The sequence below is a fragment of the Bos taurus genome, chromosome 1 (genome assembly GCF_002263795.3).
Source record: "Bos taurus isolate L1 Dominette 01449 registration number 42190680 breed Hereford chromosome 1, ARS-UCD2.0, whole genome shotgun sequence".
Lineage (NCBI taxonomy): Eukaryota > Metazoa > Chordata > Mammalia > Artiodactyla > Bovidae > Bos > Bos taurus.
Genome location: NC_037328.1, coordinates 35023831 through 35168009, shown reverse-complemented (window position 1 = coordinate 35168009; position 144179 = coordinate 35023831). Strand labels below are relative to the sequence as shown.

The following is a 144179-nucleotide window of genomic DNA, read 5'->3' as shown; positions in this document are numbered from 1 at the left end:
AGGGATTCCTGCCTGCAGTAATAGATATAATGGTCATCTGAGTTAAATTCACCCATTCCAGTCCATTTCAGTTAGCTGATTCCTAGAATGTCGACATTCACTCTTGCCATCTCTTGTTTGACCACTTCCAATTTGCTTTGATTCATGGACCTGACATTCCAGGTTCCTATGCAATATTGCTCTTTACAGCATCGGACCTTGCTTCTATCACCAGTCACATCCACAGCTGGGTATTGTTTTTGCTTTGGCTCCATCCCTTCATTCTTTCTGGAGTTATTTCTCCACTGATCTCCAGTAGCATATTGGGCACCTACTGACCTGGGGAGTTCCTCTTTCAGTATCCTATCATTTTGCCTTTTCATACTGTTCATGGGGTTCTCAAGGCAAGAATACTGAAGTGGTTTGCCATTCCCTTCTCCAGTGGACCACATTCTGTCAGACTTCTCCACCATGACCCTCCCATCTTGGGGTGCCCCACGGACATGGTTAGTTTCATTGAGTTAGACAAGGTAACCTCATCCAAGGTAAGGAGTAATGGCTGCGCTTTGCTGGAGCACCCTTGAAGAGATACCCCACACCCAAGGTAAGAGAAACCCAAGTAAAATGGTTACCTCGTCCAAGGTAAGGAGCAATAGCTGTGCTTTGCTGGAGCACCCTTGAAGAGATACCGCACGCTCAAGGTAAGAGAAACCCAAGTAAGATGGTAGGTGTTGCAAGAGGGCATCAGAGGGCAAACACACTGAAACCATATTCACAGAAAACTAGTCAATCTAATCACACTAGGACCACAGCCTTGTCTAACTCAATGTCTAACTCTAACTCAATAGAATGAATAGCTTTTAATAAATGCTGTATAATGCTTTTCTTTCTATTAGTCCAGGATCTTGGGCTATAGCAGTTTGATTTATCACAATTAGGAAATTTGATCAAAACATTTTTTAAAAGAATCAAATTACAAAATATTAGGTGAGTTTAAAGGTAAAAATAGAGTATCATGAAATAAAAATGATAGAAATATTGATAGTTATTGTTAATTAACTGAAGTTTCAGTTTTCAGTTTAATATTGATAATTATAATTTATATGACAATATATTATATAAAGTTCTTTACCCAATCTTTGGCCCATTTTATTTATTAAATTTTTATCCAATCATTGGCTCAATAAACATTAAACAAGTCCTTTCGGTGTAAATCAGGGTGGGCACTGGAACTGCAGAAAGAACAAAACAGCAAAATGCCTTTATGGAACTTGTAGTTCTAGAATTAAATGTCACATCCATTTTTTCTCTCACGGTGAATGTATGAGAAGATAACTGTCAGTGCCCACATTTGTCAACATGGAACTGGAAATCTCAAAAGATACATAATTCTCTGAGGATACCCAGCTGTTAAGCTGACTACCGGGAGTTTGAACTGTTTGTTGAATGACAACACCATTCTTAGGATCTCAGGACTCCTTAAGTAGTCTGTGAAAAACCAGTGTGACTCAGATTTAAGATGAAAATAAGATTGCTTTATCACTAGTTAGCATGAACAAAAGTGGAAATATGAAGTGTTTTGAAGTATTGACAATCAAGAAATAATAGTAATTTCATTTTCTGACTATAAAGAGTCTAGTCACAAAAAGCAAAAGTTTTACGATAAATGATAAGAGAAGACATGACTAACACATAAAATACTAAAGAATTTTCCTCTTGAAGAAAAAAGATGCATTTTCAAATAAAATTTAAACTGCAAGTAAATTTGATGTCGTCATAAATTTCATGCATAAAATTGAAAGATATCAGCCATCTTTTGATTGTCAGTCTATTCAATGACTGGTCTCTAAAATTAGAAACATATGGATGCCTGAATTTTTTAAATATTTATTTGGATTATTTTGACATTGGTCTAAATTTCTGGTGAAAGCTTTAAAGTTGGAAAAACATATTTGAAAAATTTCTCTAATATTAAAAAAACATTACCATATAACTTATGAAATTGTGAGAATGTATCATAGCAGAAATGGGGGAAAAATGGCCATTTTCATGGAAAGAGGAATGACTTGGAAAATAATATATACAAACACTGCATTTTTAGTAAAATTAAGTCCATGTGCAATGCTGTTTTCCAAAATATGGAAACTAAACCATCTTTTCGGAATATAAATTAAATGCAGAAGAGGAAAATAGTTCCCATTCTATCCCACTTCTCTTTATGGTTTGTATAAAACCAATTTTGAAGTCTTTTTATTTTATTGTAATTGCTTACTGACATTAAATAGAAGCACATTTTAATGCTTCAAGTGTTGTTGATAGTTTTAAAATAACCTTTATACAGTACATATTAACATAATAGAATTTTTGAAACCAGAACTTTTATGGCCTGACATTAGACTTGTAATCGAAGTTTGTATATTTTCTTAAATGAGCTAGAATCGTGAAATATAAGGGTTGAACTCAGTCAGGAAGGGGTATTCTATACTGTGGTTGTTGTTTTTGCTAACAGCTCCCCAATCTGAGAAACAGCAACAGTTTTTCACTCATGCTATCTGTCCAACACAGGCCATCATGGTGCATGGTTCCATTTCAACCTCCAGTCATTACAAGTGAAGAAGGGAGAAGTACAAATCATGCATTGCAGTATCTTAAATGGGCAAGGAGCATATGTCTTTTCCTGAAGAAGGGAAAGGCAACCCACTCCAATATTCTTGCCTGGAGAATCCCATGGACAGAGGAGCCTGGCAGGCTACAATCCATGGGGTTGCAAAAAGAGGGACACTACTGAGAGACTAACACATACGTACATACATATGTCTTTTCCACTAAAGTCAGTTGATATGCCACACTTCAGCCTAAAATGGGCCGGCTAGGCAGGAGAGGAGAATAGTTATAAACAGACCTAATGACTGTAATGAAAGATCTATAGAGGGAATCTTTGAGATCATCTAGGTTTTACCCATTTTACAGATACAGAAAGTTATTTCTAGCAAAAGAAAGAAGATAACTCAAAACCATAAACTAATTAATTCAGATACTGGTTATAAGCAAGGGCTTGTTTTATTTTTCTAAAGATATATTTAAAGATACATTTTGTAAAGATATATTTCATGCAAAAATTGGGCACAATAAAGGACAGAAACAGCAAGGACCTAACAGAAGCTGAAGAGATTAAGAGCTGGCAAGAATACACAGAACTATACAAAAAAGGTCTTAACGACTTGGATAACCATGATGGTCACTCAGGGAGAGCCAGATATCCTGGAGTGAGAAGTCAAGTGGGCCTTAAGAAGCATTACTGCAAACAAAGCTAGTGGAAGTGATGGAATTCCAGTTGAGCTATTTCAGAACGTAAAAGATGATGCTGTTAAAGTGCTGCATTCAGTATGCCAGCAAATTTGGAAAAATCAGCAGTGGCCACAGAACTGGAAAAGGTCAGTCTAGAGTCCAATCCTAAAGAAGGGCAATGCCAAAGAATGTTCAAACTACCATACAATTATGCCCATTTCACATGCTGGCAAGTTAATGCTCAAAATCCTTCAAGCTAGGCTTCAACAGTACATGAATTGAGAACTTACAGATGTACAAGCTGTATTTAGAAAAGGCAGAGAAACTAGCAATCAAATTGCCAACATCCGCTGGATCATAGAAAAAGCAAGAGAATTCCAGTAAAACATCTATTTCTGTTTCACTTACTACACTAAAGTCTTTGACTTTGTGAATTACAGCAAACTGTAGAAAATTCTTAAAAGAGATAAAAATATCATCACTTTAAGAATTACCTATCTCCTGAGAAACTATGCAGGTCCAGAAGCAACAATTAGAATTGGACATGGAACAACAGACTGGTTCAAAATTGGGAAAGGAGTATGTCGAGGCTGTATATTGTCACTCTGCTTATACTTCTATGCAGAGTATATCATGCGAAATTCTGGGCTTCATGAAGCTCAAGCTGGAATCAAGATTGCCAGGGGAAATATCAGCAACCTCAGATACGCAGATGATACCACTCCAATGGCAAAAAGTGAAGAGGAACTAAAGAGCCTTTTGATGTGGGTGAAAGAGAAGAGTGAAAAAGCTAGCTTAAAACTCAGTTTTCAGAAAACTAAGGTCATGGCATCTGACTCCATCACTTCATGGCAAACAGATGGGCAAAAAGTAGAAACAGTGACAGATTTTATTTTCTTGCACTCTGAAATCACTGCAGAAGGTGACTGCAGCCATGGAATTAAAAGACACTTGCTACTTGGAAGGAAAGCTATGACAAACTTAAACAGCATATTAAAAAACACAGACACTCTGCTGACAATGGTCCACATAGTCAAAGCTCTGTTTTTTCCTGTAGTCATGTGTGGATGTGAGAGTTGGACCATAAATAAAGCTGAGCACTGAGGAGTAGATGCTTTGAAATTATGGTCCTGGAGAAGACTTTTGAGAGCCCCTTGGACAGTAAGGAAGTCAAACCAGTCAATCCTAGAGGAAATCAACCCTGAATATTCATTGGAAGGAATGATGCTGAAGCTGAAGCTCCAATACTTTGGCCACCTGATGTGAAGAACTGACTCATTGGAAAAGACCCTGATGCTGGGAAAGACTGAGGACAGGAGGAGAAGGGGATGACAGAGCATGAGATTGTTGTATGGCATCACTGATTCAATGGACATGAGTTTGAGCAAACCCTTGGAGGTTGTGAAGGACAGGGAAGCCTGGCGTACTGCAGATCATGGGTCACAAAGAGTCAGACATGACTTAACAACTGGACAACAACAGCAACAAAGATATGTATGTATTGAACAGCTTCTTTGTGCCAGTTTTGAGTTAGGTAGGATCTTGAAATTAAAAGAAATAAGGATAAGTTATTGAAATAATTTTCACAAGAGAGGGACTTCAGAGTAACATCTTAGATTAAAAGTAAAGATTCATAAAAACAAGAGAGAAAAAAACCTTTAGGTGGACAGAAGAGAATCAGAAGAGAGGCATGAAATATTAATATGATAGCACTGTGTTTTCATTGAGCCACAAATAAGTTAGTTTGACTAGGTAATAAGGTACAAATGAGGGTGTGGTCAACCACAAATTCAAAAGAGACCTGATATGAGGGCAGTAGAAAGGAAGGAGTTTGAATGTTTTCTGTTATCTACTATAAGGGAGGGGATCTTCTGACTTCCAAGCCAACATTATTTCAAAACTGTTTTACTACAAAATATAGCGTATGAATTCATTACTCAGTTCTTTCCAAGGGAGAGGAGATTTCAGGGGCTGTATTCAGGGGTCATTTGCATGTGTTTGAGACAAGTGTGGCTGAATCCCCATCTTTTACGACTAGATTTTCTGATGTTTCACAGCCTGGGAGAACTAATAAGTGATTCAGAAAGTCAACAAGGATAGGTTCCAGATTCCCAGTCTCCAGACAGGATTCAGCAGAGTGAGAGTGGATACCCCCGAGATTATTCTACTGCCTTTGCAGGCTCTGCTGTATCCCAGAGCCAGAGGGACCAGGACCAGGCATGCACTTTTACGTGCTTAGAGGCTTCTCTCTCCCAACAACAGTCAGTGGTTGATGACAAAGGGGGAGTTGGGCCTTCATTTTCCTCAGCAGAGTCTGAGCTCTGCTGGGTTAAAGACTCTCCTCATTCCACCTTGTATTCCACCCAACCCCATGCCTGGGAAGATATCGTTGATTTTCTTGACAAGTGTGGGAAATAACCACACAGAAAAATGTTAAAATTCAGAGAAACCAGAAACTTGTTTCAAAGCCAGTGAATCTGACTCTCTACACAGATCAATATTCAAAAAAGTATGGCTCTTTTCTTTTTTTAGACTTGTAACTTTCCTTATGGTAGGCAATTCTATGTATTTGATGAAAAACCATGAATAAGCACGATTGAAAATGTAAAACAAAACAAATAGACAAACAAAAAACAAGTCCAAAATGAAACACTTCTTCAGCAACCAAAATGCCTAGACTACAACAAACTTTAACTCTGACCACATGCAAAGCACGTTGCTTAGAAACCCAGAGCAGTGGGTTTGCCCAGCAACTTCAGATCCCACCAGTTACTCCTGGGAAGAAGCTGACACGGTGACAACAGCATTAAAGAAATACAGAAATGCAAGTCATCTGTAAAGGATAAGGAAAGGAACATAAGTGGATCTAAACATTTTAGTTGTTATATGATGTTTAAGAAACTGTATAAAAATGAAGCCCTGACTCTCATTGTTTTGGTCTAAGATTCATACTGTTCATGAGGGTTATACCCCGTGTGTTATGGCTTCCACCCTTTCTGGGCAAAATCTGTTCAAACATGATGTTAGCTTTTAGTAATCAAATGGTATTAGGCTTGCTACTGGTGCTAAGTCACTTCAGTCATGTCCGACTCTGTGTGACCCCATAGACGGCAGCCCACCAGGCTCCCCCGTCCCTGGGATTCTCCAGGCAAGAACACTGGAGTGGGTTGCCATTTCCTTTTCCAATGCATGAAAGTGAAAATCGAAAGTGAAGTCGCTCAGTCGTGTCCGACCCTCAGCGACCCCATGGACTGCAGCCCACCAGGCTCCTCCGTCCATGGGATTTTCCAGGCAGGAGTACTGGAGTGGGGTGCCATTGCCTTCTCCAGGTATTAGACTTAAATATGTTCTATTGGCCTATATGTTTTATTGATCTCACAACCCTATATGTATTAAACTCCCCTTTGATTTCTCATTAGGAATAACTAGACAGATATAATAATTCCAGATTATAGAATGGATAGAGTGAGATCACCTCTTAGCTGGATTATTGCTATGTTGTACATCTGTTTCAGTGTGGGCTGGCCAGTCCTCAGATCATAGTTTACACTAATAGAAAAAAAAAAATTTATAAAAAGTAGATCTGGTCTTGTCACTCTGCTGCTTAAATGTTACTGATGGTTCATCCCTAAAATCATATTAAAATCTAAATTAGTATATTATTGCTTTCTGGTAATTTGTTATATTTCCTCAGTATTCTGAACATGCAAAGCCATTTTAAACCTCCACGAGTTTGTCCCAGCTCTTGCATAGCCCTGGAATAATCATTCATCTCCTCTCAATCTGATAAGCATCCATGCTGTGCTGTGCTGTGCTTAGTTGCTCAGTTGTGTCCAACTCTTTGCAACACCATGGACTACAGACCACCAGACTTCTCTGTCCATGGGGATTCTCCAGGCAAGAATACTGGAGTGGGTTGCCATGTACTCCTTCATGGGATCTTCCCCACCCAGTGATCCAACCCAGGTCTCCTGCATTGCAGGCAGATTCTTTACCAGCTGAGCTACCAGGAAGCCTGATAAGCATCTACTCACACTTAAAAATCCAGCAATAATATTTGAGGAAAGCCCTCCTGATTTCTTCCAAACTAAAGTAACTATCAGGAGGGCTTTCTTCAAATATTATTGCTGGATTTTTAAGTGTGAGTAGATGCTTAACAGACTTCCTGGTAGCTCAGCGGTTATAGTAACTATTCGGAGAAAGCAATGGCGCCCCACTCCGGTCCTCTTGCCTGGAAACTCCCATGGGCGGAGGAGCCTGGTAGGCTACAGTCCATGGGGTCGCTAAGAGTCGGACAGGACTGAGCGACTTCACTTTCACTTTTCACTTTCAGGCATTGGAGAAGGAAATGGCAACCCACTCCAGTGTTCTTGCCTGGAGAATCCCAGGGACGGGGGAGCCTGGTAGGTTGCCGTCTATGCGGTCCAACAGAGTCCGACACGACTGAAGCGACTTAGCAGCAGCAGCAGCAAAGTAACTATTACAAATCCAATGTTCTAGATCTGGCCAAAGGAGGAGTTTAATAAATTTTGTTAACTTATGAATTAGAGTCCTTTTCCAGGACATACTTGAATCTCTGATATAAGTAATCTTCTGGTTATAATTTTAACTTCATTACATGTGAGTTACAGTCCTAAAGTAGGGGTAGTCAAAGAAATTTGCCATTTTATCATTATATAAAATCATATCTATTTGTCAACTTACATTTAAGTTTTGGAACCATCTTCCTCTTAAAAAATTTATATCCTATCCCCAAACTGTTTCATGAAAACAGATTTCAGAATACAAATTTTTCCTTTAATGAGCATTCTGGTTTAATCCAGGTATAATAGAGAAAACTCAATTTTTCATAATTACATTAATATATGGGATAGGTTAATTTAATAAACAACATATGAGGAATCCATTTTAGTTAAAAAGAATAACAGACCATGTGATTATCTGGCAATTTTTATATTATTTGTATTCTAGGTCTTCATATTTCTCTGATTCACTCCCATTCCCCATCCAGTCTAATAGACACTGTTATTGAATCAACTAAGACTTCTTCCTTGAATTGTACAAATGAAAATTAGTTATGAACTTGTGTGTCTTCTTTAGAATGCAGACTACATGAAAGTAGGGACCTGGATATGGCAACTTGCTTAAAACTCTATCGTAGTGCTTTCCTCAATGTTGGAAATGTAGTAGTCTCTTTAACAAATATTCATTAAAGAAACAAATGCAAATATTGAATGCGCAATAAACATATTGGGCTTCCCTGGGGTCTCAGCAGTAAAGAATCTGCCTGCAAGGCAGGAGACAGAGGAGACACAGGTTCAATAACTTGGTGGGGAAGATCCCCTGGAGGAAGGCATGGCATCCCACTCCGGTATTCTTGCCAGCAAAATCCCATGGACAGAAGAGCCTGGCAGGCTATAGTCCATGAAGTCGCAAAGAGTCAGATACAACTGACGGGACTGAGCAGGCACACAATATACATATTAATTTTTCCATTTTTAAAAATAGTCAACACAAAATTTTTCCATAACGGGTTTGTGGAGACTTAATTTAATAAAAACACATAAAAATAACCAGTGCTAACCTCTCAAACATTCTTTTAAATTTTCCTACAGAAGGATGTATTGAGTACTTATTATTTGTTAAGAACAATGTTTATAGTAAAGACTGGACCAACTGGAGGTATTTCTGCAACCAACATAAGCAGATACTTGTGGATCTATAATCAGTTTTGCAGAACATGAAGATTTCCAAAGTTTATTTTGTTGCAAAATATCTGCTACTCCAAGTACTGACACAGTTTTAAAATGCAGACACACGAAACTCTACCTAATGAGTATGCAAATGTGGGTGCTTTCAAATCTCCTTTGTGTGAGGACACATGGATATCTGGCATAAAATAAGATAAAACATTTATACCCACAACATTGCCAGGAAGGGAAGATTAGGTTCTTGTGTGCTAAGAGAAGGGTTTGTTTTTTTTTTTTTTTATATAGACAATGAGGTCTGAAGACAGAGAGAGAGCAAGAAAAGAGAGAAAGAAGGAGAGAGACAGAGAGAAACTGTTTTGATCTCAGTAATTATCTCCTAGATCAATGTAATTTCTATTGACATATTGATGAATAGGTAATATTCCCATCAGGTTAAAAAAAAAAGATGGTAGGATGGTGAAGTGACATTCAACATGAAGAAAGAGCATTGTATTTCTCATTGAAGAACACTGAGGTTCTACTCACTTTTTAAAACCCAGTGATAATGCTTTTTAACAAAATAAGAAATACCTGCTTCAATTCTGTCATCTAAATCAGGGAAGAATTTTATTTTGATGTCTGCAAATGAATTTTTTTTTTTTTTCTTTTTGGAGGCTGTGTTCAAGTGCAAATCTAGTCTGCTGCTGTTGCTGCTGCTAAGTCGCTTCAGTCATGTCCGACTCTGTGCGACCCCATAGACGGCAGCCCACCAGGCCCTGCCGTCCCTGGGATTCTCCAGGCAAGAACACTGGAGTGGGTTGCCATTTCCTCCTCCAATGCATGAAAGTGAAAAGTGAAAGTGAAGTCCTCAGTTGTGTCCGACTCTTAGCGACCCCATGGACTGCAAGCCTACCAGGCTCCTCCATCCATGGGATTTTCCAGGCAAGAGTACTGGAGTGGGGTGCCATTGCCTTCTCCGGCAAATCTAGTCTAGTGATTGATAAACAAGTAGTGATGTGGGGAATGAGTTTTTTTCTTTTTTTTTTTTAAGTCACTAAGACAAGTTTGACTATTTGTGACCCATGCACTGTAGCCCATCCAGGGAATGGGTAAGAACAAGAAAAAACAGCAATATATGTTGCTCTGTTGTTTTTCACTGATATTATCAAACTTAATAGCTTTTCTCTGGTGCATTTTGAAATCTAAAAAAGTACCTATATTAGAGGCAGCTTATTAATAGGAAATCGAGTGGGGAGGTTAGAGTGTAGTTCAACAGGAGAGTGAAAATGGGGACTATTTTTTCCTTGTTTACAAAGGCATGCTGTTCACATTTTTCTGATATGAAATAATAATGATGACAGTTGGTTAACATTTTGACTGCTTACTCTCTATGTATGATCCTTTTGCATTATCTCTTTAATATTCATAGTAACCCTAAGAAGTTGGTTATATTATACTTGTGATTTTTTGAGTGAAAACATTGAGGGACAGAATGGTTAAATACTCAGTCTCTGGTCACACAGCTAAAAAACAGTCCTCAGATTTGGACTCTAGGCTGACTGACTGAAGAGCCTCTGTTGTTGGCTTTGTTATTGCCACCACATCAGAGAAGGAGGGTAGCTAATCCCTGGGTGTGCTGAGTGACAAGATCTCAGGGAAGTGGTGTGAAGAGGGTGAGAAAGAGTTGAGGGACCTAAGTGAAGTGACCCAGGGAGAGAATGTGTATGGGCTCAGTGTGAGATCTAAAACCTATTATTTGATGAAAGTATTCTAATGATGAAGAAGCAGAGTTTACTTACATGAAATCCAGAGTCCCATTTTCCTAAAAAGAAGGTTATAAAGGGATAATTGAATGCACCATACATGAAGGCCCAGCCTACTTGACATGTGATACACCTTAACATTTCTTCCTTAACATCTTTGAAGCTGATATTTAAACTCTGCACTAAAATCACTTAATCCATCACTGCATCCTATCCATGCTACATTTTGGATGGAACTGAGAAATTATTTTAAGTTACTTAACAATTCAATTTAAAGAGAGAGAAATTAAAATTAGTACTTACAAAGGAGATTCAAAAGTAATAACATCAGTTCAATTCAGTTCAGTTCAGTCGCTCAGTCGTGTCCGACTCTTTGCGACCCCATGAATCGCAGCACACCAGGCCTCCCTGTCCATCACCAACTCCCAGAGTTCACTGAGACTCACGTGCATCGAGTCAGTGATTCCATCCAGCCATCTCATCCTCTGTCGTCCCCTTCTCCTCCTGCCCCCAATCCCTCCCAGCATCAGAGTCTTTTCCAATGAGTCAACTCTTCGCATGAGGTGGCCAAAGTACTGGAGTTTCAGCTTTAGCATCATTCCTTCCAAAGAAATCCCAGGGCTGATCTCCTTCAGAATGGACTGGTTGGATCTCCTTGCAGTCCAAGGGACTCTCAAGAGTCTTCTCCAACACCACAGGTTAAAAGCATCAATTCTTCAGCGCTCAGCTTTCTTCACAGTACAACTCTCACATCCATACATGACCACTGAAAAAACCATAGCCTTGACTAGACGTACCTTTGTTGGCAAAATAATGTCTCTGCTTTTCAATATGCTATCTAGGTTGGTCATAACTTTCCTTCCAAGGAGTAAGCGTCTTTTAATTTCATGGCTGCAGTCACCATCTGCAGTGATTTTGGAGCCCCAAAAAATAAAGTCTGACACTGTTTCCACTGTTTCCCCATCTATTTCCCATGAAGTGATGGGACCAGATGCCATACCCCTCTCCAAATGGACCTATTTACATTGTATTCACACAAATATAGTGGAAAGTCCTGGGTAGTTTCTTAATATTTAAAGTGACCACTGAAATTAAAGCATAAATTTAGTGCAAGTCTTTATAAATTTTTAAAGAAAATTTGGTCTTGGAGGAATTTTTGTTACCAGAGAAGGTATCCATTACATTGATCTAAGGACATGAAAACTATATCTGATCTTTTCTCTATGTCATGAAAAGTTATTAGTTAACTCATGGGAATTCTCTGGCAGTCCAGTGGTTAGGACTCTGTGCTTTCACTACTGAGGACTTGGGTTCCATCACTGGTTGGAGAACTAAGTTTCCACACGCCACAGTGTGATCAAAATAATAATAATAGTAATAACAAAATAGTTAACTCATGTGTAATAGAAGTAGACCCAAGGTTATAACTTAAGCACATGGTGATACTGTAGCACATTTATGCAAATTCAGAATCCATGAAATTCCTTAGGAGTTATCAGAAATTCATTTGCTGTTTCACAGATCCGATGCATTGGGATTTCAGATTTACCACGTGTTGTCTCTATAGTTGTCTGGTATATGTTCAATAGCTTGAAAGTGAAAGTGAAGTCGCTCAGTCGTGTCCGACTCTTTGCGACCCCATAGACTGTAGCCCGCCAGGCTCTTCTGTCCATGGAATTCTCCAGGATATTCTCCAAGAATACTGGAGTGGGTTGCCATTTCCTTCTTCAGGGGATCTTCCCCACCCAGGGATCGAACCCAGGTCTCCCGCATTGCGGGCAGATGCTTTAACCTCTGAGCCACCAGGGAAGCCCTGGTTCAATAGCTTAGATAGTGTTAGATGAGGTGGTATATTATGGTGGCTGAAAGTGAAAACTCTGAGTTCTTACATACCTTGAAACACACTTGACTTACTTCTTGTTAGTTATGTGACTCTGAGCAAGTTCTTTATTCTGTACCTTAGTTCCTCCATATGTTCAAAGTGAATAGTTATGGGACCCGATTATTTGGTTATAAGGATAAAGTAAAATAATCAGCAGCCACACTTGATGCTGAATGTAACTAACTGCACTGAACTTGAGCAATAATCATCATTCAAGGAGTATCATGGCTAGCATTGCCAGAATAAGCAAATAAAAATAAAGGATCCCCAGTTAAGTTTGAATTTCAAATAAAAAATACACAGATAAATTTAGTGTAATTCTGCCCTTTGTGATATTGGAAACATAACACTAAAATATTATTTATGGTTGATACTTTATCTAGCAATCCTAATCATAATGCTGATGATGGCATTCAATGATTTAATGTAAACAGCTTTGTTTGAATATATAAATAAAATTATTGACTGGAAATTTTAAAGTGCCTAATATTCATGCATTTAAATATGTTAATTTTGCTACATAGGCTAACCTTCAATCTACGTTTGAGTGTGCTAAGTTGCTTCAGTTGTGTCTGACTCTTTGAGACCCTATAGACTGTAGCCCGCCAGGCTCCTCTCTCCATAGGGATTCTTCAGACAAGCATATTGGAATGGGTTGTCATGCCTTCCTCCGGGGGATCTTCCTGACACAGGGATCAAACCTGCATCTCTTATGTATCCTACACTGGCAAGAGGATTCTTTACCACTATCACCACCTGGGAAGCCCAACCTTCAGTTTAAGTGTATTCTTATTCAACAATAGCTAGAGATCATTTATTCAACAGCTAGTATAGACGCTACTAGGTTACTTCCATTCGTTGGTAAATGAGACATCAAACAAGAAGAAATGACTGCACAGAGTGATAGTGACCCAAATTCAAATCAGTAAAGGCTTTTACTCAGTATGGTACAGATACAGAGAGACCATGGGCTAGAGGTCTTCGAGAAATATCCTGCAAATAATGTACCATATATTATTGCTCCATGGGTAGGATAAGTCCACAATGCTGAAGACCAGACAGGAAGATGATGTGATAATAACACAGATAAATATAAAATTACAACTGTGGTAAGTACGCTAAAGGAGGTATCAATATGTGGCGCTGTAAAAGAACAGATGAATTTTGGATGTGGTCAGAAAAGTCAGGGAAGGCTTCTCTGGGGAGCAATAATAGGATTGAGATCTAAAGGATAAGAAGGAGTTAAGTAGGAAACAGAGATACAAGAATACCATTTCAGGTAGAGAGAATAGCAAGCACAAAGATCCCAAAGGGGGAGGGAGCATGATGTTCAAAGAAGCAAAAAGAGGACCACTGCAGTCAGAATGCTAGAGAGGAATGGGAAGAGTCTGAAAGGTAAATACGGCCAACCCATTGGATGGCATCACAGACTCAATGGACATGAGTTTGAGTAAACTCTGAGAGTTGGTGATGGACAGGGAGGCCTGGCATGCTGGTTTCCATGGGGCTGCAGAGTCCTATACAAATGAGCAACTGAACTGAAATTTGGGCTTCAAGTTGTTAGTATTTATCCTAAGTGCCACTGAAATAATTTGAGTAGAGTGAAGGGATGATGAATATGTGTTTTTAAAGTATGTTCAGGCCGCTTTATGGAGAGTGGCTTGGAGGAGCCAGTGGGAACTCTGAATGGAATCAGTAGAAAGTTTTTACTAAAAAATATAATTTAAGATAAGTCTTGGAGGATTTAAAATGAAGATGAAAAATAAGATGCAAAGGAAAAAGAAATATCTGCTTCAAATTCTGGATCCAAGAGTACACTTGTATGATTGGAAGAGGGTCCATTCAGTGATGGAAGAGAGTGTCCATTTAATGGAACATGGAAAATGTTTGTATTGATGGAGGTGGAGTAGGAGGAAATTCAAAAGCCAGTAGAAGTACCTTGTGAATAAAGGTTAATGGTTTATAGTAACCCTGTAAGTAGTGAGTAGTTACTGAAACTTTTTAGTAGAAACATAATTATGAGGAGTGCATTTATTTTTTTTTTTAAAGTTCATACAGTATCAGGAATACATAATTTAGGCTAGGAAAGATAAATTGGAAACTGTGGGACTAGTTGGGGTTCCCTGGTGACTCAGATGGTAAAGAATCTGCCTGCAGTGCGGGAGACCTGGGTTCAATCCCTGGGTTGGGAAGATACCCTGGAGAAGGGCATGGCAACCCACTCCAGTATTCTTGCCTGGAGAAACCCCAAGGGTAGAGGACCCTGGTGGGCTACAGTCCATGGGGTCTCCAAGAGTCGGACATGACTGAGCGACTAAGCTCTTAGTTACACATCAGCTGCTGCTGCTGTTTTCTCGCTAAGTTGGGTCGACTCTTTGTGACCCCATGGACTGTAGCCCACCAGCCTCTACTGTCCATGAGATTTCCCAGGCAAGAGTACTGGAGTGGATTGCCATTTCTTTCTCCAGGGGATCTTCCTGACCCAGGGACTGAACTCATGTCTCCTGCATTGGCAGGTGGATTCTCTACCACTGAGCCACCTGGGAAGCCCCTACTGTAGTACGGTTACTGTAGTACGATTACGGTGAAGAGGAAAAAGTGTGATTTATAGACTTGATTTGGAGAGAATGGAAGCAGAAAGATAAAAATAATGATGAAGGAGCAAAGAAGAGGTTGGAAATTAAATTCAGTCATATATCAAGCCCAAGGGAGTAAAGAAAGAAATTCAAGGAAGTGAATTTAAGTAGTTTCCAAGGTTTATCAATCAGTTTTGCTATTATCATTTATGCTGAGGTCACAAACTCAAAGCCTTCATTTTATACAACAGCACATGTTCATTTCTTAGGCTATAAGCAGACTGTGGAGTGACTGTGGCTGTGTGCCAGGCATCTTCTTCCCTAGATTCGGGCAGAAGGAGCAGCCCTATTAAGGACATCTGGTTCTCCTGGTAGAGGAGAAAGTGTGAGGAAGAGTCATGAATTGTTCCTTAGAGCATCTACTCAGAAGCTGCACAGGTGCTTTTATTGACTAAAGAAGTCATACAGAGAATACTGATATCAAAGGGCAAAGAGTATAATCTACTTATAGGGAGGGGCCATAAAAAATGTTTAAATGAAATTAAACAATCATCAGCATTCTGACTCAGCAATCCACTTCTAGTTCCTTACCCAAGGGAAATGCAGACATAAAGCCACACAAATCTGTATGCTAATGTTTGTAGAGGCTTTATTCCTGATCATGAAGAATAGAAACAATCCTAATAGTTATCAACTAGTAAACGGAGAAATATGTGGTACATCCATACAACAGAGTAATATTCAGCAATAAAAAATCAGCAAACTACTAATGATACATGTAACATCATGGATGAATGTCAAAGACATTATGCTAAGTGAAAGAAGCCAGATTTAAATGGTTACATACCATATCACTTCATGTATATGACACTCTGAAAAGGATAAAACTGTGGGAAAAGAAAACAGACCAGTGGTTGGAAGAGACTGGTGGAGGGGGAGGCCACTGACTACAAGAGGAAACAAGGAAATTTTTGGAAGGATGATGGGAGTATTCTATATTTTAACTGTGATGGCAGTTAGACAACTGTATGTTCATCAGAACTCATAAAACTATACTCCTAAAGGGAGAAATTTTATTGTATGCAAATTATGCCTCTATACTGAGTAACCTGTATTTGTTAGTTAGTAAGAAATCACTTTTACTTCCATGAGTTACTTCATACATAATTAAAAAATGAATGGATGCCTAAAAAGAAGTAATTGATTAACAGAGACAAAGCAAACGAATGAATATGCAAATGTTCATTTATCTTCAGATTTTTTAGAGGGGGACAGTAATTCACGAATTTTGATATAGTTTCCTAAATTGCAACTTAATTACTAAATTTTACAATTAAGAAATTTAGCTCTTTATTTCCCTTTTAAGGAAATACCCTCAGCATGTAATGTATATCATAGAGTTTATGGACTGTGAGTTTTACAAGAGAAGTGGGCCTCAGTAAATAATTATAAATTGCTTTTTAGTCATTTCAATTCCCAAAGAAATACTGCATAATCTAAATAAGAAATGCTGCATTTTAATGGACATAATATTTTAATTTGGTAGTTACACAAAACTGTGTTCTGGCAGTTTATAAATTGTATGAACATGTGCAAATTCAACTGACATGCATTATTCAAGAATGAATAATTGTCCAGAAAGATGAGCAGAGAGAGAAGAATGAAATATAATTTATTTGCCTCTCTCTCACTCTCACTCTCTTTCTCATTTCAAGATAACACAGCAAATAAAGAAAAAGAGGGAAGGATTACTTGGTTGCTTTTACTGGTGAGCCAGTAGACAGTAAAAAATAAACTATAATAGTATTGGAGAAAAATAGTTCACATCATTGTTTCTGTCCAAAATAGTCTTATATAATTTAAGTAATTCAGTCAACTAACTGGTGAACTAAGATAAATATCAGATTAATTTTTTAACTTAGTGCTTTGAAACAAAACAAAATTAAATCACACTGATTGCTTATGGGTATTTTCAGGGAGGGAAGAGGGAGGCTAAATTTATCGGTACTGATGTATTAGACACTTGTACTACAATGTACTGAACACTTCCGTGTGCTCTGATCATGAAAGATCATTTTGCAGAAAGAGATTATTGCTGATCACAATTCATGAACTCTTTTTGTGAACCCCAAGATAGCAAAGTAATGTTACAGTTCAGCATCTTTTGATTGATATGGACCAGAGACAATCAGAGGGTATGCTTTCATTTCTATCTTGATTCTAGAATCCTGTGTAGAATTTTGGTGGGAAGAGTCTTTTTCTGTTTGAAATTAGAATCTAAATTAGTTCCCTATTGGGGCAGCATTATGACCCATCCTGTCTAACCATTCAACATTCCCTAGGCATCTTTAATAAGGCGCAGTACCAACTATTTCATGCCTAATGGTGTATGTATTACAGAGGCACTGTGGCTTTTTGTCCCCCTCACTGTCACTTCTTTAATCACAAACCCTTTGAGAACCAAAGTGGTTGATTAGAAAGAGATTTAGAGTGATCAAAAATCTACTTTTATCCAAGTACTTAGCTATCCTCTCAGAAAATTTGATAACAAAACACAAGATCAATTGTTTATATTCTTTTTCATATTCTTTCCCATTATAGCCTGTTATAAGATTGGTGGCTCAGATGGTAAAGCATCTGACTGCAATGTGGGAGACCCAGGTTCAATCTCTGGGTCGGGAAGATCCCCTAGAGAAGAAAATGGCAACCCACTCCAGCACTCTTGCCTGGAAAAGCTGAATGGACAGAGGAGCCTAGTGGGCTACAGTCCATGGGGTCGCAAATAATTGGACACAGCTGAAAGACTTCACTTTCACTTTTTCAAAAGATATTGAGTATAGTTCTCTGTGCTATGCAGTTGCTTATCTGTTTTATATATGGTAGTTTATTTATGTTAATCCCAAACTGCTAATTTATCCCCCTCTCCCTCTGCTATTTATTTTGGTAACTATAAGTTTGCTTTCTATATTTCTGAGTCTTTCTATTTTGTAAATAAGAAGTTCATTTGTATCATTTTAAAATTTTGCATATAAGTGATATCATATGGTATTTATCTTTCTCTGATTTACTTCACTTAGTATGATAATTTCTAGGTCCATCCATATTCTGCAAATGGAGTTACTTCATTCATTTTTATGGCTGAGTAATATTCCACTATACAGATGTATTATATACCACATCTTCATTTTCTATTTGTCTGTTCATGGACACTTAGTTGTGTGCATGTGTGCTAAGTCGTTTCAGTCATGTCCAACTCTTTGTCACCCTATGGACAGCAGCCCAGCAGGCTCCTCTGTCCTGGCAAGGATTCTCCTGGCAAGAATACTGGAGTGGGTTGCCATGCTTTCCTCCACGGATTTTCCTGACCCGGGGATTGAACCCACATCTCGTATGTCTGCTTCATTGGCAGGTGGGTTCTTCACAGCTAATGCCACCTGGGAAGGCCTTGGTTGCTTCTATGTCTTGGCTATTCTACATAATGCTGCTGTGAACACTGCAGTGCATTTAAGAAAGATCACATCTAACAAAAAGTGGGCAATGTTATATATTTACATATCTCCACCCCTGTTTAGTATATTTTGTATATATATATGTTTCATCCTGCTCCCAATGATAGTCACAGTTCTTCCCAACAATAAGTGATATGTAATCCATCAGTAGGCAAATATTCTGGGTGTTGTGGGCAATCAACATCATGGAGCAACCAGATAATGTTCCCTGGGAAGACTAGAATGATGTGTGCAGGTCATTACTCTCAATCACCCCAAAGTCAGCAGCAGACAAGGAAGAGATTTCCGTTATGTAGAGACTAGGCAATTGGCTGAAATTGAGTTTCTTGCCCAGCACAGCTCCTGGGCATTAGAATTGTGCTTCTCATAAGATCTTTGTTCCCACATCCTTGCCCTAAGAGTTTCTAAAAGCAGATCCACAGTAAGACCATGTTTAGAGACATTTGGCTTTTGGCTTCTTCAGGGCTCTAACTTTTCCCAACTTCCCCAAGAATTTTCACCCACACCCTTTCATTCTCTCATAAATAAATACACAAATTTTTTTTTTTTTTTTTTTGCCTTCTCTTCCCTTATAATAAGACTATCAGACTCTTGGAGAGGAGCACAGTCATCTGTTAGAACAGACCCTTAAATCCATTAGCAATTTAAAAAATTATTTAGCCTTCCTTAAGGATAAAAAGAACTTTGTTTTAAGAAACATAGTGTTCTTGCCTGGCTCAAATTACAACAGGGTAAAGAAGAGGCTTCATTTTGTCCTGGGAAGGAGGACCCCTAAGGAAGAAATTGAATGGCTTCTTCTAGTGTAATGCAAAGGAAACTTGGATTTTCATATCAAAACCACAAGTTGAATGTATATATATTTTTTAAAATAGAAGAAAATCTTAATTCACTCAATTTCCTTTAAAATTGTTGTTTACTTCTCCTATTTTCTTTTTTCCCCCTTCTTTTCCCTCTCCTGTTCCACATTTATATAAAGTATGCTTCATAAAGCAGTTCAGAAAAATTATTAGGATCCTAGGTCAAAGAGAAAAAAATGAAATTAAAGAAAAGCATCTATTGATTTCCTCTTTCCTCCAAAAAGATGAAAGACTTTTAATTTTTCAAAGGCTGCTATAAAATATCCAAATACTCACTAAGGCGCGAGGCAGTAAACCATAGCTGAAAGAATATCTGAATGGAAGTACACTATTTGAATGACTTGGTCAAGTTTTTCAACTTTTTTTTTTTAATTTCTCAGCTTCTTTATCTGAAAATGAACAAACTCTGCTAGATCCTATAATTATAGAAGTCTATGAATCTTCCCCATCCGCAGCTTTTTATTACCCTTAAGCATTAAAACAGTTTGATAATGTGATATATAAAACCACTCCTATTTATTGATTTCAGGCAACTAAAATGTTGTACTAATGAGATTCAAATCTGCCCCCTTTACCCAGCTATCTACGTACATGCTTGCACTTGGACAGAATTCTTTAATGTCAGATAATCTCATACCAGGTATTTCACAATAATAATAAAACAAGGAATAATACACACACACACAAACACACACACACACACATGGTACAGTGGTCACCACTGGCCTCCTTTCTTCTCTTTCCCCTATCAAATCTGCTCTTTGCTTAGTTGTTCCTATCAAGATGTATATGATTATAGATCAAGATGTAAGATGTTAGTATTGCACTGGTATGTACATTTTAAAAGAGAACAAAGATGGAACTTTAACCTGGATATTTCAGTTATGGATGAAGGAGAGGGCAGGAGCATCGCTCTTTGGCACCCCTGAAATCATTCAGTGATGATTTTGCTGGCAGAAAATTCAATGTGTGAAATGAGAATTTTGGACACAACAAGAAGAAAATGTGTCCAAAAGTGGCACAAGACCTAGAGAAATATAAGCTGAAAGAAGATTTATATGAATTATAGAGGAAAAACCGATCTGTCAAGGTGTTCATTATGGGGTTATTTGCCAAATAACCAAGTCATGAAAACAACAATATAACAACCATAGAAAGTAATTTAAATCAAAGGCTATTCAGGTAAGAGAATTCATAGTTCTTAAAAAAGATGGTTTATAAAAACCAGAGAGCAACATGAGAAATGTTTACATATTTAAAAAGTAGTTTTAAAATTTTGATATATACCACCTAAAAAGCTACAGCAGGAATATTTATCTGCTTCATTTTGTGTACCCCTATATCCCAGGCTCTATGAATCACTCCATGAAGACCTACAAGACCTTCTAGAACCAACATCAGAAAAACATGTTCTTTTCCTCATAGGGGAAGACTGGAATGCAAAAGTAGGAAGTCAAGAAAAACCTGGGGTAACAGACAAGTTTGGCCTTGGAGTACAAAATGAAGCAGGGCAAAGGCTAATAGAGTTTTGCCGAGAACTGACTGGTCATAGCAAACAACAACAGAAGAGACAACTTTAACAATACAAGAGACAACTCTACATGTGGACATCATTAGATGGTCAGCACTGAAATCATTGATTATATTTTTTGCAGCCAAAGATGGAGCAGCTCTATACAGTCAGCAAAAACAAGACCATGAGCTGGCAGTGGCTCAGATCATGAACTTCATACTACAAAATTCGGACTTAAGTTGAAGAAAGTAGGGAATATGACCTAAATCCAATTCCTTATGATTATACAGTGGAAGTGACAAACAGATTCAAGGAATTAGATCTGATAGACAGAGTGCCTGAAGAACTATGGACGGAGATTTGTAACACTGTACTGCTGCTGCTGCTAAGTCATCTCAGTCGTGTCCGACTCTGTGCAACCCCATAGATGGCAGCCCACCAGGCTCCCCCATACCTGGGATTCTCCAGGCAAGAACACTGGAGTGGGTTGCCATTTCCCTCCCCAATGCATGAAAGTGAAAAGTGAAAGTGAAGTCGCTCAGTCTTGTCCGACCCTCAGCAACCCCATGGACTGCAGACTTCCAGGCTCCTCCATCCATGGGATTTTCCAGACAAGAGTACTGGAGTGGGGTGCCATTGCCTTCTCCGTAACACTGTACAGTAGGCAGTAATCAAAACCATCCCCAAGAAAAAGAAATGCAAAAAGGCAAAATGGTTGTATGAGGAGGCCTTACAAATAGCTGAAAAGAAGAGATCGGATCAGATTAGTCACTCAGTCGTGTCCGACTCTTTGCGACCCCATGAATCGCAGCACACCAGGCCTCCCTGTCCATCACCAACTCCCAGAGTTCATTGAGACTCATGTCCATCGAGTCAGTGATGCCATCCAGCCATCTCATCCTCTGTTGTCCCCTTCTCCTCTTGCCCCCAATCCCTCCCAGCATCAGAGTCTTTTCCAATGAGTCAACTCTTCGCATGAGGTGGCCAAAGTACTGGAGTTTCAGCTTTAGCATCATTCCTTCCAAAGAAATCCCAGGGCTGATCTCCTTCAGAATGGACTGGGTGGATCTCTTTGCAGTCCAAGGGACTCTCAAGAGTCTTCTCCAACACCACAGTTCAAAAGCATCAATTCTTCAGTGCTCAGCCTTCTTCACAGTCCAACTCTCACATCCATACATGACCACAGGAAAAACCATAGCCTTGACTAGACGGATCTTTGTTGGTAATGTCTCTGCTTTTGAATATGCTACCTAGGTTGGTCATAACTTTCCTTCCAAGGAATAAGCATCTTTTAATTTCATGGCTGCAGTCACCATCTGCAGTGATTTTGGAGCCCCAAAAAATAAAGTCTGACACTGTTTCCACTGTTTCCCCATCTATTTCCCATGAAGTGGTGGGACCGGATGCCATGATCTTCGTTTTCTGAATGTTGAGCTTTAAGCCAACTTTTTCACTCTCCACTTTCACTTTCATCAAGAGGCTTTTTAGTTCCTCTTCACTTTCTGCCATAAGGGTGATGTCATCTGCATATCTGAGGTTATTGATATTTCTCCCGGCAATCTTGATTCCAGCTTGTGTTTCTTCCAGTCCAACGTTTCTCATGATGTACTCTGCATATAAGTTAAATAAACAGGGTGACAATATACGGACTTGACGTACTCCTTTTCCTATTTGGAACCAGTCTGTTGTTCCATGTCCAGTTCTAACTGTTGCTTCCTGGCCTGCATACAAATTTCTCAAGAGGCAGATCAGGTGGTCTGGTATTCCCATCTCTTTCAGAATTTTCCACAGTTTATTGTGATCCACACAGTCAAAGGCTTTGGCATAGTCAAGAAAGCAGAAGTAGATGCTTTTCTGGAACTCTCTTGCTTTTTCCATGATCCAGTGGATGTTGGCAATTTGATCTCTGGTTCCTCTGCCTTTTCTAAAACCAGCTTGAACATCAGGAAGTTCATGGTTCACATATTGCTGAAGCCTGGCTTGGAGAATTTTCAGCATTACTTTACTAGAGAAGCGAAAGGCAAAGGAGAAAAGGAAAGATATACCCATTTGAATGCAGAGTTCCAAAAAATAGCAAGGAGGGATAAGAAAGCCCTCCTCAGTGATCAAAGAAATAGAGGAAAACAATAGAATGGGAAAGACTAGAGATCTCTTCAAGAAAATTAAAGATACCGAGGGAATATTTTATGCAAAGATGGGCACAATAAAGGACAGAAATCATATGGACCTAACAGAAGTAAAAGGTATTAAGAAGTGGTGGTAAGAATACACCAGAAGAACTATACGAAAAAGATCTTCATGGCTCAGATAACCACAATGGTGTGATCCCTCACCTAGACTCAGACATCCCAGAGTGAGAAGTCAGTGGACCTTAGGAAGCATCACTATGAACAAAGATAGTGGAGGTGATGGAATTCCAGTTGAACTATTTCAAACTGTAAAAGATGATGCTGAGAAAGTGCTGCGGTCAATATGCCAGCAAATTTGGAAAATCAAGCAGTGTCACAGGGCTGGAAAAGGTCAGTTTTCAGTCCAATCCTAAAGAAAGGCAATGCCGAAGAATGTTCAAACTACCACACAATTGCACTCATCTCACACGCTAGCAAAGTAATGCTCAAAATTCTCCAAGCTAGGCTTCAACAGTTCGTAAACCAAAAACTTCCAGATGTTCAAGCTGGATTTAGAAAAGACAAAGGAACCAGAAATAAAATGCCAACATCCTTTGGATCATAGAAAAAAGCGAGAGAATTCCAGAAAAACATCTGCTTCATTGATACACTAAAACCTTTGACTGTGTAGATGACAATAAACTGTGGAAAATTCTCAAGAGATAGGAATACCAGACCACCTGACCTGCCTCCTGAGAAATCTGTATGCAGGTCAAGAAGCAACAGTTAGAATGGGACATGGAACAATGGACTGGTTCCAAACTGGGAAAGGAGTACATCAAGGCTGTGTATTGTCACATTGTTTATTTAACGTATATGCCGAGTACACCAGGAAAAATGCCTGGCTGGATGAAGCACAACCTGTAATCAAGACTGCTTAGAGAATTATAAACAACCTCAGATAGGCAGATGACCCCACCCTTATGGCAGAAAGTGAAAAGGAACTAAAGAGCCTCTTGACGAAAGTGAAAGAGGAGAATGAAAAAGCTGGCTTAAAACTCAACATTCAAAAAACCAAGATCATGGCATAGGGTCCCATCACTTCATGGCAAATAGATGGGGATACAATGGAAACAGTGAGAGACTTTATTTTCTTGGGCTCCAAAATCACTGCAGATGGTGACTGCAGCCATGAAATTAAAAGATGCTTGCTCCTTGGAAGAAAGCTATGACAAACCTAGACAGCATATTAAAAAGCAGAGACATTGCTTTACTGACCAAGGTCTGTATAGTCAAAACTATGGTTTTTCCAGTAGTCGTATATGGATGTGAGAGTTGGAGTATAAAGAAAGCTGAGCACTGAAGAATTGATGCTTTTGAACTGTGGTGTTGGAGAAGACTCTTGAGAGTCCCTTGGACTGCAAGGAGGTCACACCAGTCAATCGTAAAGGAGATCAGTCCTGAATATTCATTGTAAGGGTTGATGCTGAAGCTGAAGCTCCAATACTTTGGCCACGTGATTCAAAGAACTAGCTCATTGGAAAAGACCCTGATGCTGGGAAGGATTGAAGGCAGATAGAGAAAGGGACAACAGAGGGTGAGATGGTTGGATGGCATCACTGACTCGATGGACATGAGTGAGCAAGCTCTGGGATTTGGTGATGAACAGGGATGCCTGGCGTCTGCAATTCATGGGGTGGCAAAGAGTCAGACATGACTAAACGACTAAACTGAATTGATGTCCTAGGCATCTTAAACAGTATCTGGCACATAGTAGGTGTTCAATAAATATGTGTTGTGTGATTTTATTGATGAGTCATTTAAAGTAAATATTGAACGGTGATATACAAATAAATGCAATGATAGAGCTACATTAGGGTGTGAAATTATGGTACCTACTTTTTCCTGATTTTTCCTAACTTCTTCCTTTTTTCTCCCACCTTGCTGTCCATATATATCCTGTTGCTATGCAGTCGTGCATATATTTCAGTCTTCCTCTACCTCAGTACATGTCTGTTTATGTTTGCAATCTGAGCATAAATGATAATTCAATGAAGTGGGAAATTAGGAATTTTTAAAAAGATGATATTTCTTTGAAAAACAAAAAACAAGGTATCATGTGATATGCACTTTTTGTAGCTACAGTCCTGTCTACAGCCAGGGACAACTACATAGCACAGAAATGACTTCTCTCTGTTTCAGTCATGAGCTAGTTTTTCCATTGTACATTTATTCCACAGTTAATAAAACAGAGCAATTCTACTTGTTTTTAATGTTCTGCCAATGAACATACTGCTAAGAACAATAAGTATGAAATAAATTGCTGTGTTTTTTTCAGAGAGAATTAGTTTCTTACCATGAAGTTTAGCCAAGTCAGGCAAATTAAACCTAAACAATAAAGCTTCAATTAGACATGTTATAATGCAGACTTATGTGTAGAGTTTCTGAGTAGATTGTAGTTATGGAAATCAACAGATATGTAACAATACACTTAACCTCAGATTTTAGTTTTATTTTAGTAGCATATGAAGCCTGGGACAAACTGCACTATTTTCAAACTCAAAATTGCAACCTATAATTGCATCCACAGCTTGATGCACATCATTGTGGATGGTTCCTTTCTGTTCCAACGTTATTTTTCCATCCATTCACTGTTTGCTTCTTCAGGAAATTCACTTGCTAGCTGCATAATCTTAGGTGAGTTGGTGAATAATTTTGGCTTCAGTTTCCTCATAAAAGGCAGGCAGTATTTATCATTGTCTTATACGAGTTGCTGCAGTTGAGTAACACATGCAGCATTTTAAAAGTTCTGGCATACCTCAGAAGTGTTAGCTCCTTTTACTGTGCCCCAGGCGCTCTGCTAGGAATTGCAGGTATGGTGATGAAAAGGATGGGCTTAGTTGTGGTTCATGGCAGCCTGTATCAAAGTGGGTATCTTCATCAAAAGACAGTTCGCTATGGCCCTCGAGTTTCTGCATGGCTTATGAGCAGAAGCACTGACAGCCTTTTGTCCTGATTATCTTCTCAGGGATGTTTATATGGAGAACAACCTTGGAAGATAAAGATAGTGTCTTCCCCCAGAGAAGAGAGCTTTGGCTTGTTTTCCACCATTAAAAAAAAAATAATAATAATAATAATGCCTCTCTCTCTGGGACAAAATGTGGGCAGATTTGCTTGAAGCCAGTTCTGAAAGACTGACACTTTCTAAATTTGAGATTCCTTTACTGCAACCCATTTTACGTACACATGTCACCTAGATCCTGTTATTCCTCCGTGTAATAACTGGGGTCTCAGACAATCAGGCCAAATGTTGATATTTAGATATAGCCATTAATGTGAATAATCTTTTATTTCTGATCCAGGACCTGTTTGACTTCTCCTAGCATCCAAGTTAACTTGTTAACTTGCAAGTTGGATAAAATTTCAGATTTTTCACAATTGCTAACAATCATTAGGTAAATTATCAGAAGTATATAACATGGCTGAATAAACACAAAAATGTACATACATTCTTGTGAGTGTAGGAAAATTGAGGATAGCTAAATGTTATAGGAATGTTGTACAGTAGGGTAAACTTGGTATTAATCTATTAATTTATTGAATTGACACTAAAAACCTTAGAAACAGGATAATTATCTAATTGAAACTACTAGCTGTCAGGAGTTTATGCCAGTCTTGCCTACTACTTTTTCTTCACTGCATATTAGAATAACTGGCATATAGTATAGTATATTGCATATATTATTAATAAATATGTGACTTATGAATATATTTATTAATAAATGTGTTCTTTTTACTTCTTTCCAATTTCCGTAATAGGATAGGTGCCTTTGCATGGGAAATCCGGTCCTTTGTTGAATGTCATTTTTGGAAGTTCTTCCTTACTGTAATAGTCAAGCTTCCTTATTGTATTACATTGTGATAATATAAAAAGCACAACATAGTATTGAATGGCATTGCATAATAAAAAATTTATTTCTATTCTAATACCATCATTCAATATAAATTAGGAAGCTCACCTTCCTAGAGGCTTTCTCTTTCATGAGATAAATCAGAAATTGGGGCTCTTCTGTAATGTTGTTCCAACCAGGGATAAAATGAAAATGACCATGTTGTCTCCAGTGTACTTAATTTGAACTCAACTTTCATTTCTTAAACTGAACTCATTGATTCCAGTTTCTTCCTTGGAATAAAACAGAACAACAACAGCAATGAAAATTTATTCTTTTCACATGATATAACAGATATTATAATATTTATTTCCTTTGGTCTCTACTTTTTCTAGCCTCAATTTTCACAGTTTCCATAATCAGGCCTTACATGAAATCATCCTCAACTACTTTACCATTTTGATTATTTTTCTATGGCCATCTATTAGGTAGTCCATAGCATTCAAAGAATATCACTGAGAATGGAATACATCTCAATATATTCAGATTTTTGTCAGAGAGATTAGAAAGGCCAATGCCTCTAGTCTTTCCTATTATCTCATGAGAATTATGGGATGCCAGGAGGGATAATATTTTTCAGTATTAGCAGATGCTGGCCTATCTTATTTCATTTTACCTGTTCACCTCTCCTCCCTTTAGGTCACTAGACTTCAGGTGGGCATTGCCTCGAGGAGTGGTAGCTATGGAAACTGGACAACAAATATATCAAATTCTTAACTTCTAAATTTTGATAAGAACCATGCAAGAATACTTGATGATCAAGTTTTTCCTGACTTTGATGAGATAAGAACTCTCCAGGCTAGAAGAAATAGGGAAATGTAGAAGAAGCTAGAGCATTAGACACTGGTAAAGGCATAGGAGAGCAGGTTTCAGGCACTCTGTCCACTCCCCTCCACCCTCACCTTTAAAGTCAGTTCTAGAAAAGGGAGGAGGAAAAACAGAAGTCAGTCATAAGTGAAATTGGAAAAGACAGAATTTCCCAGGCCTCTGCCCTCTCTCCGGCATGCTGAGAGAGGCAACATCCTTCAGGTGGCGAGGTGGGGTGTCAGGCTTGAGAACTCCAGGCAACTGCAGGCTCCCGTGCATGGCCTAGGGCCACAGATGCATTGCTGTCCTGCCCCTGCCACACTCCACCTTCAATAGCCTAATATTTCAGGCAGGAGTAAACAGGAACGATCTGAAATGTCCAGTGTAAACCTGAAATCATTGAATACATCCAGGAAAAGTTGAAAAATTTCTGAAGTAACTTGAGTTCACTTATACCTAAGTGAACTTATATCTAGGATTAACTTGTCTACCTTTAGGAAGACTCAGAGTTATAACAGGAAATATGTCATATCTTAGAAAGATACGGCCAACTCTTTTGCATTTCTAAGGACATAACTTAAAATATTTTGACAACCATAGATGGTTTGTTGTGAATGGACAGGTACTGGATTTTGCTTTAGAAGGTCTAGGTTGAATGAAGTCACCTTCTCTAGGTATTTGGCCCCATGAGAATTTCTCTCTTAGCAACAGTTTTATCATAAAAAACAGGTATGTATTATGACTTTCTCATGGGCAGAATGAGTGTATGAAATGAGGTAAGTGCCTAGAATATGATTTTATAGTGTATAAACTGTCATGAATTTATCACCATTAGCCTATTTCTACCAGGTGACTGTGGTCTTAAAATTAGGCTAAATTTAACATATGTGATTTGATGTTACACTTTGATATTGGATATAGAAAAACACTCCAGTTTAGTGCTTCTTGAATTTAACATGCATAGAAACCACCTGGAAGATCTCGTCACAGCACAGTTTCAGATTCAGTAGGTTTGGGATGCAGCCTGAGGTTTCCTACTTCTAACAAGCTTTCAGATGATAATGAACCTGTTGAACTATAGACCACACTTGGAGAAGCAATGCTGAAGTTAATGATGAGGTTTTGCATAGTTCCTGAGCTGAAACTAACAATATTCAATATTGTGTCTTATATTGACTTAGAACAACTTTATCTCTCCCATCTGTTCATATCGAGCTCCTCATATTTGTAGCCTATCTGAAGCTGATTATGTCATGACCTGATTATCAAATGCTCTGAAATTACTTTTAGATTTTTAAAAATATTTATTATTCATAAAGAACATGGTGTACTTCCAGGGAAAGTATAAACAAATAGTTCAGTCCTTGAGAATTTATGGGTTTTAATCCCACAAAGTTGGCAGCTGATATGCTATTATTTCAGTTATCCACTTTTAAGAAAGAATAAAATGTATATTTGGATACTATAAGTAAAAAATAAACTGGACCAGTATTAAGACAGCAGAGGTACTATTTTATTTAGATGGTTTGAGTGCATCCGTATCCCCTCAAGATTCCAGGAAGGTGGTATACACAGAGGACAGGTTATCGTTCATGCTTTTGTCCCTCTGGTGAATAATACCACTACTGTCGAGAACACAGAACATCACTGCAGACATCCGAGATGAAAGATGTCTGTTCAATCACAAGAAGAAGTTGTAGACTAGAGACTGTGGTTTCCTATGATAGAATGGGTAAATTTATTCAGAACTGCCAAAGTTGCACATCAACTTTCTACAAAACCCTCTTTGAGACAGATTGTTTGGGTGATCATTTAATCACATGATATTTGATTTCCATATCTATTGTGAGGATTAGATGAGTTGCTAAAAGTAAATGTAAAGCATTTAAGACCTGCCAGACACATAGCAGACACTATGTAAAGGTTAACTATGATTATTATTGGTGTTATTTCTATTACTGTTATCATTATTTCTTAATTCCCCTTTCTTGATCAAGTTTCTGTTATGATTAGATAACTTCAGGAAGTCCACCCATAACTATACCATCAGGATGGACTTGACTTTGCAATCTCTCTGGACACTAATATATAAAGGATGAGCTACTATAATTTATAATAACTGGAGATGATATACATCTCCTGAAATCTCAGTGGACACTGTATTTTTCAGTTGTAACATAGTTGTATTATACTAAAGAGATTGCTTACATTAAAATCCGTAGAAAATGAAAAAAAAAGTATTTTCAAAAGTATTACTCATCAACCAAACATTTTTATATTATTCCAAACAAAATATGAAAATTAAGCTAAAAATAATTAAAGGTATATTTTCTAATATTCATACAAAAAGTCCTTTGCATTTGTGTTCTTCCTGTTTGATGTTTAAAGAGACCAAAGCAAGACCATTTATAGATTAACAATCCACAACATTCACTGATGACAGAGAGTCATTCAATTCAAATTTATCTAAGCAGAGTCACAGTGTACCGACTTTTGGTGCTGTAGGAAACACCCAAGAAATATCCAACTCTACCTCCTCCATCATAGAATTTGTTTTTTGAATCTTTTCATGATGGAGGCAATTATGATAACTGAAACGATCAGATCAAAATAAAGAACAATAAAAATAATAACTGTATGCAATCAAGTCACCAAATATAAGGTGCAGGCAATACAAATTATAATGGTATAAAGAAAGTTAGTTTTCAAACGTTAAGATACACTACCTAGAAGAAGTGATGCCTATGAAGTAGGTGGGATTTTGAATATATTCCAGGCATCTATAGCCACAGGGATAATAACGTTAAACATTAAGATATCCTTTCCAGTATGACCTATTTATACAGTAAGAACAAAGTGGGCAGCTGGGATGCAGCTAAATTACTCTAAGGACTTTAAATGCGTGCATACCTTTGTAGGTGTGGAACAAACACAATGCATGAAAATCTGGCAAAAAACTAGCAGCCAAACAGAGGAGTCATTTTTTTGTTTGTTTGTTTCATAAAAGCTATTGGCCTTCAACAGGGTCCAAAATGTTTTCCTTAAATACAAAGCCTCTTTTGTGCTTATACACATAAATTACCTATAAAAATCATGATTTGCCCTCGTGTTCCAGGCCGACACCTCCTGTGTCAGTGAGAGCACAGGCCATAGCCAAGGGGTTGTGGGGAGGCGCAAGGCATCATGTTTCCTCTCTGCCTTCTCTCCTCTGAATGACAGCAACATGGGCTTTTGGCTTCATTTATCCTAAAATATTTAAATCAAATTATAAAACTAATGTATTAAAAATGAGAAATAAATTCAAACCAGATTATGCTGGCTGCTGTGATTTATTAGTCCAATTGGTCTTTGTCTGTGGCTTGTTAGCCTGGTGGGTTAGAACACAGTGTTAATGACGCCAAGATCAAGGCTTTAGTCCCTCCTGGCCTATTTAGCTTTGTTCCATTCCAAGGACAGAACTGCACCCACACCAGGCCAGACTTCATGTGAATATATTCCACTTGTCACAAGCTGACAGAGAGAATGTAGTTAGATTAGTCCACATCAGCCATTACTACCAGCAAAACCAGCAAAAAAACAACCAACTCAAGGTACACATTGAACTAATGGTCTACCATTAGCTTCTACGAGGACAAATGATCCTTTCATGGTGAACTACATACTCTTTGCTGACTTGTTAATGCAGGCTAAGAAGTGTCTTGGTATCTGTTCATCTTATCTCACTGTTCCCAACTTGGATTCCTTTATTATTAAATCTCTATTTAAGTATATAAATAAGTAGTACTATAAAATCTTACAATTCCAGCCAAAGTTACTAGAGGAAAAATAATCTCAACAAACTTTACACAGGGAGCCTGCTGACTGTTTCAAAACTGCATTCTAGTAGTAAACAGAGGTACAAAGAGTTTCAATGAACCTCCAGTGAGTGAGAAATTGGTGAAGCAGGTGATGATGCCATTTGCTGTATGTCCCTGCTGGATTCACTGGAGATAAAGTCTCATTTTTATTAAACAAACAAAACTAGAAGGACTGAAAATAGACTCATTATTAAATTGTAAGTAGATGAAACTTCATCCTTGGAGTCTTTACATGAGAGCTTCAACTTGTAACGAGCACTGTGTGCTCTGACCTAAACACATCATAAGAGAAGTAAATAAGACAGAGAAGTGGCACTTTATTAGATGTTTAAAGTCATCAGGAAAAAAAAATACCATCTTGAATCAGAGTACAAATAATATCTCTGTAAGAAACCCTGCCTAAGAAATTCTTGCATGGATGTTTTTAAAACAATCTGCAGAGAGAACATGCTGACTCTTATAAGCTTAGCCATTAAATCTCACCAGGCTGGAGAGAATAGAATAATGCAAAACACAACAGGCATGTGCCTTGCACAACTCTTGTATGTCCTGTGCCCTAGATTGTCCATGGATTCACAGGCCTGGCTGGTTGGCTTGTGCATTTTTAGATCAGAACTCTTAAAAGGACCCACAAATTATTTTTTTTTAAGTATTTAGTTGCTCTGTAGTTTGTCTGTTTCACAACTTGCTGAGGAAGGTTTGTGACAGGGAAATAAGCTAACATTTTGAAGTTCAGCATGAGTTGATTTCTCCCCTATGAGCTTTATATATTTTATTTATTAATCCTCACACAAGTCCTATAAATATAACTATCTCCATTTAGACATAAGAAAACTGAAGTTCAGACTTTTGTCTGGAGCTAAGGCTTGTGCTCTTTTCATTCTTCATGTAAGTATCTGAAGGCTCTTTGTGACACTGATTTACCAGTCACCCCACAGCACAGCCAGCCCCTGCTCACTTGGTAAGGAGCTCAGGCAGCTGGTGACTTTCCTGATCACTGTCCCCTACAAGACTTGCTGTCCTGTCCACCTGCCTACTCTGGCCACTCTGCTGTATTCTCTTCAAAGTCTCCATTTCCTACAACTAAGGCCACGTTTCTGGTAATATCAAAGGTTATTCGATTTTCCTCTCTAGTTTTATTGAAATAAAATTGACATAAATCTGTAAACGTTTTTAGAAAAAGGAATCCTTCTACATTGCTGGTGGGAATGTAAATTAGTGCAGCCACCATGGAAAACAGTTATGAAGTTTCCTTAAAAGAACAAAAACAGACTTACCATATGATTCTGAAGTCCCATTCCTGGGTGTATATCCAGAGAAAACTCTAATTTGTACAGGGACATGTACTCCAATGTTCATCGCAGCACGTTTTGCAATAGCCAATATATGGAAGCTATCCAAGTAACTATTGACAGATAAATAAAGGAGATGTGGTACATATGCATAAGGGAATATCACTCAGCTGTAAAAAAAATATGAAATAATGCCATTTGCAGCAACATGAATAGACTGAGAGATGCTCATACTAAGTGAAGTAAGTCAAACAAAGGCAAATGTCATATGATATCACTTATACATGAAAAAATAGGCTCGCAGACGTAGGAAAAAACTTATGGTTACCAAAGGGGAGGTGTTAATTTCTAGGATTGTGTCCAAATTTTTGCAACCCCAGGACTGTAGACTGCCAGGCTCCTCTGTCCATGGGATTCTCCAGGAAAGAATACTAGAATGGATTGCCAGTTCCTCCTTGAGGGGTTCTTCCTGATCCAGAGATCAAACACTCATCCCTTACATCTCCTGCATTGGGAGGCAGGTTCTTTCCCACTGGTGCCACCTGGGAATAACTGAATCGCCTTGCTATACAACTGAAACTAACACAACATTGTAAATGAACGATACTTCAATTTAAAAAATGTTTAAAAACTGTATAAATTTAAAGTGTAATATGTAATATGACTTATGTACATCGTGAAATGATTACTATGGTAGGTTTCGTGAACACTCATCATCTCATATAAATACACTAAAGAAATTTAAAAAAGTATTTTCCTTGTGATGAGAACTCTTAGAGGATTTACTCTCTTAACAGCTTTCAGATATAATGTCAATTATCTCTACATTGTTGCACATTACATCGCTAGTACTTACTTATAACTGGAAGTTTATACTTTTTGACTACCTTTATCTAATCCCACCTAGCCCCACCCCAACCTCTGGTAACCACAAATCTGATACTGCTTTTAATAGATTATGAAAAGAACCAAATAGAAGCTAAAAATTAATAGGACTTTTCAGGAAAAAAAAAAAAAAGCTTCTCAATTCTACCGAAGGAGGAAATTTTGAAGCTACTTCTTTAATCCCTAGCAATTAATTTTTTAAATGCACTTCAGAACTTTCGGGAGCTCCCTACCCACGTCTTTCCAAACCAGTTCTTAAAGCCAGAAACTCAGGTTCAGCAGGAAATTTTAATTAAATTGACCCATTAGACAAATAATTGATGAAGGAAATTTCTGTGAGCCTTATTAATTCTTTTATCTATCTTTTTATCTCTCTCACAACACAAACACATAAAGTTAAATATAAATATAGACCATTTTGTCAGACTTAGTGCTCATTAATTTTTATATAAAGTATGGTATGATGATAATTTTTTAAAAAACATGTGTTTTGGAATCAGACCTGGGGTCAAATCCTGACTAGGCACTCACCAGCTAGGTAATCTTTAAGCTATTTAATTTTTCTGACCTTTACCTTTTTCATATCTAAAATGGTAACACTATCTAATTCATGGGATTTTTGTGAAAATTAAATGAGTAAGAGAAAAAGAATCTTAGCATAAATGCCTGGTTCATTGCAGGTGCTCATAAAATGTGAGTTCCCTTTTTCATCATCTTCCCCATGAAGACGCAAAAATATTGATCCATATAAACCTACTACATTATTCATCTTCTCATAAAGCACATGCTTTACATCATCTAACAATTCTATAACGTATATTTTGGGTGGTGAAACATCTACTGCTAAACAAAGCCTATCCCTATAACTGTGACAATATTGAACCTCAAATGAAATTATCCTTTCATAAAGCATACAATCATGATTTCATTAAGTGTGATATAGTAGTGAATATGAATGAAACATGGGCTTCCCAGGTGGTGCTAGTGGTAAAGAACCCTTCTGCCAAGACAACAGAAGTAAGGGAAGTGGGTTCAATCCCTCAGTTGGGAAGATCCCCTGGGGAGGGCATGCCAACCCACTCCAGTTCTCTTGCCTGGAGAATCCCCCTGGACAGAGGAACCTGGCAGGCTATAGTCTATAGGTCGCACAGTCAGACACAACTGAAGTGACTTAGCATGCATGCATGAATAAAACATATATATTTTATTTCTTCATGGATCATAGTGAGGAGACAGGAAAAAAAAGAGGGGGTTAAAAAAGCCTATATATGAAAATAGGATAAATACTAGGAAGGGGATGTGAGCAGGCTGTTATTGGAGAGAATAGTGGGGGCAGAATGGGGGTGCACTTTAAATTGAAAAATGTCTTTGAGGAAGCATGTTTAATCTAAGCTCTAGATGGTAAGTAGGCCAAGTGGGGGGAAATTTTTTCCAAGGAAAGGGAGCATGCAAAGACTTAGGGAGAGGGCTCATTGGACGGAAGCAAGTGGTAGGATGACATGTGCTAGAACAAAATTGCAGAGTGGATAGGAGGAGATGGGTAGAAATGGTACAGGTTAGCTGGCAGAGGCAGAGAGAAAGAAACACAGAGAGAAAGAGAAAGAAGGGAAGAGAGAATTCATGATAAAAAAAAGCATTATATTCACCAGTGAGTTAAAACTTAGTAGAGCTAGCTGGATTAAGAGTCAGATGGGAGACATGAATCCTTTATTATTATTCCTTGAGTTGGTCTAAATTCCTACTTGGCTTCCCTGATGTCTAGGACTGTAAAGAATCTGCCTGCAAAGCGAGAGACCCAGGTTGAATCCTTAGGTTGGGAAATCCCCTGGAGGAGGAAATGGCAACCCACTCCAGTGTTCTTGCCTGGAAAATCCCATGGACAGAGGAGCCTGGCAAGCTACAGTCCATGGGGTAACAAAGAGTGGGAAACACTTTCACTTTCCCTTATATATATATATATATATAAACCCTAACCATATATATATATATATATATAATATATATATATCTTAATCTGAGTATGATATTAGCATTTAAAGATTGGTTTATGTATTTTTTAAAACGACATGGTTCCTAAACATGGATCAATTTTTCATCTGGTGGTCAACTGAAGAAAAGGCAAATTTTTCAATGCTGGAGGTTAAATTGTCTGTTGAACTTTCTGAGACACAGTATATGTGATTTTGCAGGGGTTTGAAGAAATTTTCAATAATAATTTGGGCCATGCATAGTTTCACTTGCTTTATTTATTGACTTTCAGTTCAGTTCAGTCACTCAGTCATGTCTGACTCTGCGACCCCATGGACTGCAGCATGCCAGGCCTCCCTGTCCATCACCAACTCCTAGAGTTTACCCAAACTCATGTCCATTGGGTCAGTGATGTCATCCAACCATCTCATCCTCTGTCATCACCCTCTCCTCCCACCTTCAATCTTTCCCAGCATTAGGGTCTTTTCAGATGAGTCAGTTCTTCTCATCAGAAGGCCAAAGTATTGTAGTTTCAGCTTCAACATCCGTCCTTCCATTGAACTGATTTCCTTTAGGATGGAAGGGTTGGATCTCCTTGCAGTCCAAGGGACTCTCAAGAATCTTCTCCAACAGCATAGTTCAAAAGCATCAATTCTTCGGTGCTCAGCTTTCTTTATAGTCCGACTCTCACATTCATACATGACCACTGAAAAAACCATAGCTTTGACTAGATAGACCTTTGTTGGCAAAGCAATTTCTTTGCTTTTTAATATGTTGTCTAGGTTGGTCATAACTTTCCTTCCAAGAAGTAACTGTCTTTTAATTTCATGGCTGCAGTCACCATCTGCAGTGATTTTGGAGCAGAAAAAAATAAAGTCAGCCTCTGTTTCCAGTGTTTCCCCATCTATTCACCATGAAGTGATGGGACCGGATGCCATGATCTTAGTTTTCTGACTATTGAGCTTTAAGAACCGTATAAGATATATTTCTATTCCATGAGTCTTGGGCTCTGGGCTAGATGCTAATTTTTGTAAGTAACTTGCATATAGAGGTGATTTGAAGATGGATGAGGGGATAGAGTAATATGAGGAAAAAAAGCCCAGAAAAAAAAACTAAAAAACTCGGTATTTTGAGTTTAAGTAGAGGAACATTTACTGAAGGAGACTGAGAAAGAATAGCCAAAATATAAGAAGGCAGATTATCAAAGAAGGGCATAATGGTAGGATGTCAAGAGAAGAGGTAAATTTAAGGAGGGATTAATCCATAGTGTCAAAATTTACAAAGCATCAATTAGGATGAAGTTAAAGACATAAAGTTAGAATTGTTAACATGATCATTACTGGTGACATTAATAAACTTTGGTGGGGTGATGAGGCAGAAATACGATTGTATATGGGTGGAAGAGTGAATAGAAAAGGAGAAAGTGGATTTTTGAGGGTTGGTAATGGTGGATAAAATAGGAGACAGTAGTTATAATAAGATGTGGGTCAGCATGCCAGAGGAACACAGTGAAGTTGCTGGGCACTGAAGAGAGTACCCTGAAGGCAGGTGATCTAAGATGACAACTGCGTAAGTGGTTTAACTGTTTTACATGGGACTTTTGATTTTCTGTTTTTATGTCTATTCTACTAGTATTATCAGCATCACCTTTTGGTCCAGACAACTAGAGTCCCTCCTTGGCCCCTGAGATTTAGAGAGCCTCACTGGTTCCTCTCCTATCGTGCCTCTCCTCAGAGGCAACGGTAGGGCAAAGGGGACATGCCCACCGAAGTCCTCTCTTCTAGCCTCCCCTGCCCCCCATTACACTGGTGATTAGTTTCCTACTGCTGCTGTAACAGATCACCGCAAACTCAGTGACTTAAAGCAATGCAAATTTATTGTCTTATAGTTCTTGGGGTCTGAAGTTCAAACTGGTGTGGTTGGCAGGATTGCATTTCTTCTAGAGACCCCGGGGGAGCCTACTTCATGACTTTTCCAGCTTTTAGAGGCCATGTACTTCTTGGTTCATGTTCCTTTTCCATCTTCCAGGTCAGAGATGGCCTGGAGAGTCTTTCTCACTTCCTGTCAATAGGACACTGACTCTTCTGCCTCCTGCCTACCCTCTTAAAAAGACCCTTGTTATTACTTACACTGGGCTCACTCATATAACCTGGGATAATTTTTCTATCTTAAAATCCATTCATTAGTAGGCTAAATTCCACTGCAATCTTAACTCTCTTTTGCTGTATAAGATAAACATATCCATAGGAATTATTCTGCCTAGAACACCTATGTTTTTGTACTCAAGAGTTGACAGCTTCATGAGTAGATGAACCAAGTCTACTTCCTCAGAGCCATACTTCCCAGAGCAGGATGCATTATCAGTGGGCTCAGCTGAGGCCAGAGGGCTGGCCAAGAATCAACTCTTTATACCCTAGGAAGAATGTTTGGATACACATGCTGAGCCATCTAACACGTGCACTGCAGATCTCATTTGTTTTCTCACACTAAGACTCTAAGCTAAAGACAAGCCTAGCTGTCATCCTTCTAAAACAAAAGGCAGCCCCCGCTTTGCCCTATCTTATCCCAAGAGGTATTGGGGAGATCCACTTCAAGTTACCCCTCCAAAAGAAACTGGTTTGCAGGGTTCACCTCATTAAATTCCAGCTGGAAAATTTGGAAATATTCTGGGAAATTTGGTGGGTGGTGCCAAAAATACAGTGACTGTAAATCCCTGACTCAGAGAGTTGGAAACATTAAAGGCCATCTAAGTATTCTATTGGTGGTTTCCCAGCTGGTGCAGTGGTAAAGAACATGCCTGCCAATGCAGGAGACACAAGAGATGTGGCTTCATTCACTGGGTTGGGAGGATCCTCTGGAGTAGGAAATGGCAATCTGCTCCAATATTCTTGCTTGGAAAGTTCCATAGACAGAGGAGCCTGGCGGGGCTACGTCCATGGGGTTACAAAGAGTCACATACAACTGAGCATACACACATACAAGTATTCTATTAGAGCCGCAGTGGCTGGGATATAAAACAGTCGGAGGATAAACACCAGATAGGCTTGAATTTCACGTCACTCAACCAGAAGAGGAGTGGGGCAGACTGAAAGAAGAAAATAAAGATAAACGAGTAATTTTTGAGAAACTTGAACTCAGAAATGCAAATCATCAAATTCCATCCTATTACTATGTTATTCCAAATAATTGTGACACCTCTGCATGACAGATATGAAAATGAGTACATCATTGGTCAGATTGAAATCTCTGGTCTGGATGACTCACTACTGTCAAATGCAATCAGCCTACATTCCCCCCAACCCACTCCTTTTTCACAACTCTAGGTTCACCAAAAGATGATCTCATCTAGAACCTCTGCTTATATGCACTAATGAATATGTACACGTATGCACACCCACATATATATGTGTGCATGTAAATATATATATATATATATATGCATGTGTGTGTGTGCGTGCATGTGTTTGTTTATATATATTATTGTGGGTGGTAGAAAACTGAACTAAGAGTCCAGAGACTGGGACACTTTGATTTTAGTTCTGCCTCCATTTCCTGTCACTCTTTGTGACCCCATGGACTGCAGCACATCAGGCTTCCCTGTCCTTCACCATCTCTCAGAGCTTGCTCAAACTCATGTCCATTGAGTAGGTGATGCCATCCAGCCATCTCATCCTCTGTCCCCCTCTTCTATCTGCCTTCAATCTTTCCCAGCATCAGGGTCTTTTCTAATGAGGAGGCTCTTCCCATCAGGTAGCCAAAGAATTAGAATTTCAGATTAGCATCAGTCCTTCTGATGAATATTCAGGATGGATTTCCTATAGGATTGACTGGTTTGATCTCTTTGCAGTCCAAGGGACTCTCAATAGTCGTTTCCAACATCACAGTTCAGAAATATCAATTCTTTGGCATTCAGCCTTCTTTGTGGTCCAACTGTCATACCCATACATGCCTACTGGAAAAACCATAGCTTTGGCTAGACGGACCTTTGTTGGCAAAGTAATGTCTCTGCTTTTTAATATGCTGTCTAGGTTGGTCATAGCTTTTCTTCCAAGACGCAAGTATCTTTTAATGTCATGACTGCAGTCATCATCTGCAGTGATTTTGGAGCCCAAGAAAATAAAGTCTCTCACTGTTTCCCCATCTATTTACCATGAAGTGAAGTGACTAGATGACAGAATCTTTCTTTGAATATTAGGTTTTAAACCAGCATTTTCACTCTCCTCTTTCACTTTCATCAAGAGGCTTTTTAGTTTTTCTTTGCTTTCTGCCATAAGGATGGGGTCCTCTGCATATCTGAGATTATTGATATTTCTCCCAGCAATCTTGATTCCAGCTTGTGCTACACCTAGTCCAGCATTTTGCATGATGTACTCTGCATATAAGTTAAATAAGCAGGATGACAATATACAGTCTTGATGCACTCCTTTCCCAATTTTGAACCAGTCTGTTGTTCCATGTCTGGTTCTAACTGTTGCTTCTTGTCCTGCATACAGGTTTCTCAAGAGGCAGGTAAGGTGGTTTGGTATTTCCATCTCTTGAAGAATTTTCCACAGTTTGTTGTGATCCACACAAAAGCTTTAGCATAGTCAATGAAGCACAAGTAGATGCTTTTCTGGAATTCTCTTGCTTTAGATCACTTGTTTGCTTATCTTTAAAAGATGTTGTAAACTAGGTGATCTTTTTTATTCTTTTCTATTCTAAAACCCTAAACTTCTACCTAGGGGAAGTCAGACATATCTTCTCTCCTACAAGGACTCCAACTTAGCTTTCCTTAATAGGAATTATCCTACCTCTCTGTCTGGGCATAATTTATCTTCATTTTCTTCTATCAGTGCAGGATAGGGAGGAAGAAAGGCACCAAAACATATATATTGCATTATAGAAAATTTTGCCAAACACCTCCAGACTTTTGAGCCTATGACATTAGTGTCCAAGAACTACGTCTTAGTCATACATTAAATATTTGCAACATACTAAACAGAGGCTCTACGGGACACAAGGAAGATGCGGAAATTGGAGCATGAACATGTTCGAGCTAGTTCTGCCTTTATTTTCTAAGTCAACAAATAGAACCTGAAAACCTCCTAAATGTTAGATATACAAGATATATATGATTCAGCAATACTCTAGTGGAGGAGACATAGCGCACATATAATTGTACAAAATAATCAGTTTTAGATATATTATCTGAAGATAAAGTTAGAAGTGTTAAGTGACTATACTTCTTCCTAGAAAGGGAGGTCTCAATTCAGATGGCTGAATGGACAGTTGCAGGAGATGGTGACATAGGTAAGAGCCAAAATCTGAATGTTAAAGAGTTGGGACTGCAGACTGTCAAGAGCTGCTGGGGAAATTTTTTTAAAAAGAAGGGCAAGCATCATTACTTTGTTGGATTTGCAGTGACTGGAACGGAAGAGAATGGACAAATGGATCAGAAGAGATTTGAACCTGGGGCCTGGAAATCAGGTAGGTGCCTCTTGCAGGATTCTGGGTGAGAGATCTCCCAGTGAACTAAGAATCATAGCAGCAGAGATAAAGAGATTAGGGGAGAGAGTCAGTAGAAAGGTATAAATGGGGATGAAATGGACTCCAAGACCATATGTGGAGGCTGTGATGTTGGATGATACCCAGATTTCCAGCTCAGCAACTAGGATGGGAGTTTCAATACCTGAAATGGAGATCAAAAGAGGAAGATCAGGTCAGGGCTATGGGGACAATATTAGTGCTCTTATGACTGAGGTCCTACAGAAGATCTGTATGGAGCCATCTGGACTGAAAAGATGAAATTTGAAACAGAGAAGATTGGTATGACCAGTGGTTTTCAACTTGAGAAAAAGCAGTAATAAGTATTTTAAATAAATTTGTATATGTCTTACTTATTGCCACCCTATTTATCTAACTTATACACAGACCACATCATGAGAAAGGCCTGGCTAGAACACTTAGAAGCTAGAATCAAGATTGCCAAGAGAAATATTGCCAACAGCCTCAGATATGTGGATGACGCCAAAGAACCTGTTGATGAAGGTGAAGAAGGAGAGTGAAAAAGCTGTCTTAACACTAAACATTAAAAAAAAAACTGAGATCATGACATCCAGCCCCATCACCTCATGGCAAATTGTTTCTGTTTTTCAGTCACTCAGTCATGTCCAAGTCTTTGCAACCCCCATGGACTGCATCCCATCAGGCTTCTGTCCTTCACTGTCTCCCAGAGATTGTACAAATTCATATCATTGAGTAGGTGATACCATCCAACCATCTCATCTTCTGTTGTCCCCTTCTGTTGTCCCTTCTCCTCCTTCCTTCAATCTTTCCCAGCATCAGGGTCTTTTCCAGTGAGTTGGCTCTTTGCATCAGGTGGCCAAAGTATTGGACCTTCAGCTTCAGCATCAGTCCTTCCAATGAATATTCAGGATAGATTTCCTTTGGGATTGACTGGTTTGATCTCCTTGCAGTCCAAGGAACTCTCAAGAGTCTTCTCCAACAACACAGTTCAAAAGGATTACTTCTTTGGTGTTCAGCCTTCTTTATGATCCAACTCTCACATCCATACATGACTACTGGAAAGACCATAGTATTGACTATAGGGACCTTATATTTCATGGAAAATAGAAAGGGGAAAGGTGGAAGCAGTGACAGATTTCCTTGGGCTCTAAAATCACTGCAGATGGTGACAGCAGCCATGATACTAAAAGATGATTGTTTATTGGCAGGAAAGCTATGACAAACCTGGACAGTATGTTAAAAAGGAAAGACATCACTTTGCTGATCAAGGTCCATATAGTCTTTCAACTAGTCACATATGATTGTGAAAGGTAGACCATAAAGAAGGCAGAGCACCAAAGAATTGGTGTTTTTGAACTGTCGTGCTGGAGAAGACTCTTGAGAGTCCCTTGGACAGCAGGCAGATCAAACCAGACAATCTTAAAGGAAATCAGCCCTGAATACTCACTGGATGGACTGATGCTCAAGCTCCAATCTTTCAGTCACCTGATGTCAACAGCTGATTCATTGGAAAAGACCCTGATGCTGGGAAAGATTGAAGGCAGAAGAAGAAGAAGGGAACAGAGGATGAGATGTTTGGTTGGTATCACTGATGCAATGGACATGAACTTGGGCAAACTCCTGGAGATGGTGAGGGACAGGGAGACCTGGCGTGCTGTAGTCCATGGGGCTGCAAAGAGTCAGACATGACTAGGCAACTGAAGAACAACAACTGATAGGAATATATCCTCTGTTACAGAAAGCACAATGTCTAAGTGGTGAAAGCCCTTAATAAATATATTCTTAATTTTCAAGTAATCAGAGAATGAGCAAGTGAATAGGAGCTACTATGAGTAGCTAACAGTTCCTATCCAGTCACTACAGTTTGTATATTTGAGTGTATGAGGGAGGGCATGTGTGAGGGTACATGTGTTTATATATTTGTGTGTCTGGCTAATTATATATAACCATACACACATTTATATTTATAATATTATAAAAATTAATAATGTAAACAGTATGTTAGTACTATACATGTGTATTAGTCTGCTAGGGCCTCCATAACAAAACATCACAGACTGTGTGGCTTAAACATAGAAATTATTTTGTCACAGTTTTGGAGGCTAAAAATTTAAGATTAAAGTACCCTCAGAGTTAGTTTCTGGTGAGGCTTCTTATCCTGACTTGCTTCTCACTAGGTGTTACAAGCCTGCCAAAGCAGACAGCCCTCTGGTATCTCTTCCTCTTCTTATAAACACATCAATCCTAGATTAGGACCTTGTGTTCATGACCTTTATTAACCTTAATTACCTCCTGATAGACTGTGTCTCCAAATACAGTCTCATTGGGCGTTAGGCTTCAGCATGGGAATTTTAGGGGGCCACATCTGTCCGGAACATCAGTACAGTTGACATCCAGATTAACTTCTCAAAGGCTAGTTCCTGCAAACAAAAAGAGATTGTTCTGTGTTACATATAGAGGGAGGGATATACTCGGTCAGAGACTTTGCTTCTTTACAAAGTAAGTATAATTCTTTTCTACTTTACTTGAGTATATTGAAATACAATTATATTGGAGAAGATTGTAAACCACTTGCAAATAAATCTTTAAACAACAGCTGGATGTAGGTTTAATCGCGTGTCACTGTTTGTTATTTTATGGAAACCAGGTTGAAAAGGCCAGAAGAGGTTGACATCCCACAGGAGGTCATACCGTGAAGGTGTAAACTTAAAGCGGAGATTGTAGAGAACCGGGCTGCATTCTTGGCATGTGCGCTCTTGCAAGGAAGTTAGCACTTATGGTTATATTTAACGTAGGAGCTAATCCCACTTCATTTTGCGCCTGCTTTGTTTTACCTCTCAGTACACTTGGCCTTCATTTAGCCTCGGCCTCTACGTTGGTGTTCCCTGTAAAATCTCGGTGCTGGGAAGCCCTCGCCCCGGCGGCCAGGTGACAGGAGATGGGCTGGGAATCCGCGGAGCTTTTGTAAGGGCGTGGAGCCTCTCGCATACCATTCCCTCCCACCGTCACCCCACTGCCGGGAGGCGGAGAGGGCTTCCAACTTCGCTCCAATCCGCGGCCGGTCCTCCCCGGGGTCCCCCTGCTGGGCGACCGGCCCGCCACCGGCCGAGTTGGAGGAACTTCGCCGAGCTCCGCGTCAGACCCGGAGAGGAGAGCGCTCCCTCTCCTTCCCGGCCAGCTCCCTCCCATTGCCCCCGCCTCCTGGTCCTCGCCCAGCCGGGAGCGCCGGTGATAGGACGAGCCCCGGGCGTGCATTGTGTATATGCAAACCAGAGCCCGGCTCCCCAGGTCTGCCCAACCCCGGCCGGCGCTCCGCAGCGGCTGGCGCGGCGGTGGGCGCCAGAACCCCGCACTGTCATGTCCCCGCCGCGCGGCGGGCCATTGCGTCCCCGAGTCGCTATATAAGCGCAGGCCAGGGGACACCCAGAGGGGCTGAAGATGAGGGTGCCCGCGCATGGGCCCCCGCTAACTGCCAACTCCTCCCGAGCCCGAGCGGCGCGCGGAGCCCGCGGCCGCCGAGGACCCGTCTTGGCCGCAATAGCAGCTGGAGCTGCGACAGAGGCGGCGGCGGAGCCCGTCGCTCCAGCTCATAAAGCCGCGGCCGCAGCCCCGGGGCCGCCGCTGCCCCGGCTGCCATGAGTTGTGCGGAGGTGATGTATCACCCCCAGCCGTATGGAGCGCCCCAGTATCTGCCCAACCCCGTGGCAGCTGCAACCTGCCCCACAGCCTGTTACCACCCGGCGCCCCAACCTGGCCAGCAGGTGAGTCACCGACCGGGCAGCCTGCCGGGGGCGGGGGCGAGGGGCACGGAGAGTATCGGTCTGGGGCTCCCGCGACGACGTCCCTCTGGGATGGGTGGCGCGGAGGATGCTCTGAGAGTTGCGGGAGCGCCCTTGAACAGAAAGCCATCGGAAGAGAAGAGCAGAGCAGAGTTTCGGGAAGGACGAGCAGCCAGGTGGCCGACGGGTGGGGATTCCAAGTGAGAAGTTACCTGGCTGGGGGCTTCAGTGAGCTGTGGTCATAGCCACCCTAGCTCTTAGGGCTCAGTTCTTTGAAGCTCACCAAGGGCACCTGTTTTAAGAATATGTGAGTAATCTTGTTTCCTTTGAAAAGGTGGAGTGTACTAGGGTTTTCTTGATTAAGAGGATGAAATGTGTCACTGACACAGGGAAGGCTATCCGGATAGTGAGCCCACGGAATGTCTGTTCTGGGACTTTTTTGGTGGAACTTGGGTCTAGCGTGATATTCGTCAAATTATATTAGAAGTTCTCTGTAAAGTCTGTCTTCTCCCATACTGTGACTTAGGGGGCAAGTATTGATCCCCAAATCCCTCATCTATTTTTAATTCCATCAAAGCACAGAGGTGCTATGGTTCAGTCTATTGGACAGAACCCTCTCCTTTCCCAAGCCAAGAAGTAACCTTGGATCACTGGATGCTGGATCTCCACCATGCCAAGAGTGACTGAATGCTGTTAGATAAGAAGGGTTCAGGAACTAGGGAGATGATAGCGTTCCTTTAGAAGGGAGAATAGGGTTCTGGGGAATTTAGCACTTGGTATCTCTGGATGTTCCTTTCTGGATGTCACAGAGTGTCAAGGGTTAGTCAGCCTACATAAAGCACATACGTGAGCACGTGGCCAGGGTGTACCAAAGTAGGGTCCTCAGACTCTGGGAGTTAGGCTGGGTTGGTTTGGTGAGACTTAAAAAAATGCTATTTATATACTCTGAGGTGGAGATACCTATCAGGGATCTAGGTGCGCTTTTAATAATAACATCCACAGTGTTTATTGATTTTTTTTTTGTTTGTTTTTTAGTTTCTTAAAAACCCTGTGTTTTATTGTGGTCTTTAGGGTTTGGCTCTTTAATTAACCTGGTCATTTAAAATATTTCCTCTACTTCTGTCTCTTTACTAGATTTATTGTGCTACTCTTTGGAAAGAAATGATAACTTCTGTTTATAATTTAGGGACTGAAATTCAGCTGATTCTGGAAGGGTACATACTCTAGATTCATCTGGTGAACAGTATGAGCTTAACCAGGACAACTAGGGCAAAAGAGGAAGGAGCCTCACTCCGTGGCTTTTTTTTTTTTTTTTTTTTAATATTCATCAGCTTCAGCATTTAAAAGCAAGATTACTTTTAGGGAGGGGAATGGGAAAGCTTTGTAATTTGTGGTCAAGGGTAATAGGTTAAAACATTTTGGTTAGGCTCTTTGTTTACATTCTTTGGCTTTAATATAAAAGATATAGGTAATGGAGAAAACCATTTAAATCCAAGTCAGGCAAGGGATGCAGAGAGACATTGGATATCTGTTTTGTGTGTTTTATGAACACTCTGTTTCAGATGAACCACCCTCTTCTTTCCTTTCTTCCACTGCAGACACTGTAGAGGCCTTCAGTTATCAATTGGAACATAGATGAGCAATAAACTCAAACTTTACTAAGCATTCATAAAGGTATTTTTCCCCATCAAAAGTAACTTTAGCAGATTACTTTTGAGTAAGATTTTATTTTCTAGAGTTGTGGAAATAGTTGCATTAAAATATGAATATTTAGTGAGGGTTAGAATTGGAATAATTTTTTGAGCTAGAAAATAAAGTTTGGTACCAGAAAAATTGTAAATAACTAATCATGAAATATAGTTTTTAATAAAAAATGACTCCGATGTCTTATCTAACTTTTGCAGTAGCCCCGGAACCCAGTTCCCAAATTGCATTCTTTTGCTAAGACCATCAACAAATCAAAAAATAAGCTTTCTTTTTCACTTGAAATGTCTACCTTGATGAGTATCATATATTAGTAAATAGTAATTTCTGCTACCCTTTGGGCTTCTGTAGATATTGTTTAAGTAGGCATTAGGCTGAGTTGAGCTTAAGAACTTTGTTGAGAAGTGTGCTTGAAATTTTTATGTTGCTTTTACTGCATTGGCTTGTTTGAGATTATTTTGTTTTGTGGAGTAAAGAAACTATCTGACTATAACTGGCTAGCAAAATAAAAGATAGTAGTGTAACTCCTGTTCTTTTACTGTCAGGAGTTTATTTTGATGACCTATATTTTCTGTTTGAAAAAGGATTAAATCAGGAAATTGTTATCAGGCTGACAACATTTTTAGACTCTGTGGTGTGTGGGTGAAGTGGGACTAATATTGACTTGTCCTCAACATAGTCATCTGAGAATACATATTTTGGTTGTTTTTGCATTCCATAAGTTTTTATCATTATTATCCATGAAGATTGTTTTCTCTGCACATGGAAAGTGACCCCTAGTAGCATCTTGCATGAAAGACAAAAATAAGAGCTACAAGCCCTACTACATTAAAAAAATTGATTTGTTGAGGCCAAGAAGCAGAAAAAGTGATAGAGTGACAAAGTTTAAACATCATTTAGAAAAGGTTAGAAAAGATAGCATTAAAGTTTTGCTGTCACTTCTGTATATTCAATTATCGTAGTGTATCTTTGTGATTTTTCCCTCAAAGCCATGTAGCTCTGAAGTCCTTGTAAATTATTATGCCATAATGGTTTGTTACACTGGATTTTAAACTTAAGTATATTTTCCTTTTAATGTATGATTATATAGCAGAAAATTCTTTTTGAAATAGTAGAACTTCATACTCCAGACGCATGTACTCTCAGCTTTTCCCCTAACAGCACAGAGTATGTTTGAAATCTTAAGTTTTATTTTTTTTATTTGAACATACTATACATTGTTGGTGGGTAATAGGTTAGCACCTTATGTAAATATACCTGTAGAGTCAATTTTATAGTCCTTGACGTTACTTCCTAGAAACTGCATGGCTGTGAATACATTTTAGCGTGGTTTCTAGAGCCAGGATTTGTTGAGGGCTGCTAAGCTCTCTGGTCCCTGTGCCCACCATTTCTTCCTAGCTCGAAAGTATCAGCCCCTACTATCTCCTCAGGAGAACTCTTGACCCCGTCTCTCAGCACATGATCCAAAGGCATGATGACCCTGCAGAACATGTACAGAAAGGAATGTACTTCCATCCTAGTAGTGACAGTAGGAAAAATGGAAAAAAATAAAAAACAAAAACTCAAGATACGTGTCAGGAAAAATTGAGGGAAATAATGTGAAATCATAAATTCCCTTCATACACTGGATTCCTCATCTTAAATGCGGGCAATCTGCGGTTGTCTAAAATCTCCCTCCCTCTCCCCCCATTCTTTCATAATGTTAACATTAGGGAGATACTTAAAGCAGAGCTTTCAGAACTGGGTAGTTCATAGACGAGGCAGTGAAAACAGAGGAGAATAGCCCTTGTTCACTAATTGTGCATAAGGGTTTTTAACAGTCACACTTTGGGCTTCATATATGAGTATATTTAATCTCCCCTCTTCCAGGGTGACAGCTGGGTGACTATACATGCATGCTTCCACTTAAGAGAATTAAAAGTCTTGGGAGGCAGAACTCCAGTTCTAAGTTTGTAAGGGATTTTTCAAGCTCTTTCTCTGGCCTCTGCCACTTTGGTTAGGTCATAAAAATCTTTCTGAGATTCTGTTTGTTAGGAGAAAAAACCCTGGAAAACACACACTTCAACCCCTCCTTTTCCAGATGGAGAAATGCATGTTTATAGGGCTGAAATACCTGACTAAAGATTTCAAAGCTAATGGGTGACAAAATTAGGACCACTGGATGCCCTGCTCCCTAGGATAGCATCTTTCCACCATACCATGTGGTCCCCTGTCTTTTTTTTTCTTGCTATTGTGCAATAGACTTATTTTTGTCTTTAGTGCTCCAAATCAACTTTTTGATAAAGAAGATTAATACGCAGTAGATTCTTTGGCCTTGGGGCTTGAAATTCTTTCCAAGTCCTTGGTAGTGTACGTTTTTAGTTTAGGCATTCCGAAGTCCTTTTGCAGCATTTGTATAATGCTAATGACTTTTGCTATCCATGTTGCATCCTTTGTTGATGAAGCAGAATATCAGTTAGCAAATGAACATGTATTTATTTGAAAATAATATTCAGGAAGTGGTATTAACAGTCAGCTTTAGGTACCTTATATATCATTGCTATTCCAACATAAGTTTAGATTCATTAAGAGAAAAGCATATAATTACATTCTAAATAGTTTCAATACACAGGCCTCTTATTTAAGTGGGAGGATCTAATTTTCTTGCAACTGTAAGCAAGGACTTAAGTGGATTTGTAAGAGTTCATACAGGACTTCTTTGAGAAAGAACAGCCTCTCTGATTCCATACTACACAAAATAACTTGACTGTAGAGACTGAGAAGTTTCAAGTGCCTCAGAGCTTTATGCTCCCAATAACTTTCTAGCCAGAAAATTCAAAGCCAGAAGGAAAATTAAACTTTAAACTAACTAAACTGAACTGTTGTCTCTGGCAATCAACCAAAATGGAGATTACAATACCGATAGTACAGGCAGGCTGGAAAGCCATAAATTCACATGCAGTAAGGCTTCATTCACCAGAAAACCAAATGCCAGGACAAGGAAGCATTCTGTGGAAATTTAAGTTAAGGATATTTTCTCTCAATGCATGGAAGTCCTTCTTTACCTAGTGCTTGGTAGAGGCTCACATCTCACAGAGTTGGAGAAGACCAGGAGATGATAAAGGGAATGAGGGTGATCAGGAGGTAGAATGATCCTTCATGGTACCTCTTTTCGCAACTACAGAAGAGATGTTGTGCTGACCCAGTTCGGCAATATGTACATTTCTATCTTATATCTTTCTGTGCAAAGGGGGTTTTCAGTAAGACTAAAAATATTATGCTCAGCTATTATACAGAGTGAAGGCAGAAAGAGAAAAACAAATATTGTATATTAAAGCATATATATGGAATCTAGAAAGATGGTACTGATGAATCTATTTGCAGGGCAACAATGGAGATGCAGACATAGAGAACAGACGTGCCGTCACAGGGAGTGGGGAAGGAGAGGGTGGAATGAATGGAGATAGTACCATGGAAACGTGTACACCACCATATGTAAAATAGCCAGTGGGAATCTGCTGTATGACTCAGGGAACTAAGACCCAGGCTCTGTGATGGCGTGGGAGGTGGGAGGTGGGAGGGAGGTTCTTGGAGGAGGGGACAAAAATGTATACCTACGGGCTGATTCACATTGATGTATGGCATAAACCAACACAATATTGTAAAGCCATTATCCTTCAATTAAAAATAAATAAATTAAAAAACAAAAACAAAACAAAAAATATTATGTTTGGAATGCTTAAGTCACATTCTAAAGTGAATTTGAGAAGTTAAGTGACTGCTGTTCTAAAACCTGGACACTTAACTTGAATCTCATTCTCATAGGCTGTATTTCCAGTTGGCTTTAAAAAGAAATCTCAAAACTGATAAATCTAGTAATATATAACAATTTATGGTATTATCTCTAGGAAAAACATTTTCATTCAAGAAACAAAGCTCTCTAATACTTAAGTTTCCCGACTCTGGCAGAGACCAGTGAAGAAAGTAATTTTGGTCAAAACTTTGCACTGAATCTTTCAAAAAGCACCTCTTTCAGCAGCTGGTTTTCTACTTCAGCTATTCATTTAGGAAGACCCTAAGAATGCCTTGAACCATTAGATACAAACATTTGCTGCTAGAAGTAAGTCATAAATGCCATATTTATAGATATTTCAGCAGATATCAGATTTATGCTAGTAATTTACAAGTATGATCTAAACTAGGGTAACTGAACTATTTTTCACTTGTCTCCTACTTTAGTAAAGAAGAAAAAAAAAAAAAAAGGAAAGGAAGAAAGGCCTGAAGTGAACAGGTGTCCTTTTCTCTTAAAACTGTATTATTTTAGTGTGCCGAAACACTTGTCCTTAGTGGGTAGGGTGAGAGGATTCGAAGGATGCCTCCTTTCCAGTTCCTGTGAAGACAGCTAAAGGAATTACCCAAACTAATTCCTAGGAATTGAGCTAGATGACCTACGTCTGCAAAAGAATTAGTCTTCACTGATCTGTAGGTTTTTTTTGGCCAGTATCCTGAAAAATCAGAAGAGGCAGCCAATGTACGAAACAAAATTAAGTGTGAATTTGTCTAGAGCTCCAGCATGTTGCTTATTAGGATAGAGAATTGTACAAGCTCTCTGAGATAATCAAGTCAAAATTCCTCATTTTCAGAAGAGGAAGTTCAGGGCCAGAGGTTTTGGTTCTTTACCCAGATTTATGGACTAGTTGTGGTCAAATCTCCTTAACCATTCCAGTTCTTCTTTCTGCTGTGTTCCCTTCCCATCTGGGCTTCCTTAGAAGCAAGAAAAGCAATTAGTAATTTACCCAGTGTTACTGTCTTATTTTCTCATATAAAAATTTTTGAATATTAGCTACTTGGAGAAATTAGACAATTAGCCAGGTAGATAAACCCTCAAGTTCTCTTTATCATTTTCCTTACAACCCTCTCTCAAATGCTTTGACTATCATTTTTGTGGCTCCAAGTCTTTGCACAATGACTGACACAAAGTAGGAATTAACTGACAATTCCATGAACAATAGATAAATTTTTAAAAGTGAAATCATACCCTAAATCTAGTAATGGGATTATATAAACATACCAGAAATTTATATGTCAGAAATGTTGTTTCATTCAAAGCAGTCTGTTTGAGAGAGAACACATACCCTCATGATGTGATCATTGCTTAAAACATTTTGGGAATGCAAATTTTGAAATTCTCTCTCAGCCTGTGGCACATTTTTTTGAACATCTTCAAAACTGGAAAATGTTCATCCTTTAAGGGGGTGGGTTTGATTTTTTGATAATGACCAGAATCATTGAGCAGCAAGTGTGCTCATAAAGAGCCAGTGTTATTTTTGGTTTGCTTCTCCCACTGTTAAGAAAAATAAAAACAAACACACAAAGCTAGCAAACAAATCTTGAGGTATGAATGTATGTTGTAAATTGACTCTGCTCATATTTCCAAAATAGTATTTTCAGAAAAACTTTATTTTGTTTCTAACTTGCTAAGGGGACAACATATTTCTAGATATAGAAGGGCAGGTTCCTCTAGGTATACATATATTTTGAAAAACAATGCTTTATTTAATAATCATATTTTGATACATTTGCATTCCTAATTTTTAAATGTTATAACTAACTTTTGACTTTTCTTAGCATATGATACCATGCTGCCTGTGGGCTTCTGTTTGTTTATTCAATTAAATATTATATAGAGGCTCATTTTCTTTAATCTGTTTTCTTGGCAGATGCTTTCTAGTCAGATAGAAATAAGTTCTAATCCCATCCCTGCCATTTACTAGTTAGATGCTGGCCAAATAAATCAGCTTTTGCATATATAAATTGAGAATAATTATTTAGACTGAATATTTGTGCACCGGTGAGAGTTAGTGAAACAAAATACATCAAAGTTCTGTGAACTATCTTCCTTATCCTGATCCTTATCCTGACCTCCCTCCACCTGATTCCCCCTCCTCCACATAGACTAAGGGCCAAAACATCAAGTCTCTCTGAGATAGATTTAAAAATCTGTTATTCAAGTAAATTCAGAAAAATATGATCAAAGAGAAATGCACTACTTTATGGGATTTATAGTTTTGAAACATTGACTAGAGGCTAGTGGTCCTTTCTTATAGGCCCTAACCATGTCTGTCAGGATGAGAGAATCATTGCCTTAGAGAAGAAAGTCAGTAGAGATTTTTTTTTTAAGTTATTTCCAAATATTCAGTGATTCATTAAAATATTTTTGTTTCCTTAGGAAAAAGTTTCCACATACGCACAGTAATCATTTGGCATTTGTAGGCTTAAGCCTTGGGGACTTAGTGGTATTTGGCTCCTGACATGGAAGCCTTTCTCTTGTCAGACAAATCCTTTCTCCGGCACATTCCTGTGTGAGTTTGTCTCTGTTGTGCCTGATGGCAGTCTGTGAGGTGGTTTGGTATGGTTTGCACTGCCTAGCCAGACTTCCTTCACACTGCTGCTTTCAAGTCTTTCAAAGTTAATTCTAACTTTGTGGCTGTTAGCTCAGTCATTGTTTCATCTAACTGAGGGTTATTTTACCTGAAGAAAACTTGTTATTATTCTGCCATGAGGGGTACATTCAATAAGCCAACTTGTAGTCTTTGAAATTCCTTCTGATGACTTATTTTTGTTAACAATTCTTAAGTGTCTAGTAAGAAAAGCATGAATACTTCTGACAGACTGGGCTATTTTTAGGGAGTGATAGTGCATTTTAAGAAAAATATGAACCACATTGCCTTTCAGCCTGGATTCAGGAAATCTATCTAGGTTCTGATGATTTGAGATTTATTTTCAACGGTTTGAATTTTGTATATTCTTTTCAAGAACAAAGATCATGCTAGGGAAGTTTCATTCCAAGGAGCATACACCAAGTAAATATAGAATATGCCAACAGCGTATATAAGTAACATACTTAGATTTTTTTGTTTTTGAAGGCAAAGAATTGATTTATAGTCACAGAAGAACAGATAACAGAAGGTAGTCAGGGCTTAAGAATCAATGGGAAGGAAGATTAGAAAGGTGTGAATGTCAGCATGTGAATCAATTGCTGTTTTAATTTTGTGTTCCCATTTTCCTCATGATCACACTTAATGTTCAAGAAATGTGTGTAAGTTCAGTGTTGGCATTTTAGGAAGCTATCTGGCTAATCAGATACTTTAGAATTCTTATTTTAACCAGTGATGTTGATGGTGAGGTCATAAATGTGCTTGTGTTGTAAATGTAAATATTTAATTGGTTCACTAAAATTAGTGAAAATTTATACAACTCTATCTCAAAAAAAGTGAAAGAAGTGACAATAAATATGCTTTATGTCTTGTCCATTGGTCAATAAATCATAGGCTCCTTTTCTATTCTATTTGTTTGATAGTCTCCAGCAAATTCATTTAATTAGTAGAAGATCTGCCCCAAAAAGCTAGGAGAGAGAAAAAATAATTATTTTACAATTATCCAAGTGTATTTAAATAAAAGCATATAATATAGATATTTATGTAGTATTGTGTGTATTTGAAAGGAATATTCCAATATATATTTATATAAAACCATATATATATATGTATATTATATATAGGAAATATAAAGATTATAGAGAATCAATGCATCCATTGACAGAGAATTGACAGATAAAAGGTATTTTGATACAATGGAAGATTTTGCTTATCTTTTCCTATTTCATAGTGAAAAATGTGTAAATTTTAGATTAGTTTATTTGTATCCAATCACTTAACAATTGGGCAAAAAAGAATAGCATGAAATTATATAGCAGTTAGAAAATTGTGCAATCTTTACTAGACTGAAAATGTATAGTTTAAATTCAACTGCCAGCAATGTAAAAATTAAGATATTTTATTATCATCATTATTGATCATAATACTATGTTATATTTACATACAAATGGAAGCTACATTTGTATTTGATTTGCAGTTAAGTCTTTCACATATAACTTATTTTATTTAAATGTCACTTGCTAATTGGGATAAAATAAACACTTGCCTTTCTTTGGATAATTAACATAGCCAGCCATTCTTTCATTTAAAGAATAAATGTTAAACAAATGAAACAAGGAGATGCAAAGCCTGACTCTCACAAACTGATTCTGTGCTGAACGTTAACAGAGAGGAAGAAAGCGATTTAATGGATAATACTGAACACTTGTGGCAGTGAAGCCACTCTGTAGTAGTTTTAATTTTTTTCCCCATATAAAAACAGTGCTTCTTTCTAACATGCCTGAGAATTCGGCAGAGTGTGTGCATTTGCTTAAAACCGTATAACTTCGGTAAATGCACGTGTGAATAGAGAGTGCCATCAAGAAATTATACTATTCGTTTAACTTCATAATGGAATTTATAGTCAGGAGTAACTTTAGAGGTCAGTTAGTTCAATATTCTCATTTTATATATAACATGTTACTATGGTGTTTTTATTATTGAAGTTAAACATAAACATGTTCAAATCTATCCAAAATAGATTGTAAGAATTTTGTAACCACTCAGTCATTACCAATCACTTATTAATCAGCAAGGCATGTTCACTCACAGGGAATGAATTTTCTATTCATCATGAATCGATAACCCTACTGAAACAAATTTTAAATAAAAAGGAATATATATGTATGTATGTATGAATATGTAGGTACACACACACACACACACGTATATATAATAGCCCTAAATAATAACCAACAGCTTGTAATGTGCCTGAACATTTCAGAGCCTACCTCACATAAGAACAACATATTCATTGCTAGGGAAAAGGTTCAGTTTTTTGAATGATACGTTTATAATCTGTGGCTATAGATTTTGAAGCTAGTAGTTACCATTAGAAACATTAAGAGTCTGGGTTATGTGTTTCGATAACATTTGACAATCTATGCTTACTGATATTCTAGAATGATTCACTTCTTATCTACTCACATTCACTTTCCAGCATCCATTTTTCTCTTAAATAAGAACAATGGTATAACAAATGGTCAGGTTTTGTAGGTATACAGATGGTAGGATGCTCATTTTGTCATTAAAATAATGAATTTTATAATTTTGTAGCATTATCTTTTTATATATATAGTAAAATTGTTGATTATAAAAGCGATAGGTACTTGATGGAAAATATTTGGAAATATTGGAAAGCAGGAATAAGAAAATAACAACTACAAGCCTACCACCCAGAAAAAGAATACAAAACATAACATTTTGGTGATTTTTTTCCACACTACATATCCTTCCCTGCCCTCCTCTGACACACGTGCACACGCACGTGTACATCTGTATATTTTTTGTATTCATTCTGGGCCCACACTTGTACATTCTGTGACCTTTTGCAAGGTCAAAATAGTAACAATAACAATAAAATAAAAAAAATAATAAAACAATAATAACAATGTTTGTTGTAGGATTATAAAGATTAAATGGGGTAATAAATATGAGTGTCAGTCATAATATAAACTATGTCTATAGCTATGATTATGTTATTTTGAAAATATTTTAAAATTATCAAGTGTTTTTCACTTTGAAAGCCATAGTAGCCATTGCTAGTACTTGTATTATTTTCAGTAAGTCATCATAATACCTTTTTCCCCTCCTTTTATGATAATGGTGGTAAGTGGAACATCTAAAAAATATGTTCCATGCAAAATGGATCTTCACACAGGCTTATTTTGTCATTTTAGTTTGATTTTTGAGAAATGAGTTCAGCACATCTGCCAAATCCTTTTATAAGATGCTACATTCCTGTTTTTATTTTAGTGTATTTCATTTATGAAAAGCTCTTTTCTTCTCCACCCCTCCCCCAGGCAGTGAGGCCTCCTTCTCTATTCCTCCCCATCCTGAACTATAATGTTGCTGTACATTAAATCTTTAAAATAGAAAATGGGAACAAAAGTGGAAGGGATCTGTCACTTTCTTTTTTAAAAATTCCTTCTTTTGGTATATCTAGGTTAAAAAAAAAACCAAAAAAACACACACAACTGCCTTTCACAGTCTGAGAATATGCCATGGGATAAAGGACATTTTTTTCCCCACCAAATCTGAAATAACCGTCTTTTTTTCAGGGTGGGAAGCCGAAAGCCGGTTTGGGGAAGGGGGTGGGGGAGATGGAGTAAAGCAAATGAAGAAGAATCAGTTTGCGAACATATGTTAATATTTAGAGTCTTTTTTTTTTTTTAAGTGAACAGTTAACTAGTTAATGCTTTTTAAATTTTTTTTACAAACTGTCTTTGATACTGTGTTTTGTTTATTCCATCCCAGAAGAAGTTAGCGGTATACAGCAAGATGCAGGACTCTCTGGAAGTCACCCTTCCCAGCAAACAAGAGGAGGAGGAGGAGGAGGAGGAGGATGAGGAGGAGGAGGAGAAAGACCAGCCTGCCGAGATGGAGTACCTTAACTCTCGCTGTGTCCTTTTCACTTATTTCCAGGGAGACATTGGGTCAGTAGTGGATGAACACTTCTCAAGAGCTTTGGGCCAAGCCAGCACCCTTCATCAAGAATCTGCCATTTCAAAAAGCAAGATGGGGCTAACCCCCTTATGGCGAGGTAAGAATTCCAGAGCAGATGCTCTCCAGGCCACTGGCTGTGTTTCGCAACCGTCTGTACCAGGTTCCAGCTGGAGACCTGCCCCTGGAGGACGGATATCCACTCGCTTTTTAATTTTTAAGGACAGCAAGGAATTTCTTTCAGACAAACAGCTGGATCAGTTTTGTCACATGTGGAATGCAGGGTTGGAAAGGATGCAGTCACACCCCTTAAATTCCTCATGGAAAGTAGTGATGCAACCGGCCTGAGTTTATAGTGGCAGGACTGAGCTGCGAAGCACCATTCCTTAAGCCCCGATGGCCCAATTTGGATCTCTAAATAATGGGCGTGCCTGGATCAGCGTTTAAAAATTAGCTCTTGCTCATTCCACTAGGTGCTATGTGGTGACATAGCAGAGATCTGAGTCTGCCCCAGGAATACAGACTTTGAAAGCCTTCTGTGTTTGCTTGATGGCTTACTCTGTCCCACTCTGTTGTGATGTTAACTCTTTGTAGTGTACAAAACAGATATCAGTGACTGTATCTGCCTGATTTCTGCTTTTTTTTTTTTTAACCTCAGTAAAGCAAAGCAATAGATTGGGCTTCTTCTCCTTTATTTCCCTCTCCATAGAGGTCACAGAAGTGTGTTCAAATCTTATTTCTGACTCACAGAAAATGATCGGGTGACAACTTAATTGAGATAATTACAACATTAGAGAAAAAACAATCCATCATTCCAATGATCCTTTTAGAGAAATGCATTATGAACTTTTCTTCTGAACTCACCTGGTTCCAAGAAGAATCTAGTGAAATGGTTCTCAAAGTGTGGTCTCCAGGACTGGGAACATGAGCGTCGCAAGGGAACTTGTTAGATATGCAAATTCTTGGGCTAAGCCCCAGACCCACTGAATCAGCAACTCAGAGGTAGAGTAACCTATGTTTTAACCGGCCCTCCCAGGGATTCAGGTGCAGGCTCAGGTTTGATAGTTGTAGATCTAGTGCTGTGAAAATCACAGATTGCCACCTCCTAACTCAGACCTTTGAATCAGACAGAGGGTCCAGAAGGAGGCTCTGGGAGTTACTGTAACAAGTGCCCCAGGCTATCCTGTGATGAGGAAAGGCTGGACACCTGTGTTAGGGGCGGGTGAGAGGTGATGTGTGGCCGCTTCCTTCTCAGCATCAGTAGAAGGGTTCGTACTTGCCTGTCTGCCTGCTTTTCCTTCCCTTTCCTCCTCTTCTCCTCATTCTATCCTTTCACCATCCCTCCCTTCTTTTCTCCTTCCTTCTAGTAAATATGAAAATGTTAATATACACAGAGACTCTAAAGAGGAAGGTGGAATCCACACTCAAGTGACCTAGACCTCAACATAGGTGAATTGGGAAGCATATTGCTTACTTGATTAATAACTATGGACTTACCAAAGAAACTTAGTCATTCGAACACTAAGATGCTAATAGAACCAATGATGTCCTATTAGATAGCACATTGTGAATACTTTTTAAAACCATGGAGGGTGAAATTAGGAAAAGTTCAGTGACCTAGCTGGCTTTAATAAAGTGTTTGATATATCAATAATAAATGCTATCATGACAGCCAGTCCTGGGAAAGTGAGTGAAACTGTCAGTCACTCAGTTGTGTCTGACTTTATGCAACCCCGTGGACTATAGTCTGCCAGGTTCCTCTGTCCATGAAATTCTCCAGGCAAGAATACTGGAGTGGGATGCCATTCCCTTCTCCAGGGGAAAATGCAATGCCTAATTCTTTTAGCATACTGACATATGCAGCCCAGTGACCACTGAACTTGGAATATAGGAATGAAAGTTCCAAATTACAAATAGATGTAAGAGTGATTGTCTAAAGTATCATAACCAGAGTAGTTTTAAGTGAAGTGTTGCGTAAATGTAACAATGCTACAATTCATTGTTTTCCCATAATCTGCCTGACTTAATGGAGAGGACCTTTAGAAAGATGTCAAATTTTAGCATCGAAAGGGTGGATAATGGTAGTGTTTTTAGTATTATTAGAATTTTCTTGGCGTTATCTTGAATTTGGCCTACAAATCTGTCTCCTGTTTCATTCATTGACATTGACTTATGCAGCAGATATTTATTAAGGTCCTGCTATGTTCTAGGTAGTGGGAATATATCAGTGGACAGGAGAGTCTAAGCTTGTACACTCATGAAGCTTTCTAGTAGAAGAGACAGAAGTAAATATATCAATATATTGAGATGCAAGGTATTGTTTTACCTTGTTTTATTTAGGGTGACAATAGATGGTCTAAGATTTTTATTTCAGTACATACCCAAAGTAAATAAGAGTGCTTCTCATCACACAGATGTCTAGAGGAAGATTACTGAAGACAGTGCAAAGGATCTGAGGAAGGACTGAACTTGAATGTTCAATGAGAAATCAAAATGCTGGTGTAAGTGGAGTGAAAGGAAAAGGTGTAGGTAGAGACCAGAATTTTTAGAGCTTTGTAAGTTAGTTTATCAGAATAGCACAGGCAAGCATAGCATGCTTTTCAATCTTCATCTCTCCCTCTTCAGCTAAGACTATATGTGTCCTGTTTAGTTATCTCACATCATTTCCCCAATACTCAGGATAATGCACTTCTATATGAAAAATATGGAATATAAATTGAATGATCAAGTAATTAAATTAAATGAACCAAATTCATACTATGTACCCAGGATAAGAAAACAAAAAAGTCCTTAATAGAGAATTTATAGTAATAAGTTGTAAGAAATCTTTGGGTACAGTTTTATTTATAAAATAAGGGACTTGAATTAAGGGATTGTTGTGTTTCTCCATGAAGTTGTGATTTCAAATGTATTACTTACTATCCAATTATAAATAAAACTTTGTCATAGTTGTGAATTGGTGTTTTTAGTTAAGTGTACATAAGTTGAATAAGATTCATAGGAAATTTCCAACATAAAATTAAGAATTTGGTGACTATGTTATAGAAAAATGTAATAGGGATTCCCATATCTGGTGAAGAGAGTTGCTTCAAACATTAACTGCCAAAGCAACACCAGTTTGCATAATGCTGTCTTTGGTTGGATTATGTTTGTTTGGGGTTCAAAATTGGACCTTATTATTGCTTGGTGGCAATGTTATCCTCGATGCTCAAAGTATCTCTGAGAGTAGCTTCAACTATAATATGTGTGTATTATTACTCATCTCCTATTGTTGTTGTAAAGATTTTTTGATGATATATATGAATAATTTAGCATAGGGCTTGATGCAAGGCATTAACTGAAGGTCAGATGACTTTTCTCTCTCAAGTAAGTTTTCACTCATTTGGCACACAGAAAACCAACCTTCTGTCTTTATTCAGAAACATTGTTTTCTGGAAGTTTGTATTCCTGACAAAAAGCACAGTGTCTTGAACATACTAGATACGGAAGGCTATTGACAATTTTGATGGCCATGGCAGTAATACTTTATGAGGAGCTGTTGACCAGCTGTATTAAATTAAAGGGTCTAATTTATGGCATGAGGTTTTTTTTTTTACAGTGCTACACAAGTGCTGTAGTGCTTCAAAGGAATTTAAAATTGAATTGTGTTTGATTGCCGAATATATTTCCACAGTAAATCTTCAGGCAAGTGATAGAGTGTCAGCTAATGATGGAATCGTGGTCATACTTTGAGCTTGTATCTTGATGGACTTAGGAAAGTCCTCTCTAGATGTTTTGTGACTTTTCCTGTCCTTTCCAAAGGAAATATTTGTCCTTTATTAGGCACAACATCACATGAACTACCTCTTCTCCCACTATATCTTCTAATGGATTATATAGGGCTTCTCAGTTAAGAAAACCTAATGAATCTGATTGTCTCATCCCATCCAAATAGAAACATCAACTTCAAATATATCTATTCCCTGATTTCAGTGCTTAAGTTTTATTACAGAAAGTGTGTATGTGTGTGTTTGTGTGTGTAGGAAAAGGGAGTAGTTAAGTCAAGACATAGCCAAATAGATCACTGACTTAAAAACTATGCTGAATGGTAAACTTGATATTATTTTTTCTTTTTATGATTGCAAAGTAAATATATTCTGCATAATTGATCTACACAGTATCTTCTTGGAGCAACGTTCTCATAAGAAAGATCTCTCAAAATGAGCACTAAACTCAGAGAGCAAAAATAAAGAAGGGGAAGGAGGGCCTGTCTCTTGGGTCAGCTGACACAGGGAAGGAGAGAGTTGAGCAGCCTCTCCAGGAGGCCATTGGAAGTGATTACTGTGGGGAAGTTTAAAATAAACACTTTGGAGAAAATTGAGGCCTGGTTTATCTCAGTTACTTGCCTTCAGGGATTATGGGCATCTGATAGCACCCCATGAAATTCTCATTTTAGAGTCACAAGGACTATTTTAAGCAACTCTAGAACAAAATAAGTGGAGTTCAATCTTTGTACATAATAGTAATGCTTAATTACTGAGTGACAGGTAACACTGGAACACATATCAGTTCACCTCTGACCACAAAATTTATTTTTATAGAAAGTAGAACAAGAGGAAGAAAATTGTAGACTGAGAATGGAGAAACATTGCTTTTCACTAAGGTTAATTAAAAAGGTAAATATTATCTTTTAGCATGGATGTTTTCAGTCAGTATTAACTCAAAGCATATGTTTTCTGGAAATTTTTAAGATCTTCAGTTCAGTTCAGTCGCTCAGTAGTGTCCAAGTCTTTGTGACCCCATGAATCACAGCATGCCAGGCCTCCCTGTCCATCACCAACTCCCCAAGTTTACTCAAACTCATGTCCATCAAGTTGGTGATGCCATCCAGCCATCTCGTCCTCTGTCATCCCCTTCTCCTCCTGCCCCCAATCCCTCCCAGCATCAGAGTCTTTTCCAATGAGTCAACTCTTTGCATCAGGTGATCAAAGTATTGGAGTTTCAGCTTCAACATCAGTCCTTCCAATGAACACCCAGGACTGATCTCCTTTAGAATGGACTGGTTGGATCTCCTTGCAGTCCAAGGGACTCTCAAGAGTCTTCTCCAACACTACAGTTCAAAAGCATCAATTCTTCAGTGCTCAGCTTTCTTCACAGTCCAACTCTCACATCCATACATGACCACTGGAAAAACCATAGTCTTGACTAGACGGACCTTTGTTGGCAAAGTAATGTCTCTGCTTTTGAATATGCTATCTAGGTTGGTCATAACTTTCCTTCCAAGGAGTAAGCGTCTTTTAATTTCATGGCTGCAGTCACCATCTGCAGTGATTTTGGAGCCCAGAAAAATAAAGTCTGACACTGTTTCCACTGTTTCCCCATCTATTTGCCATGAAGTGATGGGACCAGATGCAATGATCTTAGTTTTCTGAATGTTGAGCTTTAAGCCAACTTTTTCACTCTCCTCTTTCACTTTCGTCAAAAGGCTTTTTAGTTCCTCTTCACTTGCTGCCATAAGGGTGGTGTCATCTGCATATCTGAGGTTATTGATATTTCTCCTGGCAATCTTCATTCCAGCTTCTGCTTCCTCCAGCCCAGCATTTCTCATGATGTACTCTGCATATAAGTTAAATAAGCAGGGTGACAATATACAGCCTTGACATACTCCTTTTCCTATTTGGAACCAGTCTGTTGTTCCATGTCCAGTTCTAACTGTTGCTTCCTGACCTTTTAAGATCTTAGAAACCCATTTTTCATTTTAATATAGTCTTCATTTTTGGTGGCTCAGACAATAAAGAATCTGTCTGCAATGCCAGAGACCTGGGTTCGATCCCTCGGTTGTGTAGATCCCCTGGAGAAGGGAATGGCTGTTCACTCCAGTAATCTTGCATGGAGAATTCTATGGACAGAGGAGTCTGGCGGTCCCCAGTCCATGGGGTCACAAAGAGTCGGACATGACTGAAGGGCTAATACTTTTACTTTCTTTTTTTCCCAAAATTAATAAAATATTTTTTTAAATTGTTTAATTTTCTCTTGCATAAAATATTTACCTTTAGATTTTTTTCAGAGAAACTGAATGTTAATGTAAAACATATCCCAGCTACTGTGAAATTGAAAAGTACCATGTTAAGCTCTTTTATGTCTCTCAGACATATTTCTGTTAAAAATCACACCAGTGAGATTACTGGGTATGCATTGGGTAGGTTTATTAGACAATTTATTTTTTTTCCTTTTTGTTGTTTAGAAATAGGGTATGTATGTTTGTGTGTATTTTCTAATCCCAAATGCAAACTGAACCAAAGTATATCTAGACATTTTGTACGCGTTAGACTCAGTGTGAACGTCATCCAAATACTGTCATTGAGCCCAAAGTCACCATAGAGTGTTAATATCACATAGTTCTGAATTGCTGAAAAGTAATATTGCGTGGAAATACTGTGTGCAGTTTTTCATAAGCTTTTTCATCCAAAAAATGTGGCTGTGATTAAATACTTGTAAGCAAAGAGTCATGTAATGAAAAAAATTTACATACATATGAAATAAGCATACTGATTCCCAGGCATGAAACAAAGAATATCATCTGTTTCTTTGTATCAAGAATTTCTTTTTAAACAATCAAGATACCAGATAGTGATTTTGAAATGTAGACTTGCCTATAAACATATTTTCAATTCAATATCTTTTCATTTATTTGTAGAATGCAACATTATTTTTTCAAAACACTGCATTGATCTCTGCAAACTTTATGTTAATCTCAGGAGACACACTGACTGGCAAAGTACTAAAGTTGCTTCTAATTTGATTTTTCCCTGGCACATTCTAAAGCTTTGTTCAGCCTTTATGGGGTGTGTTTTTTAGAACAGACTTCTACTTTCAATGATAACATGTTCACTAATCACAATACAATATGTAATAAATAGGATAATATTTTTGTAAGGAATTTTTTCATTATTTATATTTCTTCATGCATATCCAAAATGTGTAAACATCTGTACCATATATTAGGTCCATGGACATGAATGAAAGAAACAAAAGGAAAGCATCCAGGAAAATGGCATATACTCTCTGTGCTTTTGACATTTTAACGGGAGATATTAATAAGGAGAACTCTATCTCTGGCACACACCTGTGGGTTGAGTTCAGCTGTTATTATGGGATTCTGGTCCCACAAGAGATAAAACTTATGAGCAGAATGAAGCGTTTGGTACCAAAGATTGGATCTCTGAGAGCAAAGGAGCAGGTCGGTGGCGGCAAAGCTGCACTATGTAATATAAGAAGCCTCTACAAGCTCTTTCATGAGTTTTTTTTTTTTTTTAAACTTTACATAATTGTATTAGTTTTGCCAAATGTGATCTATTTAGGCATTGTCCTCCTCTGACATATGAAACCTGGGTGCCAATGACAAGAAGGAAAATTGTGTAAGGTGTAGGAAGAAAATTCAATTTGCGTTACATGACGGCAGTGCTAAGTCACTTCAGTCATTTCCGACTGTTTGCGACCCCATGGACTGTAGCCTGCCAGGCTCCTCTATCCATGGGATTCTCCAGGCAAGAATACCCAGAGTGGGTTGCCATGCCCTCCTCCAGGGGATCTTCCTGACCCAGGGATTGAACCCATGTCGCTTGTGTCTCTTGCATTGGCAGGCAGGTTCTTTACTACCAGTGCCACCCAGGAAGAGGATATATGATGGACATTTGTAGAATATTTCTATGAGTTTTGAACTTTAAATGTTGACTGCTTTCACTGTGAGTATGATAGAAATATTCTTGAAATTGAATTTTCTTCCTACACCTTACACAATTTTCCTTCTTGTCATTGGCACCCAGGTTTCATATGTCAGAGGAGGACAGTGCCTAAATAGATCACATTTGCCCAATGCCAGTAGGCTTGACTCTAAGTGCTATTTTCTAATAGATTGTGATTGTGATAAAACTAAGTCATCCAAGTAAAACTTTGCCAGGTTTGCTGGAAGCTTTGAAGAATAGTTTGCTTTTCATCCTTTGCCTCTACAAGATCATCATCATTTATGTTTCCTCAAGGATTTGAGATCCAAGGAGATTCTGGGCAGGGGCTGGGGGGAGACTTGAATTGAGACACTGAAAAGTTGTCTATCTGTGGATGGGGTGGATGATAGCTCTGCGGTGAGGCTGACGGGGAGAGAGAGGAAGAGCTTACAGTGTAGTGACTTAGCCTTTAGTGAAGCTAAAGAAAGAAAATATTTGAAACAACCCAGTGATATCCTAACTATGTTCATCAAAGTACATATATGGAAGTTGAGTCAAGTTACTTAAAATTTCCCTGAGGTTAAAAAAAAAAAAAAAAAAACTATGTCCTGAAAGTTTATGAAGAATGTGGACATGTCTGACATGTCCATGTTCTTACTTCAGAAACTTTTATTTCACATAAACTTTTTCATATAAACTTATTTCACAGTACTTCTTGGGATATCCTTCATTTCATGGAGATATCTAGCAAGGTTCTTTTATGTGGAGCCCAGTATAAAAATGCTGTTGTACTGTACATGCATAACTAATGTACTAACAACCTTATCTTTATAGATAGAAATAATCCATAGGACATGTCACAGAATGGTTAGAAGCATGGGGCCAGAAGATATTTGGAATTAAATGAGCTCAAATGCCTTATATTTGATTGGAAGACACTAAGCCACAAACAAGGCAACAGATCACTTTGGGTCCTACAATAAGAGAGGATGACTGCTGGATACCAGCTCTCGACCTGGGCTCTCCAGACTCCCAGGCCAGGGCTTGCTCAGTTACCTGTGCTGGACGCAACAGGCTACGGCTGGAGTAGCTATTTCTCTAAACACAGATCTTACCATAACCCTTCCTAGGAACTATACTCCATAAAAATTAATTTAAAAAGTAAAAACAAAACTCTTTTTAAGCTCACTGGACCTCCTCAGGATAGTACCCATATTTAGTGCATGGCTTGTAAGGCTATGAAAAGCCAACCTAGGCAGTATATTAAAAAGCAGAGACATTACTTTGCCAACAAAGGTCCATCTAGTCAAAGCTATGGTTTTTCCAGTAGTCATGTATGGATTTGAGAATTGGACTATAAAGGAAGCTGAGCACTGAAGAATTGATGCTTTTGAACTATGGTGTTGGAGAAGACTCTTGCGAGTCCCTTAGACTGCAAGAAGATCCAACCCGTCCATCCTAAAGGAAATCAGTGTTGATTGTTCATTGGAAGGACTGATGCTGAAGCTGAAGCTCCAAAACTTTGGCCATCTGATGCAAAGAACTGACTCATTTGAAAAGACCCTGATGCTGGGAAAGATTGAAGGCAGAAGAAGAGAAGGACAGAGAATGAGATGGCTGGATGGCATCACCAGCTCAATGGACATGAGTTTGAGCAAACTCCAGGAGTTGGTGATGGACAGGGAGGCCTGGCATGCTGCAGTCCCTGGGGTCATAAAGAGTCGGACACGACTGAGCAACTGAACTGAACTGAACTGTAAGGCCATACCCATCTGGGTCCTTCTTGGACCGTAGTATGTTTGCCACCATCTGCCCACTGAGTCCTTTTTTGATTCCTCAAATGCTGCTTTGTGCAAGTATGTGTATTTTGGCCTTTCTCCACACACTTTTTCATTAGCCTAAAACACTCTTCCCTAACTCTTCATATGGCTAGCCCTCCTGACCCTTTTGTGCTGTTACTTTCTAAGCCAGTTTCAATGCCCTGTCTGTGTATTTCCCCTCCTGAGAGCACAATCTAAGTTACATTGCTCATGTCTATATATTTCTCTGTTCCCTTCCAGATGTGACTGAAGATGGCATCTGTCCAATCATCCCTAGTCACCCAATGTTTCACACATAGTAGGACATCTATAAATATGTCATGAACTTTGAGTGGATAAATTGAAGCAAAGCTTGGAATTGTTCTCTCTCTTGCTTATTTATCTCCAAGTGCTATTTTTTGATAACATTCCCCCCTTCTCAATATCTCCTCCAATCCATAACCCACCTGAATCTCCTCCACTCATGATTTCCACAGAATTTTCACCAAATTCGAGGTGTTCAGGTTATAGTTACAAGTGTGCTGACTTGTGGCAGGCACAGTTGTGATGAGTGACAGCCATTCCTTGCCTCAGCTTCTACATCTCTAAAATGCGGATAATAACAGTAACTACCTCATAAGTTTGGAGTGTGGACCCAATGAGATCAACCCATGAAAAGCTCCTGGCCTTGTATCCAGTACTGGGTCACTGACATTAAATGTAAACTATTATTATTTTCAGTCTAGAAACTCCCAGACCTCTACAGAAAAACTAAATGGGAATACATCTTTCTTGATGTAAAGTGAGTGCTGGCAAGTATCCTTAAGTATGATCTTACTTCCCTTTGTTTTGGCATTAAAATGGTTAGTTTGAGTGAAAATTGTATTTGCCTTTAAAAGAAGTTGGTAAACATCATTTGCAATCTACCTGAATCATGTCCATGGCATAACCTTTTTTTTTAACCTTTGATGTATGTACCCGTGACCTCTGCTCAGACCTAACTGCATTAACACACACAGGAGAAAGCGAAGTTTTCCAGTCCTAGACTCGTCCACCTAGACAGTGACCGCCTAAACTAAGCCAGCAACACTAGGGACTCATTCATCATCTGGGCCCCTGCGCATTGGCTTGGCGTGAAGAAACCTGTGTCTGGTATCATTACCTGGTATCATTCACCTCCGTGTGGGGAGAAAAAGAGTGCATACTCATTAGCTTGCTTGAGAATACTGGACAAGTAGAGGCAAGTCTATCCCAGAACTGAATCTTATGTAAATAATGTTATTTTTCTGTCTTCTCAGACAGCTCAGCTCTCTCAAGCCAGCGGACTAGTTTCCCGACTTCCTTTTGGACCAGCTCTTACCAGCCCCCACCCACACCCTGTCTGGGGGGCGTTCATCCTGACTTCCAGGTCACTGCACCCCCGGGCAACTTTACGGCCGCCGACCCCAGCCCCTGGCCGGGACACGGGCTGCATCAGACTGGCTCTGCCCCTCCACCTCCAGTGTCGGAGTCCTGGCACTACCCGCTGGCATCTCAGGTGAGCCCGTCCTACGGGCACGTCCACGACGTGTACATGCGGCACCACCCCCCGCACGTGCATCACCGCCACCACCACCACCACCACCACCATCACCACCACCCTCCTGCGGGCTCCGCCCTGGATCCACCTTACGGGCCGCTGCTGATGCCCTCCGTACGTGCGGCCAGGATTGCCGCGCCCCCGTGTGACATCACAAAGACAGATCCAACGACAGTCACCACCGCTACCTCAGCGTGGGCCGGAGCCTTTCACGGAACCGTGGACTTAGTGCCTAGTGTGGGCTTTGATGCAGGTGAGCCCGGCGATTTCCTCCTTTCTATAGAACGAAGAAAAATGCCTGAGACGAATCACTGAGAATGGAGGGTGTTTTAAACATTATGAAGTATTTTTTTTTTCTCTTACAAGGAAAGTTAAGCTTTGTCCATATGGTTTTCAATTCACCGTTTTGCAAGAATTCCTGCATTCCTGCAGAAACTGGTGTGACTACCTGAGAGAGGTCTCAGAGCTTTTCTCCCATTTCTTAAGCTAGTAATCTGTGTATTTGAATTGGAATCTCTGGTACCTTATGTTTACAAAGATTTAAGCACATTGGTTAAATCTCCCATGTCTCCATACTCTCTAAGGGTGATGTGTAATGCCTGACAATTCAGATCTAGTATGTTTCAGTAATTTTCCCTTCTCCCTTTTTGTCAGATCTTATTTATGATTTATAAACCAAACTACTTTCTGAAATGCAATTCATGGAATATAATCATGGTCTTTGAAAAGAACTAGGAAATAAATTTTAAAGGAATGGATTTCTCTTCTCTTCCTACCCCTTTCGTTCCTCTTCATTTGTCTTTTGTTATTTCCCTCCTTCCTTCCCTTCTTTCCTTCCTCTTCCTCCTCTTTCCTTTCTCCCTCTCTCTTATTTTAAAGCATCAAACTTAAGACACTACTCCAAAATTTATATTTAACAGATTTGGGGAAAAAATAACAGTAAGGGAAATATTTCTTCAAAGGACATTCAGCTCCTCTCTGGAATTCACTAGGTCTGAAAACCATGGTGTTAAATGCTTGAGCTTGGTTTTTTGAACAGACTACTTATATTAATAGTGTTATTTGTTCCAAGTTCAGAAAAATCACAAACATCAGAGGCTAAAAAACAAATCAAGTCAGTGATTATATCCCCAGAAACTACATTCTAAAGATAGCCACCACCACCTCTAATCCCAGGTTCTTTTCTGAGAATCCTTGTGAAAAATTAGGGCTTTCTTTCCAGAGGTTTAAGGAAACACACTTTTAAATTTTTTATAAGTTTTAATTATTTCCTTATTTTCCCTGGAAATGAGAAAACTCACTCTTTTCATAGTGTTCCTTAGTTTTCCTCTTAGTGGTGTTGTTCAGTCACTGAGTCATGTCTGACTCTTTGCGACACTATGGACTGCAGCATGTAAGTTCCTCTGTCCTCCACTACCTCTCTGAGTTTCCTCAAATTCTTGTCCATTGAGTCAGTTATGCTAACCATATCATCTGCCACCCCCTACTCCTTTTGCCTTTGATCTTCACATCATAGGGTCTTTTCCAGTGTGTCAGCTCTTCCCACCAAGTAGCCAAAATATTGGAACCTTCAGCATCAGTCCTTCCTTATTCTTCATGTGTTGTTCAGTTGCTCAGTCATGTCCAACTCTTTGTGACTCCATGAACTGCAGCACACCAAGCTTTCCTGTCCTTTACTATCTCCTAGAGTTTGCTCAAACTCATATCCATTGAGTCAGTGATACTATTTAACCATCTCTGCTGCCTCCTTCTCCTCTTGTGCTGCATCTTTCAGATCATCAGAGTCTTTTCCAATGGGTTGGCTCTTTGCATCAGGTGGCAAAAGTGTTAGAACTTCAGCTTCAGCATCGGTCCTTCCAATGAGTATTCAGGGTTGATTTTCTTTAGGATTGACTGGCTTGAACTCCTTGCAGTCCAAGGGACTCTAAATTCTTCTCCAGCACAACAATTTGAAAGGATCAATTCTTTGGCACTCAGTCTTCTTTATGGTCTGGGCTTCCCAGGGAGCACTAGTCATAAAGAACCTGCCTGCCAATGCTGGAGACATAAAAGACAGGTTTGATCCCTGGATTGGGAAGATACCCTGAAGGAGGAAATGGCAATACACTCCAGTATTCTTGCCTAAAGAATTTCATGGACAGAGGAGCTTGGCAGGCTATAGGATCACAAAGAGTAGGACAAGACTGAAACGACTTAGCACAGCACACACTTCTTTATGGTTCAACACTCACATCTAATCTGTACATGACTACTGGAAAAACCATAACCTTGATATATGGACCTTTGTTGGCAAAGTGATGTCTCTGCCTAGATTTTTGATATGTTGTCTAGATTTGTCATAGCTTTTCTTACAAGGAGCAAGTGTTTTTGAATTTCATCACTGCAGTCACTCTCCACAGTGATTTTGGAGCCCAAGAAAAACAATCTGTCATTGTTTCCATAGGTGTTTCCCCATCTATTTGCCATGAAGTGATGGGACCAGATGCCAAGATCATAGTTTTTCGAATGTTGAGTTTTAAGCCAGCTTTTTCACTCTTCTCTTTTACTCATCAAGACACTATTTAGCTCCTCTTTCCTTTCTGCCATTAGCATGGGATCATCTGCACATCTGAGGTTGTTGATATTTCTCTCAGCAATATTGATTCCAGCTGTGATTTATCCAGTCGGGCATTTCACATAATATACCCTGCATAATATACTCTGCATATAATGTATAGCCTTGATGTATTCCTTTCCCAATTTTGAACCAATTCATTGTTCCATGTCTGCTTCTATTACTTCTTGTCCTGCGTACAGGTTTCTCAGGAGGCGGGTAAGGTGATCTGATATTCCTGTCTCTTTAGTATATTCTTAGTGTACAGGATTTTAAATCTGAATGCCAATTCACAGCAGAGAACTCCACAGAGTAACAAATGCTCAGCATCCATTTATGTTCATCCTAACCTAAGTAGAACATCCTTATCTTGATTAACTGGTTCTCCACTAAGCTTTTCGATGTTGGTCATTGCCTAATGTCTCCAATCTCTGCTTCCTGTTTAGTCTTTGGGTTCAAGCTGCTTTTCTAAACTATCAGGCAAGAACTTGGTTCTTCCTCTATGTAAGAAGAGAATGTGATGCAGATAACCACCACAGGTTTGCCTCCATCCTTTGCCACATACTAGTAGTATGAACTCTTGAGTCATTCGATGCCTTGGGCCAGATAGAATGAGAGTCCCAGTGAGTTAGCTACCATCATTGGCAGCCAGTCTCTGGAGGCTCTCAATTTCCCAGAACCTGTGTGGCCAAGGTTAATAATGCTTTTAGAAGCAAAAGGAACATTCTCTTCTTTCTTAGTTTGGGCTGCTTCAGCAGAATACTATATACTGGGTGTGGTTAACAACAAATATTTAGTTCTCACAGTTAGTTCTCTGGGAAATCTAAGACCAAGATGCCAACACATTCAGTGTCTGGTGAGGGCCCACTTCCTGAATCATAGAGACTTTCTTTTCAATGTGTCCTCATTTGAGGTGGAAGGGACAAATGAGTTCTCTGCACTCTCATTTATAAGGACATTAATCACATTCATGAAGACTCTACCTTCATGACTTAATCTTCTGAGGGCCTCACCTCTAAATACCATTACATTGAGGGATAAGATTTAACATGTGAACTTTTCAGGGATATAAGCTTTCCAGAAGTAGATGTGATTGCCTTTGCTTTCTGTTTCTGTCACTGATTACCTACTTTTGTACTTGTTAATTTTGATGTGAGCCTGATTCACTGACTCATTGTTTAGAATTTTGGCTTGAAATAATCTCTTTGGAATGAAAAGTCATCCTCCTACCTTCAGGAAGTAGGAGAAGATTTTCATTCTCTATAAAGAATCTAGAGAGAACCCATGTGGATATATTATATAATAGTTCTTAATGCTGAGCTATGAATTAATATGTATTGAGTATCCACTATATAAGATATTGCCAGAGATATTATATATATTTATATTATAATAAATATATATACTATATTAATTTATATATTATAATAAATAAAATATATAAATAACATTTTATTATTGTATATTATATAATAATATATTAAAATTATATATATATATATATATATATATATATATATATATATAATTGCTTGTAATTCTTAAACTAAATCTAAGATGGATCTTCTCCAGTTCAGTTACTAATAAGGAAATGGCTCGGTTTTCCTATTTGAAAACATCTTCCTAAATCTCAAATGCCCAAGCTATATTTGACCCCAAATCTGCCCCAAACTAAGGCATTGCTGGGGTAGCATCTGCCTTTTTATGTAGGTGAATGAAACTATTGATTAAAACTGTTATATTAGACTGTAAATGATTAATATTAAGGAATGAAGATTTACCTATAGGACATATGTAGTGCTCCTCTTTGTCATTGTGGGTTTAGGATGATGATCATGAGTCATTCCTATCCATAAGTTTAACCCAGTTGAACAAAGACAAGGGAATCAAGAAGATAAAGGTAAAATCATAGCATAATTATCACCTGTGTGTGTTTAGTCACACAGTCGTGTCCGACTCTTTGTGACCCCATGGATTGTAGCTTGCCTGGCTCCTCTGTCCATGAGATTTTCTAGGCAAGAATATTTCCGTGGGTTGCCGTTTCCTCCTTCAGAGGATCTGCTGACCCAGGGATCAAACCCACTGAGCCATTGCATCAGTACAAATTTAGGCCAAATTAGAGATCTTAAATTAGGCTTACTACTACAATTGAGCTTCCTAGAAGCTTCATTTAAATTTAGATTCTGGTAGATCCCATCCTACCGAAATATTCTCTTCAAAGAAGAGTCCCATAGACATCTTCCTTGTCACACAATTTAGAGCCTTGTTACTGTGAAAAGCGATAATGATTGGTCAGGTTTGCCACAGAAAAGTATAAACCGAGGCATGCCTTACCTTACACAGGTAGCAGAAGGAGCATGCCTCTCCCTTCATGTGAGGTCTGACCCCAAAAAGAGAGGATGGAAGGGATGAAGCCTTCAGGACTCATTTTCCTCTCCTAAACTCAGGCATCATATCAAATATCGAATCTCTCTTCTTTTAGGAAGGGTTAGAAGTGTTTTCAGTCAGTTTCCCCAAGAAACAGACTCTAAGACACAATTTTGCTTGTAGAAAATTTGTGTAGTATTGTTCTCAGGACAACATCTTTGTACAATAAGAGAGAATTAACCAGGAGAAGTCTCACAATGAATAAGTTCAACTGAAACTTAATGGATTCTACAGGGAGTTCTGGAGCTGGGATGACTTTTTAAAATTATCCTGCCTTAAGTCAAGGTGGATGGACTTTTATGTTCTCACTTTGATCAGTTACTGTGTGTATTTGCCCTTGGAAAAATAGTCAGTACATTAGGCAAGGTGGCCTTGTTCAGCTGAAGGCAATTCCCAGAGAGAGACAACTGAAGGCTCTATGCTGTGAACATCAAGAAAATGAATATCTCAACACAGGATACAGAGGGATCTGGCAGTCCCCAGTATCCACAAAGAGGGACAACAGAAGGGCAGTAGCTACTCTTCCACTTATCTAACTACTTGTTAAAGAACAGAAGTTTCTATATCATAAGCCCAAGCTGGAAAAGGTAAGATTGTTGAAAAGAAAGAGAGTCCCTGTACATAATCTGTGCAAGGTTGACCTAACCATGCCATGCAAAACAGCTCAGAACTCAACATCTATATCAGGTGGTTACTGAGCAGCTGTGAAAAGAGCCTGCATTCAGGTGATATAGGGATGAAACTTTCCAAAGTCTAGATTCTTAGGCCACCAAAGTGTAGGTCATTTTCACATTAGGAGGCAAATAAACTAATCCAACCACTTTTTGAAAGGTATTTGGTAAAGGATACACTTATTTCCTCAGGAGGGAAGAGGTTTAATAATTATAGGTACATTTTTATTTTGCAGTCATTTAATGAAATTGAATGACTAGGAGGTTGAATATTATGTAATGCTTAGTGACCTAAGAAAGTTTTAGAGTACCTTGTATGGTATAATCCAAGGGTCAGTAAAATTTTTCTGTAAATGGCCCGATAGGAATATTTAATGCATTGTGGGGATCACACTGTTTTTGTTGCCACTTCTCAACTTTGCTTTCATAATATAGAAGCTACCACAGACAAAAAATGAATAAATGATGTACCTATGCCCAATTAATATTTGATGGACACTGAAATTTGAATTTTGTATGCTTTTTGTATGTCAATGAAAATGATACTTAGTTTTTTCATTCCTTCTTTTTTTTTTTTTGGTTTTTTGAATGTTGACTTTTATTTTTTTTATTTTTTTCCTTTTTTTAAAATTTTATTTTATTTTTAAACTTTATATAATTGTATTAGTTTTGCCAAATATCAAAATGAATCAGCCACAGGTATACATGTGTTCCCCATCCTAGACCCTCCTCCCTCCTCATTCCTTCTTTCTCAACCATTTAAAATCCAGTCTTCCATTCTTAGCTCATGGATTATGTATAAACAGATGGTGAGCCTGATTTGGTCTATGGGTTATAGTTTGCTGACCTCTAGTATATATAGTCCCATGCAAATACTTTTTAATCTATCTATATACATACATATGCATGTATGTGCCCGAAAGTATATACCCCAACATATAATGGTCATTGCTGCTAGTAATTTGTGTGCAACATGAGCTTTGAAGTGAAACTGCCTGGTTTTATAAGCTTAGCTCTGTTCCTTGGTAGCTACAGAATTTGGGGCAAATTTTTAAATTGCTTGGTGCCTTTAATTTTTTATCTTTAAAATATGTCTCATTGGATGGTGTTGAGGATTAAGTAAGTTAATGAAGTTAAACATTTAAAAGATGTGCCCTGCACATAATAGATACAATATAAATTCTAGCTACAAAAGAGAAAGTGATCAGACCCTCATTCATTTTAGCTTTAAAAAATTTATTATCGAACAGTATTTCACCTATCATATACTTCAGCATGTTAAAGCCTACAATTCAGTGGGTTTTAGTATGTTGATGATGTTCTACAAGTATCTCTATATCTAATTATAAAGCATGTCTGTTACCTCCACAAGAAACCCATAACTGTAAGGAATCAGTCCCAATTTCCTCCTTTCACTATCCCCTGGAAATCACTAATCTACTTTCTGTTCCTATGGGTTTTTTTCACTGTGGAAATTTCATATATAGAGAGTCATACAGTATGTGGTCGTTTCTGTCTGCCTCCTTTCCCTTAGCCTGGGTTTTCAGGATTTGTCCATGTAGCATGTATAAGAACATCATTCCTTTTTGGGGTAGACATTAGTCCATTGTATGGATATACCACATTTTGTGGGCTTCCCAGTTGGTGCTAACAGTGAAGAACCCATCTGCCAATGCAGGAGACATAAGAGAGATGGGTTTGATCCTTCCCTCAGTTGGGAACATCTCCTGGAGGAAGGCATGGCAGCATACTCCAGTATTTTTGCCTGGAGAATTCCATGGACAGAGGAGCTTGGTGGGCTATTATCCATAGGGTCACAAAGAGTCAAACATGACTGAAGTGACTTAGCATGCACGTATGCCCCACATCTTGTGAATTCATTTATCAATTTTTTTTTCCTACTTTTTGTCTAATAAGGATAGTGCTGTAATGGATACTCATGTACAAGTTTGTGGGTGAACATATATTTTTAATTTTCTTGGGTATGTACATACATAGTAGAACTATGGGGTTGAGAGAACCTCACTTTATTTTGATACCTATTTCTTAAAGATATAAAGAGAATATACTTTAACTGTAATTAATTTTTAATTAATTAAAATTAATTTTTAATAGATTTATTACAGAATATTGTAATATAGTAATAAAATAGAGTTCTGAGGTTTGGTAATTCTTCTCTAAGAATAAGGAGAGATAGTCCATCTTTTCTGAAGGGCCCAAGGTAAGGTGAGGAGAGTGAGGTGCCGCAACACAGAATATAAAGAGATATTCACTTTCTGGGGCATGCAAGCACATAAATCCTTAAATTTTGCCTCAACCTGCCCTGGCCCTACTTTCGCTATCACTTATTGCTCCCTCTGTTGAACGGATATTACATAGAGATCTCTTGGAATGATCAGTGTGTTGATATAATCGTAGAGCATCTCTGTCTTCCCTCCTTGTGCAAAATACCCTTCTTTACCAAAAGGCTGTTATCAAAATCTCACATAAAACTCTCCTCTTTTCCTTAGCAATCACAGAACTGGGTTCGGTTCCTTGAGAACAGTGGTTTCTAAATGAAATGAGAGGCTTAATTGAAAAACAGAAAGATTTTTGGTGAAATGAATTTGTTAACATTGCCTTCTCTGTACATCCCATTGAGATCAGAACTCAGTTTACTATATAAAAGGCTATTATCCATTCTCTAGTAAAGAAACATTCTTTAGTAAAGAAACATCTTAAATTTTGCTTAATAGGAGATCTTCCACCTGACTTTCTTTGGGGCACATTTTGTTTTTAGCATACTTATGAACTTCTCATGGAATGCTCTTTGGGAAATGCTATTACTGTTTTTTCATCATAAAAGCCATGTGGTTTTCAACTTCTGCTAGTAACTTTCACCTAACATGTAGCTACTGTGAAGAGGTATGGTTTAGAAAGGGTAGATGGGTTTGAAGAAAATACCTAGAAAGGTAAACTGAAGAAGAGAGGACTCAGGATATGGAGGATTAAATTCAGTAATCTCAGAGTGTTGTATGATACCCTTTGTATGTCAGGAAGAAGAGAGTTAAATGTGGAAATATTTGTGATTTTGATACAATGTATTATTAGATATGTATATATGAATGCAAGAATATCATGCTCAGATTTTTTAATGATGACATTAGGTAAATTCTGACTTACAATTCATCTTTTAGTGGCCATAACCAAAAAAATGCATCTTATGGAAATGCTGTCATATTTTCTGTTATTAACAACAAGTTCTCTGATGTAGGACATAAAATGTTGCATATTTCAGCCAGTTTTAATTGATTTTTCAAGTAAGATTTGTTAATGAGGTCTTTTTTTTTACTGAAATACAAAGTTGAATTTATTTGTAGGTTCCATTTCATCCACTGTATTTAAATTTACAGAAAGGAAAAAGAGTCATGCTTTGTGACTTTTTTTCCTGTAAACACAAGCTGCTCAGGGCTTGAGATGGTTTTCATCTCTAGATTCACAGATTTATTTTTCTTAGCATCCCTCATGTTATTTTAGCTCCAATTTTGTTATAATTTTTTTTTTTACTTTGAGGAGTGTCACAATAATTCTATATAAAATATACATAAACAGCTTAGAGTTGAGGCATACATGTTCTTTTGCTAATGTTTATTTAGGTAGCTTAAAATTTAATAAACCAAACAATAGTCAATAATATTCTGTAGTATATCACAGGTTCAAGAAATCTGGAGCTAAAAGAGAATTAACATATATTTATGTACTTTCTGGTTTCGCAAACATTTTGTCATATAAGCATTAACTGTGTGTGTGTAGCCTTGGGTGGCACTAGTGGTAAAGAACCCACCTGCCAATGCAGGAGGCACTAACGTGACAGGTGTTCAATCCTTGGGTCGGGAAGATCCCCTGGAGGAGGGATGGCAACCCACTCCAGTATTCCTGCCTTGAGAATCCCATGGACAGAGGAGCCTGGAGGGCTATGGTCCATGGGGTCACAAAGAGTCAGACACAACTGAAGCGACTTAGCATGATGTGTGTGTGTGTGTGTGGGTGTGTGTGGGTGTGTGTGTGTGTGTGTGTGTCTGTGCGTGTGCATGCAGTTGTCTCTGGCTCTTTGTGACCCAATGGACTATAGACTGCCAGGCTCCTTTGTCCTTTGAATTTTCCAGAATATTCCAGACAATAATGAATATACCTTCAGATATTGAAATCAAGATTACTTATGATAGAATGGGACAGAGTTCCTCCTAGACAGAGAAAAACTGTAACTGCAATAGTTAATAGATATGAAAATTTCTTGCTAAATGGGAGTTATGAAATTTTCCAGGAAAACTCAGGAAACTACTTTTCTAGTATTCTCACAAATTTTGAGGCATGTAGCAAATTATTTCTGAAGAGAGTTTCATACCGATGGGCTTGATTAACTTGGGTATAGATATACTCTGTTAAGAAAGAAACCTGGAAAAAATATTTTTGAACTCCTAAATTGTGATAGTGGATAGGGAGCATTGGACAACAATAGGGAAGTGAGAAGTTCACAAATGACCTTATCTTTTTTTTTTATTCTTCATAGACACTTTGTGTCTGAAAATATTATGAGTAAAATCACCTTAGTTTTCTGAATTTTTTGTGGTATAAGACCTGTAAACTACATATATTTGTATGTATAACTATAACTTTATAGTTATATTTATATTTATACATATGTATATATATTTATACATATATATGCAGTGCTGTGCTTAGTCGCTCAGTCGTGTCTGAATCTTGTGACCCCACAGACTGTAGCCCACCATGCTCTTCTGTCCATGGGGATTTTCCAGGCAGGAATACCAGAATGGGTTGCTATGTCCTGCTCCAGGCGATCTTCCCAACCCAGTGATCAAGCCCAGATCTCCCGCATTGCAAGCAGATGCTTTACTGTCTGAGCCACCAGGGAAGCCCATATATATCAAGTTTAATCTGAATTTCTTATCTGAATATTTTGTGAAAAAGACATCTTTCATAAATGACAAAATGTATTTTAATGCAATCTAAATTGTAATTATTGCTCACAATTATTATATAGTGTTTCCTTAGAAATAAGCTAGTTAAATTACTTATTTGCTTAGGATCAAGGTGGTCAACTTGCTTAATACTATATGGATGCTTTACATTGAAATCCATTAGAAATATAAATATCTTTGTTTTATCAGATGCAGGAAATAAAAGACCAGGGTAAAAATAGTTCACTTACTAGAGTAGCAAATGGACAAGCAGTTTCTAAGAGAAATGGATATCAAGTTACCACTTGCTCTTTCATCTAGCCTGTAAGTTACCATCTCTCTAGATCACATCTCAAAACCATGCTTTCTTGAAGGTGGGTCTGGTGCTGTCAAGCCTGGGCAAAACTTAAGCATGAAAGTTCTCAGAATAACCTTGCTAAGCTATTTTAACATCTCATTTTAAAATGTCACAAATTTTGGTATTTGGATCACGAAGGATATCAAAATCATGGAGCTTTGCATAAAATAACCTCTTTGAATTTGTTTCTCTCTATAGATATTTATATTAGATGCTTCTAAAGATATTTATATTAGATGTTTCTCTCTATAGACATTTACATTTATGAAAAAAGACTAAAGGAAACCTAAGACATTTGAATATTTACCTGATAACATAATACTCCAATTACAAGCTTTACAGTGAAAGAGAGATGTATTAAATTTGGAGAGAAATCATCTCAGTTCAGTTCAGTTCAGTTCAGTTGCTCAGTCATGTTCGACTCTTTGCAACTCCATGAACCGTGGCACACCAGGCCTCCCTGTCCATCACCAACTCCCAGAGTCCACCCAAACCCATGTCCATCGAGTCAGTGATGCCATCCAACCATCTCATCCTCTGTCGTCCCCTTCTTCTCCTGCCCTCAATCTTTCCCTGCATTAGGGTCTTTTCAAATGAGTCAGCTCTTTGTATCAGGTGGCCAAAGTATTGGAGTTTCAGCTTCAACATCAGTCCTTCCAATGAACACTCAGGACTGATCTCCTTTAGGATGGACTGGTTAGAATCCTTGCAGTCCCAGGGACTCACAAGAGTCTTCTCCAACACCACAGTTCAAAAGCATCAATTCTTTGGTGCTCAGCTTTCTTTATAGTCCAACTCTCACATCCATACATGACCACTGGAAAAACCATAGCCTTGACTAGATGGACCTTTGTTGACAAAGTAATGCCTCTGCTTTTTAATATACTGTCTAGGTTGGTCATAGCTTTCCTTCCAAGGAGTAAGTGTCTTTTAATTTCATGGCTGCAGTCACCACCTGCAGTGATTTTGGAGCCGAGAAAAACAGTCAGCCACTGTTTCCATTGTTTCTCCATCTATTTTCCATGAAGTGATGGGAATCATCTAGAGCCGCAGTAATCATTAACAGGATAGTATTAATTATATAAAAATATTAAAGCACTAAGACAGTTTTCAGTATAAAGAAGAGAGTGCATTAAAGCAACATATATGATAAAGGCTCAACTAAAAGCCATGTCACTCCTTCCTACTTTACCAGTTCTTTGGAGCATAGTTATTACTCATTTAATACGTTTATGAAGGTTGTGGGGTTGGTGATTTATTATAATCTTTCCTAACATTATTAATGATTTTTACAAATAAGGAAATTAATGAATTTTATTTAATAGTGTCATAAAATAGAATAGACAGAGAAGCTTACTTCTAATCATTTGATTTCAGCAGGGAGACACATTAAATGGTTTTTTAATATAGAAGCCAGCCCTAGAACTATGTGATTTTTCAGTGACAGCTGTGCTGGTCGATAGAGATTTACAGATTTCTGGATACTTACCTTGAAGGCATTATCTTAATTAGGATAACTAAAGTGTCACAAAGAAATAGTTGTGGATTAAAGAAAATACTAGGAAGAATATTTGTAAACTAATACTTCCTGTGGACTTTTACTATTTTTTTGACAGTTTATTATGACCTGATACATAAAGACTCTAGTAATTAACAGCTGATTGTGCCACTCTTTCTGCAAACCTTTGTTTTTCTTTTGGCCTGTGGCATAAGCCTATTTTCCACTGAAAGGAAAAAAAAAAAAAAAAAAAAACCGAAAGTATGTTACAGTATTTACACACTCTTGAATGGTATTAGCTGTATAAGGCACATGTCCAGAATGACAGTTCCGTGACCAGAAGGGTAATGGAAACCGTCTTTGAGATGCATGTAGAATGCCAGTAGATCCCAGCCAGAGAGTGAGATCTGCATTAAAAGTAGCAGGATGGTGAATCAGAGGGAGAAATACATTCCAGAGCACTGCTGTCAGTTTCCAGCATCCAGGGCTAGATTCTGCAGGACCTTAATGAAACTCCCCTGCTCTCCCAGAGTGCTGTAGATCTTCCCATTCTCCATCCTGGCCCTTCATCCAGAGGGGTGTGTGTGTGTGTGCATGTGTGTGTGTGCGTGTGCGCTTAGGCATGTCCTACTCTCTGTGACCCCATGGAGTCTCCTCTGTCTATAGCATTTCCCAGGCAAGAATATTGGAGTGGCACTGCCATTTCCTACTCCAGGGGATCTCCTGGATGCAGGGATCAAACCCATGTCTCTTGAATTTCCTGCACTGGCAGGTTGATTGTTTACCATGGAGCCACCTGGGAAGCCCATCCTTAGGATGGTGCCATAATGTTACAATGCCCAAAGCATGGAGGTTTCTTCTCAGAGATTCTCTTCCAATCTTACAGGACAAATGCAGACACATTCTGAGAGAATTCTGAATGTTTTAAGGTGCATTTGTATAATACAAATAAATGCCTCTGTGTGTGTGTGTGTGTGTGTGTGTAAATCCTTGTAAAAGACATCTTGGTTAAGGGAAAATGCTATTTTCATATATTGCTGTTACAAAATTAGAGAAGTGTAAGTTTTTTTTTTAAGTAAACTGAAATATGTACTACAGTTAAAAATTCTCCTAAATTTTGACCCAGCATTCTCCTCTTGTGAGTCTGTACCACACAAATACAAGCAGCAGCATGCGAGGACAGGTATAAAAATGTTTATTGTAACGATGTTCATAATATCTCGGAAGTGGAATCAAGTGATTGCCATTAAGAGGGGATCTATGAGTGAAGCACGTTTTGTGTGATGCTGCTGACTAAAAAAAAAAGATGAAGAAGCACATTTAGATGCCCTTTTCTTAAAAGGACTTTTTGATATGGACCGCTTTTAAAGTCTTTATTGAATTTGTTACAATACTGCTTCTGTTTTATGTTTTGGTTTTTTGGCTCCAAGGAATCTTGGGATCAGGGACCCAACCTGCAAACCCTTCATTGAGAGGCAAAGTCTTAACCACTGGACCACCAAGGGAAACCCTATATGCCTTTTTTTTTTTTTTTTTTGGAAAAAACAGATGGCAAGAAATCCTGTATGTGTATTTATGCATTTCAATGAAAGCAGAGAAGACTAGTTTGTTAATTTGGGTTTCCTTTTGGGACTGAAGGTATTGTTGTCACTAATGTGGTTTAAGGAGGAGAGAAGGAGAAATTTATAAGAGAAAAATATGTTTGAGTGTGTGTGCCTATGTGTATTCCTGTGTATATATGAGAAAGAGACAAGGAAAAAGAGGAGAAATATTGATTTTTATGAATAACTTACTCTTCCTCCAAAACTTAGGGAGCTAAGATGAAGAATTGATGGTAAAATGATGGTAAATGTATAGGGAACATTAATCTTTGCAATGTTTATGGAAAAAGCAGAGGGCCAAAAAATAGATTCCTGGACCTGTATTTTATTTTAGCTATATTGTGCTGAGCAAATCTCAAAATCTCTCCACTCTTCTTTCTTAGATGCAAAATAGAGATGATACTTCCTACTCTGACACAACCAGGAGATTCCAATGCACTAATGCACATGGCTGTGTTTTCTAGATTGTGACATATAGTGCAGAACTAAAGTTCTCGTTATTCTTCCTACGTATGGTACATTTCAAACAGAAACACAAAGTCACACTGGAGATGTGAGGCATCATGCATGATAGAGACACAAACTTTAAATTCTTCCATCACTTCCTGTTTCTAGTTCAGTTTATTTCTGTTCTTGAAGAATAGCTGTAATATTTGTCAGAGCCAAATTTCCCAGTAGTGGTGTCAGCTGGTGTTGGCCATACAATGAAAACCGGGTACTTTTATATTATTGGGCAGATTATAAGAAAAGGGAAGACAAAGAATCAAGTAAATAAGGATTTGAAGGGTCATCAGAATATTTTCACATTTTAAAATATAGTTTTCTCCATCTGGAACTCTCTACCAAGTGGTTCTGTTCAGTTCAATTTTGTTGTTCAGTAATGTCTGACTCTTTGCGACCCCACAGACTACAGCACACCAGGCCTCCCTGTCCATCACCAACTCCCGGAGTTTACTCAAACTCATGTCCATTGAGTCGATGATGCCATCCAACCATCTCATCCTCTCTCATCCCCTTCTCCTGCCTTCAATCTTTCCCAGCATCAGGGTCTTTTCAAATGAGTCAGCTCTTCATATCAGGTGGCCAAAGTATTGAAGTTTCAGCTTCAATGAATATCCCAATGAATCAGATCAGATCAGTCGCTCAGTCGTGTCCAACTCTTTGCGACCCCATGAATCACAGCATGCCAGGCCTCCCTGTCCATCACCAACTCCCGGAGTTCACTCAGACTCACGTCCATTGAGTCAGCGATGCCATCCAGCCATTTCATCCTCTGTTGACCCCTTCTCCTCTTGCCCCCAATCCCTCCCAGCATCAGTCTTTTCCAATGAGTCAACTCTTCCCATGAGGTGGCCAAAGTACTGGAGTTTCAGCTTTAGCATCATTCCTTCCAAAGAAATCCCAGGGTTGATCTCCTTCAGAATGGACTGGTTGGATCTCCTTGCAGTCCAAGGGACTCTCAAGAGTCTTCTCCAACACCACAGTTCAAAAGCATCAATTCTTCAGCGATCAGCTTTCTTAATAGTCCAACTCTCACATCCATATGTGACTACTGGAAAAACCATAGCCTTGACTAGACGGACCTTTGTTGGCAAAGTAATATCTCTACTTTTTAAAATGCTGTCTAGGTTGGTCATAACTTTCCTTCCAAGGAGTAAGCATCTTTTAATTTCATGGCTGCAAGTCACCATCTTCAGTGATTTTGGAGCCCCCCAAAATAAAGTCAGCCACTGTTTCCACTGTTTCCCCATCTATTTGCTATGAAGTGATGGGACCGGATGCCATGATCTTAGTTTTCTGAATGTTGTGCTTTAAGCCAAATTTTTCACTCTCCTCTTTCATTTTCATGAAGAGGCTCTTTAGTTCTTCTTCACTTTCTGCAATAAAGGTGATGAGAGATTACTAAAAAATATATCCTATCTCACTATGATTATGGATTGTTGGGATATTTGTTCTTGTCACTCATAGACTGAAAGGAAATTTTATGTGCAGAACAAGGAAGTTAGACTATGCATGTAGTTAAATTCACTGAAACTCCATTAATAAAATATTCGCTAATTCAAAAGTTGTGAGTAAAATGTGTTCTTTTTCCATTCTAGTATTAATTTTATAAACAAGTTTCTATGGGTAGCTATATAAATTGGATGGCATCCCTTGCTTTCTGAAATGTTTTCTTAAAAATTGCAAGCAAATGTGTGCTGCACAGTTTTCTTTTGTTTTCTTGAAGGAGTTGTCATCAACTCCCTGTCATTGGGATTGGCGATTTTGTCAAAGTACACAATGTCTTCCCGAGAGAAGCTTATTTGCTTGCCTAGGAGGGGAGCTATAGAGGTTGAAAAACTGTTTAATTATCACGTGATTCCAAATAAATAACCACTCTAAGCATTAAAAGGCTTGTTTCAGAGGTCAGCATATTTCATATCAGCAAATTATCTTTTCATTACTGCTTCCCTATTTACTGTATCACATATAGCGGTACATCTAAAAGAACCAGCTCCTATGACAAAATCTGTTTCGTAACTTGTATCCAGGCAATTTTACATTAATTTTGAATTAGCCTACAAAGATTCTATACAAAATTTTATGTGGCTGGTGGAATTGACAGGTTCTTTTTATTCACTTTCTGGCTAACTCTTCTCTTATTCTATTTATCAACAATATAGTGTTTCACAAACAGTTGTCTGTGGCCAACATGTTCTGAATTCCTTGGCAAAAAGATGACCAAAAAAATTCTTGCAAGAGACAGATGAAAGGCCAAAATATGCCATTTGTTTGTTTGTTTGTTTGGTTGGTTACAGCCTGATATACTAGGGATTTAATTTTTGTCGACCACAAGCATGTGTTATAATGCTTATTTTCATAGCTGCCTTGTTTGAGCACTATCAGATGACACTTAGCATCTTCACAGTCATTGAAACCCTATTTATGTTTGCTTGGATTGGACAGAGGTTTCTGGAATATGTCAGAGAGCACACTTGTGTTCATGCCACAGAGAAGTGAGATGAAAAATTACTGATGTCAGTGAAGAATTGATCTATATGCAACATGTCTCATTCTTACTGAATATTTTCCAATATGGTTTGATTTAATGGGGGGAATGATTACTTAAACTAAGTAGGCATAAAAGATACATTGTACTTCTGCAGTTAAAATGTGAGAGTCCTTAAATAACTCATAGTTTCAGGTAGAATACTTGCTGTGTTGTGTCCTTAATTAAGGTTTTATGGATAAGTAGTGGATCCAGATTACCTCTGCCTCTGGTTGGATTATCTATTTTCTGGATCGTAAAGCTGTCACTGCATAACCTAGAAACCTTTTTAAAGATGCATGTTTGGCTGCATTTGTTATCCAGCAGATGTCTGGATAGTTAGAATCTCTTGAGAGTATTATAACTTGTGGTTTCAGTTACAATAAATGATCTAGGCGTTTCTTTTTTTTTCTTTTTTGGTCTTGTTCCTCTCCAGTTCTGGGGGAAAGTCTGTAGAAGAAATTACAGAAGGTATTTTATTTCACTCTTCCCCATTCCTTTTTCCCTTTATTCTTTGTCTCTATCTTCAAAGTTACTTTTTATCTGCTTTTGAAATTGAGGTCACTGACTTGGTGAGCAGTGTCTACACAGCATATTGCGCCTCCTGGGCCCCAGCTTCTCTCAGCCAAGAGGTTATCACACTGACATGTTTTGAGCATGGTAAATTGGTGGTATGATCAAGAACTCTACTCAGTGCTCTGTGGTGACCTAAATGGAAAGGAAATTCAAAAAAGAGTGGATAATGTATATGTATACCTGATTCACTTGCTGAACAGCAGAAGCTAATACAACATTGTAAAGCAACTATACTCCAATAAAAGTTTAAAAAAAAAAACACAAAGAACAACAATAACAAAAGAACTATCAACTCTATGATTTGTATTTTATATTTGTCCTAAAGGTCAGTTGTAGAATGACTAGTTCAGATTTGTAATTACATATCCTGATGCTTAAAGTACTTGCCAGTTCCCTCCTAGCTGAGCGTTTGAAGTGCAGGAATCTGAGGAATTGGATATCAGTAAGGGCAAAAGTTGGAGAGTCAGTGCACGAGTTTGTGGTTTTGGAGGGAGGAGGGTTCTGAGAGGGCAGACAGACTATGTGCCTGCCGCTTGGGCCAAGAGCAGAGGGAGACACCTTGCCACTGAACTGCTAGTCACCTGCAATCTTGGCCTCAGGTGTGTGGGTCCCATGCTTCTTCCAATAATGTAATAAATTATGGTCTACCAGTAACATCAAGTTCAATGGGCTTTAAATTTCTCCTTCTCTTTTGAATCTGAATTAAAGAGATTTTGACAGGTTTAGACAGCTTTCACCTCACTGTTTCTGACAAGACTACTACGTGGACATTTTAAGACAATTCTAAATGTACCTAGGAAAATACCTCTACACACTGAGAATGCTCCCTCTGCTAACAAATGATTATGCATTCATAGTTAGGTATCTTTTGTCATTGTTTTAGTGTGTAAGAGTTGTAATGATACTTGGATAATTGTAATTGAGTTTAACAATAAGTTTAATCTTTGGTCTGGTTCAAGAATACATTCTTGTTTGTGATGACTTTTAAAATAATTATTGTCCAAAGTTTAGGTAGTAAGTATGGAGGTATTTAGTGCTCATTAAATTGGCCAAAAATGTGTGTGATACATGAAAAAAAATACTAATATACCTAATATACAAAAGGCATTTAGAAATCAATGAGGAAATTATTTTGTTATTAATCAAAGCATAGAAAGTCAGCCAAAAGATAAAACACAGAGGAAGGAATACTAAATCACATAATGTTCAGCTTCACAAGAACTGAAGGAAATGCAAATTGAAACACTTAGATACATTGAATCTATAATAATGATAATAGTAAAAATATGAATATTGATGCAAACTACTGAAACATTTACCACTCACCATGAATTATGTAAGTGTTTATGTAAGTGTAAATATATTTATACACTTGGGTTCAGTGATTATACAAATGTATATTCAGGAAGCTATCTCACCTACCAAAATAGTCACATAAGTAACAAATATATTTTTATACACACACACACTGTGTGTGTGTATATATTCAAATTATGCATATCTATATAGAACTGAGTAATTTATGGTATAGGGAAGAATGAATAATGTGCATATTGAAGAATTAATATTCTTCAAAAGAGTTGATCGACATATCCTGACATGAAATGGTTTTGAAAGTCAATATTGCTGGTGAAATAAGCATTGTTGTCACATAGGATATATGTGGTGTATGTACGTACATCTGAAGTATACTCAGCAAGTTGTGTGATGACAGGGTACATTATATAGAACTTTTACTTTCTAAATACTTCATAACTTGATCTTTAAACAACAAATCTATGATATTTTGAGGGTTTTTTTTTTTTTGAAGTTTGAAAAACAAATGAAGGGACTTCTTCCTGATGCTTAAACATGATCTATCTTGATATTTACCTGCAATGAAATCAGTTCCCAAATTGAATAGCTTTCCACTCTTATTTTTACCCCTTCATTAGTGTTAAGGTATGTACTATCCCCATTTAGATCTTATTTAAACATTCTTCATTAGTGTTTAAACTGATTGCCCAGGTGCTCAGACAAATGAAGTTGTATGATAATTGTCAGTGATAATTTTATAAAGTAGAAGAAGATAATGTGACTGTCTCTCACATCACGTAGTTTGTTATTTTGCAGTGTGTCGGTGTTAGATGTTAGGCTGTTGGTGAAGGCTGGGTATTTTGATATAGCAGCCAATACAGCACTGTGTATATTTGTATTTGTGATAATTATGGCTTTTCTCTATTAAAGCAAGGATGAAGCAGGTATTCATGTTTTAAATGTGGAAATAAACCACCAGCGTCTTTTAACATCAGTTCAGTTCAGGTCAGTAGCTCAGTCGTGTCCAGCTCTTTGTGACCCCATGAATTGGAGCACGCCAGGCCTCCCTGTCCATCACCAACTCCCGGAGTTCACTCAGACTCACATCCTTCGAGTTGGTGATGCCATCCAGCCATCTCATCCTCTGTCATCTCCTTCTCCTCCTACCCACAATCCCTCCCAGCATCAGAGTCTTTTCCAATGAGTCAACTCTTCGCATGAGGTGGCCAAAGTACTGGAGTTTCAGCTTGAGCATCATTCCTTCCAAAGAACACCCAGGACTGATCTCCTTCAGAATGGACTGGTTGGATCTCCTTGCAGTCTTTTAATATAGTATCAAGCATTTTGATCCACAGGGGTTTTCTAGATGCCTAATATCTATGAAACTAAATATTTCGTTTCAGTATTTTCTTTACTTTTCAGTCATTAAATATTCCACCTGCACATCCAGGTTTTATGTTCCTATTTTTCTTCTCTTTTTATCAACAGCATATTCACCAGTGCATGGTTACCACATTACCTCTTTTATCTCCAGCAATAAAATTAATTGGAATCATATTAAAGTTACTTAAGAGTGATAGTGATGTTGTCAAAGGATTATTCTTCTTTTGAAGTAGGAAATGCTTTTCTAGTGGATATGACTGATGATCACATGGTCCTAAAACTCAGATGTGCTGGAGTATAACATTTTCAGTAAGCCAGTTTATTATTTACTTCTACCCAATAGCAGAAAAGTTAGCTTTTCAATTCATTTTCTCTAAATTTATTTTATTCAAGTATAGTGGATTTACAGTGTTGTTAATTTTTGCTATACAGCAAAGTGACCAAGTTGTATATACATTCTTTTTCATATTCATTTCCATTACGGTTTATCAGAGGATATTGATTATAGTTCCCTGTGTAATAATTACTTCACCAATTCTAAGTATTTGTAGTCCAGCCCAATGATTTCTTCATTGCTCAGTTTAAAACACTGTTCCACTTCTAGGTGAATCCTCTTCTCAGATGCTTCCCTCACTCTCTCCCTAGGGATTGCCTCTGTTTTCCTGTTAGTCATATGGTGAACATTGTTGATTAAGTGGTTGCTGTCTCTTCTTAGCTTTGTCATTTCATTCTTATCTTGCTTTTGTTTGCAAACATATCCCCTTCCCCACCATTTCTCTGTGCATTCCCCATACAGTGCTCCACTGATGACTACGTCATTCGGCTTCCTAAAGTTTGTGATGCCTCTGAGGTGCTCAGCTAGGGTGGCTCATATCATTTTTTCTGCCACGGGGTACCCACATCACAGCTATGGGATAAAGAGGCAGGCCTGCCAGAAATCTCTCTGAAGCAACTTCTGTATCTTTGTTTGAGGAGCCCATGAGAACTTTAAGATTTTTTTTTTCATCAGACACCTAGGACTTGAAGGAAACAAGGGAGGGGGAAGTTTCTAGGCTTTCTCTGCTTAGGCACACCCTGCTGCCATCTCCACTTCCTTATTCCCAGAGGTCTTTTGCAAGAGAAGAAATCTGTGAAGCAATAAGCTCCCAAAAATTTCAGCTAGAAAATGAGTTACAATGCCTTGTTACATAGATTCTTCAAATTTTAAAGGGAAATCCAAATATGATTTCTTTTAACCAAAACTTCTAAAGGAGATCAGTCCTGGGTGTTCTTTGGAAGGAATGATGCTCAAGCTGAAACTCCAGTACTTTGGCCACCTCATGCGAAGAGTTGACTCATAGGAAAAGACTCTGATGCTGGGAGGGATTGGGGGCAGGAGGAAAAGGGGACGACAGAGGATGAGATGGCTGGATGGCATCACCGACTTGATGGACGTGAGTTTGAGTGAACTCTGGGAGTTGGTGATGGACAGGGAGGCCTGGCATGCTGCGATTCAGGGGGTTGCAAAGAGTCGGACGCGACTGAGCGACTGAACTGAACTGAACTGAGCCAAAACTTCTTTCCTACTCCTAAGTATTCAATGTATCTTTCCTATGTTTGTACTTCAGTTTTTCTATTCCTGGATTTGGTTTTTCTTTTTTCTTTTGATGGTCAGGTGGTGATGGTATTGGAACTGAAGCGAGGAACTGGGTCTGTGGGCTTGTGTTTTCTTTCAGGTTTATCTCCTGACTTGATCTCAGACTCTCAAACTCTGAAGTGAACAGTGTGATATCTTTGTTCTTTGGTCCCATTTCTGACAAACACCTGATGAGTCAGATGGCCACCCTACGTCTTCAGTTTTCATACTGTGGCAGTTTATTTGGGTGGGGGCAGGGAGGCGTAGTTACACATCTATTCATACAACATGTCCTATTACACGATCTGGAGTATAACAAAGGACTGTGTAATCATATTCTGTGACTTAGAAAAACTTTGCAAATGTATAGTTTAAAAAAAACACAGTTATTTTATTAACACTGGTATCAGTTCTGATAAATCAGGGTGTTTCTAAATAGTGCAAAAATCAATATTTAAAATGTATTGACTTTTCTTTGAATTGATTTAATGAAAGGATTTTGACTCCAGGAGTTGCAAGAATACAGGCTGGTGTCACAACCTACAGACAATATAATCCACAAAAGGGGAGCCATATACATTGTGGTTAAAACTATTGACTCTGATATCAAACCACAAACATTCAGTCCTGGTTCTACCACATAATAATTGGCATAACCTCTCTTACTCTCACTTTTCTTATTTGTAAAATGAATATATATATCCATTATATATATAGCGTGATTGGAAGCATTAAATATTTCACATAAAATAGCACAATGTCTAGTGTGTTCAGCCCTAAGAAAGTGTTTGCTAACATTATCATTGTGATGTTTATTTTACATTCACTGAAAATATCACAGAGTAAACAACCTAAAACAGAGTTACTAATATAAAGAGATAAACATGGGTGATTTTAGCAAGCCAGTAAGTAGATTTCAAAATGTGTTGTAAACTAATTTCATATAGGTTTGAGTTTGAGGAGTGAGAAGCAAAAAAAAAAAAAAAAAAGCATGAATAGTAGCAAAATAATAGTAGAGTGTTTTATGTTCTTGTAAGAAAATTTGGGGAACCCCCAAGTATCTGTAGATCATGTAAGGATCATGGATTAAAGATTTATGCATCCAGTCCCATCACTTCATGGCAAATGGAAGGGGAAAAAGTGGACAGGTTTTCTTTTCTTGGGCTCTAAAATCACTGTGGGGGCTTCCCTCGTGGCTCAGCAGTAAGAATCCACCTGCAATGCAGGAGACACAGAAGACTTGAGTTTGATTCCTGGGTTGGGAATATCCCGGGGAGGAGGGCATGACAACTCCCTCCAGTATTCTTGCCTGGAGAATCCCATGGACAGAGGAGCCTGGCAGGCTATAGCCCATAGCGTTGCAAAGAGTTGGACATGACTAAAGCAACTGGAGCACAAAATCACTGTAGACTGTGACTGCAGCCATGAAATCAAAAGATCATTACTCCTTGGAAGGAAAGCTATGAAAAAACCTAGACAGCATATTAAAAAGAAAATACATCACTTTGCCAATAAAGGTCTGTACAGTCAAAAGTATGGTTTTTACAGAAGTCATGTGTAAATGTGAAAGCTGGACCACAAAGAAGGCTGAGCACTGAAGAATTGATGCTTTCGAACTGTGGTGTTGGAGATGACTCTTGAGAGTCCCTTGGACTGCAAGGAGGTCAAATCAGTCAATCCTAAAGGAAATCAACTCTGAATATTGATTGGAAGGACTGGTGCTAAAGCTGAAACTCCAATAGTTTGGCCACCTGACGTGAAGAGCTGACTCATTGGAATAGACTCTGATGTTGGGAACGTTTGAAGGCAAAGGTGAAGCGGGGTGGCAGAGGGTGATGTGGTTAGATAGCATCACTGACTCAATGGACATGAATTTGAGCAAACTCCAGGAGATTGTGGAGGACAGAGGATTCTGGCATGCTACAGTTCATGGGGTTAAAAAGAGTGGGACATATCTTAGTGACTGAACAACAACAAGACCACATTAAGAATCATGAGTTAATGATTTTGTCTCCTTTCACCACTGGGAAAACTCAGTGTACTGACTGATTCTTAAATATTTTAATCTTCCTTCAACAAGTGTTTAACAAGAAAAATCATATCCCTGTTACAACTTACTAGTAGTAGAGTCTTTTGTCTGTGGTTGTTCCTTTTCTTTATATTTACTTTGAAATTTACAGATATGGATACTTGGTAATCAAAGGAAAAGTTGTATTTATGTCCCATCAATGAGAAGAAATTAAGCCAAAAGGACAACATTAGCCATTTAATATGTTGTAGGCCATAGGTGAACTGAGTTTTTTAAGGTTTGCTTTGGAGTGATGCAGACTTGGAAACACAGTTGAAGAGCAAGAGTTATTCCAACCATTAACTCTGATTAGAATATTTAGGACTATGTTAAGTAACATAATTCTTGTCCACAGAAAAAGGCTAACATGATTTTGGTGGAGTCATCTCTTTGCAAACTAGGGATTGCTTTTATTTAAGAAGAAAAAAAGACACTCAAACCACTTGATGATTCCAACACTATTCATGACTTGCAGTGCTGACATTCTATAGATTGATGGGGTCTTCAAGTGTGGAAAATACTGAGTCATACAGAAGATGAGACGTTTTAATAATGAAAAAAATATTTATGCAGTCAGCAGATTGTCGGTTAAGGTGGTTTAGATTATAAAAGTCACCCAACGGAGACTTTGTCAGGTTGCAAATTATTCTGACCACAAAATTATTTGAAACTGAATAAAGCAAACTTAGAGTGAGTTGATATGCCCCAGATCCTTTTTATTTTTTGTCTTCCTCCTCCTCTTCTTTTGAAATGGGAAAGGGAAACTGTGGCCTATCTGTCTAAACATAATGCTAGTACACGAGATAAAACATAAGACGGCACCAATCATTTGGCATTCAGAAAGAGCTGCCTTTTCCCAGTATACAAATGCTATAAAACCAAAGATGGTGCCTTGTGGTTCTATGAGGTGCTTCTTTGACTCCTTTTTGTTCTTTTTCATTTTATGTAATTTGTTTAGTATAGTGTCTTAATGACTCCCATAATGACTGACTAATTGTATCTGTTTTGTAATGACATCCATTGCTTTACACAATTATTTGACAAGTTGAAAGACAAGAAATAAAATCACTACAGATGCTTTAGTGGGGCTTTCCTGGTGGCTCAAATGGTAAAGAATCTGCTCACAATGTGAGAGACCTGGGTTCGATCCCTGGGTTGGGAAGATCTTCCAGAGAAGGAAATGGCTACCCACTCCAGTATTCTTGCCTGGAGAATTCCATGCACAGAGGAGCCTAGCGGACTACAGTCGATGGGGTCACAAAGAGTTGGACACGACTGAATGCACACACACAAATATTTTCTGAAAGAAGAGGCAATAAAAATAAGTAAATTTAGTTCACTGCCTTAGTCCAAAAGTATCATCTGATGTTTGCTGAAAAGTGTTAACTGAAACGCTGCCTAAATATGCCCTAGAGATTAGTTGTATCCTTTTTTTCCCATGTCAGTAACTTTTGATATTAGAAATAAGAAAGCTTCACTTATATTATTTTATTTATTATTCATACCTACTCTAGTAAGATAAAGGCCACAGTAAAGAATGTGTACTGTGCTAATGGCACTGCTCCAGTCTAGAGTTTTCTTGGTCACTTAGTATTGGTTGGCTTTTTGAAACTTGTGAGCTCAGTTGCCACTTTGGTTTCTGTATCTAGTGTATTGTAGAAAATGCCCAGTCTCAAGTGCTACACATATTGATACTTTTCTATTTCTCACAACTTTTCTAGGTCTACAGCATCAAGACAAGGGCAAGGAATCACCGTGGTACTGAAACACACAGTATTATCAAGTTAAATTGGAGCATGAATCCATGGTCCCACTGGGAAAAGATGCTGCCAGGGACTGTCATTCTGCAGTGGGACATATTAGATGTGGAAGGAAAAGAGGAAGTGCTATCCAGCTGACTTTGGTTTGGAGCCTTTTCTTGAGAAAGCAGAATGAGTCCTAGACATTGAAGAAAAGCATTTTTGTTTATTTCTTTCCCTCATCTGAGCCTTTGCCAACTGCGCAACTCTCTCTCTTTCTTTTTCTTTTTGTCTTGCTTTTATCAGTATATGGTTTAATTTTTGGTTTGACTTTTTTTTTTCCTTCTTTTTGAACCAGTTACCTTGTCAGGAAAAGATGAACCACAAAGAAAATGTTCATTCTTTCAGGAACACAATTTTGTATTTCTATGTTCTTCTATTTTTGTAAAAATACAGGAAGTTTGATTTAGCATTGATAGGCTATTTTTGAGGGATTTTTTTTTTAATATTGTAAAAATTGTTAAGTTCTGTTTAAAGAACTTGCTCTCAGAGAAGCACTGGCTAAAGTGTTTAAAATGCTCGTCTCTAAGATGTCTGTGATATGCTCTGTGCTCTAAGTTACCTCAAATGTTTGATAGTTTCTCCTTTTTGCGAAAGTAGCACCATAGCCAAACCAATATAGTATTGTTTTACATTAAGTCTCAGTGAAGATTTAATTCCATGATAGCTTACTTAGCTCTGAGTTACGTGTGTAGCTTGAAAAGGAAGATTTTTAATGATCACACTAAATAAAAGCTATTCATTACTTTGATTTCTCCCAAAGACTGCTTGGAGGTTGACTAAGAAAGTTTTCATAAACTTTGGATTAGATGGAGAATTATCTTTGTAGTCCATCCAACTTTGATAAAATGGAACCAGAATTTACAACCAACTACTGGAGAAAAAAAAAACAAAAAACATTTAACCATGCTATCTTTGAGTGCCAGTGACTTATTTTTCTTGTTTATAATGATTAATTCATGACAATTTTAGTCATATTTTAAGTGAGTTTTGCCTGAAGATAGTTTGAAAGGATTCTATTTGGGAAAGTACTAGACACATGACAGAACCTTTCATTCAGTGGCTGTTTCTGAGAGTTTGATCCATCATTATAAGTTGAAGGATAATGTATTGCATGTGTATAGTTTAAATAGGTTTTTGCGAGTCTTATTTGTTTAATTCTGGTTTTAATTGATCTGATTCTTTTTAAGAAAAGAATTGGGAGCAAGATAAATTTTTATACTATAATTACTGAAATTAATTTAATAAGCAATTTATTATTTGAAATTTATTTCTGGGGACTCAGGATTCAACTTGACATGTCCCTCAGGATCTAAATAAGAAAAGTTGGGATTATCATTAAAATACAATTAGGAAAAGATTAAGGTTATCAAATAGCAGTTATTGATATTTTAAGAACTTTCAATATAAAGTCCATTCTTTCGGACGCTTTCAGAGTTGGGTCATGTTAAAAAAGTAGTGTTACATAGATGTTTTAGTTCGTTAACAATGTTTCTCAAATTTTTCCCATCCCTGTCCTCATCCATGTGAAATTAAATGTTTAGTGAAATATCTTTTTCCATCTTAAATAGGATAACTTATATCTGTGAACATTTTAGGTATAAGAACAATGCAGTCTGCTTAGCTAGGCAAAATTCCCATGGATCATTTTCAAATTTCCCTATTGTTCCATAGTCTTCTTTCCTGGTGCATCTTATTAGTTATAAATTTATACCCTCTCTTGTATTTTCATCACTATATTTCTTCTTAACCAGAGTCCATTTAACAGGGTATACACGTTTACCTAATGTGAGGTCCAAACTTAAGGAATCGTCCACTTACTAATGATTTACTAAAGATATGAACTTAGATTTCTAGGGAGTGGTTTGATTAAATTATCTACATTTTGATCTGCAGTTTAATTTGATATAGTTATTTGTGCTCTGCCTTTATCTGTGTAGCACAAGGTTTAATGCATCTTTAAATTGGTTTTATTTTGTATCCTCCTGAATTCTTAAAGGCCAGTATTCAGCAGCTCCCACAGGATGGCTCAGTGGGGATGATTTATTTTTCTCTTCTTCCCTTGGAACCTGTTAATTTTGCAGTTTCTCTTAGAATTGTATGGTACTGCAGTTCATTCCGATCTCTCAAGTGGATTTTCCCAATTTTGAGAAGAAATATATCAACTCTCTGCTTCTTTCCTTACTCTCTAGTGAACTGAGTTGAAGGAGAGAGAGCTGACAGATAGCTTCACCCTAAATTTAGGATGACACTGCGCCCTCTGTCATTCCTGGTAGCTATCTGGTAAAATATTCCTTGGCTCTGAGGACCCAAGAAAAGTTAGGGACCTAAATTCTGCTGTACACAGGAGAGATTTGTGAATAAGATCCCCCATTGAAAACAGGCCCAGGTGGTGTTGGCACTTTGCAAAGACTGGATCCTTGCATATACAAGGAGTGGATCAAAATCTAAGTCAAAGAAGAATGGATGTGTCTCTGTGATTGTCTGGTGTGCATTTGTTACCATTATATTACCATAACCACCAGATGTCATACAAGGGATGAGTTGTAATTTAGTGTGATAGTCTGAGTTTAAGCTTAAAATGCCATCATTCTCTGGATGGATTTTCTCCCACCAAAAAGATGCAGTAATCTTGGAGGTTTCCAGACTGTGTTATTGAGGGCTACCATTTCCCTCTCCAGTTTCATTTGGAAACACTCCGCTTTTGGTTATTTCACAAATTAGTCTTTATTCAAGCTTTCTAAAGATCTGTGAGCTAGACCCTAGGAAATTATCTCATTGATTTTCCATCTAATCTATGTTTCGACCACTGAACTATCTTGATCTGAGGAACAATAAAATAGTGACTAGTTAGATCCTAACAGGTTATTTGGTTCCTCACTGTTTATTTGAAAAGCACCTCTAAATGTTTAAAAAATCAATGTTTCATCTTAATAAGGTTAACAATCCCTTCTTAACTTCCCCTTTAATTTTTCTCCCCTCTCTTTCATCTTAAAGTTATGTGCATTACTGTTTTAAGCAAAAAATAATGGGGATTGCTCTACATTTTGCCATGAGAACAAGTGGATTGCAAGTAACTGAGGAATTAATTTCTTTCATGTTGTAACAACCTTTAAAAAACAAAACAAAACAATTCCAGGCACTGGCATAAAAATGTGCCCTTATGAAGCTCCTTATTTATTATGCAAATAGCAATCAGATACTATATTTTAAGAAACTGCATTCTGTCCCTTACTGAGTACCCCTTCGTTACATAATATATGCCAAATTAAGAAAATGGGTCAGTGACACTGCTGCTGCTGCTGCTAAGTCGCTTCAGTCGTGTCCGACTCTGTGCGACCCCATGGACTGCAGCCCACCAGGCTTCTCCGTCCATGGGATTCTCCAGGCAAGAACACTGGAGTGGGTTGCCATTTCAAATCTCAATGTTACATGCTATCAATTAATCAACATGTTTCATAGGTATTTATTATTGATGATAGCTAAATTTTTAATATAAGAATTTTTAATAATACCAAACACACCCTTAAATGAAGACTCAAACCAAGACAAGATTTTTGATCATGATCTACCTTGGTCTCTTTCCTGACAGAGACATTATGATAATCTTCATTGTGGCAGAAGCTGAAGTCCACTCCAGTATCTGTTACTGGTTCCTACACATAGATACAGCCATAAATTTTTTGATCACAGGAATCATGGTAGAAACTTGAACAGCATTGAGAACCCACCATCTCCAATGTGCTCTTCCTCATGATTAAAATAGCTTACACTGTTATCAACTAAGGAATCTTTAGGGAAAACTGGCAGCCTAGAGATCGTGGTCTTTTCAGTCCAGGTGCACCCATTTAGTGGTCTTTGTCGCCCTCCTGACAGAGGCAACATGATGATCTTAATCAGAGCAGAAGCTGAAATCAGCTTGTAGGATCCATTATGACCCACATGTATTTATACACAGGAAAACCAGCAGAGACTAAGCAGTAGAAAAGGACAGTATTTATGTTACAATTCCGACTGGAGGATGAATAGAGAAGCAATGAATCAATGAACAAAAATTGACTTGGACATTAGGTCATTTTCTGAATTCTGGCTTAGCCACAATTAGATGTGTGTTTTGGGGCTTCATTTATTTATCTCATGAGTAAAGTAGGATAATAATACCTAACTGGCAGGCTAGGAAGGTTGAAAATTATATTACACACACACACACACACACACATACACTCAATAACATGGCTCATAGTAGACATTCAGTCAATGACAGATTCCTCAAGTATCTGTCAGTTGAGTAAGTAAATCATCAAATTGAGCTCCCAAGTGTCCCTTTTCTTTATATACCCATATCTATAGCAAATTGATATACAGCTGTGCTTTTATGTAAAAAATTGTTGCAAGAGAATCTTTGTCTTCTACTAGATGTTGATGATAAAATGTAAATTTCTTAATTATTTCTGATATTTTAATGTGCTGTTTATGAAAGAAAATAAATTAACTTCTTAGTGGTATGTAGGTCCAACTCTGAGTTTTCTTACGTTTCAGACTTATATTCATCCAGAACCCTGTGATTATTGTCTCCAAAATGAAAGTGACAGTTTCATGAAATTACCAAAGTTTTTATTTTGTTTCATTATATTTTGGGCTTTTTTAGCACCTAGAATAAAAACATCTCCTTTGAAGTTATCCGTTTTTTTAACTTGGAGGAAAAATTGCAAAATATGGTGGAAAAAAATTTTTCCGCATGAAAAGAGGAGAAAAAAAAAAACAAAAACTCTTTACAGTCTCAGTCAGCAGATTTATTTGACTTGAGAAAAAAGAAACAACTTCATTGGAAGCAGATGTTGACACTGTGTCAGTTGTTGAAGATGGAAAGGGTTCTCTTGAGCCATTGTGGTTACAAGGGAGGTATCGATGGCCGTTAGAATTCTTGGGATTGAGCATCTTCACAGCAGATAGGACAGTGCAAAAGCCAAAACTATGATACCAAGACTGAAATCAGCCTGCCAATTTTAATTTACCGGACCCTAAAGACTCAGTTGTTTTATTTTTTCCTCCTCCAGAATAAAAGTCATATCTTTCAAAAGATTTAAGTGGATTTTGAGAGAGAAATTAAAAAATGTTCTCTAAAAACATGGCCCAAGAGCCCTTTATTATTAAAGATTAAAACTAATATTCAAGTCATTTTAGAAGAATCAGGGTAAAAATTTGGTTTAATGGTATATGTTGAAGAAATAATCTCAAAGACATAGAGAGCAGACTTCTGGTTGCCAAGGGAGAGATGAGGTGAGGGAAGGAAGGATTGGAGCTTGGGATTAGCAGATGGAAACTAGTACATTTAGGACTGATAAACAACAAGGTCTTACTGTGTAGCACAGGGAACTGTATTCAATATCCTGTGATAAATCATAATGGAAAAGAACATGAAAAGGATATATACATATATATGTGTGTGTGTATATGTGTATATATATATATATGAACTGAGTCACTTGGCTGTACCACTGTACTGAAAAAAGTAACACTGTAAATCAACTATACTTCAATATAATTAGAAAAATAATGTGTATTGAATAAGGATATGTAAACTGTGCACAAATGGAAGGCTCTAGAAAGTGGGGAAAAGGTGAGGTCCACAAAGGAACCTCACATCCTAATAGCTCCTCAATGTTAATTAATTGGTGACTTGATCTCAGAGATTGGGCACAGAACAGACTTTCAGAATTTTTCAGTAGGTTTTTTTCTTTTTAGTGCTCTCTGGGAATTTCCCTCTGTACACTTTTCCAAAGTATAGCAATAGTCATAATTAAAATATCTTAATTCTGTCATTTCTTTTATTGTCCATTGTGTGTGCTTATTTGAAAAATATTTTTATGGTTTCAAAAAATTGATCAAACTAATGTTCTCTTGAAATTGCAAATTAATTTGATCCAATTCAATTATCCAAATCTTCTTTTAAAATTTTAAGAAATGATAAGTAAAATTTACCAATTCTCTTGTGTAAATAAACAGCCACAACTTCTAGAAAATGACAGGTCATCATCAGTTAGTTAGCTTTCTTGTTAACAATTTTTGGACTACTAAATTTTGACCTAAGAATAACTCTTTTAGAATACAATATCCTTTAATTAGTTGTTTGGTATATGTATGTGAACTCTTCTGTGATATCTTTTTATATTGATAGAGCTGTACATTTTTTTCTTTGCTATGACTAGGGCAAAAATTAATGATTATTTACACACTTGATTTAATTTTTTAGACTGTTTACAATCTTAGATACAGTATCTGATTTAAAAATCACTATTCCATACATGTTTCTGGATACACAATTTAGGGAAGGGTTTTTATGTGAATTCTTTGTATCATTTTAAAGTTCGTGTATTGAAAGGGAAAACATAGACTCTGTTTTCATCACATAAATTTAGATCAGGTGAAAGCTTTTGTAAAAATACATAGTACAATGAGATTTATATTTGTCACTTGATTAAGTGAACTGAAAACATAATAGAAATGTTATCTTAGAACCGTTAAATAAAAAAAATTCCAGATGTATTAGTTTGATGAGCAATTTTATGCTATCTTCCTTTTTACATGCCCAGAAAGAGAAATTAATCTTAGCTCTATTGTCATTCTTAATTTAGAAAGAATATATAACTCATAAAATTTTAGCTTCACAAGCTAACTATAAAATCATATATATATATATTTGTTGTTTTTCATCAGGATGCCGGAAGAGACATTTTTGTATTTCTATTCTCTCTTCAAATAGATCTCATAACTATGTGTTGATGATATAAAATAATGGAGGACTTTGTAGTTAAAACAAATGTCATCTTCAGTTCAATAAATAATGTGAACTCAATGCTTATATTTTAATGTAGCAGTTTGGTTTTGTCCACATTTCTTGACAATTAACTAAAGCCCTCTGTTTTTTTCTTATTCAATTAAGCAACTTACAAGTATCTTTAGAAATTAAAACACCTTAGGTGTTGTTTTTTTTGTAATGGGGTTAATTTTACAGCCAAGGGATTTATGTGTGGTGGTGAGAATTGTATGGTTAGAAAACAAGGGTTGTAACAGAACAGCAAGTGAAATGGGCTATATCAATTACATAATAACAGGCTTGGGAACTTTTTAATACAATGCTTCTGAAGTTATCAATTAACTCTTTAGCAGAGGTGTTCTTTGTTGTTTTGCTTTTGCATTTGTTAATGTGGAACTTGCTGTAAGTCCTGTGGAAAACTTGGCTGACAATTCATTGACATTGAAGAAATACGCCTAGAAAGGAGAAGTCCAAGACCTTATATTTTTAAAGGAAGCTAGAGGTTCCCTTGGAGAAGGAAATGCCAACCCACTCCAGCGTTCTTGTCTGCAGAATCCCAGGGATGGGGAGCCTGGTGGGCTGCCGTCTATGGGGTCACACAGAGTCGGACACGACTAAAGCTACTTAGCAGCAGCAGCAGCAGCAGAGGTTCCCTACATGGGCCCTCTATTTTCTTGTTAAATAAATTTTTGATATGTAAATGCAAAGCTTGGAGATCAGTATTTCAATTAGTAGACATTCATCACCACTGGTGAAAATAACGTGACACAGCCTTCTTAACTGTTTACCATATTCAGACTAGACAAGTGTAATGAATTTTCTGTGGTTACTGTAAAAAGTTACCACAATCTTAATGGCTAAAAGCGACACAAATTTATCTGGTGGCTCTAAGTCCAGTATCCAGTACTGATCTCAGTGGGCTAGAAGCAAGATGTCAGCTGTGTTCTTTCAGGGAGAACTATTTCTCTGATGTTTCCAGAGTCCTTAGCTCATGGCCTCTTTCTTCCATCTTCAATTCCAAGAACCACTGGTCAAGTCCTTGTCATATGATATCACTCTGACCCTCTCTTTTGCTTCCCTTTTACAAGTTTAAGGACCTTTGTAATTGCATTGGCCCTGCCTGGATAATCTAGAATAGTCTCTCCATCTCAAGTTCTTCATTTTAACAAAAGTCCTTCGATGTGAGGTAACATATTCACAGGTTCTAGGGATTAGGAAGTGAACATTTTGAGGGTGTTATTCAACCTATCATAGTTACTATTGGATTTCAGTTAATGGTTATCAACGTTTTAATCTAAGAGGGTTTAATGTATCACTGTAAATAGCAAGGCGTGTTCCATGTTTTCAGTGGTCATTTGTGTAAGGATTCATCTACATTCACTTAAATAATTGCATATAAAGGAAATTCTTGTTATTTCAAATATTTATGTGCTTCTTATAGTGCCTTGGAATCCAAAGGGTTATATTGTGTTTATGTCAGAGAGGCACTCAGGGGGGTGGAGACCAGGACATCTGGTGCAGATTCTTCCTAGCTGAAGTGTGTTTTCTCTGGGGACAATCATCTACCATTTAATTGTTTTGCTTCCTTTTTTGGGAATATATGCCCATCCTGTGATGTCCTAAGTCTCCAAGCATCTTATTTGACCTGTTTATACTCATTTGACTAGCTATCCATATATGACTACATTGACGTGGTAAAGCTTTTACATTCCTGTCCAGATTGAATCCTTCCATCTGTTATCAGTTAAGCCGTGGAAAAACTGTTATGGAAAGCAAATATGTTTTGATACATTTAATGTGTAAAGTAGGAACCTAGATTCTGGAATGCTGTTGATCAATAAATGAACTAGAATCTCTTCAAAACAACACTTAAGCCCCACTGTTTTACTTTCCATACCAAGTTTGGCTGTGGCTGAATGAAGAACACCAGCATTGATCTTTGCTTTGCACTTGTACAAGAGACTATTTGTAGGGAGCCAAATATAGCCACAGAGGATTTAATATCTTGCCAAAAAATACAGAATCTGTTCCCCTTTAAGCACGACACTCTATCCTTTTCTTGTGGATCTTGCTAAAAGGAAAATATAACTTTCAACTAGCCCATTCCTCTGCTAGAAGTTCCCTAATCTTTTTCAAATGGGCTATGTGTGGTTTTCAGGAGATTTATGGTTCAAAAGAAAAAAAAAAAAAAGGCTATATGAGAAATCCATTCAGTGTTATCATTTTTCTTACAAAAAACAACCCCTAAATCAAGAATGAGAGTAAACAGTAAGGAGGAAAATCACACTTTCGTGGTTTCAGGACTAACCAAGGATCACTGGGTCGTCTTTGTGTTTCATTTTGTATTGAAACAAAAGTAATAATAAAAAATTGGCTTCAACCAACCAGGTGCTTTAGAACATGGATGTTTCACACTGACTGTTGTCTGATGGGTAAATGAACGAGTCGAACTTTCTCTATAATGTGGGTAATGACAGTGCCTGTTCAGTCTCTTATGTTGTATATATAGAAATTTGAAAGCAGTGTTGCAAGTATCACCAAGAAAATAAATTTTGCACAGTGACAGCTTTACCAGACATCTCCGTGTGGGATTTAAAAAAAAACACAAGGCTATTTGGAAATACTTTGTATATGTAAATATGCAAAATATACTGATGAGTGCTAACAGCTGTATGGTGTACGCCCTTATCTTTGAGCAGAATATTTTGGTGGCAGCAGTTATTTTTTTCCATCTTTACTTGCCATTTCCCCTTTTTGTCTCCACCCACTCACCCATCCATTACCTCCTCTTAAAACACACTTAACACCCTTCCCCCCATCCCTCCACACTGCTTCCAAGAGTCATTTGAGTAGATTCCCACTGGAAAAGGCGGGTGGTGCCTTGAAGGAATGTGTGACTTGTACTGTGTTGTAAAGGTTGAGCTTCAGAGAACTTGCTTGCACTTGCTCTGACACCAGCCCCGCACACAGCCCAGACACTCTGCAGGCCAGATTCCATTAAGGCTCGTCATTGCCCAGGGAGGGAAAGTCCTGTTGAGAGTGGCCTTCCTGCTGTGAAGATTCCAAAGATCAGTGTAATCACTTTAAGTGTGTGTTATCAAGTTCTGTAATATCAAGACGCTCATCTATTTATGAAAATAAGCATATGCCTTTCAGTCCAAAGCCTTAAAAGGGAGGGAGGAAGGACTCAACAGAAGTTAAAAATGAAAGTCACTTCTTACAGGATTTTGACAGGTTTGGAGAGGAGAAAAGGTGACAGATGTAAAAGGAGAAACCCTGGGTCCCTAGGACCAGTTCCATGAAAAATGTATTGATATTGCTGAGTCCCAAATTTCCAGTTTCTCTGTCAGTTGAAGATCAAATGAAATAAAAGATGCAAACTGCTTTGAGAAAACTAAAAGTAGATACAAACAGACAGGAAATAATATTTACTATAAGTCCTCTATATACCTTGACCATTACATGAATTTATCTCAAGGAATTTTCACAAATAGCAACATGTAGATAGCATTATTTGTGAGGCTGTTAGCAATATTTTTAAAATGGGGATTTGAGTTTTAGTGATGCTGGTTAAGAGCTATGTATCCTTGAACAATTTCCTCAGCCTTTTTTAAAATACTTTCTGTGTTCACCCATAAGATGAAGATATTTAAAGTAACTATATCATAGAGTCATGAAGATTAATAAAGTGTGTAAATAGTTTAATACCAGGTAAACACTATGGATTTCTTATAATCTTATTTTTCTCTAATCTGAGTACTTGAGCCCAAGGGCACTTGGCCACAAGTAAAAGTCAGGATTCAACTCCCTCAAATAGAATCTTAGAACAATACACTGCTCCAATGTTTTTGCTATTGTCACATCTAAATGTATTTGTTGTGAACATATTTTAATCATCTCTTAGCCAACTGGAATAAAGAGTCAGTAGGAGGAACTAAAAATGTCCAGAAATAGCTAAGTTCTTTAAAAGAGTGAGAGTAATGTGGCTTTCAGGAGCCAAATAGAGTTCCGACAGATGTTGCAATTCTGGAGCATTATTTGTAATTTGGGAATACAGAATCAATTCACTCAATATATTCTTCTGGTCTGAAGGACACTGATTATTTTTCTACTTAGATCAACCTCAAGTCTCAGTAAAATAGTGAATAATGGGTTAGAAGAATTAAACTTTTTTCTGCTGACATCTTGTCATAGTTTTCATCTGAAGGTGTCAACTCCCTAATCTCTTTAGGGATGAGCTCTCATTCACTGTGCTGAAAGAATCAATGTTACATTTTAATCCTGATTGTTTAAAATAATTCAGGTTATGTTTATGCAGTATTCTCATTTTTCATAACCTGAGTGTATGTTGGGTCAGGAGTAATGGTGGTAAAATAAATCATTTTAAAGTACACAGTATCTTAACTTGCAGATTCTCTGTTAGAAAGCTAAGAAATTACAAGATTTGGTTTTGATCTTTTTTACTCTCTGTTAGTTGTTTGATATGTGGAAAGTACTCTTCCTCATTAGTTAAAAAAAATGCTAACCCCTACTTTGTAAAGTAGACATGTGGATTAAATGAGATAATGTATAAATGCCTAATACAGACTTCTCAAAGGGGTATGATTTCCTGTATCAGTTACAAATGGCAGCAATTTACTAGGCCTTTTTAACAAGGACATTTACATCAGTCACCCCACTGAATCCTCACACAACTTTCCAAGGTGGGTTTTTAATTCCCACATTACAGAGGAAAAAGCTGAGTTATAGAGATTTTAGATCACTTTCCAAAGCAAAATTAGGATTGTATCCTCTGTCTGTATACTTACAAAACTCACATCTTTCCCACTGCACTGGTTTGCTTCTCAATCTACCTAAAGATTAAAATTGCGTGCCTGCTGTTTGCTCGTGTTCACATGCAGAATATAAGAATGAGTATAAACACGCTACTCTGGGTGATGGGATGCTTGGCTTCTAAACAGCTTATATTGCAAACTAGCTGTGCTCCCTGAACTAAATTACTGCACAGCTAATTTCATGACTGAGACACTATGATGAATAATCCAAAGTCTAGTCAAATTTCGCATCAGAAATCAGATTATCATAAACTTGTGCAAGAGCGAATTAATTCCTGTTTTCGCCCTCCTCCAAATCCCATAAAAACAGAACAGGAGAAATATCCCTCTCCCAGAACCCAAGAACTTGTGTGTACATATGTGTACAACATTTTTTTCAACTATATATACTAAAAATACTAATAAAAGTAAAACAAAGTACTGATTTCAATCCCTAGAGGCTGTGGTCTTGAAGTATGTGTGTGTTAAATCTTTTCCCTTTGACAATTGTCAGTGAACGTAGCGTGTGTACTGACTGTTTGAAATAAGCCAAACTACTCTCCTATTAGGCAGTGCACATTCATAAAAACAAGTCTTAGAAATGTCAGCTCTTTCATGGAAATGTTCTTCTGTGCAACCACTGCTCATTACTCTCTGCAGTACAACTGGGCCTGTGAAACTTCTGAACCTCTGTTTTCTGGCACCATGATGATGCCCTTAGACTTGTCAACAGTCTCTGATGTTGATCTTTTTATTGCACTTCTCAGAAGAGGCTTTTACCTGTTTTGATTTCTTTGGTTGCTCATAATAGCTCTTTCCTGCCTCCATGTTGCTCAGTTCTGGCTCCTGGTTTCAGGCTGTACTGAAACCCAAAAGAATTATCTTGGAAAGTTATTCACCTAAGGACTGATTTATGATCTTTTGGGCCTGAAACATGAAAGTAGGGGGTTAGAGGGACTCTTTAAAGAAAATACAAAATGATGCTAAATTACATATGAAAGTGAATATTTAGAATGAGAAAATACAACTAATAGATTTTGGAAAAACTGATAAATACCATAAACACAAAACTTAGAAAAATGATGGAAATTTGTATTAATACCTGCTTAAGACTCAAGTGGCTTCCCTGGTAGCTCAGACAGTAAAGAGTCTGCCTGCAATGCAGGAGACCTGGGCTGGATCTTTTACTTTCACTTAAGACACAAGCATGGTATAGCATGCTACTCTTCCAACAGCTAGCCAATTGCCACATTTCAAAAATGCTCCTTTTCCAGTGCCTTCTTGTACTTGGTAGTAGAAACTTCATGGGCCCTGCTCATAGAGTGATAAGCTCTCAGCACCTAGAAACAGCACAGTGAGAGGCTGAAGTATTCCTAGGAACCACTGATGCATTCTCTCTCTCTATCTCTCTTTAGTCGCTAAGTCATGTCTGACTCTTGCGACCCCATGGACTGTAGCCTGGCCCCATGGACAGCTCCTCTGTCCATGGGATTCTCCAGGTAAGAATACTGATACATTAGGGCATGGTTATTTATCTTTCCCTGGAAGTGTTTGAGAATACTATGAATATATACCATTCAGTCCAAATCCAAACTGTATATCTACCAACTCAATTTTCACTTAGCTTAATTCCCACTACCCCACTCAGGGAAAGTGTAATAGGGACATCTGAGTTTAGAAAAAAGAAAGTATTCTGAAAAAGTTGTGGTTAAAATAGCTTATTTTTGGAAAAATTGCAAAAACATATGTCAACATAAATGCTGGGATCCATCCCAAGTCATTGGAGTGGGCCCTGAAGCTTTAGCTTCTTTAGCTTCAGGGCACATCTGTCTGTGTACATGCCACTTCAACAAGTCCCCCACATGTCATCCTTAAAAGACTATTGGTGTGTGGCTTTGCATTCTTTTCAGTTATTGTGATCTCCTTCATTACTTAGCATGCATCACGACTTCCTTTGCGTATCATTAAATAATTCATGGCCTCCTTTTCAAAGACTTTTCTTTCCATTCCCATCACAAGATGCTGACCATCCTCAATTGCTGTCTTTGACTTATTCTGAGGTAAGCTGTGATGGAAACACCTTCATGCCTTGGAGAGGAGGTCCTGCTCACTTGTGGACAGGTGTTCATACCATGGATCGTCTCTGAGAGACCAGATACTAAAGGACTCGAGGACAAAGTGTGGCTTCGAGTAGAATTCTGAGGGGGCCCTTTACACCACTCTGAAGCCACCATATGGTTCTCTCCATGGCTGCGGCATGTGTTCCAGGCAACACAGCACTGCCATTTCCAGGATGAGCTCTGACACTGGGAATTGGCCCAACGGCGCCTGAGGTTCCGGATGTTTCCTTCCCCAACCTTCACACCACACAGAGGACTCAGGTGTGCTGTGTGGGGCATCTCAAGCTCAGCGCTACTGAGAATGAGCCTGCAGGAGCAGCAGCAGCAACAACAACACACTTGTTAAAGATGTCATTTCATGGGCCCTGCCACAAACTTGCAGAATCATAACTTCTTAGAGGGGGGCCCTGATCCTCAAGAGATTTTCATACACTTTAAAGCAGCTTCAGAAGAAATACCGTTAAGTGGTTCCTATTAATTTCCCGCTAGGATCACAGTTTTGAGAAACATCATCACTTGTGCCCTCCCCCTCAGAGTCTGTCGACTGATCTGGGTGGAAGCATCAATGCTATTTTAATTACATGATTAATTAAATCACATAATTTAATTACGTGATTTAGAGTGATTCTAGAGTGAGGCCAGGGTTAAGCACGGAGGCTACTGGGTAGATCTGTGAGGGTTGCATCCAGCCTTTGGTCCAAGTTGGGGGTGACCGTATCAGCTCTGCATGCATTTGGAAGGGGCAGGTCAGTGTAGCCCACATACTTCACGTTGGAGCTGAAATGTTAGGTGTCTGTGGGAGGGGAGAGGATGTGCAAACAGGAAAGAAAGCAAATCACAGTTTGGTTTTCCTGTAGGAGCTCCTTGTTCCTGAATTTCTCCTGAGACAAAAAGCTGGAAAAACTGGCATCTTCAGCGTTTCAGGGTCCTCCCATTTCTGGATGCAGTGGGAGCAGGTGAAGGCATTGTGCTGATGCTTTTGAAGGTATGTTCTCAAGATGCAGATGTGACTCCTCAACTCAGCCTTGCCTGAGACCACAATCCATGGAGGGGGAGAAGGAAGGGTAAATGGGAGGCTCACAGGTAAATGCCCTGTCTCGGGTCAGAGGCTGTCAGCTTTTCCTCCTGAAGTGCCATAGACTGAGGATCTGCAAACATTTGATTCTCTGCCTCTCCTGTTCCTGCCTAGCAAGGTGGTTTTCAATTACTTTTTTTAAATTGAAATATAGTTGATGTAAAATATTATGTTCAGGTATAGAATATAGTGATATACAATTTTAAAAGTTATATTCCATTTATAGCTGTTATAAAATATTGGCTATATTCCCCATGTTGTATAATATATCCTTGTAGCTTATTTTATACATAATCATTTTTACTTCTTAATCCCCTACTCCTATATAGCCCTACCCACTTCTCCACACTGGTAGCCACTAGTTTGTTCTCTATGACTCTTTTTCTTTATGTTCACTAATTTTTTTTTGATTCCACATATAAGTGATACCATACAGTATTTTTCTATGTCTGACTAATTTCATTTAGCATGATGTCCTACAAGTCCGTCCTTATTGTTTCAGAGAGAAACATTTCATTCTTTTCTTTTTTATGACTATAGTACTGTATGTATTTGCCACATATTCTTTAACCAATCATCTGTCAATGGGCATTTTGGTTGCTTCCACAAATGAAGAATCGTATATAATGTTGCTATGTTCAGATATATACCCAGGAGTGGAATTGCTGGGTCGAATGGTACTTACCTTTTTAGTTTTTGAGAATCATCCATTCTGTTTTCCACAGTGTCTGTACTAATTTACATTCCTACCAACAGTGTCCAAGGGTTCCTTTTCTCCACATCCTCGCTAAGGCTTATTTGATATTTGATGACAGCCATTCTGACAGGTGCAAGGTGATAGCCCATTGTGATTTTGATTTGCATTTCCCTGATGATTAGGAATATTGAGCCTTTTCATGTGCCTGTTGGCCATCTGCACTTCCTGTTTGGAAAGTGTTTATTTGGGTATTCTGCCCATTTTGAAATTGTATTGTTTGGAGTTTTGATGTTGAGCTATATGAGCTGCTTACATATGTTGGATGTAAACCACTTATTAGTCACATCATTCGCAAATAGTTTCTCTTCATTCAATAGATTGTCTTTTTCTTTCATTGCTGATTTCCTTTGCTGTGCAAAAGCTTTCAAGTTTAATTAAGCCCAATTTGTTTATTTGTGCTTTCATTTCCCTTGCTTTAGGAGACAGATCCAAAAAAATATTACTACAATTTGTGTCAAAGAGTGTTCTGCATAAGTTTTTCTCTAGGAGTTTTATGGTTTCTGGTCTTACATTTATGCCTTTAATTCATTTTGAGTTTATTTTTGTATATGGTATTAGAGAATATTCTAATTTTATTTAGCTGTAGTTGTCCAGTTTTCCCAATACCAATTATTGAAGAGACTGTCTTTTCTCCATTGTATATTCATTCATGTGTCCTTTGTCATGGATTAATTGACCATATATACCTGGGTTTATTTCTGGGCTGTTTTGGATTTGTGTTTTTAACAGTTCCAGTTCCTATTTGTTGTAGTACACTAAACTATAAAGTAAAAAGATGATAAGAGAGTTCCATCTTGAATAGCCAAGATTAAAAAAGGCTTCAGTTTGAGAGAGGGAGGCAGAAGCAAAAGCTAAAATTTTTTGGAAGAAATTCAACATAGGCAAACAAGGAGAAAACAGTTTAAAAGATGACTCTGAACTGAAGAAATTTGTGTGCAAATAACCTGAAGCTGATAGCAGTAAGGAATGAGTTATCCCCTGGATAAGCCAGTTTTGTTTACCTTCAAAAATAAAACATAAGTGTTTGTAATGTTTGTACCGACTCATAATTATGAAGAAGAACTATATCACATGCTCCACCCTCGCCAATGAAGTATTACTATCAGTTCAGTTCAGTTCAGTCACTCAGTCATATTTGACTCTTTGCAAACCCATGGACTTCAGCACGCTAGGCTTCCCTGTCCATTACCAACTCCCGAAGCTTACTCAAACTCATGTCCATTAAGTCAGTGATACCATCCAACCACCTCATCCTCTGTCGTACCCTTCTCCTTCCACCTTCAATCTTTCCCAGCATCAGGGTCTTTTCTAAGTGAGTCAGTTCTTTACATCAGGTGGAGTACTGGAGTTTTAGCTTCAGCATCAGTCCTTCCAATGAATATTCAGGACTGATTTCCTTTAGGATGGACTGGTTGGATCTTCTTGCAGTCCAAGGGACTCTCAAGAGTCTTCTCCAACACCACAGTTCAAAAACATCAATTCTTCGGTGCTCAGCTTTCTTCACAGTCCAACTCTCACATCCATACATGACCAGTGGAAAAACCATAGCCTCAACTAGATGGACCTTGGTTGGCAAAGTAATGTCTCTGCTTCTTAATATGCTGTCATAGCTTTTCTTCCAAGGAGCAAGTGTCTTTTAATTTCATGGCTGCAGTCACCATCTGCAGTGATTTTGGAGCCCCCCCAAAAAAGTCTGTTACTGTTTCCATTGCTTCCCCATCTATTTCCCATGAGGTGATGGGACCAGATGCCATGCTCTTAGCTTTCTGAAAGTTGAGCTTTAAGCCAATTTTTTCACTCTTCTCTTTCACTTTTGTCAAGAGGCTCTTTAAGTCTTTTTCACTTTCTGCCATAAGGGTGATGTCATCTGCGTATCTGAAGTTATTGATATTTCTCTTGGCAATCTTGGTTCCAGCTTGTGTTTTATCCAACCTGATATTTCTCATGATGTACTCTTCATATAAGTAAAATAAGCAGGGTGACAATATACAGCCTTGACATACTCCGTTTCCGATTTGGAACCAGTCTGTTGTTCTATGTCCAGTTCCAACTGTTGCTTCTTGACCTGCCTACAGATTTCTCAGAAGGCAGGTCAGGTGGTCTGTATTCCCATCTCTTGAAGAACTTTCCACAGTTTGTTGTGATCCACACAGTCAAAGGCTTTGGCATAGTCAACAAATGAAACATTAGTGAAAGAATGCTTTCCTAGATTATCTGGGGAAAAAAATGGATTCCCAACCTGGATCTGTCACCAATAATTTATGTACTTATGGAAAAATTGATAAATATCCTTGCCGTATTTCTCATCAGTGAAATAGGGGAAACAAAACTAGGTGACCTCTAAGACTTCTGGGCTTCCCTGGTGGCTCAGACGGTAAAGCATCTGCCTGAATGTGGGAGACCTGGGTTCGATCCCTGGGTCAGGAAGATCCCCTGGAAAAGGAAATGGCTACCCACTCCAGTACTCTTGTCTGGAAAATTCCATGGATGAAGCAGCCTGGTAGGCTATAGTCCATGAGATCACAAAGAGTTGGGCACAACTGAGCAACTTCATTGGTTCACTAAGACTCCTTCTATCTCTAAATGTTCTCTGTTTCTATAGGCATTTAAAAAAAAGAAATATAAAGCTATAATGCTAACCTAGTTAGACATCACCATTAATATTTTCCTGGGGTCAAAAAGTTTTGAAAAGAATAATATAATTGGAAAAGTTTGTCAACTTCTTCAGAAGTTAATGGAAGGCTGAAATATAAAAATTCAATAATGACAATGTGTACACAGCAACACAAAGAAAAATTCCAAGTCTCTTTGCAACAAAATGCCATTGGTGTTTATGTAATCTTAAGACAATAAAAGCAGGAGAGACAAAATTCTCTTAGGAATTTGACATTCCAGAATTTATATTTCTATCACAGCTTGTCCTTTAAGGAGCCAATGTTCAAACCTGTGTACAATTAGAAGTTTTGCTCATCCCATGCGTTCAGTGTGCTGGATTGATTTATTCAATGATTGGAAACTAGGAATGTGGAATTAAAAAAAAAAAACATTTGCAGAATTCCTATAAGTAATTATGTACAACACAATAAATAAAATTATAGATCTAAATCACTAAAGATGACTTGTCCCTATTTATTTAGTTCTATCTAGTTTGAAAAACAAAATCTTTGTGGTGTGTCAGCCTAATTTTGGAGAAGGCAATGGCACCCCACTCCAGTGTTCTTGCCTGGAGAATCCCAGGGACGGGGGAGCCTGGTGGGCTGCCATCTCAGGGGTCGCACAGAGTTGGACACGACTGAAGCGACTTAGCAGCAGCAGCAGCAGCACGCCTAATTTTAACAATCCATGTTGGCATCTATGACTTCCACTGGAAAATTAATAATAAAATTTTAATAAACACTTTCTTAGATTTTTATTTTATATTGGTTTATAGTTGATTTACAATGTTGTGTTAGTTTCAGGTATACAGAAAAGTGATTCAACTATAAATATACATATATCCATTCTTTTTCATATATGCTATTAAAGAGTATTGAGAAAAGTTCTGTGTGCTGTACAGTAGGTCCTTGTTGGTTATCTATTTTATTAATAGAGGTGTGTGTATGTTAATTGCCAAACTCCTAATTTATCCCTATGCACCCTTTCCCTTTGGTAACCATAAGCTTGTTTTCTATGCCTTTGGGTCTACTTCTGTTTTGTAAATAAATTCATTTGTATCTTTTTTCAAGATCTCACATGTAAGTAATATATATTTGTTTTCCTCTATCTGCTTTACTTGACTTAGTATGATAATCTCCAGGTCCATCCATTCTGCTGCAAATGGCATTATTTAACTCTTCTTGATGGCTGAGTAATATTCCATTGTATGTATGTACCACATCTTCTTTATCCATTTATCTGTCGATAGACATTTACATGGCTTCCATATCTTAGCCAGTATAAACAGTACTGCAGTGAGTAGCGGGGTGCTTGCATCCTTTCAAACCAAGTGCTGTTCCAGGTGTATGCCTAAGAGTGAGATTGCTGGATCATAGAGCAACTCTATTTTTAGTTTCTTAAGGAATTTTCACACACTTTTCCAAAATAGCTGCACTAATTTACATTTCCACCAGTAGTGTAGAATGGTTTCCTTTTCTCCACACCCTCTCTGGCATTTATTGGTTGTAGGCTTTTTGATGATAGCCATTCTCACTGGTGTGAAGTGATGTCTCATTGCAGTTTTGATTTGCATTTCTCTAATTAGCAATGTTGAGCATTTTTTCATGTACCTCTTGGTCATCTGTAAGCTTTCTTTGTAGAAATGTCTATTTAGGTCTTATGCTCATTTTTTGATTGGGTTATTTTTTTGTTTGAGCACTGAGCTGCATAAAAATGAAAGTGTTATTTGCTTAGTCATGTCTAACTCTTTGCAACCCCATGGACTGTAGCCAGCCAGGCTCCTCTGTCCATGGAATTCTTCAGGCAAGAATACAGGAGGGGGTTGTCGTTCCCTTCTCCAGCGAATCTTCCCAACCCGGGGATCGAACCCAGCGTTTCCTGCATTGCAGGTAGATTCTTTACTGTCTGAACTACCAGGTATAAGCTGTTTGTAAATTTGGAGATGAATCCCTTGTCAGTAGCATTGTTTGCATATATTTTCTCCCATTCTGTAGGTTGCCCTTTCATTTTGTTTATGGTTTCCTATACAGTGCAAAAGCTTTAAAGTTTAAGTCTCATTTGTTTATTTTTGTTTTTTCATTACTTTCAGAAGTGGATCCAAAAAGATATTGCTGTGATTTATGTCAAAGTGTGTTCTGCATATGTTTTCTCCTAAGAGTTGTAAAATATCTGGTCTTACATTTCGTCCTTTATGATATTTCGAGTTTATTTTTGTGTATGGTTTATACAGTCTTCTAATTTCAATTTTTTATACGTAACTGTCCAGTTTTCCCAGCACCACTTACTGAAGAGACTGTATTTTATCCATTGTATATTCTTGCTTCCTTTGTCATAAACTTATTGACTTTAGGTGTGTGGGTTTATTTCTGGGCTTTCTACCTTACTCCAGTGATCTGTAAGTCTCTCTTTGTGCCAGTACCATACTACTTCGACTACTGAAGCTTTACAGTCCTGTATGAGGTCAGGAAGTCTGATTGCCCCAGCTGTTTCTCTTTCTCAAAATTATTGTGACTATTCAGGGTCCTTTGTGTTCCCATACAAATTTTAAGATTTTCTTTGGTTTTAAATGTACAAAAAAAAATCATTGGTGATTTGATAGGAATTGTGTTGAATCTATAGATTACCTTGGATCATACAGTCATTTTGACAATATTGATTCTTTCAATCCAATAACATGGTATGTCTTTCCATCTGTTTGTGTCAACTACAATTTCTTTCAGTAGTGTCTTATAGTTTACAAAATACAAATCTGTTGCCTTGTTAGGTAGGTTTATTCCAAGGTATTCTATTCTTTTTGATGTGATGATCATTGGGATTGTTTCCTTAATTTCTCTTTCTGATCTTTAGTTGTTAGTGTATAGAAATGTAACAGATTTCTCTGTGTTAGTTTTGCATCCTGTAAATTTACTGAATTCATTTACTGCTTCTTTTCCAGTCGGGATTCCTTTTTCTTTGTTTCTTCTCTCACTGCTGTAGCTAGGACTTCCAAAACCATTTTGAATGAAAGGGGCAAAAATGGCCATCTTCGTCTTGTTCCTGATCTTAGAGGAAATGCTTTCAGGTTTTCCTCATTGAGTACAATGTTAGCTGTGGGTTTGTCATAGATGGCCTTTATTTTATTGAAGTAGTTTCCCTCTATGTCCACTTTCTGGAGAGTTTTAATTAAAAATGGGTGTTGAATTATTTTATCAAAAATTTTTTTGCATCTATTGAAATGGTCATATGGTTTTTACCCTTCAGTTTGTTGATGTGGAGTATTACACTGATTGATTTGTGAATATTGAAAAATCCTTGCATCTCTGTGATAAATCCCACTTGATCATGGTGTATGATTCTTTTAATGTATTGTTGAATTCAGATCACTAGTATTTTGTTAAGGATTTTGAAGTCTATGTTCATCAGTGATATTGGCATGTCATATGCTTTTTGTGTTATCTTCAGTTTTGGTATCAGGATGATGGTGGCCTCATACTATGAGTTTGGGAATGTTTCTTCCTCTGCAATTTTTTGGAATAGTTTGAGAAGGATAGGTGTTAGCCCTTCTCTAAATGTTTTATAGAATTCACCTGTGAAGCCATCTGGCCCTGGACTTGTATTTGTTGGGAGTTTTTAAATCATAGTTTCAGTTATGTTTTCTGTTTCTTGCTGGTTCAGTTTTGGGAGATTGTACCTTTCTAAGAATTGGTCCATTTTTATAGGTTTTCCATTTTATTGACATATAGTTGCTTATATCATTCCCTGGTGGACTCAGATGGTAAAGAATCTGCCTGCAATGCTGGAGACCTGGGTTCACAGTCCCTTGGTCGGGAAGATCCCCTGGAGAAGGGAATGGGAATCCTCTCCAGTATTCTTGCCTGGAGAATCCCATGGATACAGGAGCCTGGCAGGCTACAGTCCATGACATCACACAGAGTTGGACACGACTGAGTGACTAACACTTTTGCTTTCATTTTTGATCTCTTATGATCCATTATATTTCCTTTTTCATTTGTAATTTTGATTTGAGCCCTCTCCCTTTTTTCCCTTGATGAGTCTAGCAAATGGTTTACAAATTTTATCTTTTCAAAGAACCAGCTTTTCGTTTCACTGATCTTTTATATTGTTTTCTTTGCCCCCTCAGGGAGCCACAGTTGCCGTCTCCACCTTCCCAGGACACCCTGTAGCTCCAGCGGGTACATGTGGCCCAGTCTCCTATGAAGTCACTGTTTTTTCCCCTGTGCCCATTTTCCCAGTGCACATAGGACATTGCACCCTCCAGGAGTGGAATTTCTGTTTCTCCCAGTCCTGTGGTGTTCCTGTGTTTAAGCCCTGTTGGTCTTCAAAGCCGAGTGTTCTGGGAGCTCCTCCTTCTGATGCCAGAGCTTCATCCTGGAGAGCCTGACGTGGGACTTGGAACTCCTATAGGAGAACCTCTGTGATATAATTATTTTCCTTTTGTGGGTCACCCACTCATGGGATATGGGATTTGATTGTATTGTGAATGTGCTTCCCCTACTATCTTTTCTGGTCGTCTCCAGTTTCTTTTTTTTCCAGTTGTTGTTCAGCCGTTTGTTGTGATTTTGGTATTTTTGTTGGAAAAGGTGAGCTCACGTCCTCTACTACACTACCTTGCCCTCAGACCCCAGACTCAATTAACATTTGCTAGCCATTTAATTCCTTGTGTTCAAATTTCATGTAATTATCTATAGTCTTTCACCATTTCATCAGGAAGAACAATTATCACCATAACCTAAAAACTACCACCTACTCACACTGCCATCTCTCATGAGGGATAGACCAAATTAAATGGATCCAAGTCCTTTGTCCTAAAAACATCCTCATCCAACTTGGCCTATCTCAACTGTGTTTCTGAGTTTCTATCACGTTGTCTTTATCACTAATTTGACCAAATCTTCTTTCTTTCACTTTTCAAAGTTAAATGCTTCAGTTCAGTTCAGTCACACAGTTGTGTGCGAATCTTTGCAACTCCATGGACTGCAGCATGCCAGGCTTCCCTGTCCATCATCAGCTCCCAGAGCTTGCTCAAACTCATGTCCATTGAGTAGGTGATGCCATCCAACCACCTCATCCTCTGTTGTCCCCTTCTCCTCCCACCTTCAATCTTTCCCAGGATCAGGGTCGTTTCAAATGAGTCAGTTCTTCGCATCAGGTGGCCAAAGTATTGGAGTTTTAGCTTCAGCATCAGTCCTTCCAATGAACAGTCAGGACTAATCTCCTTTAGGATGGACTGGTTGGATCTCCTTGAGTCCAAGGGACTCTCAAGAGTCTTCTCCAACACCACAGTTCAAAAGCATCAATTCATCAAAGCTCAGCTTTCTTTATAGTCCAACTCTCACATCCATACATGATTACTTGAAAAAACAGCCTTGACTAGACGGACCTTTGTTGGCAAAGTAATGTTTCTCCTTTTTAACATGCTGCCTAGGTTGTTCATGACTTTTCTTCTAAGGAGTAAATGTCTTTTAATTTCATGGCTGCATTCACCATCTGCAGTCATTTTGGAGCCCCCCAAAATAAAGTCTGTCCCTGTTTCCACTGTTTCCCATCTATTTGCCATGACGTGGTGGTACCAGATGCCATGATCTTAGTTTTCTGAAAGTTGAGCTTTAATACAAATTTTTACTCTCCTCTTTCACTTTCATCAAGAGGCTCTTTAGTTCTTTGCTTTCTGCCATCAGGCTGGTGCCATCTGCATACCTGAGGTTATTAAGATTTCTCCCAGCAATCTTGATTCCAGCTTGTGATTCATCCAGCCCAGCGATGATGTGCTCTGCATATAAGTTAAATAAGCAGGGTGACAATACTCAACTTTGACTTACTCCTTTCCTGATTTGGAACCAGTCTGTTGTTCTATGTCCAGTTCTAACTGTTGCTTCCTGACCTGCATACAGATTTCCCAAGAGGCAGGTCAGGTGGTCTGGTATTCCCATCTCTTTCAGAATTTTCCACAATTTGTGATGATCCACACAGTCAAAGGCTTTGGCATAGTCAATAAAGCAAAAGTGGATATTTTTCTGGAACTCTCTTGCTTTTTCAATGATCCAACACATGTTGGAAATTTGATCTCTGGTTCCTCTGCCTTTTCTAAATCCAGCTTGAACATCTGGAAGTTCACAGTTGAAGTACTGTTGAAGCCTGGCTTGGAGAATTTTGAGCATTACTTTGCTAGCGTGTGAGATGAGTGCAATTGTGCAGTAGTTAGCATTTTTTGGCATTGCCTTTCTTTGGGATTGGAAGGAAAACTGACCTTTTCCAGTCCTGTGTCCACTGCTCAGTTTTCCAAATTTTCAGGCATATTGAGTGCAGCACTTCCACAGCATCATCTTTTAGGATTTGAAATAGCTCAACTGGAATTCCATCACCTCCACTAGCTGTGTTCATAGTGATGCTTCCTAAGGTCCACTTGACTTCACATTCCAGGATGTCTGGCTCTAGGTGAGTGATCATACCACCATGATTATCTGGGCCATGAATATCTGTTTTGTATAGTTCTTCTATGTATTCTTGCCACCTCTTCTTAATATCTTCTGGTTTTTTTAGGTCCATACCATTTCTGTCCTTTATTGTGCCTATCTTTGCATGAAATGTTCACTTGATATCTCTAATTTTTTTGAAGAGACCTCTAGTCTTTCCTATTCTATTGTTTTCCTCTACTTCTTTGCACTGATCACTGAGGAAGGCTTTCTTGTCTCTCCTTGCTATTTTTTGGAACTCTGCATTCAAATGAGCATATATTTTTCCTTTTCTCCTTTGCTTTTCACTTCTCTTCTTTTCACAACTATTTGTAAGGCCTCCTCAGACAGCCATTTTGCCTTTTTGCATTTATTTTTCTTGGGGATGGTCTTAATCCCTGTCTCCTGTACAATGTCATGAACCTCCATCCTTAGTTCTTCAGGCACTCTGTCTATCAGATCTGTCCCTTGAATCTATTTCTCACTTCCACTGTATAATCGTAAGTGATCTGACTTAGGTCATATTTGAATGGTCTAATGGTTTTCCCCACTTTCTTCAATTTAAGTCTGAATTTGGCAATAAGGAGTTCATGATCTGAGCCACAGTCAGCTCCCAGTCTTATTTTTGCTGACTGTATAGAGCTTCTCCATCTTTGGCTGCAAAGAATATAATCAATCTGATTTCGGTGTTGACCATCTGGTGATATCCATGTGTAGAGACTTCTCTTGTGTTGTTGGAAGAGGTTGTTTGTTATGACCAGTGCACTCCCATGGCAAAACTCTATTTTCCTTTGCCCTGCTTCATTCTGTACTCCAAGGCCAAATTTGTCTGTTACTCCAGGTGTTTCTTTACTTCCTACTTTTGCCTTCCAGTCTCTTATAAAGAAAAGCACATCTGTTTTGGGTGTTAGTTCTCGAATGTTTGTTTCCCCTCCATTTCTTACTCCTGGTCAACGTCCTAATGCATACTTAGTTGGTTTTCTTTCTCTTTCCTTCTTTCTAATTCTAGGTAGATTATCTGCAGGGGGTTGATGCCCTTTTCACTATGCAGTGATAATTGTTCAGTGTAACCAGAGCAGTTCACTCCAAGGTGGAGGGGGAAATATTTTCTCCTCCTAAGTGAATTGCTCTGTTCTAGAAAGGACAACAGCGTTTGTTTATTTGTAGAGATTGTTTGCTCTCAGATCTCTTTCTAAACTCCAGTATTTCACTCAGTATCGTAGGAGGAGTGACCCCCAGCAATGCCAGGAGAATGAGGAATGAAACCAGGAGTTTGGGAGAAGTTGGGATATTTCTCCCTTTCCTGCTCTGCTTTGAATAAGATCTCTGGCAGCAGCTATGTCTCCAGAGATGACTATGGCTTCTCTATGGCCTCCATTCCTGCCATACTTCCAGGTAATGCTGGGTATCCTTGTCTCAGGCTCCTAAGGGAGTATTAAGATACTGATTCCCAGTTACAGAGGAAAGTGGCTTCCTATTGTTACTAACCTCTGGTTTGTTTCACCATATCCTTAGCTCTTCCATCAACATGAAACCAGTATCTTGCATTCAGTTTGCTTTGAGGACCCAGCGTGATTTCTGTTTGCTGCTGCTACTGATGCTGCTAAGTTGCTTCAGTCGTGTCCGACTCTGTACAACCCCATAGATGGCAACCCACCAGGCTCCCCCGTCCCTGGGATTCTCCAAGCAAGAACACTGGAGTGGGTTGCCATTTCCTTCTCCAAGGCATGAAAGTGAAAAAATAAAGTGAAGTCGCTCAGTCGTTTCCGACTCCTAGCGACCCCATGGACTGCAGCCTACCAGGCTCCTCTGCCCATGGGATTTTCCAGGCCAGAGTACTGGAGTGGGTTGCCATTGCCTTTACCTGGTTGAAATGTGGCAGAGACAATTTTACCTATAAGGAATAGTCCTAGAAAACAAACCCTCAAGAAAGGATGGGGCTTAGAGTTGTTCACGTGTTAGAGCATAAATGTAAGAATGACATTTTTGCAGGCAAAAAAGGGGACTTTTAGTAATCCATGGTATGCAATAGCATCAAAACTATTTGAAGTATCAGGGCTCTAAGAACTAAACAAACTGCTGAACTTGTCCACCATGGCAATAATGGTTATAAATATTGTAATTGAAATTGTATTGTATTGTATTTGAAACAGCATTGAAGGCCTTTCCAAAAAAAAAGAAAAAGGTTAACTCAAAATTTTGAACTCTTAGCTCAAAATTCTGATAAAAACCAAAGAACATCATAACAGTATTAAATGGATTTTTAAATTTGTAGACATGGTTGAAGATCAGGATTAAAGTCTTATGGTACAGTTTGGAGGAATTTAAAGGAAGTTGGACAGGAAACTTTACCAGTTTTATTAATGAGGAAGGAGTGATTTCCTCAGACATGGACAGAAATATTTGTGTGTTCTCAGAGAAAGTTGGAAACCCTGGGCCTCCAAAATTTAATAAATCCCATAATTGAGCCCCCAAATTCATTTGCCAGTTGAAACAACTCCCTTCCTCTTTTGGAGGAAATTAGCCTTCTTTCATAAAATACCCACATCATACTTCGAAAACTGGAGTCATTTATTGGGTTACCAATAAAACCCAGGGAGAGAATCATAATTATTTTGGGAGAAGGAGGCTTACAGAGCACACAGATGCAAAGGAATTGCTTATATTTACCATGTGAAAGCTAAGAATCATGTACGTGAATTGACGTTGAGCATGATGGACTAAGAGGTAGAATAGAAAATTAAGTAGGCTGTATCTATCAGATGCAGGATTTAATGGACTAACTCAGCTGGAAATGACGAACCGTTTGCTTGGTTGACTGACTAAAGCATGGATTCCACAAAGGGCTATGTTTTATGAGGTCAAGATGCCAGAGTTTCCCTGTAATCATTTAGAGGAAGGAATCCAACAGGCTTAATCTAGTGATGTTACTATAAAATTACCATATGCAATTTGCTTTCTCTCCTTTTGACAATGTTAACTGAAAGTTACAGAAAACACTCCCAACCCTGGGGCATTAGGAAATGAATTATGAAGGGAGAAGCAGAATCCTTTCAAACTTGGTGTTAGCTGTCATGGATAGACTGGGTATGATGGTAGAATCTGCCACTGAATTAATCTACATGATTTTAATGGGAATGATAAAATCCCAGAGTGACAGAAGCCAGTTGACAGTACTTAACCATCAGAGATAAGAGCAACTGCCATTCAAAGTGTTTTAAAGTCTAGGGATCTGGGGCATGGCTGATTGATTACCGGGTCCTAGGAAAAAATATAATAAAATACAAATATGGGGAACAAAATCTTTCATCATTGCCATAAGATGTTCTCCCACCCAATTTCTCTACGCTACGTCATCTATAAACCAGAACCCCTTGACTGAAGAAGCGACCAGGCCCTCTTAAGGAGGGTCTTGCAACAGTTACGTGTACAGACTGTAAGGCATCCTCTAAACACCAGCCAGTAGGGTAAATAGTCATTTTGTCTGTGACTCTGCTGGAGAAAGAGAAAAACCCCAGACACTGACTGTGAGTTGACCTTAATCCCTGTGGACCTGAAATGCCACGATGATTCACTGAAGCTTATGGTGACCAGTAAATAGAGGTTTGGCCCAAGTCTATTTCAAAGTAAGCCTATTGAATCTATCCTTTGGTTATATTCCCAGTTCCTGAAAACTACATAGTTCGGTAAAGTAGATGAAGAAAATAACAGACTTCAGTTCAGTTCAGTTCAGTCACTCAGTTGTGTCCAACTCTTTGCGACTCCATGGCCTGCAGCACGCCAGGCCTCCCCGTCCATCCAAAATGACAAATTTGGAAGACCCTGAACTAACCTGTCCCATGGACACGCTGAATCTATACCTATATACAGGGCAATTCATCCTGAAGACCTGAGGGTTGGTTGAATATCTTCTGCACATTCAATTATAGACCACATAAAGAAGGAAAGACCAGTCACAGACACATTATCTATGGGAATCGCACCCCTGATGGGGCAACATTCAGTAGGGAGGGCTATCAGTGAGGGACCTGTGTGCAGACTTGCAGGGCCTGGGGCACAGTATAAAACCCAAAATTTGTTTTCATAAAAATAGATAACATATTTCATAAGCAGATTGTCTTAGCGTCCACATTGGTTCCTCCTCCAGCACCATAATCCATACAATTTCAGAGCACCTTACTCTCGATCATACATCCCACACCTCATTACTTATAACTGAGAAAACCTATTTCAGTGTGAGAGAAGACAGTAATCCACATCCACCAAATGTACTTAACTCATGTACTGGCTGATCCAGCCGAATAGTGGAATGACCAAAGATTCAATGTGAGGGCCACCTGGGAGATAACACCTCTGAGGTTGTTTGTGCTGTTTTACAGACTTTGCTGGACTTGCTCTGAAATAGTGACATGGTGCTAATGTTATAGAGTTCACTGGTCTGGGAACTAAGAGAAGTTGGAGAGACCCTTCATATTATACTTGACAAGATAAGAATAAATGTGATAAATTCAGTAAGAGTCAAGTCTAGATTTTCTCTCCCCCTTTTTTCAAAGATTTGACTCCTAGTGCTAAGAGCCAATACAGAGACAAGAAGGCCTTTAACTTATATGCACATTTCTGGCATGCAAGACTTTCCCCAGGGCACTGAGTGCCCTGATTTTTATGCATCCCCTATGACATTCTAATTGAGCCCAGAGGTATCCTGACATATTTTTTGTTTCTTAATGAAACTAGACTTTTCCTATCTTTTCTAAGGCTCACCTGTGAATCTGCAATACAGTCTGGTCTTGGGCTTGTTTGCCGTCTTGGAATGCTCTCCCAGTCATTCATCCTCCTCCTCGTCCTGCAGGCCCTCTTTGGTTGAACAGTGACCAGCATGCATTCAGACCATCTCCACCATGCCTAAGTTCTGAAACGATAGTTCAGGAGACAGTGTGCACTGTGCTACTTCTCCCTTGTGAGTTATTCTCCAACAAATGCTATGTATACTTCTCTAGTAAATACTACATGTATACTAGAAGTACATGGGTTCCTTGTGGTATGTGTTTTGATTTCCTTGCAACAAAAAACATACTTGTAAGGTTTTGCTTTGCCTTCATGTAAACTTGTGGATGCTGTTTTGCTAGTTATCTTAGTTCCTAATACAGGAATATTTTGATCCAAGGGATATAATTATTTGCTTATACTGGAAGTAGAAACTAACACCTGGCTATTTTGAGCTCCTCATTCTGCTGAACCATCAGAGATAAAAAAGGATGGTTACAAAATGTAGGGGAAAATAGATTGCTAATAATTTGTCACAGGAAGAAATATGTATGGAATTGAAGGGATTCCTAGGGTGCATCTTATTACTTCTGTATTTCATAGTAAAGATCAACAGAAGATAACATAAAACCTATAAAAGACAGGCCTTAGGAAATCAGACCCTTCAGAAAAGTAGGTTTGATAACCCCAGTAAGTAATGAACCTGATCATCCAAGGTATAGGCTGAGGGCAAGAGTAATACAATTATGAAAGTTAAATTACATAGCTTTCTAGTTGTAGTACTCCAAAGACATGGTACGATTAATTCAAGTTACACTCAGAGTGTTTGGAGATATGGTTACTCCAACTTTTTTCTTGATCCTTGAACTTAGATCTCAGGAGAGAGACATGAATCAGACATGGATTCATTTCATAGGAGCTCAAGATATATAAAATAGGAAAGCGTACCAAATTCTCTTTCTTTCTTATTCCTTAGACTTGTAAGGAAAGGTCAGTATGATTATGTCAGCTTCATCTTTGAAGCAACTGCTTTTTACCCTACATGTATAAGAAGTCTTAAGATCTTAGTCCTTTTTATTAAGACCACCCTGAATGAACTGTGGGTGTTTTAGTCACTTAATCATGTTCGACTCTTTGCAATCCCATGGACTAGGGCCTTCCAGGCTCCTGTATCCATGGAATTCTCCAGGCAAGAATACTGGAGTGGGCTGCCATTTCCTTCTCCAGAGGACCTTCCTAATCCAGGGATAGAACCCAGGTCTCTTGCATTGCAGGCAGATTCTTTACCATTTGAACCACATTTCAGGGCTTAAATGAACTGAATGAACTGGCCCCATATTTAAAAAATCTCATTACTTCTTCTGATTTTCTAGACACCAAATAATTAGCTTTACATACTCTTACTTTGACTATATTTTGTGATTTTTGATTTAGCACAGGTGATTTCCCCAAGCTTGATTATTTTTTTTAAATTATGAGGAAAAACTATTCTTCCCTAAATTAGGGAAAATCTTCCTGGGCCAGAATAACCTATCAGCCCTTGTCTCATGGGTGGGACTTGGACATGAATGAAATTTTCATTTTATTCCGTCTAATAAGTTCACATTTCTTTTAAAGCAATAGTTAAGTTCTAATATCAGTTCTTCAGTCTATAAGTACACAGCTTAAAGTAGTTACATTCTTATTGTCATATATAATTTATCTTAATATTTTATGATTAGCTATTAAGAATCTGCCTGCAGTGTAGGAGAGCCAGGTTTGATCATTGGGTGGAGAAGATCCCTGGAGGAGGGAATGACTACTGACTCCAGCATTTTTGACTGGAGAATTTCATGGAAAGAGGAGCAAGGTGGGCTACAGTCCATGGGGTCACCAAGAGTTGGGCACAACTGAATGACTAACACTTTTACTCTCAGTATTTTATGTGCTGAGCCATATATAATTGCATTGTAGAATCTTTATAAAAATTCACTTTTATGGCTTAGTGGCTGTATATATTAATATATTTCTCCTGATTAATAAGTAATTCATAGCCTATATTTTGGAGAACAGAAAATGCTATTCACATATAAAATATTACTGTTTCTGCAGGTAGTATCTTTAAATTGTCACCGAATTAATAAATGCACACTACTTAGAGCTAACCACACACAGTGTCTGTGCAAGTCATCCTGCTTTTGATTTTTGTCTTTAAAACTTGACTTTTTGCAAGTTTCTTCTCAATGTGTTGAGTCTAACTTGTCAGATATTTCATTAATGGAAATAGGTCTTATTGAAAAGAATTTTGGCATTGTTTATCTCAAAAGATTTTTTTCATATTAGTCTTTGTTACTTTACTTTCTCTATTACCTTTGTAGAATGAGTTGAGATTATATGAAAATTTTTATGAAAAGAATATTTCATCTTTTTAACTGAACATTTCTTGACTGTAAGTGATGTTTTAGGTCCCCATTTCCAGTGTTATTATTAATGTAGGTAACTTGTTGAAAATAACTAACTGTGACTAACTAGATTATTGCAAACCAAAGTAAGTTCCTTGAAATGCATTTTTAAACTAACATTTAGAATGACTATTGTCAGAAATATAGTTCAACATTATAATCTCAAGAAAGTATAGGGAGTTAATATATTTCTGAATATTTTTCCTTAGGTCTAAATATACTCTCCTCTAAACTTTAAAGGAAATTTACTTTGGGGAATTTAAACATGATTTATCCTTTCAATGAGAAAATATGTGATTGACTTAGTTCATGATATTAAATATGATGAAGCTCATTGACAACGGTCTAGCATTCCAATGTGTTCCAGTCACAGTTCTATGCATCACTAGTATTATAATTATGAAAGTTGTTTTACTGGTACTTGAACTATTCTTCTAAGTATCATCAGAGATATTGAAACTGATTTTTAAAAACCCTATTCTAGTACAATTTCATTATCTAAACATTCTGATAATTGAAGAATAATGTTCTTCAAATACTGACAGAATCCCAATCTGCAGTCACATTTGAGTGACAGTGGAAATGGTATTACAACTTTCTGAACCTAAATTTATAAATTTGTTCAGATAAAAGGATTTATCTTGAATATTAAAATGTGCTCTCTAACTAAAAACACCAAGCCCTTTTAATACATGTTAGTGTCCCTAAAAATAATTAAACCTACTATAAAGAGTTTTAAAATAAATTTTATCTGTAGTAAAAAGTATATAAATTTCCTGAAAGTCAAACTTCAAAAACAAATGTACAAACAAAATGTTAAAAAGAAAATACTCTTTTTAATGTGATTCATCTTATTATTTTGTCTTAGTGCAAGTTATGTAGATCATTCAATATATTTTACTTGATGGTTTTTTGGAATCTGGTTTCTGGGAATGTCACTGATTATTCTTATTGTAGGGTAAGCTTGGTATATCATTCTTTTAAACCAAGCAGGATATTCAGGCTAAGATCATCCAACCTCAGAGGCTTCATCCAAGAAACATTTATTTCACACTAACTGTAGTTGTTGACAAGGGATCTCTACTCCTTTTAGCTGTTCTAGAACCCAGCTTACTCCTTGGAAGGAAAGTTATGACCAACCTAGATAGCATATTAAAAAGCAGACATTACTTTGCCAACAATGGCCTGTCTAGTCAAGGCTATGGTTTTTCCAATGGTCATGTACGGATGTGAGAGTTGGACTGTGAAGAAAGCTGAGCACCAAAGAATTGATGCTTTTGAACTGTGGTGTTGGATAAGACTCTTGGGAGTCCCTTGGATTACAAGGAGATCCAACCAGTCCATCTTAAAGGAGATCAGTCCTGGGTGTTCATTGGAAGGACTTATGCTGAAGCTGAAACTCCAATACTTTGGTCACCTCATGCAGAGTTGACTCATTGGAAAAGACCCTGATGCTGGGAAGGATTGGGGGCAGGAGGAGAAGGAGACAACAAAAGATGAGATGGCTGGATGACATCACCAACTCAATGGACATGAGTTTGAGTGAACTCTGGGAGTTGGTGATGGACAGGGCGGCCTGGCGCGCTGCGATTCATGGGGTCGCAAAGAGTCAGACACGACTGAGTGACTGAACTGAACTGAACTGAACTGTTTACATCTTGAAGTTGCAACATCTGGAACATTTAGTCTTTCCAACTTTTTTTTTTTTTTGGTGAATTCATTTTGGAAATTAAACATGTTCCTCTTTCTTATATCTAATTGGCTCCAACTATTCACATGATTCTATCAAGCTGCAAGAACATGGAGAAATGTGGGAAGAAATTTTTGGTGAACATGTTCTCTGCCACAGCCATGAACAATAATAAACATTTATTGTTTACCTTGACTTATGTTAATCACTGAGCAAATAGCTCAGTAACATATTAAGATATTAATTCTCACTTGACCCTAGGAAGCCTATAAACCAAGGAAATATTTCTTCAGTAATACAATCATCGAATTGAAATGATACAACAACCTTTCCAAAAGATTCCAAGAATCCCTTCACATTTGGAAGAAAGAAAATATCCAGTAAAAATTAACTGAAACACCGTATTTTCCTATGGATAGGAATGTAGCTGCTTATTTTTATTATTATATATAGTTTTAAAGTCAATTGCACTTTTAAATTGATGAGCCTGTGTTACAGAGAGCTTATATGCCTTATTTAACACATGCAACCAATAAATACTGAGACGAGGTTTAATTCATTTCTGAGTCTACAGCCCAGACAACTTGCGTTTATGGATTTGGTAGCGTTCTCTCTGCAAAAGAATATTCCAAGCACCATAGTTCAAGATAATAATCCTATGGTCACAGTGATAGTTCTTTATTGATCTCCATGTCTCTTCTGTGCTTTCTGTCAAAGCTTTGAGATGAATCTTCCTTTGAACAGTCAGTTTTTATGATACTTTATTAGCTTTGTAAAATGATTTAAATTGTGGTTTACCAGAGAAACAAAAGCTAAAATTTGTATGTGTATATATTTTATTCATTGTGCAAGTTCAAAGTCAGCAGAGTAGGCTGGCAGTTGGGAGACCTAATGTTGCAGGGAAGACCTAACGTGGTTAGGGAAGAGCTAATGTTGGAGACTAAAGGCAGAATTTTCTCTTCTTTGGGGGATGTCTTTCTCTTTTCACTTAGGACCTATTTTAGACAGGAGAGGAGTGTTAGGGTGTGATTGCAGTCATTCAACACTGGTAGTTTAATGTAAGAACCATTTATTTCAACTGACTGTATGAGGCTATATTACGAGGCTACTCTGCTTTATTCATAGGCTACTGATTTGAATGTTAAACTTATCTAGAAATTAACTTCACAGCAATATCAGACTAGTGCCTGCCCAAATATATTTGAGCATCATGTCCTACCCAGGTTGATGCATAAAATCACTGTTACAGATGAGAAAACCTCTGATAAAATACTTAGAAAATTATTGTGCTGTGTGCTAAGTCACTTCAGCATGTCCAACTCTTTGTGACCCTATGGACTGTAACCCTCTAGGCTCCTCTGTCCATGGAATTCTCCAGGCAAGAATAGTGCAGTGGGTTGCCATGCCTTTCTCCAGGGGATCTTTCCAACCCAGGGATCGAACCCATGTTGTGTCTCCTTCATTGGCAGGTGGGTTCTTTACCAGTAGTGCCACCTGTGAAGCTCCCTAGAAAATTATTGAAGGTAGAAATTTTTCCTGTGTATTAATGTAATATGTACTTTTAACATAAAGTTTTTAGAATAAATGCATACCACCCAAATGTCTTTCCAGACTCATTTTACATTTAAGTATTTAAAAAATATCCACAATTAGGTCCAAGTCTGCAGAATATTTACAATATGACAATGTTGACTTATTTTTTCCCAGAGAAGAAGCTGCTATCCAAGTTAATACACTCAATGCAACTCAACAAATATTCACAGAGCATCTGTTGAGAGTGAAGGACAAGACCTATTCTCTTCTATATCTGTTGTGCCATTCATTTTCCCTCATATGTAGCCTTACAGTCTTAATTATAGTTTTACTTCCCTAGGCCTTGATTTCCTAAGATAATTTCCCTCCAAAATGATATGCTTCTTGACATAAGGGGTCATGTCTTTTCTTGGTCCATTACAGCTCTACAACACATCTCTATGACACTGTTCACAAAGCCAGTACCATAAAATATGGCTTCAACATGTTAAAAATAAAATTCCTTCTATTTTAGAGATTTTTGTTTGGAGAGTAATGAGTTAAAACAAAACCGACAGTTTATTTTTATTTTTATTGAAGTATAGTTGATTTACAGAGTTATGCCAATCTCTGTTACAGAGCAAAATGACACAAACACATCTATACATTCTTTTTTATATTCTTTCCCATTATAGTTTATCACAGGATATTGAAAATAGTTTTCTGTGCTACATATTAAGACTTTGTTGTTTATCCATTTTAATGTAATAGTTTCTGTCTACCAACCCCAAACTCCAGTCCATTCCTCTCCCTCTCCCCTCTGCCTTGGCAACCACAAGTCTTTCTATGAATCAGTTTCTGTTTCGTAGGTAAATTCACTTGTGCCATATTTTTATTCCACGTATGAGTAATATCATATAGTATTTGTCTTTCTGACTTAACTTAGTATGATAATCTCTAGTTACATCCACGTTGCTGCAAATGGAATTATTTTGTTCTGTATATGGCTGAGTAGTATTCCTTTGTAAATATGAACCACATCTTCTTTATCAACTATAAGACTTATTTGTCAAAAATATATCTGAGGAGCAATTTGGTGGAAGAAGTACAAAACTGAGTACAAGGAGAGCTGGTATCTCCTTCTAGCTCAGTGGCAAACCGAGTGGCAAACTCAAGGCGTGTCAACCCTTCCTGCACCTGAGTTCCCCTCTTGGCAAAGGAGAAGCTTATATCAGAGAGCTTTAAGACTGTAGAGGTTCTATAGTTCTTTGAAATAGTCTAGGAATTTATTTACATTTTTATTGCTCCTAAATTATCTTGGTTATATTATACAGGCTTAAAGATAATTTCCTTAAAATATAGTAAACCTTTAAATTGTTTTGCAATTTTTAGGAGAAAAATCTTGTAGAAAGAATTCTATAATTAACAAAGAAAATCCAGATGGCACATTATAAACAGAAACATTCTGGTGTTGTATCATCCTGTTGCAGTTGAAAGATATTTTGAAAAAGAAAAATAAAAGCAATGCTAATAGCTTTGAAAGGACTGGACTTCCTTCAACATTCTGGCTGACATTTTTGATTATTTTCTACGTTGTTCTGATTGACAGTTTGAATAAATCTACATGAAATATTAGCAATCTATCCCCAAACAGTGTCAGAAACTCCATGCTCAGAATGAGTGTCAAACTCCCAACATAATCCACAATTACAAGGCTCTTGCAAATCACAGTCTTGTCATTTTTTTTAAAAGAGAAATCTACAAGCATAATAATTGCTTCTTGGTAGGATACTTTTTTTTCCCCCTGAGGGGTCAAATTTAAACCATCTGCAAACAGATGGAAAGGAAAGCGGAATTAGGACTGCTACCAAACTCTTCTGCAGCTGTCAGGATGTATCTGAGGCAGCCCCAGTGGTCCTAACAGGCAGTACTACATCCTGGGAGAAAGAAGCAGGGCCTCGGGGGACAGGGACATTCTTCTCCTGGCTGATTGTTTGGACAGACATGAGTAAGTGATGACTGGATTCATCTTTGCAGAATACTGTTTCTCTGCACCTGGCCTGTAGGTTTTACTCAAAATCTTTGGTGTACTTTCAGGTCATCCGGACATACTGTGGTTTCCAGTCCTTCAAGGGAGAACCAACTCAAGCCGCGGCCCTAATTTCTCACACCTCCCACACCCACATTTTTCTTGTTGTGATCATCACCAGATCTCTCCTGTTTGTTTTAATCTTCGAAGAGAGCAAGAAAAAGAATAAGAAGTCTAGGATACTATAGAGCGTAGCCATTTCATGAAATAAAATGAAGCTGCTGCTGCTGCTGCTAAGTTGCTTCAGTTGTGTCCGACTCTATACGACCCCATAGACGGCAGCCCACCAGGCTCCCCCGTCCCTGGGGTTCTCCAGGCAAGAACACTGGAGTGGGTTGCCATTTCCTTCTCCAGTGCATGAAAGTGAAAAGTGAAAAGTGAAAGTGAAGTCGCTCAGTCATGTCTGACTCTTAGTGACTCCATGAACTGCAGCCCACCAGGCTCCTCCGTCCATGGGATTTTCCAGGGAAGAGTACTGGAGTGGGGTGCCTAGACCTGTGCAACAAAGCAAGGGTCTTCTGGAGACACCCACACTCATTACATGTTGGGTTCACCACCCAGGCCCTTCTCAGTTTCCGGATTCTTCAGGTGACAATCTTTCTAGCTTGCTGTATTTTTTTTTTTTTTAATTTCCTATTTATTTGTTTCATGTAAGCAAATTAAACATGTTCCTACTTGGTGTCTCACATAACTTGCCAAAGTCAAATGGATTCTTGGAACATTAGGTCTCCAGTAAAAAGAAAGGGTAAATGAGAAGAGCATACAGAAGAAATACAAGTTTACAACAAGAAGACTGTTTTCCTAATAGCCATCGTCCATACTGTGTTTTTGTTGATGTTTGGGTTCTTTTTCCTCTTTTTTTATGAACTCTGTGATTTTAACTAGATGGAAAAGTGATTCCATATTAAAATTTCTCACAGTGGCCAAAGCATTTTACTATTATTTCTCAGACATGTCGCACACCTTCTAGATTTTGCAGTGTGTGCTCCCTACATATCTCCTTTTGAGGATGCTCTGATAGCTCACTTTCCTTATCTCAGTCTTACTCATCATTTAAGACTCTTCAAAGCCATTCTTCATTCTGCATGAGGCACTTATTTCCTGCTACAGTTATAAGCCACACAGTAAATTTTACCTGGGTCTGTGATCTCTCGGCACTTGTATTAATACTATTTTCCTGAATAGACTCTTAATCTCTCCGTGGCCAAGATCCTGTGACACACTTCTCAGTGTTAATATCTTTGAAGCACCTTACTCAGTAGGAATTCATGAAAAGATGATGATGGTAATAACTTGAGGTCCCATTTGGAATGGTACATTTAGGATGGAAAAACAGTTGAAAAACACTCATGGAGATAAATCCATCATATACTATTGTCAAGATGTCAGAGTAAAAATATGTTGAAAGGTAAAAATCCTCTGGGCTTAAGTTTCACCATTTATCATGACCCAGTAGATTTCAAGTTTGCCTTTTCATTAAGAGCAGAGCTGTTTTCCAGAAGAAAGGGTGGAATGCAATGCAGTTCTCAGCACAAGAATGAGAAAGTAGCTTAATACTTTGAAAATTAAAACAAAGGCCATTACTGGAAATGTAGGCAGAAAGAAAATTGGAACCCAAAGATGAACGAGCTTGGGGGAAGAAAAGATGTGATTGGCCTCAAATATACTGATAGTCCAGAACAACTTCTGTACTAAACAGAAGTTAAGCTAAAACAGAAGGGGCTAAGTATGGTCAGACTTTCTCCGTGGGGTCCTTACAGGATGAGTTTTCAATGTTGTTGTCTGTTCAATATCATGGAAGTGCTTCAAGTGTCAGTCAGCCCTATGATTACTAAAATTTTTAAAAAGTGATTATTAATGTGAGTCATATCAATATATTGATTCACTGATCTATTAGCCCATCATTTATCCCTGGAAGGAAAGGAGACAGGAAACGGCAGATAATCAAATTTGCATTGTTTTAGCACCTTTTGTCTTGACGCTGTTTTTTTGAGGGCTTTGTGTATATTGACTGTCTTAATTATTACAATAGCTTTAAGAGGTGTTTGCTGTTATTATCCTGGTTGTTCAGAGGGAAAAAGAGAGGCACAGAGAGGTTAAACAATAGGTTCAAGCTCACACATGGCTGGTGAGTGGAAGAAATGGAATTCAAAAAAATTCAAACGGGAAGATCCATAACCATTGCACTGCTGCTGCTGCTGCTGCTAAGTTGCTTCAGTCGTGTTAGACTCTGTTCAACCCCAGAGATGGCAGCCTGACAGGCTCCCCTGTTCCTGGGATTCTCCAGGCAAGAGTACTGGAGTGGGTTGCCATTGCCTCCTCCATAACCATTGCACTAAACCACCTCAAATGTCATTGGATATTTCAAGTAGTTTTGTGACAAGAATTGGGCAAGAATGGAACAGATTATAAGTTTATAGTTGCTAATCCGAATAGACAATTGGAATTTGAGAGAAGTTAATGAAGGCAGGCAACTAGTACATTTATTATTCAATGGTTGCTTTCCTGTCCTGAATGAGGTACCTCTGCAAGAATATCGGAGAAGGCAATGGCACCCCACTCCAGTACTCTTGCTTGGAAAATCCCATGGACGGAGGAGCCTGGTGGGCTGCAGTCCATGGGGTCACTAAGAGTCAGACATAACTGAGCGACTTCACTTTCACTTTTCACTTTCATGTATTGGAGAAGGAAATGGCAACGCACTCCAGTGTTCTTGCCTGGAGAATCCCAAGGATGGGGGAGCCTGGTGGGCTGCCGTCTATGGGGTGGCACAGAGTCGGACACACTGAAGTGACTTAGCAGTAGCAGCTGCAAGAATATATTTTAATGCATTGTTAGAGTTCTTGCTTGGTAATACGTCAGGTCCCTGGCCATCAGCAGGCTGGGTGCTGGTAGGGATGCTAATCCAAGAACAGTCCAGGAAGCCACGGCTTCCTCCATATCTCTGGCTTTAGCACAGTTGTGATTCTGATGCTGATAGAAGGTCCTATTCTGTTGTGGCTTCCCTCTGCAAATCAGAATTACTATACATTGTCAGTAAAGATCTCCTGGAGGAGGGCATGGCAACCCACTCCAGTATTCTTTTGGGGAGAATCCCCATGGACAGGAAAGCCTGACGGGCTACAGTCTATGGGGTCACAAAGAGTTGGACATGACTGAAGGAACTGAGCATGCATGTCAGTAAAGATGCCCTGCCCTGGAGTTTACTGCAGTTAGTGCTGCTTGATGTAATAGAGCACTGAGTGCAGGTCGAGTCACACCCCCAGTCTAACAAATTTCATTCCTACATTGCTTGTAGAAACACCACACTTATGCTTATCAGATGGTGAAAATGACCATTATATTCATGCATTGCATCCTGGTATTTAACACAGAATCTGACCCATTATATAACTCAAGCCAATATACTTGGATTAAAATTTGTATCCTTAAATGTTTTTTCAACATTTGAAAAAATTAAAAGCACAAATAGTGATCATTGAATTTCCCACATTATCTCATGTTCTAAATTTATCCTCTCATTCAGGAGTTAGATTAAGAGTCTCTATTGTTTAATGTATGGTCAGACCACTCAAGATGGTCGCTCTCTTATTCTCTGGATATCCACTCTGGGACCAGTGCCTGCCTCACCTTTATCCTACTCACAAGACTGCCCTTCCTATATATTTGCCCTGGGTCCCAGCTAGTGATTGTACTTAGGAAAGGGGCAGTGAAGGGCACATCCTTTTGGTTTCCTGCTAACTAATGAATCCACATGATGTTGGGCATGTGTGCTAAGTCACTTCAGTCTGGTTCAACTTTTGCAACCCTAGGGACTGTAGCCTGCTTGTCTTCTCTGATTGTGGTATTCTCTAGGCAAGAATACTGCAGTGGGTTGCCATGCCCTCCTCCAGGGGAACTTCCTAGCCCAGGGATGGAATCCAAGCCTCCTGTGTCTTCTGACCCAAGGATCAAACCCTTGTCTCCGGCATCTCTTGCATTGGCAGGTGAATTCTTTACCAGTAATACTGTCTCGGAAACCTCCACATAACGTTAACTCTCCTTTAACTAGAAACCTCTCCTTTCTCACTGGGAGAAAAGATTGCTCCCACAACCTACCTGCCATGCACCACACATGCTGGACTGTTGCTCCCAGACTTGGCTCCAGAAGTGTAAGCTCCCCAATCCATTAAACCATTGATGTCTCTGTTGCTGACTCCGGGCTCTTTCTTTGGTCTTGAAGCTAGGCAAACACAGGCCTTGCAGCCCAACACTTAATGTGTTACTTTGTATTTATTTCTCAATCCACCATCCTTGTATAGGAGGTCAGTTTAACTTTCACCTGAAGTATAATTATTTTCTTGCAAATATTTCAGATTTCACTACATTGACTACTAGGATGCCTCTCTCACAGCTTTCTGTTGCTGCTGCATTTTGTTGACCATTCCTGCCACTCATCTGTCTTTCCATTTGCCACTGTTTTTTTCCTAGAGATGAAATGCTTTTCTTTAGGTTTTCTTATCATTTCCACATCCATCACAGAAGATCTTATACTATTTGTAAAGCAATGTTAAACTAAAATCCAGGCTTATAGAATTTCCAGTTCAAGTTATAACAGAAAACACATATATTTGTTTCACTTGCTTCCTGAAAATTCAATGAACTATCAATGCTGCTGCTGCTGCTGCTAAGTCACTTCAGTCGTGTCCGACTCTGTGTGACCCCATAGACGGCAGCCCACCAGGCTCCCCTGTCCCTGGGATTCTCCAGGCAAGAAGACTGCAGTGGGTTGCTATTTCCTTCTCCAATGCATGAAAGGGAAAAGTGAAAGTGAAGTCGCTCAGTCGTGTCCGACTCCTAGCAACCCCATGGACCGCAGCCTACCAGGCTCCTCCATCCATAGGATTTTCCAGGCAAGAGTACTGGAGTGGGGTGCCATCGCCTTCTCTACAAATGACAAAAAAAGGAGCTGAGTAAAGTGAAGCTATCGTCAGAACAAATATTTAGTTAATTCCTAAATAATGAAATTCAGATGGAATTATTTGAAAGATAAACCATATGGAGGGCACCCAAGTTTAAAGCTGAGAAAGAAAAAAAATTCATAACAAAATAAAAATAAACTGCTATATATATTAAAAAAAATCACCAACACAAAATGTTAAAAATAGACTTGAAGGAAAAAAAAATCCATGAAATTACTGGAATATACACAAAAAAAGAAAGGAATGAAAAAGTAACAGATCAGTATGAGAGATATAGACAGTCATTCTGGGAAGGACAACATTTATGAAATAGGAATTCCAAAAATGCAGAATGAAGAAAATGGAGGGTGTGGTAGATAAAATAGTGGTTCCAAAAATGTCTATGTCTTAATTCCCAGAACTGTGAATATGTTTCCTTATAAAGCTAAAGGGAATTTGCAAACATGATTAAATTGAAGATCTTAAAATGGGAAGAGTCACCTGAATTATTCAGGTGGGCCCAATGTAGTCACAAGGGTCTTAATAAGAGGACGATGGAGACGTCAGAGTCAGAGAAAGTGATGATAGAAGCAGAAGTTTGATTTGAGGAAGGAGCCCTGAGCCAAGGAAGGCATGCAGCCTCTGGAAGCTGGGGGGGGGGGGGCGGGGGGAAGGAAATGGGTTCAGTTTTAGAGCATCCAGAACAAACACAGCTCTGTTGACACCCTGATTTTAGAACTTCTGATCTCCAGAACCACAGATAATGCGTGTGCATTGTTTAAAGTCACTAAGTTTGTGGTAATTTGTTACCAAATTAGTGAGAAATTAAGAGAGAATTAAATGATCAAAGGGAAAGTAGAGTGAAATTTCCTAAAGGAAAAAAAAAAGAGAACAGTGCATTCAAAATCGAATGAATCTCTAGTACAAAATAACATTCAATGAAAATAAAAAACACAGCTAGATATATCACAAAATTTAGAACAAAAGAAGCTCTTAAAAGTTATTGTCAGAAGGATTTAAAAGTTAAAGCTATGCTAAACAGCCACATGTTTTTGCTGCATAGTTGCTAAGTTGTGTCCAACTCTTTTGAGACCCCCCTGGACTGTGGGCTGCCAGGCTCCTCTGTCCATGGGATTTCGCAGGCAAAAATACTGAAAGGGTTGCCATTTTCTTCTCTAGGGGATCTTCCCAACCCAGGATCAAACCAACATCTCCTGCATTGGCAGGCAGATTCTTTACTGCTGAAGCACCAGAGAAGCCCAAGCAGTGACATACAAAAGATTGATTTAAAGATGGACATCATAGTTCTTGCAAGCATCACTGGATAGAAGATGATGGAACATCCCTTTGAATGGATGTTTAAGGCAAATGGTTTTAAAAATTAGTATCTATCCACAGGAAAACCATTAATCAGGTAGAAACAAAGGTTTTTTTTGAAAATGTAAAACTCAGTTTTCTAGCTGTAAATTAAAGTGTTAATAACTCAGTCATCTCCAACCCTTTGCAGTCCCATGGACTGTAGCCTACCAGGCTCCCTTTCCATGGAATTCTCCAGACAAGAATACTGAAGTGGGTAGCTATTCCCTTCTCCAGGGGATCTTCCCAACCCAGGGATAGAACCTGGCTCTCCTGCATAGCAGGCAGATTCTTTACCATCTGAGCCACAGGGGAAGCCCTTACTAGCTGTAAATCCTTCCTTAAAGAAATACATAGAAGTATGCTCTGGCAAAGTAAAGCCTGAATCTAAGAGAAAGGAAAATAAGGAATTTAAGAACACATGTACTAGATTTAGGAAAATAAATGATAGAAATTTCTGGATGCATGATACAGGATGCTTGGGGCTGGTGCACTGGGATGACCCCAAGGGATGGTACAGGGAGGGAAGTGGCAGGGGGTTCAGGATGGGGAACATGTGTATACCCGTGGCAGATTCATGTTGATGTATGGCAGAACCAATACAATATTGCAAAGTAATTAGCCTCCAATTAAAATAAATAAATTTGTTAAAAAAAAAGAAATTTCTGGATAACAGGTAAATAACAGTATAGAAACCAAGCAAATAAATGGGAAGTCAATGAGTTCTGAGAAACACTTGTTCAAGGAGAAAATGAATATCCTGGGACAAAGGTTGTATTGAGGAAGCTGGATGGTCTTGGAGGCAACATAAATGCGTATTAAAATATAAAATCCTGTAAAAAGTACACTGCTGCTGCTTCTGCTAAGTCACATATCCTCACAATTATACCAGTTTTCAATATTTCTTTGTTAATTGAAGCTAAATTCTATATTTGAAGAATTCATAAAAGTATGTGTTTGGTCACATCAGGAAGTATAGATTACTTAATAAATCTTTTTAAGGCAGAGATGGCTTTCAACAAAGGCTCTGATTTTTAGTGAATATTGAATCTGCTGCTCTCCTTACTGAAAATTTTTTATCATGTCAAAGCTGGACAATACATTTCAATTCATACATACATTAAAAATTACTTTAAATACAATACTATGTAAAAGGCTCTGTCATAATGTAGGCATTTATCATACATTTTTTGCCTTCTTATTCTACCCTTGGAAGCATAAATTTGAACTCTCTTACTATTCACTATCCTGCATAAGATCTTAGATTCTCCAGGTTCGATGCACGATACTGGATGCTTGGGGCTAGTGCACTGGGACTACCCAGAGGGATGGTATGGGGGAGGGAGGAGGGTTCAGGATGGGGAACACATGTATACCTGTGGCGGATTCACTTTGATATTTGGCAAAACTAATAAAATTATGTAAATTTTAAAAATAAAATTAAAAAAATAAAGAAAGAAAAAAGAAAAAAAATTAAAAAAAATAAAAAGAAAGAAAGAAAATGAAGTCGCTCAGTCATGTCTGACTCTTTGCAACCCCATGGACTGTGGCCTACCAGGTTCCACCGTCCATGGGATTTTCTAGGCAAGAATACTGGAGTGGGTTGCCATTTCCTTCTCCAGGAGATCTTTCCAACCCAGGGATTGAACCTGGTCTCCTGCACTGTAGGCAGATGCTTTACCATCTGAGCCACCAGGGAAGATTCTCACAATTTATAAGAACATCCTCACTTTAACTTAGTGCTGAGATTCTTTTTAGAATCTCTTTAGAAGTAATTCCTTTTCTAGTTGTCTACTTATAGCCAAAGTCTAAATATCAAAAGCAAGCACTGATGTGAAGATTCTTCACATTTTCAAGTAAGAATATTTCTTTTCATTATTGTAGTTCAATAAATGCTTGTTTAGGGAGTAGGGAGGAGAATCTTAAATTGTTTAACAAGCATGTTCCTTTTTACACCTACTCTTACTACTCATTGCCCAGAGAGTTTGAAAGAACATCCTGGAATGCCTGATAGTGTAGTTTCAAAATCTGTAGTGGTTGAAACGGTCCAGCCATTTTTATAAACATTTCGTTTTCAGTTGAGACTTTTAATTTTTGACATTATTTGCAAATCCAGAAATTATTTTTAAGGACAAAAAGAAAGAACCTGAATTCCCACTAAACAATAATTCTTCAGTTTATTCTGGTTTTGCTATTTGTAGCCTCCCATTATCTGACTCCCTAAAAAATATACACATTCTTTTGGCATTTTCTCCATATTCAGTTCAGTTCAGTTCAGTAGCTCAGTCATGTCCGACTCTTTGAGACCCCATGGACTGCAGCACGCCAGCCCTCCTTGTCCATCACCAACTTCTGGACTTTACCCAAACTCATTTTCATTGAGTCAGTGATACTATCCAACTGTCTCATCCTCTGTTGTCCCCTTATCCTCTTGCCTTCAATCTTTCCTAGCATCAGGGTCTTTTCAAATGAGTCAGCTTTTTGCATCAGCTGGCCAAAGTATTAGAGATTCAGCTTCAACATCAGTCCTTCCAATGACATTGGAAGCCAATGACAGTGACTAGTTGGATCTCCTTGCAGTCCAAGGGACTCTCAAGAGTCTTCTGCAACACCACAGTTCAAAAGCACCAATTCATTGGCGCTCAGCTTTCTTTATAGTCCAACTCCCACATCCAAACACAACCACTGAAAAAACCATAACCTTGACTAGATGGACCTTTGTTGACAAAGTGATGTCTCTGCTTTTTAATATGCTGTCTAGGTTGGTCATAACTTTCTTTTCAAGGAGTAAGTGTCTTTTAATTTCATGGCTGCAATCACCATCTGCAGTGTTTTTGGAGGCCAAAAAAAAATAAAGTCTGACACTGTTTCCCCATCTATTTACCATGAAGTGATGGGACTAGATGCCATGATCTTAGTTTTCTGAATGCTGAGCTTTAAGCCAACTTTTTCACTCTCTTCTTTCACTTTCATCAAGAGGCTCTTTAGTTCCTCTTCACTTTCTGCCATAAGGGTGGTGTCATCTACATATCTGAGGTTATCGATATTTCTCCTGACAATCTTGATTCCAGCTTGTGCTTCATGCAGTCCAGTGTTTCTCATATGTACTCTGCACATAAGTTAAATAAGCAGGGTGACAATATACAGCCTTGACATACTCCTTTTCCTATTTGGAACCAGTCTGTTGTTCCATGTCCAGTTCTAACTGTTGCTTCCTGACCTGCATACAGGTTTCTCAAGAGGCAGGTCAGGTGGTCTGGTATTCCCATCTCTTTCAGAATGTTCCACAGTTTATTGTGAACCACACAGTCAAAGGCTTTGGCATAGTCAATAAAGCAGAAATAGATGTTTTTCTGGAATTCCCTAGCTTTTTCAATGATCCAGCAGATGTTGGCAATTTGATCTCTGGTTTCTCCATATTAAATGCCCTATATAGATTTTTGCAGTGTATTTAAACCATAGATAGTATGTTTAAAGTGGTTTGAGTCATAACCATAACAAAGAGATTTTTTTTTGTGATCATATTTTATCAGCTGTTATTAGTCTAAATATTTAAAATGGACATTTCTTTCTAAACAAATCCTGGGATATCTTTTTCTCTACCCTCAGCACTTTAATTTGGTGTTAAGTCTGTGGAAGCTTCTGAGTGGCCAATGAGGACAGCATGGACTCTACTGCATGTCTCTAGGGCTCTTGCCTTGGGGTTTCTTTCTCCTTATGTTCATCGATGACCAGAGATCTGCAGCAAGGGGAGGGATTCCAAATCCTAGCAAGAGGGATCCCTTGCTATAATACATTCAAATTACCTTCTCATTTTGAAAAGCCCAAATAATGCTTTTCAGTTCTGATGCTTTTTGTTCTCCCATCCACAAACATGCATGCACAAAAATAACGACTCTTTTCCCTTTGAGGCCTGCTAGGACACTGCAAATGTCATGAGTGGACTTCTGGTTTCCAGTTCTGCATGGCAGAAGATTGGAAGTCAATACACAGTCTTAGGGCTTTCCAGGGGTGCTAGGGGTAAATCATCTGCCTGTCAATGCAGGAGGTGCAGAGGCTTGGTTTCTGGAGGAGGGCATGGCAATCCATTCCAGTATTCTTGCCTTTAAAATCCCATGGAGGAGGAGTTTGGTGGGCTACAGTCCATAAGGTCGCAAAGAGTTGGACATGACTGAGTGACCAAGTGCCACGGGCATTTCAGTCTCAAGACTAACATTAAGTAGAAAAACTGAACTGACTGAAAAATCAACAGCTGGAGAGAGGAAAGTCCACAGGGCAAACTGCTGTCTCCCAAACTGGAGAGGGAGTAAGGTAGATATAGGGAGTCTTGGTTTATACGAGCAGAAACTTACAAGCAGAAATCTCTGCAGGAACTACTGCTGGGGTAGAAAAGCCTAAACTGTAGTTGGTACATTTCTGGAGGCTTTGTGTGGACAATGCTAAGAATTAAAAATTCTAGGGGCCTCAGTCATGGGGTGTCCTTACAATGTTGTGAGATTTACTTCTAGAAACTTGACTAGATTCTCACAATAAATGCCTGAGAAAAATCCTCTCAGACTTCCCACAATAGGAGGGGGAAAATAACCACTGGGAAATGCCCAAGAGTACAGGTTTCCCTCACATTTTCAAGTAGAGAGTTCGTGAAACCTTTCATAAACTGAAATGGTGTAAATCAGAGATGCAATTACCTTAGAATACATTTTGACAATGGTTGCACAAGGCGGAGTGAGATAAAGCACAGATGCCCTGAAACACAGTTCAAAGCTCAGTGGTAGATGCTTGAATGCAGTTTCTAGGGAAGAAGTTTGGGAGGGCTACCCTCACTACTCTGAGTATACAAGGCCTCTGTGACGTCTCACTGCAAAACAAACACTGAATGCTAATTTTGTTTTTTTGCCTTTTTTTTCATAAATGTCAAAATCCTCTTCAGACTTCTTTTGGTTAGTGAAAACAGGTACTAAGGTAGATATTTCATAAAATTAAAATGGTATAAAGTGAGCTTTCAAAAAGGAAAAGATTCCTATACTCTGTTCTCTTTTTTATTTTTAATCTCATACTGGAGCATAGTTGATTAACAATATTGTATTATTAATAGTTTCAGGTATACAGCAAGGTGATTCTGTTATACATATACATCTATCCACTCTTTTTCAAATTCTTTTCCCACTTAAGTTATTATAGAATAAATTATGGCAGAAAGTGAAGAGGAACTAAAAAGCCTCTTGATGAAAGTGAAAGAGTAGAGTGAAAAAGTTGGCTTAAAGCTCAACATTCAGAAAACTAAGATCATGGCATGTGGTCCCATCACATCATGGCAAATAGATGGAGAAACAGTGGAAACAGTGGCTGACTTTATCTTTCTGGGCTCCAAAATCACTACCGATGGTGACTGCAGCCATGAAATTTAAAGACGCTTACTCCTTGGAAGGAAAGTTATGACCAACCTAGATAGCATATTCAAAAGCAGAGACATTATTTTGCCAACAAAGGTTCGTCTAGTCAAGGCTATGGTTTTTCCTGTGGTCATGTATGAATGGGAGAGTTGGACTGTGAAGAAAAATGAGCACTGAAGAATTGATGCTTTTGAACTGTGGTGTTGGAGAAGACTCTTGAGAGTCCCTTGGACTGCAAGGAGATCCAACCAGTCCATTCTAAAGGAGATCAACCCTGGGTGTTCTTTGGAAGGAACGATGCTAATGCTGAAACTCCAATACTTTGGCCACCTCATGCGAAGAGTTGACTCATTGGAAAAGACTGATGCTGGGAGGGATTGGGGACAGGAGGAGAAGGGGACGACAGAGGATGAGATGGCTGGATGCCATCACTGACTCGATGGACATGAGTTTGAGTGAACTCCAGGAGTTGGTGATGGACAGGGAGGCCTGGCGTGCTGCGATTCATGGGGTCACAAAGAGTTGGATATGGCTGAGTGAAAACTGAGCTGAACTGAGCAGTGTTTCTTGTGTTGTACAGTAGGCCCCTGTTTGTTTATCTATTTTAAATATAACATACATGTCAATACATGTCATACATGTCAATCCCAAACTTATTCTGTTCTTTATAATAAGACTTATCTTTAGGGGAAACTAGATAACCAGAGCCTAAGCTTCTGGCATTTTATCAGAGTCTAAATGACATGAAGACAGCAAATATCCAACTTTAACCTACTCTAGCCTTCCATGTGATAGAAGGAAATACAACTGACTCTTGAACAGCTTGAGTTTGATTCTTGAACAACCTGGGCTCTCGTATAGATGAATTTTTTGAATGAATATTATGGTACTACACAGTCCCTCACTGGTTGAATCTGCAGATGAAGAACTGTGGATGACTGAGGACTGACTATGGGACTTGAGCATCTTCAAAGTTTGGTATCTGCAGCAGGTACTGGGACCAACCCCTAGAGACACCAAGGGGTGACTGTAATTAACTC

At 38.3% G+C, this 144179-nt stretch overlaps 2 protein-coding genes across 10 annotated transcripts; one reads left to right on the top strand and one right to left on the bottom strand.

The window, feature by feature from the left end:
* Positions 1 to 27160: 27160 nt before the first annotated feature.
* On the bottom strand, positions 27161 to 44885 carry LOC101902812 (uncharacterized). 5 transcript variants are annotated; one of them, XR_003035346.2, is made up of 4 exons: positions 44264 to 44616; positions 43719 to 43849; positions 33057 to 33184; positions 27161 to 27348 (listed from the first exon to the last, which is right to left on the bottom strand). XR_003035346.2 is itself a non-coding variant. In XM_059887627.1 (3 exons), the coding sequence occupies exon 1, from the start codon at positions 44883 to 44885 to the stop codon at positions 44283 to 44285; it is 603 nt and encodes a 200-aa protein (XP_059743610.1). In that variant the 3' UTR covers positions 36183 to 36768; positions 43719 to 43849; positions 44264 to 44282. The 5 variants fall into 5 exon arrangements, 3 of the variants coding, with proteins under 3 accessions (XP_059743610.1, XP_010799267.1, XP_059743600.1); XR_009494798.1 differs by lacking the exon at positions 27161 to 27348 and adding an exon at positions 29364 to 31168; XM_059887627.1 differs by lacking the exons at positions 27161 to 27348; positions 33057 to 33184 and adding an exon at positions 36183 to 36768 and having other exon boundaries at positions 44264 to 44885.
* VGLL3 (vestigial like family member 3) lies at positions 44716 to 103748 on the top strand. 5 transcript variants are annotated; one of them, XM_015468734.3, is made up of 4 exons: positions 44716 to 45190; positions 57292 to 57409; positions 68110 to 68643; positions 94187 to 103748. In XM_015468734.3, the coding sequence occupies exons 1-4, from the start codon at positions 45065 to 45067 to the stop codon at positions 94228 to 94230; spliced, it is 822 nt and encodes a 273-aa protein (XP_015324220.1). In that variant the 5' UTR covers positions 44716 to 45064; the 3' UTR covers positions 94231 to 103748. The 5 variants fall into 5 exon arrangements, with proteins under 5 accessions (XP_015324220.1, XP_005201231.1, NP_001178059.2 ...); XM_005201174.5 differs by having other exon boundaries at positions 57124 to 57409; NM_001191130.2 differs by having other exon boundaries at positions 44767 to 45190; positions 57127 to 57409; positions 94187 to 94680.
* The last annotated feature ends 40431 nt before the right edge of the window (positions 103749 to 144179 follow it).

Bases quoted from the DNA above. Each gene is read 5' to 3' on its own strand.
- VGLL3 (XM_005201174.5), top strand. From the start codon at position 45,065: ATGAGTTGTGCGGAGGTGATGTATCACCCCCAGCCGTATGGAGCGCCC. The intron at 45,191-57,123 runs GTGAGTCACCGA...ATTCCATCCCAG, and splicing joins CGCCCCAACCTGGCCAGCAG to AAGAAGTTAGCGGTATACAG. The intron at 68,644-94,186 runs GTGAGCCCGGCG...CAACTTTTCTAG, and splicing joins TAGTGTGGGCTTTGATGCAG to GTCTACAGCATCAAGACAAG.
- LOC101902812 (XM_059887627.1), bottom strand. From the start codon at position 44,885: ATGCGCGGGCACCCTCATCTTCAGCCCCTCTGGGTGTCCCCTGGCCTG.